Below are 144,179 nucleotides of genomic sequence, written 5' to 3' on the forward strand. Positions count from 1 at the left end.
TCTCTTTTATCTTAGTAAGTCTAGCCAAGGGTTTGTCAATTTTGTTAATCTTTTCAAAGAACCAGCTCTTTGTCACATTAATTTTTTCTATTGTCTTTTTGTTCTCTATTTCATTTAGTTCTGCTCTAATTTTTGTTATTTCCTTTCTTCTGCTGACCTTGGGTTTTACTTGTTCTTCTTTTTCTAGTTCTTTAAGGTGTAACATGAGGTTATTTATTTGGGAGTTTTCTTGTTTCTTGAGATAGGCCTGTAATGAGATAAATTTCCCTCTTAAAACTGCTTTCGCTGCATCCCAAAAATTTTGGTAGGATGTATTTTCATTGTCATTTGTTTCTATGTATCTTTTGATCTCTCCTCTAATTTCTTCTTTGACCCAGTCCTTCTTTAAAAGTATGTTGTTTAATCTCCATGTATTTGTGTTTTTCCGCTTTCTTTTTACAGTTGATATCCAATTTCAAAGCCTTGTGATCAGAGAATATGCATGGTATGATTTCAATCTTCTTAAATTTGTTGAGACTGATTTTATGTCCCAATATATGGTCTATCCTTGAGAATGTTCCATGTACACTAGAAAAGAATGTATAGTCTGATGTTTTAGGATGAAGTGCTCTATAAATGTCAATTATGTCCATTTCATCTAATGTGTCATTTAGGGCTACTATTTCGTTATTTATTTTCTGTTTGGATGATCTATCCATAGCTGTCAATGATGTATTTAAGTCCCCTAGTATAATTGTGTTTTGGTCAATTTCTCCCTTTAGTTCTGTTAGTAGTTGCTTGGTGTATTTCGGTGCTCCCTGATTGGGGGCATAAATATTGATGACTGTTATGTCTTCTTGTTGTACAGTCCCCTTCACCATTATGAAATGTCCATCTTTGTCTCTTGTTATCTTTTTCACCTTGAAGTCTGTTTCATCTGATATCATTATGGCTACACCTGATTTTCTCTGGGTACCATTTGCTTGGAGTGTCAATTTCCACCCTTTCACTTTGAGTCTATGCTTGTCCTTGTAGCTGAGATGTGTCTCTTGGAGACAGCATATGGTTGGGTTTAGTTTTTTGATCCAATCTGCTACTCTGTGCCTTTTTATTGGTGAGTTCAGTCCATTTACATTTAGGGTGATTATTGATATGTGAGGATTTCCTGTCATTCTATCTTTAGTTTTCTGGTAAGGCTGTGTCTCCATTGTTTCTTTGCCTTTTGTTGTTGTCTATTATTTCTGTGTGGTGGTATTCTATGATGTTTCCTCTGTTTCTTCTTTTATTTCAGTATATATTTCAGTTCTGGATTTATTTTGAGTGGTTACCCTTAAGTTTATGTAAAAGAAAGTTTGATATTTAGAGTATTCCATTTTCTTCAGCACGCTTACTTTCTCCATTCCCATATTCCGTTCAGGCCTTTACTCTCCCCTTTTTGAGTTTTGGTTGCCACAAATTGTCCCTGTTGATGGTGGTCGAATAGCCTCCTTTAGTATTTCTTGTAGTGCAGGTCGTGTATTAGAAAATTCCCTCAGCTTCTGTATGTCTGGAAAGGTCTTTATTCCTCCTTCATATCTAAAGGATATTTTTGCTGGATATATTATTCTTGGCTCATGATTTCTCTCTTTCAATAGTTTGAATATTTGGTTCCACTCCCTCCTGGCTTGTAGAGTTTCTGCTGAAAAATCTGATGATAATCTAATGGGCTTTCCTTTGTAAGTTACTGCCTTCTTTTCCCTGGCTGCCTTGAGGATTCTTTCTTTGTCGTTAATTTTAGACAGCTTCAATACAATGTGCCTTGGAGAAGGCCTGTTGGGATTGAGGTAACTAGGTGTTCTATTTGCTTCTTGGATTCGAGGGTCCAGTTCTGTCCACAAATTTGGGAAGTTCTCATCGACAATTTGTTTGAATATATTCTCTGTTCCCTTGTCTCTTTCTTCTCCTTCTGGTATGCCCATTATTCTTATATTGCTCTTTCTGATGGAGTCAGAAAGTTCTTGTAAACTTCTTTCATTTCTTTTAAGTCTCAAGTCTCTTTCTTCTTCTATCTGTGTCATTTCCAGGTTTCTATCTTCGATGTCACTGATTCTTTCCTCCATCTGGTCAACTCTACTACCTAAGCTGGTTATTTCATTCTTAATTTCTTCTATTGAGTTCTTAATCTCCAGAAATTCTATTTGGTTCTTTTTTAAAATTTCAATCTCTTTCGTAAAATGCTCATGCTGTTCTTTGATTGAGTTTCTGAGCTCATTTAACTGCCTATCTGTGTTTTCTTGTATCTCGTTGAGTTTTTTCAGAACTGCAATCTTGAATTCTCTGTCATTTAAGTCACATATTTCTGTATCTTTAAGTGCCTTCTCTGGAGATTTTTCACTTTCTTTCTGAGCTATCTTGTTGCCTTCGTTATTCATGGCGATTACTGGTTTACTATTTCTCTTCCTAGACATCTACAGGAGTGACTTCTGCAACAGGTTGATAGAAAGCAGTCTTTCTTTTGTTTGCCAGTACTTGTTGGTAGAATGTTTTATTATTTCTCCAACTGCAATTTATTTTTCTTCTCCCACACAGTAGTGCTGTTTTCTCTGCACTTTTCCTGCTTCTCACACAATGGGGGGATTCCCTGGGAGACGGGCTTCTCCTCTGTTAATAGTTCGTCTAGGTCACAGGGCACAGTGTCCCGGTGGGTATGCGGAGAGCTTTTGATGTTCCAAAGCTCTTCCAGCTCCTGATTCAGAGCCCGTATATTTCAGCAGTTCTGTTTACTCCTGCAGGGATCCGCCCAGATAGGTGGGGCCAGAGGCAGGGTGAGCTGTGAGAGGTGGCCCAGAGCAATGGCGACGACCACCACCACAGCCGGTCCTGCTTCCACAGCTCCCTCCCCTTTGCTGGAACTAGTTGGGCTGTGAATTTGTGTTTGCGGTCCACAGTTCTCAAAACAGCAAATTTTCTGTTGTTTTGATCTGACACTGCTACTGTTTCGCTTCTAGCACCGGGCAGGTGGGGGCGGGCGAACTCTGGGAGGGGAGGGAGGGGGCGGCTAGTCTCAGTGCCTAAGGCTCCGTTCTCTGCTCGGCAGTGCGGGCTTAAACCACCGTTTTCAGCCTTTTTCCCTCAGTCTTTTCTCCGAGGTCTCTGCCGTGAGCATTGGGTTCAGCTGTGTTACATGCTGTCCCCTGAGCCCTGTGGAGCCCTGGCGGAGCCCTAGCAGTCCGAGTTCTTCCCTCTCCCACAGCTGCGGTAGTTCCGGGAAGCAGCAAGCTCGGAGCACTGAGCTAGGTCTGCGTCCTGCGCCCGAGGCTCCGTCTCCACGCACTTCTCCCTTCCCTCCTCCCCCCACTCACCGAATCTCCCACCTGTAGGTGATTTCGGTAGTGGGCCTCTTCGTCTTGCCTGTCTGCTGTGCAGGGACTCCTTTGTGGAGTTTTTGTTGTTCGATTCTTTGTAAATTCCAGGGGAGCTTTACAGAGGCTCACCTCACACCGCCATTTTTTCGGAAGTCCTACATTATTTTAGTTTTGAGGTAAAATTTTTGGACACATTATTTTAGTTTTGAGGTAAAATTTTAAAGTGATAGTATTGATGATGGCTAGAAAACTTCAAATTCTACTTCTTAAGCATTTGCTGTGAGCCAGCACCACACTAGATGTGCTGCATATATTTTAAGCTATCTTTAACTTACCTTGCTCGATAATGTTTGTCTTCCCTACTTTCAGAGAAAAGAATTAAGATTTAGAGAGCTTTTATGACTTATCCAAGGTCACTTACCAGAAAATGGAAGAATTGAAATTTAAATCAAGGTCTGCCATACTCCAAATCCCAAACTCTTTACTACGGAACATGCTTTTACTCAATTAAAATAGGCTTAAATTTACCACAGAGAGATTCCCTTCCAGCTTTTCAGGCATCAACTCCTCTATGAAGACCAAGAAACCTACAGTTTTTCTTCATTGCAATCACTGTGAGACATCAACAGTGTCCAACCTGGCCATTTAAGAATGTTCTTATCTCAGATATGAGTCACATTTTCTTTTATTGACATTCATTTTGTCTCTGTTTCCCCCATTTATCAAAAACTTTCAGAATTTCATACTGTACAATGCCCTGTAAGTGCCATTTGACTTTAAAACTTCTAATTACCCTTCAGATGGCATTCATCTGCAGGCATGGCCTTTTGCTTACAAAGAATATCAGGCAAGAGTTGGACACCCCCATTAACCTAGGATCTCAGTTTTGATTTTTTATTTAATATTTGTTAAAAGATACTTAGATAGACCAAACTTCAGTGTCAATAGGCACATTTGAACACTGCCCTCCTGAAAAGTAGCTCATTTTTTCAGGACTTTGTCACTGCAATTTATAAATGCCACTTTGCTCAGCATTCTCAGGCATGGAGCAGTATGGATAGGGAAGGTCACTCTATCGAGGGATGGGGAATGGAGAGCGTCTTTCATCTAACAATAGGATCAAAAGATGAACAGGTGGGGAGGAACAAATCTTTATGACAACCCATAGAGCTGGATAAAACCTGACTAATAAAACAACTTAGTGGGCACTGGACACTTTGGAGCCCTCCATGGGCAAATGACAGAACTGCTAATGTAAGGGTGAAACTTAAGAAATCAATAACCTAGCCTATAGCTTGATTCACCTCATAGTTTGCTATTTAGCTGTTTTCTCTTTGTTTCTCTCCCTCATTACATCATTTAACCGCTCTGCTTTCCAAAGGCTACATGTATACCTTGTTAACCAAGCTAATCGGCAGAACACTAACTTGCAAGAAACTGAGTCAGCCCTGACACACCCGCAATCAGGCTGCAATTCTGTACTGTGATTTTCTGTCAGATGACATGAGTCACCCATAAGACAGGGTTCGAGATAACCAGAACAAACAGAACCCCAGAAGATGTTCTCCCGGACGAGTCCCATGACTTACTTCCCTTTTCCTTTGTTCTGCTTCTTCTTGTGTACCTATAGAACCTTCTCACTCTTCTAGGAATAGGGAAATGACCTTTGGACAGGAGTTGCCATCCTCCCAGAATGCCAGCATTCTGAATAAACCTGCTTTTCTTCCCACCAACCTTCTCTCTTGATTTTTGACTTTTTCAAGCAGCAGGCAGCCAGACCTTAGCACGGTAACACTAAGAGCATGAGCTTCCTTGAGAACTTTGAAATCTGTGTAGTGCTCAGCACAGCTGAGAAGCAGAATGACCTTGTGCTTTTGACCAATCTGTTTTGCAGTGTTTACATTGTTAATTTCTTAAGACCCATTCATTATGCATTCTAATGAAAGATTCACATTTTAAGGGATGAAAATCTAACCAATAAGTGTGGATGGCTACATTTTTCTTTTCTTTTTGATCAGGTTTATTGTGTTATAATTTACGTAATAAAATTTACCTTCGTGTACAATTTTAATTTGATAAGTTTTGACAAACATATACACTCATATAAACATCACCACCACCACCACAGTAAAAATATTAGAATACAGATTTCCTCTGCTACCCGAAAGCAGAGTTTCTATAAAAACTTTTGTAAGCCAAAATGGTGTAAAGCAAAGAAGCAATCACTATTTATTTATATGAAAAACATTTTTGAGCTTCACAGACACAAAATTCCATGCACACAATGTCTTTCATTCACCATGATCAAAACACTTAATTACATTCCGTTTTATGCTAAGTGGAGCATCCTTGCAAGCTCTCATAGGCCTTTCTGATACCTTAGGGTACATCTTGCTAATGAATGCATAAACTAAATTGAGACAAAGCACAGATGCTCACAGACACAGCTCAAAGCCATGGTGGCTTGGTGATGAGCTTCTGAGTGTAGTTCCTAAAGAAGGAGCGTGGCGGCGCCACTCTTGCTGCTCTGGGTGCTGCTGCCTCTATAATGGCAGCTGCAAAACAAACATTGAACCCTGTTTTTGCTTTTCAACTTTTGTCGTAAAAGTGAAAATCCTCTTTAGATTTCTTTTGGTTAGCAAAACAGGTACTATTGTAAGTCTTTCATAAAAGCAAAGTTTGTCTAATGCGAACTTTCAAAATGCACGGTTATACCTAATATCTCCAACAACCCCCAAAGTTGCCTCCTCTCTTTTTCAGTCAATCCCGTTCCCCAACCTCTGGTTCATTGCATTCATTGTTCTGATATCTCTTCCAATAGTTTGATCTTTTCCAGAATGCTATTTAAACGGACGCATATAATATGTACTCTTTATGTAAGGCGTTTGAGATTCACCCAAGTTTATACATATATTAGTAGTTCATTATTTTTATTGCTAAGCAGTATTTCATTATATTGTTGTACCACCATTTGTTTATCCATTAATCCACTGATGGATATTGGAAGTGTTTACTGTTCTGGGGCTGTTATGAATAAAGTTACTATAAACAGTCCATTACAGGTTTTGCGTGGTTATATATTTTCATATTTGTAGAAGGTACATTGTTGGGTAATATACTTATCTTCATAAGAAACTGTAAACTGTCTTCCAAAGTTGTTGTGCTATTTTGCATTTTCATCAGGTATGTATAAGAATCCTAGTTGCTCCACATTCTTGCCAACATTTGGTATTGTCAGGTTTTTGTGTCTCCCCCCCCCTCCCAGTTTTAGCCATTCTATTAGGCATGCATACATCTCCTTGTGGTTTTAGTTTCTATAAAGTAGCATGACACCTAAATGCAATGTTGTATGGTAGGTTGGGTTCTAGGACAACAACAACAAGGGACATGATTTAAAGATCTAGTGAAATCTGAATAAAGTCTGTAGTTGAGTAACAGTATTCTACCAATGTTAATTTCTCAGTTTTGATAAATGGTTAGGAAAGTTATTAACATGTTTACATAAACTAGGTGAGTTGTAATGAGAACTTTCTATCCTATTTTTGTAACTCTTCTGTAAATTTAAAATTATATCAAAACAAAGAGTCAAAAAATATCATACACTGAGGAGGTAGAGATTAGTAACAATTTTAATGACAAATGCTATACACGTGGTGGTCCCTGTGATAGCCCTATTTAATTCACCATTCTGACCCCTTCAAAAACGAGATGGATTGTATCAGCTGGCGATGCACTGCTCAGAACACAATCAAATAGTAGCCTCGATTGCAGTGACTTTGCCGGAGTGGTACCTGTGCTAGAGCTAATGAATACAGTTACAGGGGCATGACCAGCAAACATGTCAAATTTCCAGCCATTTGAGGATGGAGAATTAGAAGCAATTCACATGAATGTGGGATGGGAACAGTATACATTACAGTCTTGTCCTAAGTGTATATTAACTCTCTGTCATAATACAGGGGGACCTAGATCATCTGGACACTATACAGAACATCCCATGGGTCGACTTAATTGATGGCATCATATTAACCAGACGGGATGCACACAAAGTGCTAAGTACACTGGAGAACTTTCTGTGTCTCCTGTGCTCCAGAGGGTCCAAGATAAACTAGAGACATTCAGGGTATGTGCTACATCAGTGAAATTTTTAGAGGTACAGAAGTTTGAGGCATGTCATTATATCCTTTCCTTAGTAAAAGACATATTATTTCCTCTTAGCTCTCCCACCACTGAGAAAGAAGCACAAGGCTTGCAAAGCTTCCCAGCTGGAGTAGGGCCCACTCCAACTATTCCACTCGGCCCATTTTATTTAGGAGGTTCACATTACCTAGAATATTCCCTTCTGACAGTAAATGTGCCATATGGCATTTGTTAAATCCCCAACAGAAACATCACAATTAGAGCCCAGGGGCTCTGTATCGCATTCCTGCCTTGCAGTGGAGAACTATACACCACTTCACAAACAGCTGCTGGTCTGCTACTGCACCCCAATAAAGTGATCATGGACATCATTTGACCACGTGACCATAGCTATGTCCTGTTGAACTCAGGAGGTCATAAGTTGCACTAGTTCCACAACAATTCATTTTAATATGAAAGTGTTCCATCCAGGTAACATATGATGGTATAGCTGCATGAGCAGATAGCCCAGACCTCGATATCTTTACTAAAGCTGTACTTGTGCCTCTCCTTCAGCTCATACCTATGACCACATGAGGAAATTCCTTTTGACTAGCTGATAGAGGAAGAAACAGTCCAAGCTTCAGACATCTGGTTATCCGCTTTCTGTGGAAAGGGAGATGTGGTCCAGGATAAGAATGCAAATGGACTAATGAGCAATGGTAGATGACTAGTTGGATTTCTACGGGTCTAGAAGGAGAAAGTTGGAAGATTGAGGACATAGAGACCTGGGAAAGAGGGACATGGACACACCAATGGAAGTGGTCACAGTGTTTGAAGCTTTGTATTGTATATCAATACCTACCACAAAAAGTGCTCAATGGAATAAATACTGAACTACCAAATAGTCAGAGCAACTCGGAATTTTGGTATCAGTCAGCCCTTATTACCCACCACCCCATTTCTAATACAATGAGCTTATGAATGGGGTAGTCATTGAGTCACAGGTGGAAGCTACATGGCCCCAATAGTATGTGTCCCCAGTCACTAAGACTGATCTAACTACTGTTTCTGCTAAATGTTTAACCCCCTACAACATAACCCCCCCCCCCATAGCCTACTAAGATATCATCTACCCACAAGACTTTTTGGTGGCACATTTATGACACTGAATCCCTCCTACCTTTGAAGGCAGCAAATCATCTTGACTGGAATCAGTACATATGGATTTTTCTTTCTTGCCCGCAGGACCTCAGTTAACACATTATCTAAAGATATTCAGAATGTCTGATGCAGCAACACAGAATCCCGCATAATAACACAACAGACTGAGAGATCAACTTCACACCAAAGAAAATATGACACATGACCAGAGGTGTCACACTACATATAACACTACCCAGAAGCTGCTGCCCTGACCCAGCTGGCATACCAGCTTGGGGATGGAAGCATGTGAGGTCTCCAATAAGTAGAAGAGGTGAATCCAGGAACTAAGAGGACAGGGATAGGAGTAACCTTCATTGCTCTCACTTGCAATAGCTCATGTAGAAAATTTGCATTTCCATTCTCCATTGCCTTAGACTCTGAGTTTCTACAGCTTCTAGTTCTAAAAGGGGTAAAACTTCCACCAGGGGACATAGAGTCCCATTCAACTTTATTTTCAGGCTTCCACCCACTCACTTCAGGTTCTTTGTGCCAAGAGACTAGAGGCAAAGGAAGGAGTCAACATTACATCAGGGCTAATTCACCCTGGCATCAGGAGGTGGTGGGGCTTATGGGGACAGGAATAAATAAATTTGGCACATAGATGATCCCCTTGGGAGTCATTTGATACTTCATTAGCCAGTGTTGATGGTAAATAGACAAGCATAGCAGCCATGCATGAAAAGAGTTTTCAGTTATGAAAACAAGGTTCACCCCATCAGTTATGCCCTCTAGACCAGCAGAGGTGTTAGCCAAGCATAATGAGACTATACAAGGGATTTCAAAAGAGTCAGGAATGAAGATGATGAACATAATATGTGACTTCAAGTTCTATTAACTAATCTTCATCTTCTAAGCAATCCAAGGAAAAGAGACTGCTTGGAATTCAGAGGAATCTTTCTTAAAAGGGATAAACTTACTCTACAAAGCAAGTGAATCTGGGTAATAAATGGTTTAGTCTATAGTGTACGTCATGCGGCATTGTCCAAATCTCCCCTTTCATGACTGAAACACTCACTGCCCTAGCTTCTGAAATTATTGCCTGCTAATAATGGCTCACAGGTGAGTACCTTTCTGGACATTACTTTCTGCTGAAGGAAGCTACCTTGCCCAAGGATACACTCAGAATTGTGCTGGTAAACTGATGCTTTAAAAGAAAAAACATGAAATAAATATTCCCATGATCACTGATTTCAAGGTTTCGATAGTTTAATAACCAGTTTTCAAAATTCTTGAATATTTAGCACTTGACTCTCTTGAGGCAGTACACACAGATTCCATCACTCCACTGGCTTGCAGGGTTACACTCCCCTCTTTGGAGGCAGCCTGCATCCAATGACTACTCAATGACAAGGCATTGGAACAAATATGAATGTCAAGTCTAGCTCCAGAATGCTTCTGTTCTACTGTTTCACAGTTTAACCTCTCCTTCTACCCAATCTTGTTTCCTTCCCTTTTATAGTCACTTTCATGGAAAATCTCTGCTAAATTTCATGAACGTAAATCACGTTAGTGTCTGGTTTCAAGGAACTTCGGTCATGTAGAAACACTAAAAATATATTCATTCTCTTCCCTCATTAAACATTTTTATTCCTAAAGTAAAATTTATGTTCTAGGAAACAAAAGGTGAACGATTATAATATATTTTCCACATGCTTAAAGTACAAAATAGAAGATGATGAATTAGAAAAGCAACAGACAAAAGGGTAATGAAAAGAAATTCCAAGATCCAGGTTAGCGGTGCAAATGCGCCATGCTCTTGTGGTAGACACACTCACTGTTTAAGACTCAGAAAGTTACTCTGATAAGATTACATTTCCCTTTCAATGTAGGCTTATATACAAAGATATTTAAATATGCCTTGAGCCCACTTTTTTTTAAAATATAAGCATCATCATCTAAAATGAAATTTGTGACCTGGCCATAATGTTTATTTCACAACAATATAAGAAATAGTTTTATAGAATTTTTGTTCTGAATTTCCAAAGCGATCAAACAAAAAATAAATAATTTCCCTGCATTCTGCTCCCACCAACAAGAATCTAATTTTGCCAGCACAGTACGAAATGCAAGATTGTTAAGTCTTTTTGAAGCATTTGACTGGCAGATAAGGATGGAAATTGTCACATGCCTGATGGCTAAGCTCAGATTTCAGCTGTACAGTATTTCTAAATGTGACATTAATAATTTCTGAGGAACATAGATTTTCTACCCATCTGTTTTTAATAGATACCTTTTAACTTCTCATTGCTTAAAAAAATTCCCAGGATGTTATACCTAGAAAAAAAACATACGATTGAATAGAAAGTTCTCAACAGTCAGATACACACAATAATAATGAACACGAATAATACTAAAAGTGAAACCTAAACCTTCCATACTGTCCTTAATATGCCTCTTCTACAGCAATATTTCCTGCATATAATTACAAGAGTATAGATGCATATTTTGATAAGATTATTTTACTGACCTTGGAAAACAGGTTTTCGAATGCACCAAATTAAAGAAATAAAAAGATAGTTACAAAGAACAAAATCAACCTAATTTGAAAATAATTCTGAAAATTTTACCCACTTCACAATGCTCATCTGGACATCTCAGATTCTGACCTGTTTATGAGAATGGAAACCTAAAACTATGGTAGGTAGAGTATAAAGAAGAAGGAAAATAATACCAGTTGTGACTGCATTATTACAGACACTATATTATACATATTACAGATGTTATCTCATTAATATTCATCCACATCACTGTAAGCTGTTCTAGCTCCATCTGATAGATTGGGAAAATAAATGCCAGTAATTTGCCATAGTCATATAGCTGTATCTTCTCCCCCTGCATCTCATACTTAAACACCAACAGGACTTAGGCAACTGACAACATGACTTCTCTACCTTCCCTCAATTTCCAGGAGATGTCCCTAAACCAACGGCTTTAAACACCATTTTATTAGTTATCTGTTGCTGCCTAACAAATTACCCCCAAATTAGCAGCTTAAAGCAGCAAACATTTATTATTTCACACGGTTTCTGGGAGTCAAGACTTCATCAGTGGCTTAGGTGGATGGTCTTGATTCAAGGTCTCATGAAGTTGCAGTCTAGCTGTCAGCTAATATGGAGGATCTGTTTCCAAGATGGCTTTCTCATGTGGTTATTGGAAATAGGCTTCAGCTTCTTCCTGGGTGATGGAAGAAAGCTTCAGTTCCTCTTGACAATGGTCACTCCACAGTGCTGCCCCAGTGTCCTCACAATATGACACCTGATTTCCCCAGAGCAAGTATTCCAAGAGAAGTAGGCAGACGCCATGACATCATGTAACATAGCCACAGACATGACATACCATCACTGCCATTTTTTTGTTCACACAGACCAGTCTCAATTTAAGGTGGTGAGATGTCTAAACAAAGATATGAAGACCAAGAGTCAGAGATCAGGCCCAGGTAAAAATGAAGTTCTTTGAATTTAAATCCTTAAGTACATCTTCTCAAGTTTAATTTTTCTCTAAATCGGAAGACATGTGAAACTAAAGAGATAAGTCATCTCTCCCACAAATTAGACAAAGGACATACTTCCATACCTTTTTGAAATAAGCTCTACTCTACCTTGGGTGGATGCTGGGCCAACTGAGGAATGGTGCTCTTAAGCTTCATAGAAGCTCTATTATTTGATTAAGGATGGCTGTGAGCTACACCGTTATAGCCTTCAGAGCACCTGCTGTCTGACAGAATGATATTCTGAGGCACCACTTTTGATTTTTCTGAGGTCTTAACACAGGATTTGACTGTCACACCCTAGGCTTTATCTTTAGTGCATTTTCCTAGCAGTTCCCTGGATTTGATAATTTTTTAGTAGCCATTTCTTAATTTTAGCATTATTTTACCACAAGAGAACCTGAGAATTTTCAGAATTATTAAGTCCCAGCTCCTTCATTTTAACAGTCCTTCTTTGAGTTTTTCTCTCTCTCATTTCACACTTTACTATGAGCACAAGATAAAAACAAGTAGTACCTCTAACACTCTGGCTGAAAAGCTTCTTAGCTAGATAACCCAATTCATTATGTACATTTTCAACTTTCCTGGTTAATACCGGGAATGGTGTTGCTAAACATTCTGCCACTACATGAAAGTATCTCCTTTGCGCCAGTTTCCAAGATGGTTTTCTTTACTTTTATCAATCACAGCCTCCTCAAGAACCATGATGCTTCTATAAAATTTCCCCAAAGATTTTTAAGCTTTCACTAACACCCCCATCAAAGTCCTCTCCCTTCCACTGACTGAGTTGTTCCTAAACCACTGCCATATTTTAAGGTATTTGTTAATACTTAAACATGTCTGGCACCAAAATCTCTGTTAGTTATCAATTGCTGCCTAACAAATTACCCTAAATTTTTGCAGCTTGAAAAAAAATATTATGTTGCATATTTTCTGAGGGTTAGGAATCCAGGGACAACTTCACTGGATGGTTTTAATCAGGCTCTCTCAGGAGGTTGTACTCAAGCTCTTGACTACAGTTGAGGTCATTTGAGGGCTTGGCTAGGACCAAACTGGCTCCCAAGATGGCTCACTTATGTGGCAGAAGGCCCTCACTAGGTTGTCGAGTATCCTCATAACATGGCAGCTGGCTTCCCCAAAACAAAGTGACCCAAGATTGGGCAAGGAAGAAGCTATATATCTTTCATAACTGTGAGTGTTAATTTTATGTGTCAACTTGGCTGGGCTGCCGGGTCCAGATATTTAATCAATAATTATATTGGTGTGTGTGTGTGTGTGTGTGTGTGTGTTTGGATGAGATTAACATTTAAATTGGTGGACTTTGAATAAACAGATTACTCTCCATAATGTGGATGAGCCTAATCCAATCAGTTGAAGGCCTGCATTTAACAATAAGACTGGTCCTCTTCTGAGCAAGGAGGCCTTATGTCAGTGGACTGCTTTTGGACTTGAACTGCAGCCTCAACTCTTCCATGGCTCTCCAGTCTGAGAGCTCACTCTTCAGATTTTGAACTTGCCAGCCTCTATAATTGCATGAGTCCTCTCTCTCTCTCTCTCTCTCTCTCTCTCTCTCTCTCTCTCTCTCTCTCTCTCTCCTGTTTTGCCTGTGGAAAACGCTAATACAATAACCTAATCTCAGAAGTGACATACCATCTTTTTCCATATTCTATGAGTCATGTAGACCATAAAATGAGGGAGGGGACCAAACAAGGCCATGGATACAAGGCCAAGGGCCAGGAATCATTTGGGGCCATTTTGGAGGTGGCTATCACAACTATCTGTAATCAGATGATACCCAAATTTATATTTTCAACGACAACTTCTGCCTTGCATTATGGATATGTAAATCCATCTGCACACTTGACATTATATTTAGCTGTAAATAAACAATAAAAGTTTAAGAGAACTGCTGACGTACTGCCCATCAATGTTACCTAACCTGTTAATCCACCAGTGTTCTCCAATACAGCACTACAGATTCTAGCAGCACCACAGATTTTTTGCTTGTCAAGCCAAACTTTGATTTCCACCTTGGTTCTTGTATCTGTCTCACATTCCACATCTAGTCCATGAGCCTGTCAGCTCTATTTTCCAAAACATCCTGAGAGCAATGACTTTTCACAACCTTCATAACTATCACTTTATTCCAAGCCACTAACATCACATGCAAATGGAATCATAGAAAAAGAAATATTTTCTCTTTTTCTGCTACCATCAACAAGGACCTAAATTTGTCAGTACACTTTGGAATATGATATTTTTAAGATTTTTAAAAAATTCTCTCTATGGCTGCGTATATACAATACGTAAATGCCTAACATATGGTTTGGGGGGAGACCCTGATTTTGGTACCTTAGTAAGAGTTTCTGAATATGGCTCCAGCATGTTCTGATGGGGGATCAAAATTTTCTACACAGACTCTCTTTTTGCTTTCTCTCAGTCCCCCTTGAACTCTTTGTCAACCATGACTTGGCGTTTTGAATAGGAAGGTGTCACCATTCATCAAATTAAAGTGCATGTACAAATGCATTTTAATGTGCAATGTACACTAAAAAGCCTCCTTCAGAAATTATACGACCCAGCTTTACAATGTATTTTTTTGCATTAAGGCATTGTATTACAACACAATTACCAACTCTAATCTGTTTATTTCTCCTCTCCCCCCAATCAAATTAGTCTTCTCCCAGACCAACAAGCACTTCTTTTCTTTATTAATGGTATAAAGGGAAAAATAATAACTAACATGGGCCTTTGGGTTTTCAGCAAAGAGAGTAAATGGAGTAGCAAATGCTTCTATGTACCCAGATCAAACTCTGTAAGGCACATGGATAAAGACCCTCCTGGGGGTTCTTTATGTAACTCCAGCCTGATAAGGACCCCTTCTAAGAAATGAATATTCTTACTTCATGATACAGACTAAACTTATCAAGAACATTAAAAAAAATAAAATCAAAATATGCCATAGGAACTCTTATTTGTATCCATTTGCCTATAGTAAAATTGGTTTTGTTATATGTTGTTTTACTTAAAGTCAGTTTCCAAGAACCTATCAACGATGTCCAGTGAGGACTTACTGTATTTTATTCATTAGAAGTGAGTCACCAAATCTAGCCCACACTCAAGTTGAGTACAGAAAAATTCCACCTCTTGAAGGGAGAAGCACTACATAATTTGGGGTAATATGCTTCAAATCACCACAGCCAGATAATCACCCACTTTAGTCCCCAGCCCAGATCTGGTATCAGTTCTGAAATGCTCGCCACGCCCTCCTACAGGGACTGTCACCTACTCTGAAAGAAGACAACCTTTTTCCTCTGGCTGAAAGGAAAATGAGACTTCTCGCGTCTCATTTTCAAACAACTGAAACTGCCAGAAGGAAAATGAGACTCCAGACTTTATCTTGTTGCCATTTTCTAGTGTTTTTTCTGTTTGTTTGTTTGTTTGTTTTGTTTTTTAAGATTTTATTGGAGAAGGGGAACAGAACTTTATTGGGGGAACAGTGTGTACTTCCAGGACTTTTTTTCCAAGTCAAGTTGTTGTCCTTTCAATCTTAGTTGTGGAGGGTGCCATTCAGCTTCAAGTTGTTATCCTTTCAGTCTTAGTTGTGGAGGGCGCAGCTCAGCTCCAGGTCCAGTTGCCTTTGCTAGTTGCAGGGGTGCTGCCCACCATCCCTTGAGGGAGTGGAACCGGCAACCTTGTGGTTGAGAGGATGCGCTCCAACCAACTGAGCCATCCGGGAGCAGCTCAGCTCAAGGTGCCATGTTGCAGGGGGCGGGGTCAATCTTAGTTGCAGGGGGCAGGGCCCACCATCCCTTGCGGGACTGGAGGAATTGAACTGGCAACCTTGTGATTGAGAGCCCACTGGCCCATGAGGGAATCGAACTGGCAGCCTTCGGAGTTAGGAGCATGGAGCTCTAACCGCCTGAGCCACCGGGCCAGCCCCTTCTAGTGGTTTTGAAAGCAAGAACCAAACTCTTTAGTTCAAAAATGGTCTCTGCCATTCAATTCCTGTCCAACTTTGAAAAATGATTTGAATCATATATTCCTTAAATCTCTCATTGGCAAAATGCAGATAAAAAAAATACCAACCCAGTAGGTCTGCTGAGACATTTAAGTTATGATATATAAAGTGCTTAGAATATTGCCTAGTAGATAGTAAATCTTTGTTAATTAAGATCACTATCTTTATTAACATTATTTTTAAATTAAAATCACATTCACCCACTAGTCCTAATCAAGGTCTATTAAATGGGCATTCACAGGTATAAGAACTTGGTAACGAGTCTGTTTTAGGCATCAGACATTCAGTAGTGAGAAAAGCAGACAAATTTCTGCTTGTAGAGCACTTCTATTTATATGGGTTTTGCTTGCCTCATGCAGAGTCTCCTTCGTAGCTTTACTAAGAAGATGAAATGGGGACAGTAGCAACTGAGAGATTTGGAGGACAAAGCCGAAGATACAGAGAAGGTGCTGCTTGAAGGAGTAAGTCTTAATTATCAGAAGGTATTCTGCTGCTCTGCCCTCATGTTTCCAAGAATAAAGTAGAACAAATCTTGGCTTTGCCAGTAACATGCTATGTCAATTGAGCAAGTCATTTCTTCTTTCTCTGGGTGTTTGGCATTTACAAAGTAAGTGTGGGGTGTGTAGTCTAAGCCGTGACTTAGGTTTTTGTTGTTGTTGTTTGTTGGTTTGTTTTCTTTTTGTAATGCAAGTGCATGATTTAAGCTTTGATTGCCTGGGCATCCATTTCAAACAGGAATCCACTTCAAAGATGCAAGATCTTAAATTTACACATTGCCACATAGAACTACATACAGAGCCAAGTGACAGCCCCCTCTGAGGCGCCTTTGTTTTAGAGACCTTGGTTGATTTAATAACTGACCAGTTGGGCTACTTGTTTGCTTTCTCTTCCCTTTCTTTAAATTTCTGCTCTTATGTTTTAAATTCACCAATAAAGAGTGAGCCTAAGGGCTGCCACTCTTGATCCCAATGAAAGCAGAACCCCAGGCCCATGAGCACTTTCTCTCTGTCTCCACCTATGACCTCACTGTGTGGCCCCCAGGTGTGCTGTGCAATTATCAGGTATTAAGTAATAAACTTGTGTCTTTTCAGTTTCAGGTTATTGCTGAAGAGCATTTGCACCCAGAATAAGAACCTCAAGAATGATCATGTAATAACATTGTCTGTTGATAGGCTAAAACCAGGACAAAGCACTGGAGTTGTACCACGTTCATGTTTTGTTTACTATTTTTTTCTTTTATTCATTAGTTTCAGGTGTACAAAACAATGTAATAGTTAGACATTTACACCCTTCACAAAGTGACAACCCAATCTATTACCCCTCTGACATCGTATATACCATATTTCCCTGAAAATAAGACAGGGTCTTATATTAATTTTTGCTCCAAAAGACGCAGTAGGGCTTATTTTCAAGGGATGTCTTAGTTTTTCATGTACAATGATCTACATTTATTCATGTAAAACAATCTACATTTATTCAAATATAGTCATGTCATCTTCTTCTGGAACATCGCCATAACTCTCCAAACCCAAAATCCCGACTATAATTTCTTGCAACTCCATTTCCTGTAGAACGATTGACCCCAATCTCTCATGTCCAGCAATAGAGCTCTCCTTAAATGAGCACTTCTTGTCCATGTAGCCTGCTCGTAGTGCACTGGAGACACAGCTGTCAGTGATTTTATCCCATGAATTCTTCACCCAAATCAGGACCTCTTGCAAGCTAGGCTTCACAAAGTTTCCACACTGATTTCTCTCCATTCTATTTTCAGTGTAGTCATTGATTTCTAAGTGCAAATGGTCCTTGAACGGCTTGTTTATTGCAATATCAAGAGTCTGGAGATAGGCAGTCATTCCTGTGGGAATCATTATTTGATCTATTCTTCTCTCTGCAAGGAAGTTCTTCACGTCTTTAGCGCGGTGAGTGCTGACTGAATCCCAGACTAGCAGACCTCTTTGGCCACCTCGCAAAACAAGTGGCAGCATTAAATTGACCCACTTCCTTATAACTGCTTGTGTGCCCCAGGCTTTTTCGGTTTCAAGAACATAATTGCCTGAAACACGTTCAACCTTATCTTTCTTGCCCTTAGTGATGATTAGAGGTGGGGCTTTCTTTCCATCCAGACGAATTGCCCAAATACAGGTAACACACGCACTTTCGTAACCAGTGGAGGGAATGGAGATTGACCAGGCCCCCCCTCCGATCAATTGTCATTTGAGATCTTTGGCCCATAAACACTGCAGTTTCATCCATAGCAATCATGTTGAAGAGTTGGTATTTAGAAAAGTTGATGCCATCAACAAAGGATTTGAATGCAAATGCACATTTAATAACTTCAGTATCTTCTAGTTTGAACAGTGTTGTCGATCTTAGAGACAGTTCATATCACTGAAGGAAGCCATCCAGCCAGTGTTGTGATGTGCTGAATTCTTCTGGGGATATTTCTAACTGGGGTACCATTGCAAGGGCAAATGCTTGAATATCAGCCCTGCGCACAACCCAAGCCTTTGTTCTCCTGTCAGCAATCTATTCATAGATGATGTCTTCCAGCTCAGGAAATAATGGTTGCCAACCTGATCCACACTTGCGCTTCTTAGCATTTCCCTCATCCACCTGTTGACTGAGGTTATCGTACTCTGCTCGCTATCTTCAGACCATTTGGAGATCCAGCTTCTTTCTTTGCAGAAAGCCATAAGATTCTTGCCCCAGGAGTCCTCCACGTTTCCTTTCTTGTACTCGATGGAATAGCTCTTTCTTTTTGCACTCATCTTGTCTGGGGATCAAAATATTATTCCCTGTAAACCTACTGGTAAGTCTATTGTTAATTAAAGACTTACGAGACAGGAGTGGCAACAAAAATGATGACAGTTAAAAATGATGGTCCACACAAAAGCGACGAAAAATTGCAGGCACCAAAATTCAGAAAACATTTCTTTATTTCACACATGTGCATTAAGTACATCCGTTACAACACACGACATGCATTATGAAGAGTCATTAGACACAACCAAGTCCATTTGTTATCAAGTCCGCACACTATTCGTGCATTGTATTTGTACTCTGATTGGTCATTCAGCAATAAGTCTCGAGTTCATCTGTTTACATAGGTGTTTACCTCTCGTCCAAAGGTGCCCTCTGGGTATTTACAAATACTTAATTATAATTTATATTATAATTTATTTTAAGTATTAATGTCAATAATATTATTTATATATATTTAATTATATATTAATATTATTATTTTATAATTCAATATGTCCATCGTGTGTTGCAATGGACATACTAAATGAGTTCATCTGGCTGAGAATCTTAACTGGGGCTTATTTTTGGGGTAGGGCTTATATTAGGAGCATCCTGAAAAATGCTAGGGCTTATTTTCCGGTTAGGTCTTATTTTTGGGGAAATATGGTAGCTGTTACAATTACATTGACTCTATTTCCTAAATTGTATTCTATATCCCGTGACTATATATCTATCTATATCTATCTACCTATATGTATCTATTTATCTATCTATCTATCTACCTATATATAAAATTATAGTTGACATTCAATATTACTCAGCTTCAGCTTCAGGTGTACACTGCAGTTGCCAGGCATCTACGCCATCCATGAAGTGATCTCCTAATAAGACAAGTGCTCATCTGACATCCTATAAAATCTTTACAACATTATTGATTATATTTTCCAAACTGTCTTTTGTATCCCCATGGCAATATTGTGGCTACCAATTTGTGCTTTCTAATCCCCTCACCTTCTTCCTCATCCCCACCCCACTCTCATCTAGCAACCATCAGTTTGTTTTTTTTCTACACCTCTGAAACTATTTCTGTATAGTTTGCTCATTTATTCTATTCTTTAGATTGGCAAGGATGTGGAGAAAAGGGAACCCTCGTGCACTGTTGGTGGAATTGTAGACTGGTGCAGCCACTACGGAAATCAGTATGGAAGTATCTCAAAAAACTGAAAATGGAACTACCTTACGACCCAGCAATTCCACTCTTAGGTATCTATCCAGAGAAAACCAAAATATTAATTCGAAAAAATATATGCTCCCCTGTGTTTATTGCAGTGCTATTCACAACAGCCAAGACATGGGAACAACTGAAATGTCCATCAGTAGATGACTGGATTAAGAACTGTGGTGCATTTATACAATGTAGTATTAGTTGGTCATAAAGAAGAATGAACTCTTACCATTTGGAACGATATGGATAAACCTAGAGTACATTATGCTAAGTGAAATAACTCAGACGGAGAAAGACAAATACCATATGATCTCACTTATATGTGGAATCTAAAGAACAGAATAAATGTTGTTTTTTTATAATTGTCTTCCAGAGAAGACTGAGATTCCTCAGATATGCTTCCAGGATTCTGCAAATATTTAATTGGAATTTTTTCTTACTTATCAATATTTTATTTATTTAAAAAATGTTCAATAAAAACCTCATGCAATCAAATGCACTATATGAAAAACTGGTAGATTTGTCGATATGGATTAAAAGATGTCCCTATTAATTTACTTATTAATAAAATATACCATAGATCTGAACTTATAAAGTAAATCGATACTAAGTTTTACTTTGATGTGTTCTAAATATTTCAATTCTGCATAAGAGTTGAATTGAAAATAGGGTATCTTAAAATGACTTTGAATTCCATTTGTCTACATAATTATGAATAAAATGTTAAGCCATTATTATTTGCCAGAATCAGCCTTAGATGTTCCATGAATAATATTTAATTTACATTTTATAACAATTCTATGCTGTTGACATACATATCTTCTTTTCAGAAAGTGAAGAGACCAAGACTAGAAAGATTAAGAAACTTGCCTAAGGTCATATGATTACAGTGGCACAGGCCAGAATTTTTAACTGAGGTCTAGAAATGTGTGCTTTTTACTACCACACTATAATTATTTTAAGGATCTCTTGTTAAGATAGCCGCCACATTTATCTACCTATCTATTTTATTACATGGAAAACTAGCTCTTATTATTGAAATGTGAGTGTCAACTAGCAAGTTTGATGGTAAATATGTCAACATAATGTCTTCCCAAGAGATATGTGAAATGAATGGCTGTGATTTTAAACAATATTTTATTCATTTGTTTCTGTTTTACGCTATAATCAGTTGCAGACTATATTGCCTCTATGTTCATGATTGTCTCTTTCTGCTTTCCATCCACATGGTAACTATTTCACTGCTGTATCCACTATAGCAGATGTGCTTCTGCTCCCCTTGCATCAGTCTCATCCTATACCTGGGCATCATTTGAACTATGACCAAAATAACATATCTAAAGCATCGACTATCATGCCGTTCTTCTGGATAATGTCTACAATGGCTCCTTCTACGTCTATAATCTTTGACTTTGCATTCAAGAGTTTTCACAATTCAGTCCCCGTCTGCTTTTCTAGAAGAATTTACCATCATATTCCTTGCATCATAATCCCTGGTCTTACTTTAAAAGTTACACACAATTCTGAACCAATCATTGTTTATCTCATAGTGCCTAGAACAGTGCCTGATATTGAAAAATAATTTTCCTCCCACCTTCTAAGTTCTTCTAGCTGGGCTAATTATGAAATTTAACAGAGACAGATTGACAGAAGAAAATATCCAAAGTTTATTACATGAATGTACATTAGGGGGTCCATACAGATATGAGACCCAAAAAGGCATTGGGCAGTTAAATTTTATGTGCCATTTGGAGCTAAGGAGAAGGTGGATTGTGATTTGAGACTTCAAAAGATAGGAAGACAATTCACATGGAGGTGAAAAAGCAAATGTCTGGTAAATATATATTTGCTTAACAGTGGGACACAGAGAGTACTTTGAACAAATGGGCATTGCTAGGTTCCTTTCTATGGAACTAGATTATATTAAGCTATAGTTATCTGTGATGATATCTCCCATTCTGGAGCAGGTCCTCTATCTAAATTCATTAAGGCAGGTAAAGGGGAAGGATTCCAGGTTCTTTCTGAGTCTTTTGTTCCTTAATAATCAGCTTAAAATCAATATCCCAAAGGGTGTATTTTGGGGTGGCAGACTCTGCTTCCCTTCACTGACATGGCATAAGCCCCAATTAATGCTTGTTGAAGAAAATTGACTATGATTATGTCCAGGCATTGTTAAAAATGAAATAGTAATTCTTATTTTAACTTTTAATACATTAAACCAGAGGGAAACAACACATTATGTTATAATGATACAGTAAATCTCAGTCAGTCTCAAACTTCTTTAGAACTTTACTTCATTGACTTGCAATAAGTAAACATTCAGTAAGTCAGATACTTCAAAGTATTTGGCAAATATTCCTAAATCTAAGGTTTAAACTGTGAATTAATGACTAGAAATCTGAGGGAAGTGGCTTTCTGAATTGTAAATGCCACATTTCTTGTTTTCTTTAGCTTGATCAGCTTATGGTTGAACAGAACAATTAATAGCTACTATTTTTGTAAAGTACATGAAAAGCAATATTTTGTCTAGCTCTGTGGGTGGCATTCAGCTAGCAAAACACTTTACTTAGCAGTATCCTGACACCAGTCAATGAAGTCATCAGGCAAATGAAACTGCTTTTGTGATAAGCAGCAGAGTAATTGAAAATTGTCATTCCTTTTCCCCCCAGAAAAACCTGAAAGTTTTATTTCAACATTTTTTATATTGTCAGGAAGAAATGAATATTTATAAAACAAGAAAAAGGGCACAACCAGGATGACATTTTTCTCAGTGAATTATACACAATGAAGAAAGATAGCAAAACAAGAATTCAAATTTAAATCTGAGTTGCTGTGGTAGCATTAGTTGTGTAGGCATCTATTGGGTTCTATAAGGAAATGTGTATGCAACGACATCAGAGAGAAATGCATCCTGCTTCATTTGGGGAGAGTCACTAAATTAAACAGGTAGATGTTCTCTTTTCATTAGAATCCAGCAGTTAATGTGCTGGAGAGGATAACTGTTGAGTGATCCAGGCCTGTGATCTGGACCAGTGGGTTGGAATCATCAATCAGCTGGGGATAAACATGGGCTATTAAAACAGTATCAATTGTATCCCAAAGGAGACAAAAGCAGAATTCTAGATCAAGACAGTAAACTTGTTACCGGGAAATGATGTGAAAACCTCAGCTCTTGTCTTCTTGAAGGAAAGACTTCAATCAAGACACAGAATTTTGTGCAGCATGAACAGCAGAAGTTTATTGGTAAAAGAGAAGACACTCTGAGACATGGACTGGGCTGACCCAAGAAAGGAAAGCAGTCCGCCTTATATTGCAGGAAGGCTTTTATTTCTCTGGGTAGAATTGCCTCCCCTTCTCCTCTCTCTTATCTCTCATTCTTCCCCTGAGGTGCCTAGTCCTCTGGCATTTAGCAATGCATTTTTTTTTCTTTTTTTTTTTTTAGGGGCATGTGTAAACACATCCCCTTAGTTTTGGGGGATGTATAAACTTATCCTTTTGGGGTATGTGAAACACCTGGTGTCCTGTTGGGCTAGTAAGGTGTTGGTGAAAAATAGAATGGGTTGCCCCCTGTCTCTGACTTCTAAGAACGTATCTTTTTGACTTAAAGACATGTGCAAGCCTGGAGTCCTGCTGGGCAGCTGCAAGGGGTCTTGACCTAAGTAGGCGCTGCAGCAAGGGGCTTTCTAACCGAGGGTAAGTCTCTCCTTCTCCTGCTCATTTCTATCTACCTACCTGAGCATACAAGTTCAACTTTGTTTTCTCCCAAAATCACACTGGATCACAAAAAAGTTATTTGAAAAATAATAAATTCACAACTCTGTCAAAAATAGAAGAAGGTATCATTGGAAGACTAAAAATAATGTTGAAAAATTTCTAGATGATAAATCAGATGATATCTGATTAGCAAAGAGATCAATCAAGGATCAATTGATATTTAAGAAAACAGATGAAAGAGAACCAAAATGAACAAACTAACACCTGACTCTGGAAGACACAAGAAATTCTGCTAAGAACAAATGGAATTACAAATAATTCTGACTAGTATCACCAGAGAAACTACAGAGAGTATTCAATTCACAATATAATTAGAGTTATTTTTATTTCTCCGGATAGGAGAAATTAGGAGTGAAATTGCTGGGTCATAAGGTAGTTCCATTTTCAGATTTTTGAGATACCTCCACACTGTTTTCCATTTTGTAGGGTATCCGATGGATACTTGTCTCATTAGGGAGACCACCTCAGGGATGATGTAGATGCCTGATCACTGCACTGTACACCTGAAGCTGAACAGTAATGAATGTCAACTACAATTATATATATATATATATATACACACACACACACACACACACACACACTCACACACACACACACACACACACATATATAGTCACAAGAAGTGGAGCACAGCATTAGGAATAGAGACAGTGGAAATGTAATGGCTGTGTGCGATGTCAGAGGGGCAGTAGCTGGGGGGAGGGGGGTTATCACTATGTGAGGGATATAAATGATAAATGTCTAACTATTACATTGTTTTGTACACCTGAAACTAATAAAAAAAGGTAAAAAAATTCACAATGTAATATTCTGTTAAATAAAGGAATAATAAAATGCAAAACTTACAGTCTGTGGAATTTAAAAACAAATTAATTTCAAAATTGTGAAATCAATATGTAATAATATACTGAAAATGAATTCAGATCAAATTAGTAACCTGATATGTAAAGTCAAGACATTTTTCACATATGGATAGAAAATATTAGAGGCATGGAAGAAAGACCCAGAATAATGTATTCAGAGGCTAGGCTACAATCCTGTATCTAACCTGTTTCTACTGTCTCTTTAGCAGTCAATGTGCTTTAGTTTTAAATTTCTAAAATGTCTCTTTGGGCTGGTGAAGTGGTCTTTCTGTATTCATTTACTTATTTTTTTTTACTACAGTCAGATGATATTCAATGGATATTTAATTTATTTTTGTTTTTTTAAACTTTTATTTACTTTAAGTGTGGTTTTCCAGGACCCATCAGCTCCAAGTCAAATAGTTGTTTCAATCTAGTTGTGGAGGGTGCAGCTCACAGTGGCCCACGCGAGGAACGAACAGGCAACCTTGTTGTTAAGGGCACTGTGCTCTAACCGACTGAGCTAACCGCCACCCCCTCAATGGAATATTTATAATGCGTATTCTATTGCAGACACAAAAATTACTAATAGGTAGACAGAAAGATAATACTAAAACTTGTGCTCTTTTATTCAAATCATTTTTCAATTCTGAGTGGAGAGTGTCTTAGCATAAGCTAAGTAAGCTACACTAAGGTAACAATATCTCAACATTTTATTTCTAATTCGTGTCTAATACGTGCTGTGTATGATAAGGCGTGTGTCTCAGCTCCTCATAGGATTGTTCAGAGGATAAAATGAGTTAATACAAACATAGTACTTAGAATAAAGCCTAACATTTAATAAGTACTCAATGAACATTAGCTATTAGCAAAATTATAATCCTTTTTGTATAGATGGCCGTTTAGGCTTTCTATGTTGTTATATTATGCTGTTAATTATACAGAGATTTATGACTGTCATATTCTCAGTGTGGACGATCAAAATAGAGAATTTAAATAAATTCTTTATCACTTGTACTGAGGTTGAGGAATGTCCAATAAGTGTCCATTTTGACAAAAGACTGAGGCGTCCCCTGAGAAATAACTTTACCTAAGAGAGGGCCAGGCATGGTGAACCTGACATCTAACTAAGCCCTAGGGGGGAGAGGGAAATCCTGAATACAGCCTGACAATTACCATTAGCATTTCCTCTCCATAATCCCCCCAGATTCATGGACCAACCCTATGGATAAGGGGGGTTTTAATTTGAATATTAAAGCACTGGTGTACTAAGTGTTTGATGTTGTATGTAGCATCAAGCTAACAAATATTTCCAAATATAACACACACAGAGTGGGGCTCATGTACCAGTTCACAAAACAACATGATCCAGTTTCAGTCCCTTGAGGACTCCCAATCTCCAGAGAAGCCATTCCCAGTGGCATTTCACAGAGCAATTAGGGAAGCTTGGTGGCCACTGGAAGTGTTCTATGTGTTTATATCTCTTTGTCTGCTAAATTGGTTCTTTTACTATTCTTTCTTTGGCTATGATTTTGAACTGAAACTAATGGCCAACATTTAGTGTCTATTGGATGCCAGACACTTAGCTTGACACATCTCATATATTGAATTATTTTCAGATACTTTCATCCTACCCTATAATTATTATTTCCATTTTAAGAATGAGAACACTGAGACATGATTTTATCTTACTATTGCATTTTATATCATGATTTAAAGTGAGATCTGAGGCCCATGTCCATCTCTTTCCCACTGGGCCACTTTACCCCAGGTGTATTCAGGTGGTATATAGTCAAAAAATAAAGTGCATTATATAAACAAAGTATTTCAATGCTTTGAACTCTGCTCACGGAATGAATTCTTTAATTTTAATTGCTTATAAGGGTTCATTTAGAGTCTCAGGCCTTTAAATTCCCCCCCCCCCCAATCAACTATAAGAGAAAACAAACAAATAAAACCCCACTTGGATTGTCTTCGTGAATTTAGAGAAAACTTTCCTTGGAGCCACATTTATATTTGATCTATCTAGATTTCTTCAGTTAAATACCAGTAACAGTCTTCTCTGGTTTTCTTATTCTTGAATGACTTTCTCTGAGATTGTGTTTTACCTTTCTTGGCAACAAGCCCAACTTCCAACATTATCATACTGTTTATTTTACTATGTGTGATAATGCACTGTTACTGCTAGGAAGAATTCACAACTTTAAATATGAATGTAACATCTGGTTTAGTTTTAATAATATTTCATGCTGCAAATGCTAATATGATTTTTTTTTCCATTTTTTTGTATTTCAACAAAAAAAGTCTCATTGTCATTCTAATGAAGGCTGATTTCCACATTTCACATCCTAACTGTTGTGGCTTTGCCCTAGTTTGTTTGTTTTATTTTTTTGAATTTGAAAAGAAGCATGATCATATGTTGGAAGCACATCCCATACCTCTATTTGTATTTTCTTTTTGTCATAATTTTAACTAATCTGTAATTTGCCATATCTTTCATTTGTCAGATTCTGGAGACTCTGGGTAACTGGTAAAAGGTCTTTTTCTCTATCCTACCTGATCTTATACATCATGACAATTTTGTAACATGTTATGCCATATGATTCATCTTTCATCCAGAAAATCAGTATCACATATTCTGATAAAAGACATATTAAAAAAAAAACTAAAGAAAAACCTCTTGATCATTCATGCATGCTAAAAGTTTTCAATAGGAACAGACAAAAAAAATGCAACTTATTGTAATGTTTATTGGAGCAAGTGTTGAGGGCAAAGCTGGTGTCCACATATGCAGTTCATAGGTCAGACACTTCCACGTGCAGGTAATGATGCCTCGATTCAGACACAACTAGAAGTTCAAGGAAGTAAGGTTATATTTAAAATAATGTTCTCGAAAAAAATGGCGGTGTGAGGTGAGCCTCTGTAAATCTCCCCTAGAATTTACAACTAATTGAACAACAATAACTCCACAAAGTACTCCTTGCACAGCAGACAGACAAAAAGAAAAGGCCCACTACTGAATTCACTGAATTCACCTAAAGGTGGGCGAATCGTGCGAGCAGGGGAGGAGGGAAGGGAGAAGTGTGGAGACAGAGCAGCACGGGCACAGAATGCAGGCCTAGCTCAGCGCTCCTAGCTCGCTGCATCCCGGAACTACCACAGCTGCGGGAGAGGGAAGAACTCGGACTGCTAGGGCTCTGCTTATGGCCCACAGGGCTGAGGGGGCAGCATATAACACGGCTGAACCCAATGCTCACGGCAGAGACCTTGGAGAAAAGACTGAGGGAAGAAGACTGAAAACGGTGGTTTAAGCCCGCACTGCCGAGCAGAGAACGGAGCCTTAGGCACTGAGACTAGCCGCCCCCTCCATCCCCTCCCAGGGCTTGCCCCTCCCCCACCTGCCCGGTGCTGAAGGCAGAACAGTAGCAGTGTCAGATCAAAAGAACAGAACATTTGCTGTTCTGAGAACTGTGAACTGCAGACACAGATTCATAGCCCAACTAGTTCCGGCAAAGGGGAGGGAGCTGTGGAAGCAGGACCGGCTGTGGTGGTGGTCGCCGCCATTGCTCTGGGCCACCTCTCACAGCTCACCCCGTCCCTGGCCCCACCTATCTGGGCGGATCCCTGCAGGAGTAAACAGAACTGCTGAAACACACGGGCTCTGAATCTGGTGCAGGAAGAGCTATGGAACTTCAAAAGCTCTCTGCATACCCACACGGACACTGCGCCCTGTGACCCAGGCAAACTATTAACAGAGGAGAAGCCCATCTGCCAAGGAATCCCCCCATTGTGTGAAAAGCTGGAATAGTACAGAGAAAACGTAGCACTACCGTGTGAGAGAGAAAAAAAAGCTGCAGTCGGAGAGACAATAAAACGTTCTACCAACAAGTACTGGAAAACAAAAGAAACACCTCTTCCTATCAACCTGTTGCAGAAGCCACTCCTGTAGATTTCTAGGAAGAGAAATAATAAACCAGTAATTGCCATGAATAACCAAGGCAACAAGACACCTCAGAAAGTGAAAAGTCTCCGGAAAAGGAACTTAAAAATATGGAAATATGTGATTTAAATGACAGAGAATTCAAGATTGCAGTTCTGAAAAAACTCAACGAGATGCAAGAAAACACAGAAAGGCTGTTTAATGAATTAAGAAACACAATCAAAGAACAACATGAGCATTATATGAAAGAGATTGAAATTTTAAAAAAGAACCAAATAGAATTTCTGGAGATTAATAACTCAATAGAAGAAATTAAAAATGAAATAACCAGCTTAGGTAGTAAAGTTGACCAGATGGAGGAAAGAATCAGTGACATCGAAGATAGAAACCTGGACATTACACAGATGGAAGAAGAAAGAGACTTGAGACTTAAAAGAAATGAAAGAACTCTACAAGAACTTTCTGACTCCATCAGAAAGAGCAATATAAGAATAATGGGCATACCAGAAGGAGAAGAAAGAGAGAAGGGAACAGAGAATATATTCAAACAAATTGTCGATGAGAACTTCCCAAACTTGTGGACAGAACTGGATCCTCGAATCCAAGAAGCAAATAGAACACCTAATTACCTCAATCCCAATAGGCCTTCTCCAAGGCACATTGTATTTGACACGTCTAAAATCAACGACAAGGAAAGAATCCTCAAGGCACCTGGAAAAGAAGATGGTAAACTACAATGGAAAGCCCATTAGATTATCATTAGATTTTTCAGCAGAAACTCTACAAGCCAGGAGGAGTGGAACCAAATATTCAAACTATTGAAAGAGAGAAATTATGAGCCAAGAATAATATATCCAGCAAAGATATCCTTTAGATATGAAGGAGGAATAAAGACCTTTCCAGACATACAGAAGCTGAGGGAATTTTCTAATACACGACCTGCACTACAAGAAATACTAAAGGAGGCTATTCGACCACCATCAACAGGGACAATTTGTGGCAACCAAAACATAAAAATGGGGAGAGTAAAGGCCTGAACCAGAATATGGGAATGGAGAAAGTAAGCGTGCTGAAGAAAATGGAATACTCTAAATATCAAACTTTCTTTTACATAAACTTAAGGGTAACCACTAAAAAAAAAATCCAGAACTGAAATATATACTGTAATAAAAGAAGAAACAGAGGGAAACATCATAGAATACCACCACACAGAAATAATAGACAACAACAAAAAGGCAAAGAAACAATGGAGACACAGCCTTACCAGAAAACTAAAGATAGAATGACAGGAAATCCTCACATATCAATAATCACCCTAAATATAAATGGACTGAAGTCACCAATGAAAAGGCAGAGACTAGCAGATTGGATAAAAAAAATTAAACCCAACCATACGCTGTCTCCAAGAGACACATCTCAGCTACAAGGACAAGCATAGACTCAAAGTGAAAGGGTGGAAATTGACACTCCAAGCAAATGGTACCCAGAGAAAATCAGGTGTAGCTATACAAAGATGGACATTTCATAATGGTAAAGGGCACTATACAACAAGAAGACATAACAGTCATCAATATTTATGCCCCCAATCAGGGAACACCAAAATATACCAATGAACTATTAACAGAACTAATTGAGAAATAGGCCAAAACACAATTATACTAGGGGACTTAAAAACATCATTGACAGCTATGGATAGATCATCCAAACAGAAAATAAATAACAAAATAGCAGTCCTGAATGACACATTAGATGAAATGGACATAATTTACACATATAGAGCACTTCATCCTAAAACATCAGACTATACATTCTTTTCTAGTGTACATGGAACATTCTCAAGGATAGACCATATATTGGGACATAAAATCAGCCTCAGAAAATTTAAGAAGATTGAAATCATACCAAGCATATTCTTTTATCACAAGGCTTTCAAATTGGATATCAACTGCAAAAAGCAAGCAAGAAAAAACACAAATGCATGGAGATTAAACAACATACTTTTAAAGAACAACTGGGTCAAAGAAGAAATTAGAGGAGAGATCAAAAGATACATAGAAACAAATGACAATGAAAATACATCCTACCAAATTTGGGGGATGCAGGGAAAGCAGTTTTAAGAGGGAAATTTTTATTATTACAGGCCTATCTCAAGAAACAAGAAAACTCCCAAATAAATAACCTCACGTTACACCTTAAAGAACTAGAAAAAGAAGAACAAATGAAACCCAAGGTCAGCAGAAGAAAGGAAATAACAAAAATCAGAGCAGAACTAAATGAAATAGAGAACAAAAAGACAATAGAAAAATTAATGTGACAAAGAGCTGGTTCTTTGAAAAGATTAACAAAATTGACAAACCCTTGGCTAGACTCACTAAGATAAAAGAGAGAAGACACTAATTAACAAAATCAGAAACGTAAAAGGGGAAGTTATCACGGACACCACAGAAATACAAAGGATCATCCAAGAATACTATGAAGGACTATATGCCACCAAATTCAATAACCTAGAAGAAATGGACAAGTTCTTAGAAACATATAGCCTTCCAAGGCTGAACCATGAAGAACTGGAAAATCTAAACAGACCGATCACCAGTAACAAAATTGAATCAGTCATCCAAAACCTTCCCAAAAGCAAAAGTCTGGGACCAGATGGCTTCACTAGTGAATTCTACCAAACCTTCAAAGAGGATCTAATACCAATCCTGCTCAAACTCTTCCAAAATATTGAAGAAGAGACAGTACTTCCTAACTCATTTTATGAGGCTAACATTACCCTGATACCAAAACCTGGTAAGGACAACACAAAAAAAGAAAACTACAGACCAATATCTCTGATGAATACAGATGCAAAAATCCTAAACAAAATTCTAGCAAATCGAATACAACAATGCATTAAAAAGATTATTCATCACGACTAATGGGGTTTATCCCCGGAGCACAAGGATGGTTCAACATCCACAAATCCATCAATGTGATACATCACATAAACAAAATAAAGGATAAAAATCATATGATTATGTCAATTGATGCAGAAAAAGCATTTGACAAGATACCACATCCATTTATGATTAAAACACTTAATAGAATAGGTATCGAAGGGCAATACCTCAACATAATAAAGGCCATATATGACAAACCCTCAGCTAATCTCATAATTAATGGTGAAAAGCTGAAGCCCTTTGCTCTACATTCAGGAACACAACAGGGCTCTCCCCTATCATCTCTGCTTTTCAACATCGTGTTGGAAGTCCTTGCCAGAGCAATCAGGCAAGAGAAAGAAATGAAAGGCACCCAAATTGGGAATGAAGAAGTTAAATTATCACTCTTTGCAGGTGACATGATGTTATATATAGAAAACCCTAAAGACTCCACCAAAAAGCTATTAGAAACAATCAACAAATACAGTAGAGTTGCTGGCTACAAATCAACGTACAAAAGTCCATTGCATTCCTATATACTAACAATGAAATCTCAGAAAAAGAAATACAAAAATCAGTTCCTTTTGCAATTGCATCAAAAAGAATAAAATACCTAGGGGTAAACTTAACCAAGGATGTGAAAGACCTATATGCTGAAAACTATAAGACATTTTTGAAAGAAATTGAAGAAGACACAAAGAAATGGAAAGACATTCCGTGTTCATGGATTAGAAGAATCAACATAGTTAGAATGGCCATATTACCCAAAGCAATATACAGATTTAATGCATTCCCCCTCAAAATCCCAATGACATTTTTTAAAGAAATAGAACAAAAAGTCATCAGATTTGTTTGGAATCACAAAATACCCCAAATAGCCAAAGCAATCTTAAGAAAAAACAACAATACTGGAGGTATCACACTCCCTGACTTTAGCTTGTATTACAGGACTACAATAATCAAAACAGCATGGTATTGGCAGAAAAACAGACACATGGACCAATGGAATAGAGTTGAGAACCCAGAAAAAACCCCACATAAATATGGACAGATAATTTTTGACAAAGAAGCAAAAAACATACAATGGAGCAAAGACAGCCTCTTCAATAAATGGTGCTGGGAGAATTGGATAGCCATGTGCAAAAGAATTAAACTGGATTGCTATCTGTCACCATGTACCAAAATTAATTCAAAATGGATCAAAGACTTAAGCATAAGACCTGACACAATAAACTGCATAGAAGAAAACATAGGTACTAAACTTATAGACTTTGGGTTCAAAGAGCATTTTATGAATTTGACTCCAAAGGCAGTGGAAGTAAAAGCTAAAATAAATGAATGGGACTATACGAAACTTAAAAGCTTCTGCACAGCAAAAGAAACCATCGACAAAATAAAGAGGCAACCAATTGAATGTGGGAAGATTTCTGCAAACAGTGCCTCCGATAAGCGGCTAATATACAAAATACACAAGGAACTCATGCAACTCAACAAGAAAAAAACAAACAACCCAATTGAAAAATGGGCAGAGGACCTGAAGAGACATTTCTCCAAAGAGGACCTACAAATGGCAAATAGACATATGGAAAAAATGCTCAACATCACTAATCAGAGAAATGCAAATCAAAACCACAATGAGATATCATCTCACCCCAGTCAGAATGGCTATCATCAACAAGACAAATAGTAACAAGTGTTGGAGAGGCTATGGAGAAAAAGGAACCCTCATACACTGTTGTTGGGAATGAAGACTGGTGCAGCCGTTATGGAAGGCAGTGTGAAGATTCCTCACAAAATTACAAATAGAATTACCATATGACCCAGCAATCCCTCTCCTGGGTATCTACCCGAAAAATCTGAAAACATTTATACATAAAGACACGTGTGCTCCAATGTTCATTGCAGCTTTGTTTACCATGGCCTAGACATGGAAACAACCAAAATGTCCTTCGATAGATGAATGGATAAAGAAGTTGTGGCATATATACACAATGGAATACTATTCGGTGGTAAGAAAAGATGATATAGGAACATTTGTGACAACATGGATGGATCTTGAGAGTATAATACTAAGCAAAATAAGTCAGACAGAAAAAGCAGAGAACCATATGATTTCACTGATACGTGGTATATAAACTAAAAACAACAAAAGAACAAGACAAACAAATGAGAAACAAAAATTCATAGACACAGACAATAGTTTAGTGGTTATCAGAGGGTAAAGGGGGTTGGGGGTGGGAGATGAGGGTAAGGGGGATCAAACATATGGTGATGGAAGGAGAACTGACTCCGGGTGGTGAACACACAATGGGATTTATTGATGATGTAATACAGAATTGTACACCTGAAATCTATGTAATTTTACTAACAATGTCACACCCATAAATTAAAAAAAAAGAAGAAAAAAAGAACATAGGAGACAGAGAGAAAAAATAAAATAAAATAAAATTATGTTGTCAAAAAACTTTCCATCTGCTGTAGGTTAGTCCTTGTAAGTAACTCAAAATGTATAAGCACAGATTTTCTTTTCTTCTAGGAGTTTCATTTAGTTAAGGAAGAATTAAAACATGTATAAAGAACAAAAGTGAAAACTAAAGTCAAGATACAAGGGCTAACTAATGAGATATTTGCAAGTACTATAGAAATTTGGAAAATAGAGAAAGCATGCATGGGTAAGTATTCAGGAAGACTCAGAAAATGAACACTGGAGCTGGATTCTGGATATTAAGTTGATAGCCTGCGAATGGAGAGGAACATTCTAGACAAAGAGAATAGACTAATTAATGGTGTAGGAATGGGGCGTGGGTTGCAAGGTATTTAAAGGTGCAGGTTTTTATCCATCATGCCTCAATGTGCTGGAAAACTGAGATTGGTTCTCAGGTGAGCCCAGATACTGTTTAGGTGCACTTGGCCTTGGCCTGGGCCATCCAGGCTCTAGGTCCTACATGAAGATGGATTCTTGTACATTTATTCTAAGATGCCTGGAATATTAGCTCTATAAAATCTCCTAGGTGTGCCGTAATTTGAATAGTATTTTGAAACAATGTTTTCGGTTTTAGCTTCTAGATCATTCTAACTAGATTAGAGGTTCAAAACAAATAGTAATTAGAGAGATTTCAAAGAGAGATTCTGTCCTTGTTTCATGTGTGTGGGTGTGTTTGTGTGGATATACATAATATTAAATTATTATATTACATTTATATATATATATATATATATCGAGGATGCCAAAAACATGTATACACATGACTTGTATTCATTTTTTGTTATCAGTATATATTGAGTATTACAATTTCAATCCAGTTTTTTCCTTTCTTAAAATGTGTATACATTTTTTTTTGGCCATATATATATTTAAATTTCATACTCAAAGCAAGCCTATGTGGTAGCAGGATACAAAACATATTTTCACGACTAACAGCCATGAAACTATGCTGATCAGGGTTAAGCTGCTACTGAGTGGCAGAATCTAGGTATATTCCTCTAATACTCCCTGGAAAGAAAGGAGACACAACAACGACAAAAGCTTTACAGTCAGATAGATTTTCTCAAAAGCCTATTTCTGGAACTTTCTAGGCGTGAACTTAGTAACTCCAAATAGCTGATGTAAGATAGACAAATGTCAAGTATGGCCTTGGTTCAAATTAGGAAATTAGGGCTCAATTGTAAGAAAGGTTTATTTATCTTTTATTTATCTCTGTCTCTTTCTATATATACAAAGGGTGCCAAAACAATGTATACACATTTTAAGGAAAAGCCTGTATTAAAATTGTAATACTCAGTATATACCAAAAACAAAAGATGAATACAAGTCATGTGTATACATTGTTTTAGCACCCCCAGTATCTATCTATCTGTCTGTCTGTCTGTCTGTCTGTCTGTCTGTCTGTCTATCTATCTATCTATCTATCTATCTATCTATCTATCTATCTATCTATCTATCTATCTATCTACCTACCTACCTATCAATCATCTATCTATGTATACCAGCCATTTTAACAAACTATCCTTGGTAATCTTCATTTCTCTCTTTTTTTAAAAAATGCACAAGATTTAAAACTTTGTTTTTTAAAGTCTTCCTGTATGTCTTTTGTTTTTCAAAAATACCTTGAATTCTCAAGTTTTATTAGAATATGTTCTACTTAATTTCTCCAAATATATTATGTATATATTTTTTAAAAACTGTCAGAAATTGCTACAAACTCTTTTAATATTAAAATATTTTGAGTGCCTAATATTTTATGTTCCTGTGGAAATTGGTTACATTTCATTTTTTATAGGCTTATTTTTTGAAGAGTTTTAAAAGTACAGAAAAATTGATAGTACAGAGATTTCATATGCCCACACTCAGTTTCTTCTATATTCACATCTTACATTAGATGTAATTAATTAAATGTAAATTAACATCTTATGTTAACATTAAATGTATGGAATATTTGTTACAATTAATAAACCAATATTGATGCATTATCAACTAAAGTTCCTACTTTATTCAGATTTCCTTAGTTTTAACCTAATGTCCTTTTTCTATTCCCCATGCAACATTACCTTTACTTGTCATGTCTCCTTAGGCTCCTCTAGACTGACAGTTTCTCAGCCTTTTCTTGTTTTTAGAAACCCTGAAAATTTAGAGAAATATTGATCAGGTATTTTGTAGAATACTCCTCTGTTGGGATTTGTCTAGTGCTTATCTCGTGATTGGATGGGGTTCTGGTTTACTGTGAATAAGAAGAGCATAGAGGTAAAATGCCATTTTCATCCCATCATAACAAGAGTATATATATTATCAATATGACTTAATGATATTGGTGTTAACCTTGATCACCTTGCTTGAGATCCTGCTTTTCAGATTTCTCCCTTGTAAAGTCACCCTCCCCTCATACCCCTCACAATATTCTTAGGTCGCTAAGTGTGTCAATATGCACAGTTCACACTGAAGGAATGGGGAGTTATGCTTCATCTCCTAGAGGATACCATAACTACATAAATTATTTGGAATTCTTTTCAATGAAAAGTGTGTCCCTTTTCTTCCATTTACTTATCCAATCATTTAATATATCAGTATGGACTCATGGATGTACAGTTTATACCTTGGGTCATATCCAATACTAACTTTTAGTTTTGTTGATCAAATTGGTTTAGCTTTTCCAGTCAGTGGGAACACTTTAATTTGGCTCCTGTGTCCTTTTGAGAAAATCCTTATGATTGTGGAGTTTTTTTTCTTTTTGAACATCCCTTACTTTATGACACTATAAAATACTCCAAACTTGTTTTGTATGTTTCCTGTCTCAGTCCTAGAATTAGCCAAGGAAACTTGGTTCCTTTTATTGGGCAATGGTATTCAAAACGAAGATCCTGGTATTAGGTATACTTGTTGTTAATGGCATGTCATTGCAACAAGGTCCTCTCAGCAGACAGAGCAAGGAAATATATGTGTGTATACTAACTTGTGTATATACTCATATCTACAAGACTGTATATGTAACTATCTGTATCCATATTAATCTAGACATAAATTTATATTGATGTTTGTAACTCTAATCCATTACCAAATGGATCAGTCTAGCCTCCTCCACTTATTTATCTGTAACCTACTATTCTAACAGTGAGAAACCTTGTTCCCACCTCATCCATCCACTTAATTGTTCAACTCCAGTATACATGTATAGCAATATGGGATTGTCAACCCATACCCCTGTGGGAACAACTTTATCAACTATAGTACAGTATTTGTGTGCAGTCACTTTTGTCTTTAGTTTTATAGACTCCACTTGTTTCCAAAGTTACTGAGGGCCTTCCCCACCCACATACAACTTCTTCAGTGTGTAATACAAATTATTTTGCCAAATTCTCCCTGCTGCCCTAAATTATTTTTTCAAAGTAGTATATTTTAAGGTTCATTCTTTGTACTATACAGTCCTATGGATTTTCAGAAATGCATGATATCAGGTACTCACAATTATGGTGTCATATAGAGTAGTTTCATTCCCCATGCCCCCAGATCCACTGTGTTTCACCTATTCAACTTTTCTACTCCCAAATGTCTAGCAACCACTGGTATTTTCACTGTCTCCATAGTTCTGTGTTTTCCAACATGATGATTTGAACACACATCGTAGGTAGTTGTTTTAGAATGGCTTCTTTCACTTAACAATATATATTAAAGGGTGATCCGTGTCTTTGTGCTTCAATAGCTCATTTGTTTTTTTTTTTTATTGCTGAATAGTATTCCATTATGTGGATATATAATAGTCTGATTTCTCTTTGTCAATTGAAGGGCATCTTGGTTATTTCCAGTTTGGGGCAATTATGAATAAAGATGTTATAAACATTCATGTATAGGTTTTCATGTGTGCAGTTTTTCAGATCAGCTGTGTAAAATTACCTATTCAGATAGGAGTGCAATTGGTGGATCAGATGTTAGTGCTGTGTTTTGTCTTTCAAAGTTGCTGTATCATTTTGCATTTCCACCAGCAGTGAATGAGAGTTCCTGTTGCTCTTCATCCTTGTCAGCAGTTGGTGTTGTTGTTAGATTTTTGGATTTTAGTCATTGTAGTGGATGTGTAGTCATATTTCATTGTTGTTTCAAGTTGAAGCTCCCTAAGGACAAATTATATTAAGAATATTTTCACGTGGTTATTTGCCATCTGTATATCTTCTCTGGTGAGGTGTTTGTTCATATATTTTGCCCATTTTTAAGAAAATGGGATATTTTTCTTACTGTTGAGTTTTAAGTGTGCTTTATATATTTTGGACATAAGTTTTTTATCTGATATGTGTTTTGCAAATATTTTCTCCCTACCTGTAGCTGGTTGTTTCTTTTTTAATGGTGACTTTCTCTGAGTAGAAGTACTGAATTTTAATAAAGTTCAATTTATCAATTTTTTGAATTTTATGTGTCATGCGTTTGGTGTTTAATCTAAAAATTCGTTGTCAAACCCAGTGTCACCTAGATTTTCTTCTATGCTTTCTTCTAGAAGTTTTATATTTTTGCATTTAGGCCTATAATCCATTTTGAGTTAGTTATTGTGGAAGATATAAGGTTTGTGTCAAGGCTAATGTTTCCTTTTTTTTATTTTTTATAACCATTCAACTATTCTAGCAATAGTTGTTAAAAACACTATCTTTTCTTCATTGAGTTGCTTTTGTTCCTTTGTCAAAGATCAGTTGGCTATATTTGTGTATCTTTTTCTTCATTACATATATTTAATTCTATTCATCTATGTGTCTACCTTTTTGCCAATACCACACTATCTCAATTACTGTAACTTCAGAATAAGTCTTGATATCAGGTAGTATAATTTCTCCAATTTTATTATTCTCGTCAGTATTGGAAATTCTAGGTCTTTTACCTTTTCAACTAAACTTTAGAATCAATTTGCCAATACCAAAAAAAAATATCTTAGGGGATATTGATTGTGATTGCTTTGTAGATCAAGTTGAGGTAAATCGACATGTCAACAATACTGAATCTTCCAGTCCATGAACACAGACTCTCTCTCCATTTATTTTTATTTTCTTTGATTTTTTTTGTCAGTGTTTTGTACTTTTCTGAATAATAGAGTCTATACCTGTTTTGTGAGATTTATATCTGTGTATTTTATTGTTTTTGTGATTTTTAAAAATGGCATTGACTTTTTAAAATTAATTTATAATTCTAGTTATTCATTGCAGGTGTATGGGAAAGCGACTTTTGTACGTTAACAATGTGTATTGTGACTTTGTTGTAGTCGCTTATTAGTTTCAGGTATTTATTTCCTGAAACTTTGGAATTTTTCTATGTAGACAATCACGCCTTCTATAAACAAAAACATTTTATAACTTTCTTCCATAAATATATATATATATATATATATATATATATATATATATATATATATATATTAGCTCCTTTTCTTTTGTTATTTAGGTCATTTAGTACAATGTTGAAAAACAGTGGTGAAAGCAGTCATCCATGCCTTTTTCCTTGAACTTAGGAAGAAAGCATCCAGTTTCTCACCATTAAGTATGTGTCAGCTATAGGTGTTTTATAGCTGTTCATTATTAATTTGAGGAAGTTCCCTTTTATGCATACTTTACTGAGAGATTTTATCATGAATGGATGTGATCCTTTTCTTGATATTTTCTTAAATCAAATGATTTTAACCTTTTGATATGGTGGAGTATATCAACTTACTATTATTATTTTTTAAATATTGAACCAGTCCTGAATACCTGGAATAAATTTCACTTGGTCATGGTATATCATTATTTTTAATATTTTTGGATTCTATTTAATAATATTTTGTTGAAGATTTTGTATCAAAGTATGATAAATAATATCTTTTCTTATAATATCTTTATAATTATATCTTGCAATACCTTTATAACATCTTTATCTTGTTTTGGCATTAGGACAAGGTTGACCTCATTGAATAAGTTAGAAGCTGTTGCCTTTGCTTCTCTTATCTGGACAACATTGTGATGAAATGACATTTTCTTTTCCTTAAAAGTTTGATAGACATCACCGGTGAAACTGGGCCTGATGCTTTCTTTTTTGGAAGGTTATTATTAATTGTTTCAATTGATTTAATAGAGACCTATTCAGATACTTATTTATCTTTGTGTGAGTTTTGGTAGTTTGTATCTTTTAAGGAATTGGTTCATTTCACCTAATTATTACATTTGTGGGCCCTGTATTGTTCATACTCTTTATTAGACTTTTGATGACCACAGGATCTGTTACAGTCACTATTCTTTCATTTCCGATATGGTAATTATATTTTCTCTCTTTGTTTCCAGGTTAGCCTGGGTAAAAGTTATTAATTTTATTGGTATTTTCAAAAGATCAGATTTTGGTTTCATTGTATTTTTCCATCGCTTTCTTGTTTTCAATTTTATTGATATCTCTTTTATATTTATTATTTATTTGTATCTGTTTGCTTTATGCTTAAATTGTCTTCTTTCTCTAATTCTCTAAAATGAATACTTAAAAGACATTTATTTTATTTTTTTCATAATGTATGCATTAATGACTATAGTTTCTAAATCCTGCTTTTGTTACATTTCATAACTTTTGATAAGTTCATTGTCATTTACATTTGACACAAAATTTTTTTTTTTTCAATTTCTCTAGACGTTTCTTCCTTGTCTCATGTTATTTAGAAGATACTCTTTCATTTGGGGATTTCACAGTTATCTTTGTTATTGATTTTTAGTTTAATTTCCTTGTTGTCTGTGAGCATACTTTGAAGGGTTTATTTTTTTTTTTTCTCATAAAACTTTACAAATTTTGTTAAGGTTTGTTTCTTAGCCTAGAATGTGATCTATTTTGGTAAATGTTCTATGTGCACCTGAAAAACAAATGTGTATTCTTTAGTTGTTGGATATAGTGTTCTATAAATATTAATTAGATCATGTTGATTGATAGTGCTGTTCAGGTCAACTATATTCTTAGTGATTTTCTGCTACTTAAACTATCAATTACTAGAAGAGAGATGTTGAAGTCTCCAACTAATCTGTTTAGAAGTTGGTCTGTGATTAGTGTTTCCTGTTCTGGGGGCACCAGTCTTCAAAATCTCTTAGTGTCCTTGTTTTAGTCTTCCCTGTTATCTTTGGACTTACCTGAGAATTTTTTAAATAGAGTTTGCACCTTGCAACTCTGGCTACGATCCACTTCATTATACTGGAGACTTGCTAGGGTGGTGGCTATGTGTGTGGGGAGGAAGTGTGCTATAATCTTATGATTTCAACTCCATCTTTTTGTGGGCTGTGATCTTTGCAAGTGTGTCTTTCCCCACTTCCCTCTTAGTTGCCTAGGAAGGCTAGAGGTGAACTAAAGCAGGGTCAACGTGCTTCACCTAGGTGAGTCAAGGTTCCCTGAAATGTTTTGCTCTGCAGAGTAGGCCTTTGTAATGGAGACTGGTCTGGGCTTATTTCACAGTGATCGCACTTTTGTCAGATCCCTGTCAGATCCAGGAGAGAATTTTCTTCATTTCTTCATTGTGAGTCTATGGTCGCGTTCCTGGAAGTAAAGTCTACAATTCCTCCTAAGACTACACTCCCCAATTGTTTCTCACTCTCACATTTGTTCACATTGTGCATTCAGCATTCATTAAAAATAACACTTAAGTAACTAACATTTAACTGGTTTATCACGCCAGTGGCTCCAGCTCTAGATAAGCAGATCTCAGCTGTGTCTCTGGATGAGGTTGTCTCTACAGATTTCAGGGTAGTGGTTGGCCCTGCAACCTCAGTTCTCTGATGGGTCTAAGAAAAAGTCATTGGTTTTAACTTTGTTCAGTTTTTTCCTGTAAGGATAGGAATAATGACTTCCAAGCTCGTTGTAAATCAGAGTTGAAGATGGATGTCTTCAGTCAAAATGTTTGTAATGATTCTTTCTTCCAGATTTAGCCCAGAAGTCAGAAAAAAGAAAGTGTTAAATCATCAAAATAATTCTCTTGGAATTCAGGCAAGGTGCTGCAAAGTATCACAGAAGCATATAAGAAGACGGTTCTCTAAGACTTGGCAGAGTTTGACCATTATCATTTGAGACATTCTCATAGTTGTCAATTCCACCTAGCATGTACACCATCTATATAAATCCCCTCTTCAGTCTATTTTCTGGCTTAGCATCTACTCTTCTTAGATGTATTTTACAGTGATTGAAAACGTCCTGGTGTCAAATACCTGAGGCAGATTTGGATAGTAATTAACTATCCTTTTTTCTAAGACTGGTATACATCGTCATCTATGCTGTGACTAGCAATGCTTTGACTGACAGTTTAGCAGTCACTTACATAACAAGGTAGAAAGCACAAACTTCACATTAGAGAAAAATGAGTACAATATTTTGGATGGAGTATGAATCACTTTGAGGTTTGTGTAAGGGTGTGCTGTGTGCTAATTACTCGCCCATCATCCAGTAAAACAGACCCTTATTAGAAAGTCCAACATTCTTGTTCAGACTCCTGATATAAGATTGTAAAATGAAGCTTTGGTTCAATTACTTGTTTGTTTTATTGGACAAGGCCTATCACTGTCATATATGGTTACTCCTGTTATAATTGTCACCTAGTTATCACAGAGAATTTTAAACACATCCTCACTCAGAAAAGGGGACCTCTTCTGCTCCCTTCCTCTGCATGCGCCCATTACCTATAAGAATACAGGAAAGTATCATTACTCCTCTCTAATTTCTAACTCTCAAGCAAATCTGAGCTGGGCGATGGAAGTTCACTGAAGTACTTCTATGTTTCAGGTATTGGGAGAAGGCCCTGATGACAATCTTTCTAGATTTGGGGATTCAACTTCCTCACCTTAGGCCCCTTATTTCGAGAGCAAGGTCATTGTTCATGGATAAAAAATCAACCACCCAATCAGTATGGGTGAAATAATTCATGATAAAGACAAAGCTGTCATCAGAGGTCATGGCACTCCAGTCATTCTAATATAGATTCTTGCCAAGCTGTCACCCCTGATTGTGTCAGTCATGGCATATGTTATACATTGAACTGTTTGCCCCCTCATTTCTTTCTCAACTATAATTATGTTGCCAGAGGCATTTTTTCCCCAGCAATAAATTTATATGGTGAAACAGACTAGACTTGAGAGCACCATTCATAAAGCTTCTCCTCCTGTCTGACTCTATAAACCATGCACTTACCCAGCAAGTGACAGGGCATATGCATTTAATTATAACTGGCCTGATGTGCATCAGTAATTAAGAACCAGAATGAGTTCTTACTTGCTCACAAAAGCCCAGACTGGAGATTTTATAAAACAAAATAAATTTCACTAAGGAGGAGCTCTCCTCTTGATTTCAATGGCAAAATAAAAATAAAATAAAATAGAAAGAGAAAAAATGGAGAAAATCTAATGTTTATTTCATGCAACTCAAGTGCTAGATATTTTTATATTTTTTCATTTAAATTAACTTCACACATCATGACAATAGTCTAAGATATGTATTGCTATTCCCATTTTATAGATGTAAAGAACAATGAATGAGACAAAAGATAGTAGTAAATACATAACTAAGACATAATCAGAAAGCTTGCTATAGTAAATACATGTAGCACATTATGGAGAAAATACTTTGAGGACACATACTTTTTCAAGCACATGTAGAACATTTACAAATATTATGTTGTAGAAAAGAAAGTAATGTGCACACATGTCCCCCATCTTCACTCTCAGCAGATACATTGCTTCCTATTTCATAAGAGCCGTCATAAAAAGCTTCATATGTCTCAGCCTCTACTTCTGCCCTCACACTCGGCTTTCCTTCCCATTACTATCAGTGATCTCTGCAGAATCTTCCCAAAGATCAGCCTCTCCATTTGCTCATTAGATGCCATTCCTTGCAGAGTTTCTCTTGTTTTCTGCACCACCGTTTATTTCTTCTTTACTCTTTATTTCCCATCAGCATACATGCATACTTATTTTCTCATATTTTTTGAAAAAGGCAAAACACTTTGTTGTGCTATCTCTTTAGCTACTGCCTCACGTTGTCTCCTGTCCCGTAGAGTAAAACTCCTGGAAAACGTCTGTCTGTATTATCTTAAATTCTTCTCTTCTCCTCTGTCTAAAATCTATTCTGGTTGGGCTTTCATCCATCCCTCCTCAGAAACTATTTTGATCCAGGTTACCAATGATTTCCATTTTGTTATAATCAACTTTCTCTGTCCTCATCCTACTTGACGTGGCGTCAGCATTTAACACGTTTGATGACTTCGTCTGCTTTTAAATACTTTTCTCATTTGACTTCCAGTCCTTCAACTCCCTTCCCAAATTCCCCTGGTTTGCCTTCTACCTCACTGGCCATGCCCTCACAATGTCCTTTGTTGCTTCGGTCTCTTCTCTCTGATGTGTAAGTGTTGACAGCATCCAGGGTTTCAACTTGAGACTTTTTCTCTATATATAGTCTTTCTGAGGTAATTTCATCTACTATCATGGCTTTAATACAATCTTTACTGTGATGATTCCAAAGATTATGTTAACATCTCAGAGTGCTAGTCTGAACTTGAAATTCCTTTGTCTAAAAATTTTAACATACCTACTCAAATGTCCAATAAACATTTCAAATTGAGTAGATGTAAAATTGAAATTCTGATCTTCTCTCAAAATTGCTGTCTTTTATCCATCACCATCTCACATACTGGCAAATCCATCCTTTTACTTGCTCAAGAAAACATAATTTTAGATTTATCCTTAATCCTTTTTTCTCAAAACTTACATCCAACCTATCAGTAAATCCCATGGGCCTTACCTTCAAAGCATAAATTTAAGTCTTTTCATCAATCACCCTTTCTGTGCAATTCCTTTGTAGTCAGGATTTGGCCAACTCAACTTCATACATTTATAGAATAAAAACCTATAATTCTGAACATTCTGGTGTCATATAGAGAAAAATTGTAAAGTTTGAAAATGTTTAGAATTTAATAAAATTGGAACAATTCCAAATCTTCATTTCTCTTATATAGGTACATTTCATATGTCAAACTTATCAACAGAGCTATATAGTCCACTGCAAATTGCAATTATTGTTATACATTTTCCCCAACATTCTATAGTCAGCAATATGGCCTCCATACCTGTTGCTGTTCTTGCCTAGAGTTTGATCTGGTTTGTTATAGATACACTTTACATCAAATCTATGTAAGTTACAAGACATTATTATTTTATCTCCCTATAAAAATTTTTTAAAAAGTAAGTGCTCACAATCTACACTATTACCTTTGATAATCCTTTAGTGTTCTTCTTAGGTTGGAAATTTCATTCAACAGTTTGAGGGCATTAACAATTTCTCAGGCTTTTGTTTCATACGTAGCTTGTACAGTCAATACCTCTGCATGTATCTCAGCAACCAAAAGCAATACAGTGCTGCTTAAAAAGTAATAATAATAATAATAAAAGTAATACAGCTCTTTCTACTAGTGAGTAACTTCCTTTCTTATGTCCTGTAAAGCTCTTGCTTTGAAACAGGAAAATATGAGATTGTTGTCAGTCTTCCAATGACCAGTATTTGCTTTAACAATATCCAATTTATAAATAATGCTGTATTTCTACACCTTTCTGAGTACACAACAACTTTTCATTTTGACTTAAAATCAGATTAGTCCTTCCAGAAGACATTTTAAACAATTTAAGTCCACACATGAAACATCAACAGTGCACATAACTAAAACGATAGCATGAATAGCCAAGTTCAAGTTGAAGCATAAGCTGGCAGTGACAACTACATGTTTCCTGGCTAAAAACAATTGTGAGATATTTAAATTTCAGAAATTTTGATATGTGAGAACATTTTAATCTTAGACTCCATGAAATATGGTACTTTTTCTTCTTCATATTTATTCCTTCTTATTTTTTATAGACAACAATTAATTTTACTCTTGTTTGACCACCATAATTCCAAATCTTTTCTAGAACTCATAATTTTTATGTTATTATTGGAGTCATTTATCTAATAATGCCTCTGTATGGTAAAATTTACGTGGTTTTGTGTGCATGAAGAATATGTTTATTGTGTCCCTTTGTTTAGATGATAGTTTTTTAAAATATATAATTTTGGATGTTTAAATTTCAATGCAATTTATCTGTTTGGATTTTTAAAATTTGTACTTTTGGCATTCTGTGTAGGATGACTATAAAATTATATTCTTTAAGTAAACATTACCACAGATTTTAAAGAATTTACAACCAATGTATAGAGGAATCATGTACAAAAAAATAGTTTAATTCCATTTTAAGAAGTTTAGGTTGATTTTACAAAGCTGATGTTTAACGATTCAAGTGATTTTGGCATGTATCCTGGTGACAATGGACAGCAAAGACAGAATTCATGTACTGCTGTGTTAATGTATGTTTGTGTGTTTATCATTTGCATCATCATGAAAATGTGACAGTTACTCTAAATGTGTGTATGTAAAATACAGGTAAATATCTACAATTATAACCTCTATTTGGATTGGTGTAAGTTTCAAGATTGTTTGGATGCAATTATGAATTGTATGTGTGCCATAGCAAATTCTAAAAGTGTTTTTGCTCCAAAGGTTTCTTCCTTAGGTATGACCTTTCCTATGCCACAAAACTCTGCCCCACCAAAATTTTTGCTTGTATCATCAACACAAAGAATAGTCATCTTATTATTAATGCAGGACTTTTAAACTTTTATTTGCAATAGCATCAACAATAATATTAGATGTTTCGTATTTAACAGAATGAAATTCCAAACTTTCCTTTAATACAGTGTACTGACTGAAAAATCAAATCATCATTAGAATTAACACATTTTCTATTTAAAGTAACTGCTGATAGTGTTATGAAACTTACACAATTATGCTAAGAGATCCAATTGACACCCATTCTGCTACGAGATCCAACTCCCAGGAATACTTCTGTTTGTTAGAATCTTTTTTTTTTTTTTTAATTTTATTTTATTAAATTTATTGGGGTGACAATTGTTAGTGGTTTGTTAGAATCTTACTAATAATGCACCACTTAAAAAGCACCATTTAAAAAGCTCCTTTACACCCTTTCATCACAGCAGCCCTGGAGACAAGCTGTTTAAATTGTGGTCCATTTGCCCTTCAGGTATGGGTAAGAGAAGCAAAAGGAGAGGGTGTCCTGCAGTGTGTCAGTCTGCCCAGTTCTTCCCTAGTAATGATAGAGGGCATCCCTGTCTTAAGTTGATTCTAGCAGTGGAATATTTTACCATTAAATGTGTTATTGACTACTGGCATAAATTCTGTATCTTTCATAATTTTAAGGAAATACTTATCTTCCTGGCTCACTATGCATCTGTTTCTCTTCATATGGACATTGAATTTCATCAAAATTTTATCAGAATTCATGGCTATAATACTTGCACAGTATTCTTTCTTGGCTCTTGGGATAAAAGAGCTTGTAAAAAATGGCTGCAATTATTCCCCTCACTGAACGGACCCTGCTTTCAATGCAACTTTATAGATCACAGGAAAAGAGTCCTGGAGCAGCTGAGAGCCAGGCAATCCCCAAACGTGGAAGGAAGTTCCACCAAGTTCAGCAGTGCTGCCTACCCGACTTACCTTGAACCCCTTGACTCCTGAGCAATAATAAATGTGTATTATTTAAACAACCAAGTTTTGGAGCTTTTTACACAGTAAAAGCTAAATAATTACAGAATAACTAACTACATACTGCTATAGGTATGTACCTATAGCATGTGTGGGGAGATTTATGTTGCACAGAAAATAATCTAAAAATATACACAGCAAATATAACAGATGTCAGCAGTTACCCCAGGGTAACACTTGGATGTTTTCAATTTGTATGTAGTCAAGTCTATTAGTGTCCACAGGTGTGATTTATTTTCTAATGAAATGCTTATTTCTTTCTGACACCAGGGTTATATAAATACTTTTAGTTTTTCTAACCCTTAACTATTGTGAATTATATTAATAGAATAACCAGCGTCAAACCGTACGTGCATTCTACGAATGAACTATGTTTGTCACTATTCTTTTAATATAATACTGGATAATGTTTGATATCTTATTTAAGGTTTAGGGTCCTATGTTTTCATTTTTATTAAATGTATTAGGGTGATATTGGTTAATAAAATTATATAGGCTTCAAGTGTACAATTCTATAATATATCATCTGTCTTTTGCATTGTGTGTTCACCACCCAGAGTCAGTTCTCCTTCCATCATCATAAATTTGACCCCCTTTACTCTCTTCTATCACCCACCCTCCCCCCTTACCCTCTGGTAACCACTAAACTATTGTCTGTGACTATGAGCCTTAGGTTGTTTGTTGGTCTTGTTCGTTTGTTTAATTTTATATGCCACATATGAGTGAAATCATATGGTTCTCTACTTTTTCTGTCTGACTTATTTTGCTTAGCATGATAATCCCAAGATCCATCCATGTTGTCATAAATGACAGTATTTCATCTTTTCTTGGAGCAGTATTCCATTGGAGATATATATATATATGTATATATATATATATATATATCTTCTTTATCCAATCATCTATCGAAGAACACTAGTTGTTTCTATGTCTTGGCCACTATGAATAATGATGCAATGAACATAGGGGTACATATATCTTTACAGATAAATATTTTCAGATTTTTTGGGTAGATACCCAGAAGGAGGATGGCTGGGTCATATGGTAATTTTATTCTTTTTTTTTTTTTTCTTTTTTTGAGGAAACTCCATACTGTTTTCCATAGTGGCTGTACAAACTGACATTCCCACCAGCCATATATGTTTCTTTCTCTCCATAGCCTCTCCAACACGTGTTATTTGTCTTGTTGATGATAGCCATTCTTACATGAGTGGGTATCTCATTGTGGTTTTGATTTGCATTTCCCTAATAGCTAGTTGAGGATTTTTCAGAAGTTGAGCATTTTTTCATATGTCTGTTGGCTATTTGTATGTCTTCATGGGAGAAGTGTTGGCCCATTTTAAAATTGGATTGTTTGTTTTTTTGTTGTTGAGTTGTATGAGTTCCTTATATATTTTTCATATTAGCCCCTTATCGGAGGTGTTGTTTGCAAATATCTTCTCCCATTTGGTTAGTTGCCTCTTTGTTCTTTTGATGGGTTTTTTTGCTCTGTAGAACCTTTGTAGTTTATTAGGGTTAACATTAAAGAGCGCTGGTCTTTGGTTTTCTTTTTTTATGCATCTTTATCCCATTTTGGATTTTAGTGTTTTCAGAAATAAACAGAGATATATTACACCTTTATTTTATGTCTGCTTACTCATTCCTCCTTGAGCCATCTGTATTTCTCTGTTGTTGTTTGTTTGTTTTAAAATAATTGCCATAGATCTATCTTATTTAATTTTGCAAATGAATAGTGCTTATATGTATCTATAACTCATATTTTATATAAGACTATGATAAAAGAATCTTTTATGATAGTCTGCATTTAAAATGTACTATTTCCTCCCTCTACTTTGCTTAGACTAGTCATACTTTTCTCAGATTTGAGGATGTGTTGCAATTTTGAGTTCAGAGGGAAGGTGTGAATAAGAAGCCCTGACACTTGTGGCAGAATAAGTACGTTAAAATTTTCATGAACAATGAAGGTTAGATAACCCATGGATGAGGGATCAGAATATCTTATAATTAAGCAGATGGTATTTTTTAGGAGTACGATGGTTGTTGGGTGGTTGTTAACACCCAAAAACATCTGAACACATTAATAAAATGATCAGCATAAAGCCATTAAACAAATATGCCAAGGACCAAATATATTTAGTCTTTGTGAAAGTACCAATGCGAAAGTTCCAAGATAAATAAGAAAGTGTCTAATTTTTCAATAAATACATATTTTAGTAAAGAAACTTAAAATTACATTGTCACAAATTTATCTGTGAATTTGTATTCTACTTATACGCAGATATAACCTAGCATGGAATGTGTATAAACCACGTTCCAATAGGCGTTGGCATCTGCATAAGCTGAGGTCCCAGCAGTCTGTCTCTGTTTAAATAACAAAACCTTAACATCTGGCACTGATATTTGGGAATGCTGTATGAACTTTTGATCCCTAAAAGTATGCTGCTTAGAGGTTGATGATGACAATAGTAATCATAAAGGATTTGTACATACAAATTCTGTTTGGGGTCCTCTCAGGAAAGTAGCGTGTTCCTAAGCTTCTAAAGAGGGTAGGTGCAGAAGAAGGATGTAAGGCTTCAAATCAGCAAGGTCTGGGCCTGGAGCATCAGAATCAAGCTGGCATCGAGTACTTGGAACAGGTACAGAAAGCAGGTCATAACCAAGGCCACGATTTCCACACACGTTGTGATTTTTTGGCTGAGTGTCACCACATCCTCAGTGGGGGCATCATGTCTGGTCCAGGTCTGACCCCATCAGGCCTGGCCCAGGCTCCCCCTGGTTTCCATCCGTGTATCACACGAGTCACTAAGTTTGCTCCTCTGGAGCTCCTCATGCCAACTTCCTACCAGCAGAAGCGGTATGCCAGCCTCTCAATGTGAAGTGTGACTACATATCTCCGGAGTCTCAGCTGAACTTGAACCTGGTAGATACAAAAATCAGAAGGGCCCACCACTGCCTAAGCAGTAAACAGAGGCTAAAAGAGCTATAAAGTAAGCTCAGAAAGGAGCTCCTAGGGAAAAAGAGCTAGTATTTATTGCTCCAAGTTCTGGGCCAGAGGTTTTGTATACATTAATTCATAAACCACGTTAACAATCTACTTTCTACAGTAAATAAATAACACCTCAGAGAGGCCAAATGATATGCCAGCTAGTTAATAACAGAACACTGATTTGAACTAACGAGTACCTACCTTCTAATCTTCCTGATACCTTATCTTACCCTGCCAGGAATCTGTGAGAATTTACTTATTCATGAGATCGCTTTCAAAATGAGTTACCAGTTTCCACAGGAGAAGAAAAATGAATTTGTGGTGTATTTAATAGTTTGTGAAATTCAATGTACTCTGTACCTTCAGTCTCCTTCTGAGCAGTCCCTCAGGGTGATCCTTACACACAATTCCCCATGCTTTCTGGCATGTGACCCTGTGAACCTGGTGAGGATGGATCGCATCAGGAGTCAGTACTTGGGTCAAAGAGGAGTAATGATGGTTCAGTTTTGAAGGGCAGTTTAAGGAGTAGTTTGGCACCAGAATGCCCAGTGGGTGTGCTCTGACATCAGACTGTGAATAATATGCTTCTTCACATTCTCTGTCTTGAGGAATTTGGGTTGTAAATGAGAGAGAGAGAAATGAAGGAGAGATAAGTAGAGGGAAGGAGAATGGAAGAAAACCAGTAGAAACTAAGGCAGAGTCAGGGGAAAATAGTTATGAATATGGTAAAATTATTAGAGAAATATAGACACATTGTTCTAAAATATGCCAAAATTAATGACCAGCTCAATATACTGCTAAATACACTGTTAAGTCCCTAGATTTTTTTTGTTGTTAGTAGTCAAATGCGAGCTATTGTTTGCTGAGTTTTCTGTGTGCCAGGCACAGTGCTAGGCTTTGGCATACATTCTCAAATTCTATCTCAGTCACTAGTTTTGATGAGTGTCCTTGGAGCTGTTCTGGTATCTGAAAGGTGATGAATATCATTTCCATCAATCTACAGACTGACCTTGACATTATTGAGACAGATTCCTGCACTTGCTGACTTCCTAGGGCATCCTTATAAGTCTTCATCATTGGAAGCCAAGAAGCATATTTCCATTCTTAAAACCTGAAATCTCTTACCATATTGGAAATTGACAACCTGAAAGAAAAGTAAGCCAAAGCATGTAATGCTGGATTGGTTGTTTTCACTGTTCCCTACATGAATAATGAATTGGTTAAATCCTTCACTGTCTCAAGAAATTGCCATCTGTTCTTTAGTCTTTAATTGATGTAAGAGAATTTCAAGAAATCTCCACTGGGAAACAATTCTGGTGTTCACAAAAACTGGCTGGCAGATTAGTGGGTCAGCCAAGCAGATGGTGCCAGGGCCATTCGTCATTGTGGGCAGCTGTGATCCTACCTGGGAAAGGTGGCCATTCTCTATACCACACAAATCACAAAGCTGCCAACACTACTCAAGCGCCCATTGTCTTTGTATCAAATAGAGAGTTTATTCTGGAGACAGGATTTGGGACCTGGGCAATGAAGGTAGCAGAATGCACACTATATCCTCCAACTTTAGCAGTACACAGAGGGCACAGACAAGGGTAAAAAAAAGGTTTTTTGGTAAAACAAGATAAAATTTCATCAAGTAGCCAAGAATTCCCAATGGCAAGTTTACACCTCTTTTTAGGCGTTCAGATAAAATGGAAAGATCAGGGACTTGGTTACCGTGTGTAGGACTATTTCATTGTTATGGGAAAATTTAATTCTTGACTGCAAAACCTATGAGTATGTCATATTCACTCCACCTTTTTTCTTGGCTCCATGGAATAAGTAAAGGCCATTTCCTGATTTCCTGTTGATTAGTACTCAGGAGTTTCAAAAACTCTATGCTGAAAGCACTGTGATGTCTACAGCAATTTTTAGAATAGTTTGACTTAAGGCAAAATTGTGACGTAAATAAAGCTTAGTTCAAAGCTGTTCATAGTTCCTGTTCTGCTGCCTCATTGCTAACAGATGCATGACGTGGCATGTGGGCATCATGGTCATTGCACGGTGTTACGGGGAGCCCTCCCTTCCTCCCTCTATGAATATCTGTGAGTGCCTACTGCATGCACTGTCTCTCTTCTTGGAAAGCTCACATTCTAGTGTGAGGACACATGTTTAATAATTGATCTCACAATGAAGGATCCATTCCAAACTGAAAAATGTCCTCTGAAAGAAAGAATTACAGCTCAGGGAAAGCATAGAACATTGGGAAGTGTTCTCTGGCAACAGGGAGGATGGGGTTGAGATGGCGAGGGTCAGGGAAGGTGTACCTGAGGAAATGAGTTACACTTGAGCTTAAATAAGGCAAGATAACTAGAAGAAAAACTAGGCAAAACTTTGGAGAAAACATCATGCCAAGGAAGGGGAATGACATTTACAGAGGTCTCCTGAGAAAGGAGGATGGTGCAAGTGCCTGAACAGCAGAGAGTGACAGAACTATGAACTTCTTTCCTATTTTATCCTTCTTCAAACTCATGGCACCATTAACATATTACACGTGTATATTATATACTTGTAGAAGACAGAATTTGGGACCTGCCTCTCCTCGTTTACTATACTTAGGCTCTATGAGGAAATGGGTTTCTCTGCTTTACACACTTTACCCCGGAACATTTCTGTCATATGTAGTTGCTTGCATAATATTTCTTGACTGAATGAATGAATATGACTAATACAAGCTGATGCTGGGGGTGGGGGTCCCAGGGCCCCAGCTAGGCAGGGTCTTGTAGGTCAAGTTACAGATTTCTGTACATACTTAGAATGATGGGATGCTGCTGAAGGATTCTAAGTAGACGGATAAGAGACAGTCAGACTACATTCATGTATTCAGTATATATACTGAGCACTGTTTCTAGTGTAGATATTTACTAGGCAGGTTGGCATTCAAAGGCAAGTAGTGCTTTTTGCATCCCTGGGTTTTTGGGGTACCAGGCACACTGACAAGTATAAAAAGGTAGAGTTATCCAAGTAGGGATGTGCTTAGAGTCCCATGTGGAGAAGAGATGGAACTTTCAGACAATAAGCCCAACAGGAATGGGAGGACTCAAGAAAAGTAATGGATTTAAGACACTATCTAAGGCTTGATTATAGCAGTAATTAAAGTGCCTGGAGACAATATTGGTAGGCAAACAGATTGTTCATTTCAAAGGGAAGTGGTTTGGGAAATAGCTAGTGGAGATTCCAGGAAATGTATTTATCAACCAGTACTACATCCTCAAAGCGTAAACAGGCCTAGGCACAAACTAGCTATGTTGACCAATTAGTGTGTAAAGCATTTTTATAGACTTAATATTATGCATTTTGTGTGCTGCTGGTCAGAAGAAAGGGAAAGAATGCAGCATTCATTAAACAGCTACTACATGCCAAGAAATCGATATACATTACATAATTGAATCTTCACAGCAATGTGAGAGTAGTATGTGATATTATCTTGATTTCCACATGGGAAGATATAACCCAGGCAATATTTCCAGGTCTTGTCTAGTCAGTGACTAAACTGAAATTGATATACATATCTCTTTGATGGTAAAACCCATGAATTTCCTGCCATACCCAGTGCGAGAAGGAGGACAAGGAGTAGAGAGGAGAAAGAAGAAAACGAAAAAGGAAGATGAGGAGGAGGAAAAGAAGGAAGAAGCAGTAAAAAAGAAGACATAGAGCAGCAGGACAAATTAGTAAACTGAGAAGTCCTGCCGTTAGCTTGAAAGAGCCTCTGCTTTAAGCAGGATTAAACATAAAGGCAAGAAATAGCAAAGCAGTAAATTTGTGTTAGACTCTCTGCCAAATACATAGAAATACAGGAGCTCATAACATAACATATCTGTTCTGGAAAATGAAAACAAAACAAAAAATCCTTTGAGCAGTGAGGAGAGATGACTACAGAAGAAACCTTCCATTTTACAGAGTCCTGAAAGGAGGTGGCCGACTGGTGAGTGACTTAGAAAGTGCAGACTACAATCTGTCTCCACTCTGTGAGGTCTGAACTGACACTGTAGCCCGAACACCAGACATGTAGAGTCAACAGTCATATTCCAAGATGCATTCCGGAGAAGGACATTGAATAGTAAGCTAGTATGCTAAAGTACATTCAGAATAAACATATTCTATGCACCGGGGGTGAAGGATTTGGGCAGCTCTCAAACACAAACATTTTCCTCCTGAGAAAGAGCAGAGACTCTGTGAGAATCCTTCTCGCCACAGTGCTACAGCCCACAGACAGGGACCCAAAACCTGCCAGTGACAATGATCTGCTGTGCAGAACTGACACTTGCATTTCTCTAGTCTCTAGATATCAGAATTGATATGGGAGAGCAGTAGCTAAGCACTATAGAAAGGGGATATTTTATAGATTGGGTGGTCCGTTTTAGCAAATAAAAAATACAATTACATTTTAAATTCAGGTGACTATCTCATAATTTTTAAATGGGGTATTTCTTTTTTTAATCTGAAATTCAAATTTAAATGGGTGCCTTAATCAATTTGGGCTGCTATTGTATTTCCTTGAAAATAAGACCTAGCATGATTTTTCAGGATGCTCGTAATATAAGCCCTACCCCAAAAATAAGCCCTAGGTAAGATTGTCAGCCAGACGGAAGCATTTAGTACATCTGTTGCAACACACGATGGATGTATTGAATTATAAAATAATAATATATAATTAAATATTATATAATTATACTTAAATATTAATATATAATAAATAAATAATATTATTGACATTAATACTTAAAATAAATGATAATATAAATTATAGTTAAGTATTTGTAAATACCCAAGTGAACAGCTTTGGACGAGAGGTAAACGCCTATGTAAACAAATGAACTCAAGACTTATTGCCGAATGACCAATCGGAGTACAGACACAACGCACGAATAACGTGCCCACTTGATAAAGAACAGCCATGGTTCTGTCTAATATGACTCTTCATAATGCAATATGTCATGTCTTGTAAGTGACGTATACTTAATGCATTCGTGTGAAATAAACAAACGTTTTCTGAATTTTGGTGCCTGCAATTTTCATCACCTTTGTGTGGATCATCATTCTTAACTGTCATCATTTTTTTGCCACTCCTGTCTCATAAGTCTTCAATTCACACTTGATTTAATGGTAGATTTAAAGGGAATAGTATTTTGACCCCCAGACAAGATGAGTGCAAAAAGAAAGCTATTCCGTTGACTACAAGAAGGGAATCGTGGAGGACTCTAGGGGTAAGAATCTTATGGCTTTCTGCAATGAGAAGAAGTTGGATCTCCGAATGGTCCGAAGATGGTGAGCAGAGTATGATAACCTCAATCAACAGGTGGTCGAGGGAAATGCTAAGAAATACAAGTGTGGATCAGATCGGCAACCATTATTTCCTGAGCTGGAAGACATCATCTGTGAATGGATTGCTGACAGGAGAGCAAAGGCTTGGGTTGTGCGCAGGGCTGATATTCAAGCATTTGCTCTTGCAATGGCACCACAGTCAGAAATATCCCAAGAATTCAAAGCCTCACAACACTGGCTGGATACCTTCCTTCAGTGATATGAACTGTCTATAAGATTGACAACACTGTTCAAGCTGGAAGATATTGAAGTTATTAAAAGTTCACTTGCATTCAAGTCCTTTGTTGATGGCATCGACTTTTCTAAATACCCACTCTCCAACACGATTGCTATGGATGAAATTGCAGTGTTTATGGGCCAAGGATCTCAAACGAGAATTGATCAGAGAGGTGTCTCGTCAATCTACATTCCCTCCTACACATGAAAGTGCATGTGTTACCTGTATTTGGGCAATTCGTCTGGATGGAAAGAAAGCCCCATCTCTAATCATCACTAAGGGCAAGAAAGATAAGGTTGAACTTGTTTCAGGCATTTATGTTTTTGAAACAAAAAAAGCCTGGTGCACACAAGCAGTTATAAGGAAGCGGGTCGATTTAATGCTGCCACTTGTTTTGCAAGGTGGCCAAAGAGGTCTGCTAGTGTGGGATTCAGCCAGCACTCACCGTGCTAAAGACGTGAAGAACTTCCTTGCAGAGGGAAGAACAGATCAAATAATGATTCCCACAGGAATGACTGCCTATCTCCAGACTCTTGATATTGCAATAAACAAGTCATTCAAGGACCATTTGTGCATAGAAATCAATGACTACATTGAAAATAGATTGGAGAGAAATCAGTGTGGAAACTTTGTGAAGCCTGGCCTACAAGAGGTCGTGACGTGGGTGAAGAATTCATGGGATAAAATCACTGACAGCTGTGTTGCCAATGCACTACGAGCAGGCTACATGGACAAGAAGTGCTCATTTAAGGAGAGCTCTATTGCTGGACATGAGAGATTGGGGCCAATGGTTCTACAGGAAATGGAGTCGCAAGAAATTCAAGCCGGAATTCGGGATTTGGAGAGTTATGGCGATGTTCCAGAAGAAGATGACATGACTGTATTTGAATAAATGTAGATTTTTGTACATGAATAAATGAATAAATATAGATTGTTGTACATAAATAAATGTAGATTGTTGTACATGAAAATATAAGACATCCCCTGAAAATAAGCCCTAATGTGTCTTTTGGAGCAAAAATTAATATAAGACCCGGTCTTATTTTGGGGGAAATGCGATATAAGAAAATACCAGACTAGGTGAGTTAAACAAACAAAATTATTTCTCACAGTTCTGGAGGCCAGAAAGTCTGAAATAGAGTGCAAATAGTCCACTCTTGTGAGTTCTCTCATCTCAGTTTGCAAATGGCCTCCTTCTTGCTGTGTCCTCACATGGCCAACAGCAGAGAGAGGAGAAGCTTACCCTGTCTCTTTTTGTAAGGGCACTAATCCTGTCATGAGGGCTCCACCCTCATGATCTAATTACATCTCAAAGGCTCTATTACCAAATAACATCACATAGGGATTAGGGTTTCAACATAAGAGTTTTGGGAGGCACAGACATTCAGTCCATAGCACTGAGCATTCTGATTTTACCTGGCAACATTATTTATAGCTCATCTGAATTATGGGCACCCCGAGTCTTCTTGAGAAACCTCTGCACAGGAGTAAGAAAACCTCATGTGGATCAATCTAGAGCATGGAATGGCAGGGGCTACAGCTAATGGACGATGTGAGAATATCCTCCCATTTGGTGCCAGCAAGTGGCAAAGCCCTTTGTGGTGGCTTTCAGGGAAGAGATTAAGGAGGAGAGTGGGACACATATTGAGGAATACAGTAGAAAGAGGTACTGGAGGCTAAATCTTGGCTTTAAGATTACCAGGTGGCATGGCAAAGCTTGACTCATTAAGACTGAGAGGGTGGCAGAGAGCAAGAAAGGGATCTGTATATGAGTCAGGACATTTGTTAGACAGACTTGGAAAATGCCTGAAGGGAAATGGACACAGAGGGTGGGAGATTTCTAAAAATAGCCTGTTATTTAGTCCTGAGGTGGTCTTTAAGGTCACTGAGTCAGTTTTGACAAGATCCAAACATGATTATTGTAGAGGAATTTCCCTCAGGTACCCCAGGCTCAGAGTCTCCACAATGTCCAAGTATGGTGGGTTTGGAGTTAACAGTAGGGTCATCCCATAGTTAATTCTGCTTCAACAAGTTTTGATTATTGAAGCAGAAGTTAACTGAAACTGACCACATCTACTTCACCTCACTACTTTTGACTCAGGAATTAAACAACTGATGCCTGGTTTGTCATTCTAGAATTTCTAGGTAAGCAGATTTCTTCTGATACTTACTAAGGAATGGAAGCTGGAACTCCTGCAACTTTGGTCACTGGAGCCAAAATTATGTTGCCAAATTGGCCACACATGTAAGGGATTTCCTTTATGAATGTGCCCAAACACGGTGTGTTCCTCCCTGGTGTGTCTTTTGCTTATGTTCCCTGCTTGTTCCATGAGGTTCAGGCAGAATAACTTTTATTTGTTTTATGCTTAGTACCCAGACAACATGTGACATGTGTGTCATGGAAGGGAGCTTTAAGATCCTAAATTATCTTTAATGGCAAGATTTTTTAAAAGCAAAATCTATATTTGGATGACAAGAGCTCATTGAATGTTGAGGAGATTATGATGAGGGGCAAACCCGGAATAAGTACATGACTCAAAACAAAAATGTGGCTAACATCTCACTTGTTGGGAGCAAATATTTTTCTTTTACTGATGCTTGCATGACTGTAATTCAACTTCTACCTGTTAGCAACAGTCTTAAAACCACTGGACACTAACTTTTAGGAAATTCACTAATAAAACCTGTTAGGAGATGTGTCAGACATCCTCACAGGAACAGAGGTGACATTCAGAGACAACCAAATCAGAGACTGCCTAAAGATTTTGAAGAAGACAAAGACTGTATTTCGAGTGCTTTGTTCTTACTAAAGAATGTCTTATTTAACTGGAAAAAAAAAGAAAAACAATTTGAAAATGAGTTTTACAAGAAAAAAAATTATACATGCAGGGTAGGATACAAATGTTGTAATAACTGTGAGGATGCAACGTCACACATTGTTCCACATTTACCAGGCAGCACATTTCACAATTTACAAAGCAAATTTACAGTGTTGCCTATTTCCATTTACTTCCAAAGTAAGGTGAGAGATTAGCAGAAGAGAGCCAGAGTTGTGATCAGAATCTGGAGCTTTGGTTCTAAGGTGCCTCTTCCAGTGAAAACAGCTAACGTTAACCGAACACTTGCTGGGTGGCCAGGCAGTCCCTGTGCATTACACATGACTTCAGTAACTGAATCCCTCTCAGTCCTATGAATTAAGCACCTGTAGTTTCCTCATTTCAGAGGTGAGGAATCTGATCTTCAGAGAGGATGTGTCACTTTCCCAAGGTCACACTGCTGGTCAATAATGGAAGCAGGAAAGCCGCTCATCCTTTCTGCACCTCAGCTCCTGCATCTATGAAATTGAGGTAAGAATAACAGAAATAATAATAACGGATGCTGTTGCCTAGCTATATAAGGATTTCAGTTTCCTTCAACAGAGTTTAATCTTCTGATTTCAAAACCCCTTGAGAGGTAGATAGATACTGTTCCTTTATTCTGAGAAAATTGAAATGAAGTCACTAGATCACAAGGTAAATGACACAGCAAGAGACGTAGACATAGAGGGAGATACATGGAACTCAAGCAAAGAAGAAACTGCTCAGAGACCACCACTGCAGGACCACCTTTCACACTACACAAGGTTTTCATGGCGCTCAAAAGGAAACCAAAAGGAAACACCAAGGGAAGTTACTCACTTGCCCTCAGAGTCTTCCTTCTGTTTCATTCCACCAGTAAGTACCTTACACAATAGAATATTTCTAATCAATTTCTAGTCATATGGGGCATTACTGGTATGCTTCATTTATTGCCTATGTAGATTTTCTCATAATTCTATATATATAATGGTCATCTTAATACATGTGATTTTAGTTATCTTATGGAATTCAGGGAGGTACAGCCATCAGGTAAAGAGCACCAGAAACACACTTGCAGCCAAACAGAGTTGGGTTTATTAAGTTGCTGTAATAAGGGAACATGGACAAAAGGAACCAGAGATCATCTCACTAGGAAGAACAGGAAGGAGATTTTTATGGGGTTTGCACTTCTGCTGGGTGGTTCTGAAAAAAGGGAAGTGAAAATCAGCTCTGAATTGGGTACATTTACGAAGCAATTTTGCAGCTATAGTGTGGCCTTGAAAGAAACATTATTTTTTATTGACTTTGCCTATGACCTTGTCTGTGTCTGCTACAACCTGATTAGAAACAGGGCTGTTTTTCTTTCTCAATTAAGTGTGTTTTCACTTTTCCAGGTAAAAAGATCATTACTAAAGTGACCATATTGTTCATGAATCCACATTTTATATATATATTTCACTGTCCAGTTGCATATATAACAGCACTCATTTTATATTAGGACATGAAGAAAATATCAATCGATATAGTTAAACAAAATTTTTGGAGCCATAGTATTCAGTGATCAAAATGTAATAAAGCTAAGATACAGTATAATAATTTAAGTAAACTTTGATTGCTATAATATTTTCAGCAGATTTCTCATAAGTAAAGTTTGGGGAAAGAATCAAAACAAAAATTACAACATATTTAGAAAACAAAGACAATAAAAGCACTATATATCAAAATGTAAGATATGTAGGCCAGCTTGTCTACATATGTTCCCACTGAGAGTTGCCATACTGAACTAAGCTTATCAGTTATCTCTGCCAAAGACCTCCAACGCCCTTCCATATCTATGTTTCTCTAAGAAGGCGGTGTCCTTTTCTTGTTGATTATCTGCTCTGTACCATTTGTGAGGTTAGAACTCTAAATACATTAACTTCTTTAATCACCAGAATAAACCTGTTAGGTACTTTTGGCATTTTACTTGTTATGTAAATGAGGACTTGCAGCTATGAAACAATATATAATTTACCTAAATCATATTTCTACCCAGGGGTGGAGCCAGGAATTTAAGTGTACTTAACTGCAAAATTAGAGGTCTCTCCTTAATGAAATCATGCTCTTATTTTCAAGTCTAGTGACAATAATTATAAAAGGTTCGCTACCCACATCCACACGATCACCTCCCTAGCAGTTCTAATCTGTGTATTTGCCAGAAGTCTAGGAAATTTAGAAAACTGTAGAACTTGCTATGGTTGCCTGGACTTCTCAGAACACAGTTTGATCCACAAGAGTTACAGACACCTTAGTGTCTAAATAAAACCTAAGGCACTCTACAGCCACCACTCATCTCCTAAGTGAACTGAGGAAACATTTTTATAGATATGGACAAAGTATATGCCATTTTTATGAGGCTGGTATTACATAGGACTAGTTCTCTCTTCCATGATACATCCATCCCCTTTCACTCATTTTTATTGCTAGGATGGGACAACTTGCACACAGGACTGATTCCAGTGCCACCCTCATGAGACACCTGAGTGGTCTAATAATGATGGTGCTAGTCACCCAGGACTTATTATCGGGGACAAGACCTAACCAGACAATCAGCTCTAATGCGTCTTTTGGAGCAAAACTTAATATAAGAGCCGGTCTTATTTTACTATAAGACCGGGTCTTTATAATATAATATGATATGATATATGATATATGATATATGATATATGATATATGATATATGATATATGATATATGATATATGATATATGATATATGATATATGATATGATATAATATGATATGATAGTGGGTCTTATATTAACTTTTGCTCCAAAAGACGCATTAGAGCTGATTGTCAGGCTAAGTCTTATTTTCGGGAAAACAGGGTAGTATCGCTATTGGTTAAACCTAGAGAAAGCACCAACTCCCCCCATTTTATTTTCCTCCAGTGATAGACTCACCTATGGAGGGTCAGGTGGGGGTCGTCTACCTGCTGAGAAAGCCCCAAACAAATATTCCTAGTTTTCTGGACCAGAAGCTGGGGAGAGGGACAGGGGTTTGGACTAGGAGTGGAAAAGAACTGGGTACCAAGTCAGAGTAGGAACAAGTGTCTTCAAGTTTCTCCTCCCCTCCAAGTCCGCCACAAGGAGATCTCAGCAGAGGCTCCTGAAGAGAACCCCAGTCCAAGGCCTCAGATTAAGAGACCTAGGTACGAAGGTGCCTGGGCTAGGAATGAAAATATGCGCAGAGCATGGCTAGCCAGAAGGGTCTCTGTCCCTGACTGCGCCTCTCTTCCAAGACGGCAGTGCAGGGAGTGGCACCAGGCGCAGGAGGGCAGCTTGCCGCCATGACGCCTTCCACATAGAGCCTTTGTATTGCCTGTAGTCAGGCCGGAAAGGTCACACGTAAGTTTTTAACAGGAGCCAGACTCCTCAAACATGGTGATTCAGGAATCCAGGGCTAAACAAGCAGTGTTGGCACAAAAAAATGATACTACTATCCTGTTCCAGGGAAAATTCATATGTGAGGGAAGCTGAATTCTTCATCGTCTCATCAACATTAATGTGTGCTTTTCTCAAATTCTTCCCTCCACACAGGTATTTCTGTCATGGGTTTACGTTTATTTAATTATTAGGTACTTTATAAAATTTGTTTTTAAATTAACCTTTGTGGCTTATAATGTCCCTGATGATTCTAGTGACTGAATTTTGATGGCTGGAATAAGGAAATCAACTGTGTATGAGGATACAGTATAATTAGACTTTTTGTTTTAGTTCATAGTGATTGAGTTTTCATAAGGTTCAATTGAACTGCATCTGCCTGTGATGAAATGTTCCCATATGAGTGGATCGTAGGAACTGTTTGCACAGTGATATAGAATTAATCATAACTACTACAGTAAATATATTACATATTTCTTTTATTTGCTGTCGCCCACCATTAGAATTTAAGTTTTCCAGGGGCAGAGTTTTGTTTTCTGTTTGTTTGTTTGTTTTGTCTTGTTTTAATCGCTGCAGTATCTCTAGCACCTAGAATAGCGTTTGGCACATTACAGGTGTTCCATTCATGTTTGGTGAATGAATAAATGAACCAGTTGGCATATATTAGGTTGGTGCAAAAGTAATTGCGGTTTTTGCAATTTTTTTTTTTTTTAACCTTTTAAACCTCAATTACTTTTGCTCCAACCTAATAAAAGAGATTTGATTTACTCTAAGTGTCTAAAAAACGCCCTTTTAAATAGACATCGCAGATGAAATGACAAATACCTCTTCACATTCACATTGTACAGGGATATTTGAAGGCAAGAGAAACAAATTCAAATGTTTTCATATTGTAGTTTAGACCCTTGTGATTTTAATGACCCTAGTATTTTTGGCAGCTAAAATTAAATAATTTAATTCTTAATTAGGCCTTTCTTCACATGTTAATTGCTCTTCTTACTCATCTGCTTTTGTTCTCAGAATCGTAATCCTAAATTGCTGACGTGATGTCCCTTTGTCAAGCATGAGAAGATAACTTCAAGGTGGCAAGGAAAATATATGAGTTTGTTTTGAAGAAAGAAAGACTGTCCCCAAAGTAGCTGCCACCAGCTACTGCCACCCACAAATTTGGTTGCACAAAATGTTATCTGTGACTAAAGAAACACAGACTCTCTCTCTCACTTCCCTGGAACTCCCTTTACCCTACTCCCTAGCTGCATAAAAACTCCCTGCTTTTGCTTTTTGGGAAGATGGATTTGAGAGATCTCGCTCTCCTGTACTCTGACTTCAGCCAAATGGAACAAACCTTTCTCTATCTCCAAGCACTAGTGTTTTGGCTTACGAGGGCATCAGGCACACGAACCTACATTTTGGAAGGTGATTCAGCAACAATATGGCAAAATATGTATTAAGACCCATGGTCATGATAGCCTCAGGACCCGTGGTCAGATAGCCTGTAGTGATATAGCAGCCTCTGATGGAGCGTTAGCCTGAGAGCCCTTACTAGACATCTCATTTCTTACTACAACTCTACTATTCTGTAACCACTTGAGAGGAAGGGATAGCTATTCTCACTTTCAAAGGATACCCCAGTTTCTCAAATCATTAATTTATTATAAGAATACATACTCAAAAACAGCAATATTTGAAGATGATAAGGAGAAATTGTGCAATATTATTCTTGAACTGGCTTGAATCTTGGATGCCTCACCTAATTTGATTCATATATTCCTATTTCCTTTGTTTATTTTGAATTCAAGTGTGCTGTAGGTAAAGAACAGAAATAGCAACATCTCATTCTGATTTTATCTCAGTGCCCGCAAGGGAGTGCTGATCATTGTGCTTATGTCAATAGACTTCACAGGGATAGCTCTGAAACTTAATCTTTCAAAACTCAGTCCCACAATATTTCCCTGTAAAAGTTGTGTATCCCCTACATCTTTAATACTGCCAGGGTTTCTTGGAGGCTAATTTTAGAGTCCTGGGTATTTCAAAGAGGTTTCCTAGTGGATTCTCTAGGTTATTGTTCTTGAAACAGTGACATACTCATTTCTGAGTGTACATAGTGACTTCCCAATAGCAGTGTAATTTCTGAGTCACAGGAACATAATTATTAACATTACTAGAAAATACTAAACAGAATTCAATATTTTTAATACAAACAAATTTTAATAACATTACAAAAAGCATTTAAAATTATTTTCTAAAGTTTTATTGTTTGTATAGATATATAATTGATTTTGATATGACTTTCCATCTATAAATCATAAATTCATGATTAATTCTAATAATTTTTATGTAGATTCTTTTGGATTTTCTATGTATACTCAATTACACAGTCTACAAATAATGAGAGTTTTATTCTTGCCTTTCCAGTTCTTAAAAACATTTATTTTTCTTGTCTTAGTGCACCATCTATATTTTCCAAGAGAATGTTGATTAAAAGTGGTAAAATGTATACTCTGCCTCATTTCTGAATTAAAAAAAAAAAAGTTTTCAACATTTCAAAATTAAGGATGTTATTTTCTGTAGATGCTTTTTGACATATTAGGAGTTTCCGTCTATTCCTAGTTTACTAGTTGTGGGGACAGAGCCCCAGAGAGTAGTTTACAGGCTCTCGGCCTCACGTGAAGGGGTGCTGGCTCTGGTGGTGAATGGCCGTTGGCTGTGGCTGATTGGCCATCGGTTGTGGCCGGTTAGCCAATTGGCCACTGGTATAACTGCTGCGGCTACGAGGATAGCTGAGCAGAGCCGAGCAGAGCCGAAGAGAGTGGAAGAGGAGGGCCAAGGAGAGCGGAAGAGGAGAGCATAGAGAGAGGAACAGAGGAGAGAGTGGAGAAGAGTCGTCGGTCGGTTGGCGGAAAAGCAGACACGGCAGGTCGGCATTTGGTGGGCCCAGCCTCCAGTGAGACCATAGTGGTATGACTCCCCTACCTATGGCTCCGTGGGTGTTCCTTTTCGGCCTCACCATATCCTGCGTTCTTGTGTGGGGAGCGGGAGCAGAGACCCCGCAGGCCGCCCCGCCTTAAAGATGGCGCGGCGAGAATGCCTCCACGCATGACAAATGGCGCAGCGAGCAGGGTCTCCCGCACGACACTAGTTTTCTAAGATTTCAAATTATGAATGAACAGTGAATTTTGTGAAATGCCAAATTACATTGGCAACTACTGAGATCATGCTATTTTTCCCCTATCCTTTTAACATAATTTGTATTTGTTGTGACAATAATGTTTATGTGATGTATACATATATTCCAGAATGAAAATTCAATTTTCTTCAGTTGCAAGGGTGAGAGGTTTTGTTATCAAGATTAGCCTGACTTTATAAACTAAGGAACCTTCTTGTTATTCTCCTATTTGTGTGAGATTAACAGCATTTCTTCCTTAAAATTTATATGTGAAATATTTCTTAGGATAAAGTTATATATTCCATTATTACTGTATAAAGAAGTATTCAGATTTTATACTTATTTTGAGAGTGTTTGAGTACATAGGAGCAGTATGGGAGAATTTTGAGGAGTGAAGGATATTGTCTGTTTCCTGACTTTGGTGGGGATTATGCTAATCCATGAATGTGCTAAAATTGATAGAATTGTACATGTACAACAAACTACTGCAGTTTATGAAGCTTTGTCAGGGAGGGCCTTAGGTTCACTCTGAAAGAGATTCATTTCTGAAACACCCAGCACATCTCTGGTTCTCTCAGCTTTACAATGGGTTTGATTTTCCTGGGTTCTCAACTTTGAAAGCTGCCAGTAAAATTCCTAGGATAGATCTCATTCTAATTAAAGTCTCATTAAATGTCTTATTCTAGGGCTAACACCTTTTCCCTCCATTATTTCCTACTGGACTCCTTCTTAGCCCAAATTATTCCAGAAGCTCAATCTGAACAACGGCTCCTAGTGCTTCATGAGGTTGGTCCCTTTCCTTTATTGGTCATCCTCCCCACCCGGCCATTGTTGACCTAAGAAATGTTCAAACCTGTGGAGGATTTTTGTGAGTATGTTTGAGACAAATTGACAACAATTGGCAGGATACAAAATCTCAACGAATTGAGAAAATGATCTGGGGAATGGAAGTTTTGCAGCTTATTTTATACTTTAGAATCAAAGGAGGAGATGTAAGAAGGGTTACATGAAATCCATTGGTGAAGGATTAAGGGGGCAGGAGAAAGCAAAGTGGAGAATTCTCTGGGATTGGATAAAAAGTAAAACAGAGAGACACATACTTCTTTCACATTGGTGGGCACAGGATAGTTAATAATTAACATTTATAACACAGAGAGATGGTGTTTGGAGAACAAGATAACAATGAAGTGTTCTGTGGTCTAGTGTTTCAGGTGTGGTAGGTATGCTCTGAGGGTTCTGGAAAAGAAGATTACTCTGACATTTCAAAGGTATGTTATGTTAGATGCAAAGAGACAATAGACAGGCTCCGTTAAGGTAAAGATTGACCTTTGTCAATGAAGCTGCAGGCCTAGGACATGGTTACCCACCATGACCTGCCTTTAGTTAGGAATTTTTATGTCCAGACCACCCTATGTGTTTACTTTTGGTCTCTGAGTTTGTAGGACCTGTCATGCAGGCCTCCCCTAAGTTTTTCAGGTTTAGTATGTGCCCCCCACTTAATAATCTAAATTATGCTTCTAGGTTTATCACAAGATATCTTTCTTTCACAACCCACAGAATCTCATCTTTCTTAGAAATTAAGCCTCCTTCAAAGTCACAAGCACCAAACATCTCATAAGAGGACACTTTTTTAAAAGTTTATAATTTTTTTACATAAAATATAACTTATTTTGGATAAAGTATAAAATCAAACATTAATATAGTTCATATTATAAATGATAGATAATTTTTATTTGAATCTAGGATCTATGAACCTCTACAATAAGAATTTTAAGGTGATTATGTAGCCCCACCTGTTTTAAAATGTGAGACTCACATGATGAAGACATCCATAAAAATGATAATGAGAAAACAAAATAAAACAACAAATTAGTGACCCTAAGATTTCTGTACATTTTTTAAACCGTCTTACTATAAACCTCAATCACTCTTCTATAAGAAAATGATTTAGTCTATTAGGTACTTGTCACTAGTGGAAAAAGAAAAGATTCTTATTATAATTTGGCAGACTAAGGAGTCTACAAAGAAGAAAAAAACAAACCTGTGTTCCATTCATTATGAAAACAAAAAGAAAAGCATACACATTTACCCAGGATAACACGCACATAAATTTTCTCGATTCGCCAGTTCTATTTTTTAACTTTCCACTCAGGGAACATTGCCCAGAGGCATAAAAAGTTTCCCTTTTGTAATTCACAGAAAAAAATATACATTAGAGTGTGCACATTTTGACTTTTATAGGACAGGAGAACATAGCCCCATCCTCAAACTTAAATCTGAATACATCTGCCTGACCCATAGGAGCGCTGATTTTTTTTTATTCGTTATCAAAAATTATATCTTCATGACATCATAAAAATGGTGGTGTGAGGTGAGACTTTTGAAATCTCCCCTGGAATTTACAACAAATTGAACATCTATAAATCCACAAAGGACTCCCTGTGCAGCAGACAGGTAAGACTAAGAGGCGCACAACTGAAATCATCTCAGGTGGGCAAATTGCGCGTGGGGGGTGGGTAGGGAGTGCAGAGACAGGGACATGTGGGCTCAGGTTGCAGACCTAACTCAGTGCTCCAGGCTCGCTGCATCCTGGAATTACCGCAGATGTGGGAGAGGAAAGAACTCGGACTGCTAGGGCTCCGTTTATGGCGCACAGGGCTGAAGGGACAGCATATAACACGGCTGAACCCAACGCTCATGGCAGAGACCTCGGAGAAAAGACTGAGGGAAGAAGGCTGAAAACGGTGGTTTAAGCCTTCACTGCCAAGCAGAGAATGGAAGCCTTAGGCACTGAGACTAGCCGCCCCCTCCTTACCCTGCCCGAGCTCGCCCTGCCCCACCTGCCTGGTACTAGAAGCGGAACAGTAGCAGTGTCAGATCAAAAGAACAGAATATTTGCAATTCTGAGAACTGTGGTTGCAGACACGGACTCGCAGCCCTACTAGTTCCGGCAAAGGGGAGGGAACCGTGGAAGCAGGACTGGCTGTGGTGGTGGTCACCACCATTCCTCTGGGCCACCTCTCACAATCCCCTTAACCTCTGTCCTTATCTACCTGGGTGTATCCCTGCAGGAATAAACAGAGCTCCTGAAAACACGTGGGCTCTGAATCTGATGTAGGAAGAGCTTTGGAACTTCAAAAGCTCTCCACATCCTCCCACAGAGGCAGTGCCCTAAGATCCAGGTGAACTGGTCACAGAGTAGAAGCCTGCCTTCCAGGGAATCACACACTATTCTGTGATTCAAATACAGTAAAGTTGCCAGCTACAAAATCAACATACAAAAGTCCATTGCAGAAGGGAGTGCAGTGGAGACGCGGCCAGCATCTGCGGCTGTGGGGACGAGGCCTGTACCTTCGGCTGTGGAGATGCGGCCGCATCTGTGGCGGTGGAAATGCGGCCGGCATCCTCAGCTGCAGAGACACAGGGGATCCCAGGATGAAACAGAGAACACAAAAGCCAGGAGGTGGGCTCTTTCCCTGTGTCCCACAGCTGATCTCTCCCGCCAAGGGGCAGCATATCCAGCATTTGAGGCAATAACCTCAGCTGAGACCTCCAGTTGGGCCCTAGGTCAGACAAAGAACACAAACTCCATACCTGGGCCCCTCCCCCTGCTCTTCCAATCCTACCCCTGCCCTTCCAGAGGCTTAAACTGGCCCCTGAACTGAGGAGTAGTGTCAGATTACAGAGGAGCCTTAGTGCTCAGGCTCTGGGAAGACCAGCATGCAGCTCTGACCCAGGGAAGAGGCTGGGAAGAGTGTGATTTTTGCTGGGCTAGGAGAGAAGAGACTCCTCCACCCCCAGCCACCATGTTTTCTGGCATGTGGGAAGAGTGTGACACAGCTGGGCTGGGAGAGAGAAGACTCCTCCATCCCCAGCACCCACCCTTTCTGGCCTGCCTAGGGCAGGGCAATTACAACTGCAGAGGCACTCCCAGGGATCAGCAGTAGGCAGCAGATGCAGCTCTGGACTTTCAGCAGCTCAGAAATCTCACACACACACACACACACACACACACACACACACACACAGAAGAAGTGCCCTAAGACTCAGGAGAACTGGACACAGGGCTGGTGGTGCTACTCTCAGTGTGCATATGTGCAGCCAAGAGCAGAAACTGTGCTGACTTTGTAGAAACTACCATCCAGACCCCTCAGCCCCACGCATCTAAATCTGCAGTCCAACGTCACTCTGGGCACCAGGTGACTGGCTCTGCCTGCACAATACACAGAGGACTCTTTGGTACAGCAGAGGACAACCTGGAGATTACTTGGTGGGCTTAAGCCAAGACTGGCACTGCTTTTTTGTTTTGTTTTGTTTTGTCTTTATATCTTTGATATATTTGCCTGTGTTGAGTGTGGGTTGATGGTTGTTTTTACATGTGAATGTATTTGATTTTTTCTTTGTTGTTGTTGTTGTTGTTGTTGTTGTTGTGCTTGGTGATTTGCTTTGGTCTGAAATTGCCCTACCAGGGCCCAGCTTAAGAGACACAAGATTCAACACACCCAGAGGCCAACTCCAGACCAAACCAGAGTAGTACCGAGTTTGACCTACAAGTGACATACCCAGAGGGAATTCTCTACAGGCACAAGAGCCCATAGAGGTCAAACCACATTTAGGTGGTCAATCCTCATGCAGCAGAACACCCTGTGGTGGACAGAGCCAAGTCTCACAACTAGTCAGCCTAGGAGTTAACCCCACCTACTCACAAGCAAAAAGCAATTAAAGATCTTCTTTAACAGGACAATATACACAACACAAGCGTCACCTTTGGAGCACATGCAGAGGAGAAGAACGAAGTAGTGCAAATCAAATATAAAGGACACATACTACATAAGATAACCCAGCAAGAACTAAGAACTCTAGGGGATCTACTTAATACATCGAAGCAAACACAGAGAGTCAGCCAGAATGGGGAAACAAAGAAACATGTCTCAAATAAAAGAATAGAAGAAACCTCCAGAAATGGAACCAAATGAAACACAGGTAACCAACCTATCAGAGACAGAGTTCAGAACACTGATGATAAGAATGTTTAAGGAGCTTAGAGACGACATAAAGAAGGATAGAGAAATCATAATGAACAGCCAGTTAGAACTAAAGAGCACAATTACTGAAATAAAGAACTCACTTGAAGGAATTAACAGCAGGTTAGATGAAGCAGAGGATCGAATTAGCGACTTAGAAGACAAGTTAGCAGAGATCACCCAAACAGAACAACACAAAGAAAAAAGAATAAAAACCAATGAAGATGGTTTAAGAGACCTCTGGGATAACATCAAGCGCAACAACATGCGCATCATAGGAATACCAGAAGGTGAAGAGAGGAAGCAAGGGATTGAGAACATATTTGAAGTAATAATGTCTGAAAACTTCCCTAACCTGATGAAGGAAACCAACATACAAGCCCAGGAAGTGCAGAGAGTTCCAACCAGGATAAACCCAAACAGGTCCACACCAAGACACATTATAGTTAAAATGGCAAAGGTTAAAGACAAAGAGAGAATCCTAAAAGCAGCAAGAGAAAGACAGAGGGTTACATACAAGAGAACTCCCTTAAGACTATCAAATGGCTTTTCTACAGAAACATTGAAGGCCAGGAGGGAGTGGCAGGAGATACTCAAAGTGATGGAAAACAAAGGCCTACAACCTAGGTTGCTTTATCCAGCAAGGCTATCATTTAAAGTTGATGGAGAGATAAAGAGCTTCCCAGAAAAGAATAAGCTAAAGGAATTTATTACCACCAAGTCAGCATTGCAAGAAATACTAAAAGGACTTCTGTAAATAGAAGAAAGATGAAAACAATTAACTACAAATTTTAAAATGGCAATAACTATGTACCTATCAATAATCACTTTAAATGTAAATGGATTAAATGCTCTAATCAAGAGACATAGGGTGGCTGAGTGGATAAGAAAGCAAGACCCTTTTATATGCTGTATACAAGAGACTCACCTCAGATCAAAAGACAGACATAGGCTGAAAGTGAAGAGTTGGAGTAAGATATTTCATGCAAATGGAAATGAGAAAAAAGCTGGAGTTGCAATACTTATATCTGACAAAATAGACTTTAATTTAAGAACATATTAAAAGACAAAGATGGGCACTAATAATAATAAAGGGATAGATCCGACAAGAGGACATATTCCTAGTGAACATCTATGCACCCAACATAGGAGCACCTAAATATATAAAACAGATATTGACTGACATAAAGACAGAGATGAACAGTAACACTATCATAGTAGGCGAATTCAACACACCTCTGACAACAAGGGATAGGTCTTCCAGACAGAAAATCAATATGGAAACAACAGCCTTAAATGACACATTGGACTACTTAGATTTAATTGATATTTTCAGAGCATTTCACCCCAAAACTGCAGAATACACATTCTTCTCAAGCGCACATGGAATATTTTTCAAGATAAAGCATATGTTAGGCCACAAAACAAGTCTTGATAAATTTAAGAAAATTGAAATCATACCAATTGTCTTCTCTGACCACAGTGCTATGAAATTAGAAATGAACTACAGGAAAAAAACTAGAAGACACACCAATTCATGGAGGCTGAATAACATGTTACTAAATAATGAGTGGGTCAACCAGGAGATCAAGGAAGAAATCAAAAGATATCTCGAGACAAACGAAAAAGAAAACATGATAACCCAAAATCTATGGGATGCCATGAAAGCAGTCCTAAGAGGGAAATTCATAGCATTGCAGGCTTACCTAAAGAAACAAGAAACATCACTAATCAACAGCTTATCTTCACACTTAAGTTATCTGGAAAAAGAACAGCAAAATAAGCCCAAAAAGAGTACAAGGAAGGAGATAATAAAGATCAGAGAGGAAATAAATGAAATAGAAACCAGAAAAACAATACAAAAGATCAATGAATCCAAGAGTTGGTTCTTAGAGAAGATAAACAAAATTGACAAACCTTTACCCATACTCATTTAAAAAAAAAGAGAGAGAGGACCCAAATTAATAAAATCAGAAATGAAAGAGGAGAAATGACAACAGACACTGCAGAAATACAAAAAAAATTAAGAAATTACTATGAGCAACTATATGCCAACAAATTTGACAATCTGGAAGAAATGGACAATTTTCTAGAAGCATACAACCTTCCAAGGCTAACTGAAGAAGAAACAGAAAACCTGAATAGACTGATTACCACCAGGGAAATTGAATCATTAATCAACAATCTCCCAAAAAACAAAAGCCTTGGACCAGATGGCTTTACAGGTGAATTTTACAAAACGTTCAAAAAAGAATTATCACCTATTCTCCTCAAGCTCTTCCAAAAAATCCAGAAGGAGGGAAGCCTCCCAGTTTTTATGAAGCCACTATCACCCTGATCCCAAAATCAAACAAAGACACCACAAAAAAAGAAAACTACAGGCCGATATCTCTAATGAACATAGATGCAAAAATCCTCGACAAAATATTAGCGAACAGAATTCAGCAATATATTAAAAAAATCATACACCATGATCAAGTGGGATTCATCCCTGGTATGCAGGGGTGATTCAACATCCGCAAATCAATTAATGTGATATACCACATTAACAAAATGAAAAATAAAACACACATGATCATATCAATAGATGCAGAAAAAGCATTTGATAAAATCCAGCAGCCATTTATGATAAAAACCCTTAAGAAAGAGGGAATAGAGGGATCATATCTCAACATAATAAAGGCCATATATGATAAACCCACAGCTAACATCATACTCAATGTGGAAAAGCTAAAACCATTCCCCTTAAGATCAGGAACAAGGCAAGGTTGCCCACTTTCTCCACTTCTATTCAACATAGTGCTGGAAGTTCTAGCCACAGCAATCAGACAAGAAAAAGAAATAAAAGTCATCCAAATTGGTAAGGAGGAAGCAAAATTGTCATTATATGCAGATGACATGATACTATATAGAGAACCCTAAAGACTCCAACAAGAAACTATTAGAGCTGATAGATGAATTTAGTAAAGTAGCAGGATACAAAATTAATATTCAGAAATCAGTTGCATTTGTATATACCAATAATAAAAAATCAGAAGGACAAATTAAAAAGCAATCCCATTTACAATTGCTTCAAAGACTATAAAATACCTGGGAATAAATTTAACCAAAGTAGTAAAAGATCTGTACTCAGAAAATTATAAGACACTGAAGAAAGAAATGAAAGAAGATATAAATAGATGGAAACACATACCATGTTCATGGATAGGAAGAATTAATATAGTCAAAATGTTCATACTACCTAAGGCAATATACATATTCAACACAATTCCTATCAAACTACCAACGACATTTTCCACAGAAACAGAACATATAATCCTAAAATTTATATGGGACCATAAAAGACCCCGGATAACCTCAGCAATCTTGAGAAATAAGAATAAAGTGGGAGATATAACAATACCTGACATCAAATTATACTACAAGGCTACAGTAATCAAAACAGTATGCTACTGGCATAAAAACAGACAATGGAACAGAATAGAGAGTTCAGAAATAAATCCATGCCTATATGGCCATTTAATCTAGAACAACAGAAGCAAGAGTGTACGGTCGGGTAAAGATAGTCTATTCAATAAATGGTACTGGGAAACCTGGACAGACACATGCAAAAAAATGAAGCTGGACCACCTGCTTACACCATGTACAAAAATAAATTCAAAATGGCTTAAAGACTTAAATGTAACATCTGAAACCATAAAATTCCTAGAAGAAAATATAGGAAGAAATTTCACAGACATTACCCGGAGTAAGATTTTTACTGATGTATCCCCTCGCGCGAGGGAAGTAAGAGAAAAAATAAACATATGGGATTACATCAAACTAAAAAGATTTTTCACAGCAAAGGAAACCATCAATAAAACAAAAAGGGATCCTACTGAATGGGAAAAGATATTTGCCAATGATACATCTGATAAGGGGTTAATATCACAAATTTATAAAAAAACTCACTCAACTCAACTCCAAAAAACCAAACAACCCAATTAAAAAATGGGCAGAGGACATGAAGAGACATTTTTTCTAAAAAGGACATACAGGTGGCAAACAGACATATGAAAAAATGCTCAACCTCACTAACCATCAGAGAAATGCAAATAAAAACCACAATGAGCTACCACTTCACCCCAGTCAAAATGGCTATTATCAATAAACCAACAAACAACAAGTGCTGGTGCCGATGTGGAGAAAAGGGAACGCTTGTGCACTGTTGGTGGGATTGCAGATTGGTGCAGCCACTATGGAAAACAGTATGGAGGTATCTCAGAAATCTGAAAATGGAACTACCTTATGATCCAGCAATTCCACTCCTAGGTATCTATCCGGAGAAATCCAAAACGCTAATTCAAAAAAATTTATGCACTCCTATGTTTATTGCAGCACTATACACAATAGCTAAGACATGGAAACAACCAAAATGCACATTGGTAGATGACTGGATTAAGAAACTGTGGTACATTTATACAATGGAGTATTACGCAGCCATAAAGAAGAAAGAAATCTTACCATTTGCAACAACATGGATGGACCTAGAGAACAGTATGTTAAGTGAAATAAGTCAGATAGAGAAAGACAAATACCATATGATCTATCTTATATGTGGAATCTGAAGAAAAGGATAAGTGAATGAACTAATCAGAAACAGTTTTGGAGACGTAGAGGAAAAACTGAGGGTTGCTAGATGGGTGGGGATGGGTGGGGATAAGAGGGAAGGTGAGGGGATTAGAAAACAGTCGGTAACCACAAGATGGCCACAGGGTTTGATTACATTGGGGAATGTAATCAATAATGTGTAAAGATTTTGTAGGGTATCCGATGGACACTTGTCCCATTTGGGAGACCACCTCAGGGATGATGTAGATACCTGATCACTGCACTGTACACCTGAAGCTGAAGCTGAACAATAATGAATGCCAACTATAATTTTATATGTATATACTTACAAGAAGTGGAGTACAGCATTAGAAATAGAGACAGTGGAAATGTAATGGCTGTGTGCGATGTCAGAAGGGTAGTGGATAGGGGGAGGGAGGTTCACACAGTGTGAGGGATATAAATGATAAACGTCTAAGTATCGCTTTGTCTTGTGCACCTGAAACTATTAAAAAAAAAAAAAGTGCATTGCATTCCTATATACTAACAAAGAAATCTCAGGAAAAAAAGAAAAATAATTCATTTTGCAATTGCAAAAAAAAGAATAAAATACCAAGGAATAAACTTAACCAAGGATGAGAAAGACCTATATGCTGAAAACTATAAGACATTTTTAAAATAAATTGAAGAAGACACAAAGAAATGGAAAGATATTCCGTGCTCATGGATTGGAAGAATCAACATAGTTTAAATGGCCGTATTACCATTAAAGCAATATACAGATTTAATGCAATCCCCATCAAAATCCTAATGGCACTTTTTAAAGAAATAGAACAAAAAATCATCAAATTTGTATGGAACCGCAAAAGACCCCCGAATAGCCAAAGCAATCTTAAGAAAAAAACAACAATACTGGAGGTATCACACTCCCTGACTTTAGCTTGTACTACAGGGCTACAATAATGAAAACAGCATGGTATTGGCAGAAAAACAGACACACACACCAATGGAATAGAACTGAGAACCCAGAAATAAACCCACATAAATATGGACAGTTAATTTTTAACAAAGAAGCAAAAAACATACAATGGAGAAAAGACAGCCTCTTCAATAAATGGCACTGGGAGAATTGGAAAGGCATATGCAAAGTAATGAAACTGGACAGATATCTGTCACCATGTACCAAAATTAATTCAAAATGGATAAAAGACCTAAGCATAAGACCTGAAACAATAAACTGCATAGAAGACAACATAGGCACTAAACTTACGGACCTTGGGTTCAAACAGCGTTTTATGAATTTGACTCCAAAGGCAAGGGAAATAAAAGCTAAAATAAATGAATGGGACTATATCAAACTTAAAAGCTTCTGCACAGCAAAAGAAACCATGAACAAAATAAAGAGGCAACCAACTGAATGGGAGATTTTTGCAAACAGTGCCTGCAATAAGGGGCTTATATCCAAAATATACAAGGAACTCATACAACTCAACAACAACAAAACAAATAACCCCATTGAAAAATGGGCAGAGGACCTAAAGAGACCTTTCTCCAAAGTGGTCTTACAAATGGCAAATAGACATATGAAAAATGCTCAACATACCTAATTATCAGAGAAACGCAAATAAAAACCACAATGAGATATCCCCTCACCCCAGTTAGAATGGCTATCATCAACAAGACAAATAGTAACAAGTGTGGAGAGGCTGTGTAGAAAAAGGAACCCTCATACACTGTTGGTGGGAAAGCAGATTGGTGCAGTTGGTATGGAAGGCAGTGTGGAGGTTCCTCAAAAAATTACGAATAGAATTTCCATATGACCCGGCAATCCCTCTCCTGGGTATCTACCCCAAAAATCTGAAAACATTTATCCATAAAGACATGTGTGTTCCAATGTTCATTGCAGCTTTATTTACAGTGGCCAAGACATGGAAACAACCAAAATGTCCTTCGATAGATGAATGGATAAAGAAGTTGTGGTATATATACACAATAGAATACTATTCACCAGTAAGAAAAAATGAAATAGGACCATTTGTGACAACATGGATGGATCTTGAGATTATAATGCTTAGCAAAAGAAGTCAGACAGAAAAAGTAGAGAACCATATGATTTCACTGATATGTGGTATATAAAACTGAAAACAACAAAAGAACAAGACAAACAAATGAAGGAACAAAAACACATAGACAATAGTTTAGAGGTCACCAGAGGGTAAGGGGCGCCCTCTAGAAGAGGGTAAATGGGGTCTAATATATGGTGATGGAAAGAGAACTGACTCTGGGTGGTGAACACACAATGTGATATATAGATGATGTATTACAGAACTGTACACCTGAAATCTATGTAACTTTACTAACAACTGTCACCCCAATAAACTTTAATTAAAAAAAAAAAAAGATATCTTCTAGGCTTTAACTATCTCTCCAAACATTGTTTGATAATCTTGACAATAAATAAAAAGTTGGTCCAAATATGTTTTATTCAGTCATGTCACCACATATGTAATAAAAATTATTTGGTCTTTGTTTCTGGTTCCTGGCACAGAGCTCCTAAAAGCCTTGGGATTTCCTGAGTGAAAGGAATATCTTTTGTTATTCATAATGAGCCCCTTTCAACCATACCTGAGTTTATGCTAATGAAGCGACTGTTGGTAGGCCCTAGTTAGCTCAAGATCTGGGCTTGTCCCCAGAGGAACCAGCAATGTGATTAGAGGATTGGAGTTTTCAGCTCTATTCCTCAGCTCCAGAGAGGGAAGTGGTACTGGAGGTTGAGTTTAATCATAATGTCAATGATTTAATCAAGCTTGTCTATGTAATGAAACATCCATAAAAAAAACCCCACAGGATGGGTTTTGAAGAGCTTCTGGGCTGGTGAACACATCTAGGTGCTGGGACGATGTTACACCCAGAAAGAACATGGAAGCTCTACACTGCTTCTCTCTCCCAATAACTTGCCACATACATTTTTTCTACCTGGCTGTTGTACTTTTTTTTTTTTTTAAATGTAAACTGAGTTGTATCCTTTATAATAAATAATGAGAGTAAGTAAAGTTCTTCCCTGAGTTCTGTGAGTCGTTCTAGTAAATTATCAAACCTGAGGGGGTACAGTTGTGGAAACCCCCAAATATGTAGTTAGCCAGGCAGAAATGTGTATAGCTTGGGCACCCCATTTGCAGCTGATGTCTGAATCAGAGGCAATCTTGTGGGACCGAACCCTTACTCCATGGGGGCTGGCCTAACTCCAGATAGTTTGTGACACAACTGAATTATTGGACATCCAAGGTGGTATTGGAGAATCAAAGAACTGGTTGGTGTAAAAAAAAAAAAAAAAATCAAGTCAATTACTGTTAAATATTTCTTAAACACATAGCTGAATAGCAATATTATTGTCTACTCTTTCCAAAGGGAATTATTTATATTATTTCATTCAATGTCAATCATTTAGCTTACTTTGCCTCTGCTCAAATTTTGTATCTGTTGCCATAGCAAAGGGCGAGGTGATGTGAAAGGTTTATTCTCAGTGGGAAATGTAAAATATCCTAACTGAACACACAGCATTTATGTTATATCCAGTCAAATTGATTTATCCTGCTGTGAATTACTAATTGTCTGTGTTCATTGGTCTTTTCTCCCCATATCACGCATATACTCCTTGAGGTCAGGGACAGTGTGTACATATTTTTGCCACCCACCAAAGAGTCTAACATTGTCCTAGAATATAGTACAAAGGCAGTACATATTTATTGCTCTAATATGGGATTTATATAATGGAAAATATTGTCTTCTATTACTGTCCTGTTTTTCTTAGTCTTAAATTGAGCTTAGTTCCCCGGCCTACATTGCACTAAAACTCTTACTAAGAGTTTCATCTTCATCTTCTCAGCTCCAATCAGATTTAGAACATTTTGCCATTATTAAGTTGAGAGGAAAGGGAACCCTGAGAGGCTAACAGACCTCAGTTAAGTTACTTAACCTCTTGGAAACTCAGTTTCTTCAGTTGTCACATATGGTATATCTTAATAGCATCAAATTCATGAGCTCTAATTAGAACAAAGTGAGAATCCAAATATAAATTTTCTGAAATATTTGGTAGATTCTAAATATACCTCTCCTTCTCCATTGGGAAAATAAATCATTATTGGTGTGGAGGAGTGCTGATGACCAGTGAGATACAATTTAAATAATAAATCCCTAAATGTTTTCTATATGTATATTACATAATCATTGTTTTATTCAAGTAAATAAGTATAAGCACACATATTTAACAGCTTTAGAAAATATAAATCCCAAGATTCCATGTGTATATTTTTCATGGGAGGATGAAAAGTTTATCTGACCACCAATATTTGTTTTTTCTCTTTTATGATTTAAACATTGTAGAAGAGACATAAAAACAGATTACGATGATGCAAGTAAGGAAGTTTTCAGTGCTGTGAAATTTAGGCAGACAAAAGGGTTTTAGAAGAATGAAGACGGTAGAGAAAGAACTTCCACAGGTGTAACTGTAGTGGTCAACATTCTAAAGACTTAACCTTACTTACACTTTTCATACTTTGGTTTCTGAAATCAAATTCATTTTGTATAACATATTAGACACCAAGGGTCAATAGTTATTTATTTGTAGTTACTCTGAGTGTTGAACATATATTCTGTGAAGACTTTCTTATGAATAGTTCCCATTTTAAACCCCACGAATCTTAATAAAAATAAAGCCTATAAAACAATCACAGTAACTTAGTATGTTAAATGCTCCATGCAAGGACTCACTTCCTTGATGGATTATTGTGTGTCCTTACACTGGATCAGATACAAATGCTAAGAATTATTTTTTTCCCAACATGTTAGCGGAATGGAAAAATAAAAGAGAAGGCTTTGTGATAGAGACGGTTTGTGGCTTACGAGGACTGAAATATTTACTCTCTGGTCCTTTATAGAAAAGTTTAATAACCCCTATTCTAGAACGTTAGATGTGTCGAAAAGTACTCAAATTTCACATTTGCAATATATAATTTTTTCTGTCTTTATATTTGTATATGACACTATAAATTTATCATAGTTCCAAATTAAATAAGGGAACCATAGATTCCTATTTTTATATCATCTTAGGTAGCGATGTTCTGACACTCAAAAAATAGCCTGGCAACACTGGCATTGCACTGGATCTAACTGATTAAATATCTTCCCCTAGAGCAGTGTTTTGAGATGTGTTCTTCATGAGATACATTGTAGACTATCATATAAATCTACCACATTGCATTTATTTTTGATGATTATTAAAAAGTAATGGCTACTGTTGTGCATGAGGTTTAGGATGTGTGTATTTCCAAATTTTAAGATGATCACTGAATTGTTTTCCAAAGTGGAATAACTCTATAGTCTCAAAATTAAGCATGAAGTTTATTGTAGATTTTTGGTAGTCATTATAATGCAAAGGGATTTCTGTTTTCTTGCTACTTAAGGCCGAACTTTGATTTTTCTCAGATGCCTTTTCTATGCATGTTGAGAGAGTTCTATACTTGTTAATTTTTAATTTAAAACTCTACTAATTTATTATTAAGATGAATTATATTAATTTATTCCTAATGTTAAATAATCTTTTCACATATTGAATAAATTAAACTTGGCCATGAAACTCCAATATAAACAAGCCTCTAATTCCACGGATTTTATTATTCTATTCTATTGGTCATCAATCTCTTATATGTGCTATGGGTCTACTAGCCATAATGTTTATACATTTTTGTATTGTGTTAGTAACAGAAGCATAATTACTGGTCTGGATCCATATATTAATTTGGGTCTGATTACATGTCAGTGTCAATGAGATATTTCTTGAGAACATAGTTCTTCTTCTATAATATCCATCTGTCACTACCTGTACGTATTTTTCATTTGCTATCTTCATCTCTATCTTAGATTGGTTTGTCTATTTCAGTATGTTTTACAAAGTTAATCTGGCTGTATTACTTCATATAATCACTTTAGCTATTGGTCATGGGTTCTAGTGAAATCTAAACACACTAAATATTTTATAGATATTCCTAAAATAAAATGAGCTTATTCTCTGCAGGAAGACAATTAATCTTTACAACAGTCCTTTGGGTTAGGTTATATTATCATTCCCCTTTTATTGATATTATTGGAGCTGAAGCTCCAATAGTCTATGCCATCAGTAAGTAGTATTATAGCTCTGGGTCCATTTCCATGACAATCACAGTCATCAGTGTTGTCACAAGCTGACCTGGAAGATGCAACGGCTTAGTAGTAGGAGAGGGCTGTTGCCTGGACAACAGGGATCAGTGTCACTGACACTGTAGTTGGGGCTATTTGTGTGTGAGACGTTGAGGGGGTCCTGATACCCTGGCCTCACGAGATCCAGGCTTTGTCTGGGTAGTGACCATATTTCTTCATGTGGTTAGTTTGACCCCTATCCCTCACTCATGGTACGTCCTACCTGGCTGGAGAGAAGAGCAGATATTTCATCCTGGACATATTTAGGCATATTTGTCTGCTGATGGAAATGATTTAGTAGCAAGGCAGAAGGTGAAAATATAGTAGATAGATTGGATAATTGCAGGAGCAATGGGCTTGAGACTGGAACAGGAGCTGACCTTAGGTGTGAACAGTTGTAGATAAGCAGGATTGAGACTCTACCAGGTGAGTGAGTATTCCTGAGGAAAATTTATATTGGGAGTCTTTATAAAAAGTATGGTATCCTATGGTAGAAGAAAAAAAAAAGACTATGAAGTTGATAGCATTAAATTGGTACCCTCTGATAACATTGAAATATATATAAAAAAATACATATTTTTAAAATTTTGGGTACTAGATTTGGTAAACTTGAAAAATCAGAAATAGTTACCAGAGTGGGGCACAGCCAAATTCTCGATTCTAGAAAGGATCTATTTATTGGTGATGACAAGACCCAGGAAATAACTGTGGGAGAGGATGGCTGAAGTGTGATGTGGATACAATATAGATGATTGTAGCTGAAAAGCTGAAAGGTCTATAAAGCCTTCAGATTGTTTCTTCTCTCCGTTAAGACTACTCCATCATTCCAATTGCTAGGTCAAAACCATTGGTGTCATCATTTTCTCTTCTTTATTGTACACTACATATCAATCCATCAATAAATACTGCTGCCTTTTCTATCTTTAAAGAATATCTTGATTTCTACCACTTCTCTCCATCTTGGTCAAAACCACCATTATCTTGTGACTGGATTCTTTCATAAGCCAGATAGTGGATTTCTCTGTTTTTGCCCTTTATCCCTTTCCATCTATTATCAACACTATAATAAGAATAAACCTGCTAAAACAGGATAATTCAGATGATCATGTCATCTTGTGCTTCAAACTCTCCAATGACTTTCCACCTAATTTAGAAAAAAAGTCAAAATTTTATTTTGTGTACCAATTAGTTGTTGTCAAAATAATGCTGTGTAACAAACAATGCCAAATCTCAATAGCTTAAAACTATAATATGCTATCTATGCTCATGGCTGTGGGGTGGTTGTTGGTGGTTTAGTGGCAGTAGTCGAGGCTCAGGTACACTTGGTTCAAGCTATAGATTGGGTCCAGTTCTGCTTCATATACTCTTTGTCTTTGGTCAGTGCATGTCACATGATCAGTCAAAATCAGGGTGCCGGAAGTACAATATAACAATATGAAGCAAGGTCAAGTGTATCATTTCCGATTCCCTAAAAAACAGATGGTATAAAGAGATTAGCCATGCAAGAGATTCAGTGGGGAAGGCCAGTGAAGGACAAGGCAGAGGGGGCAGTAGTATGCAGGCAGAACTTTCAGTGCAAAGTTGCAATGCATATCTGACAACTGCATAAAGAGAGGAGGAAGGAAGAATAAACAGGTAGGGAGAATCACAGATTATAGTACAGTTCTAAGAAAAGTTTCAGCTAGACCAATGTGGAATCCTTTAGCCAAAGTTCCTATGTAAGGGGGCTTGCCTTCTACAAAAAACCAGTGGTACTAATGCTCATGCAACATTTAGTCATTGGCTAAGAACAGCCCAGGAGAAGTGAACGTGGTTATCAATCAGAGAGACAGCACTGGAAGCTCTAGGTCCCATTATGCTGCCCAAAGCAGCCTTTCTTTTGAAGGAGATCTGAACAGCATATTTACTTTGTTACAATGCTGGTTAGATGGCCAAGTCAACTATATTGGGGAAAGTTAGTATACTTTCCCATGGAAATAGGGAAGAAAGTATTACTAAAAAGCAATCTAATTGACAACAAGACCTACATATCTATACAAGTCAGGCTTCTCTTTATCTCTCCGACCTCATTAACACTTTCCTCTCATTAATTCCCCTCTAGCCACAGTACTTCCTTTTGGCCACAGCACACCAGTCATGCACCTATCAGAGGAATTTGGCCTGGGATGCTTTTTAGCCTAGATATCTGCATGACTCTCCTCTTCATTTCTTTTGGATGTTTATGCAAATGTCAACTTGTCAGTAAGTCTTTCTCTGATCACAGTCTCCATCCCTTTCAACATACAGCATGCTCTTTAAATTGCTTTCAGAATTGATCCTACTCCCATTTCTACATACAGGCTAAATTAGTCACGGAAAAAAAATGTACATAAAACATTATAAATTCTCATATTTTGGTCTGCAGTTTCCTAGTGATGTAGGCAGCAGGTAATCTAATTATTCTTAGAAAGTAGCACTATGAATAATTTAACAAGTATTTGCCTTCACGAAAATATTGAATTCAAGACATTTTGCAAATAATTCAATAAACAAGAACAAATGCTACAACAGTCACTTTTTAGGGAAAATGTGCAGACACAAGGAAAAGCAGTGCTTCTTCCCCATTGCTTCCCTTGCCCCACTGAAGATAATCTAAAGATAATACTAACAGGCTGGATTTTTGATTATCCAATGTGATCAAATGATTCCCGCAAGTTTCCGGCTGCTGCACAGCATAGCAAATAAGTACTGTGATGGATAATCTTATGTGTCAGCTTGGCTAGGCAATAGTACCCAGTTAATTAATCAAACACTAATCTAGGTGTTGCTGTGAAGGTGTTTTGTAGATATGGTTAACATATGCAATCAGTTGACTTTAAGTGAAGATTACCCTCAATAGCTTAGGTGGATCTTATCCAATCAGTTGAAAAATGTTAAGGGGACAAGTGAGGTACTCTGAGAAAGAAGAAATTTTGCCTGTGGACTGCAGATATGTTATATATAAATATATAAATGACACCTATAATATATATATGCTTTATAATGTTATAATTCAAAATCTTATATTTTTATAGTTTATGTAATATAAATATCTACTAGTTTCTATTTCTTTCATACAACCCTGAGTGGTACATGCACCAAATAAAAATCTTTAAGCTAATATATATACCAAATATATATGTGTATATATGTATATACCAATTCTGCAAGTAATTTATATATATATATATACCAAATATATATATATATATATATATATATATATATATATATATATATATATATATATATATATACCAAATATATACATACCAAATATATATATATATCCTAAGCTGTGCCAGCACTACACTAGATACTTTACATGTGTTATTTAAATTTAATCCTTTCAGGAAATAAATACTCCCCATTTTACAGAAAAGTTAGAGGAGGGTTACGATGTTAAGAGAAGGTAATGCAATGTGTAGCAGCCATGAGTAGGAGTCATGCAGGTATGTGTGTATATTCCACCAGCTTCCAATATTATATATGTGTTTTAGACTATTCAGCTCTCAGACTGTTTCCTCATCTTTGAAATGGGAATAAGAGCTCTCTTTCTCTGGTGCTGGTTATGAGAATTAAATTAGCATATGGGAATGCTTAGTCATGTGTCAAACTGGATGAATATTTGGTGAGTATTTAACAACTGCTTGCAGCCTTAATAATCTAGAATTTAAGACATCATATCTCAACTACGGTTAAGCATCCTGCCTGTTCTTATAGTCTTTCCACGATGCTGCTGAAGGCATAGAAATAACCCTATAGCTGCTTTTCACCGTCAGAATAAATGGATTCTCCATCTTTAATCACCAATGGCAGTTGTAAGGAAAAGTTTTGTCCACCACTATCTCTAGAACTCCCTTAGTCTCTGCCTTTCCAAAAACAGGGTTATAAAAAACTGATTTAATTATTTTGTGATTTTTTTTTTGACCAAATCACGGCAAGAAAAAAACTGAAAAAATCCCTGAAAAAACATTCAATTAGATTTATATTGCAACATCATAATAACTGAAGTTGAAACAAAGGAAACCAATCTATCATTGTTACTTGATAATAAATTACATTTTCCTTCTTTACTATTCTCCAAATGCAGTCAGATTTTACTTTTGAAATAGTTAGTGATTTCTTTCTCTTTTGCTTTCATTTCTCCAAGGATTCAACAATAAGCAGATTTTCACTTGTACTCTTTTTTTCCTCTCAACATGAAAAAATTGGATTTGCTGGTGAAAGGAGAATACTTATGAATTGCAAAAGCATGCCTTCTGATAAATACTTTATCATCTCTGCAAAATAAAAGCAATAAAAATATGCCATAAAATCTGTTTTTGGAGGAAGAAGGAGCTTAACATCTTGCAATACTGACCTCAGAGAAATGTGCCACAGAACTAAAGAAGCCAGACCTTATTTCTCCAGCATCTTAGGTGGTCAGGTGCCTCTGTTCCTCTGAGCTTTAGAGGTTCTCATAAGAATCTACACATTCAGCCTTTTCTCCTACCACCCCTTCTCATCCGCAGGAGGAATTTACTGAATCTCTTAGTGTAGACAGGAATATTAGCGTTAGTGGAGCAGACCGCTTTGTGTGGTGTTGAACCAAGTTTTAAGCCAGGCTCCCAGGTGTGCTAGCTGATTGCCTATCTGGTAGGGACAAGCTACTTAACCTCTCTGAGACTCTACGTCCTCCTTTGTAAAAGAAAGATAATACATGGACTTGGCAGGTTGTGAGAATTAAAATAAATAATGTGGATGAGGTATTAGACAAAATGTGTGGCATATTGTATCATGCTAGCTATTTGTATTATTAAGATCACTATTGTTTTCGTGGTTTTTAATATAGTGTTTGGGGACTTGGATTCTGGTGTCAGAAACCCTGTTTCAAGTCCTAGATGTAGCTGTGTATGACCTTGAGCAAACGCTGTAATTGCTGTATGTTTCAGTTTTCTTGTCATATGATTGGGATAATAGCACTTCTCTCATAGTGTTGTTGTGAAAATTGAGATGTAAATATAGAGAGTTTAATACAGTTATTGTTATTAATTTAAACCATGAAGACCAACTAATATGTTAGATATAATTATCACTAACATACCTTTGGAAAAACTAGGGCTTATAACATTCAAACAAATTCATCCACAGCCCTCAGCTTGTAGGAGAACTTGAATTCTATTCTCTCTCCTTTCCAAACCTGAGTAGTTCTGTAACATCAAGACGATAATCTATAGAACAAAACTGAACGTCTTCCTGATTTCTTTCTCTTTTCTCATACCACACCCATCCATCAGCAAATTTCTCAGTTCTATCATGTTTCCCTAAAAATAAGACCTAGCCAGACAATCAGCTCTAATGCGTCTTTTGGAGCAAAAATTAACACAAGAAATATTATATTTTACTATAAGACCAGGTATAATATAATGTAATGTAATATAATATAATATAATATAATATAATATAATATAATATAATATATACCAGGTCTTATATTAATTTTTGCTCCGAAAGACTCATTAGAGCTGATTGTCCAGCTAGGTCTGGTTTTCGGGGAAACACAGTATCTTCAAAATAAGTTCAGAATCTGACCATTTGATACCACCTTCATCGTCACACTTCCCTAAGCAAGCCATTATCGTCTCTCACCTAAACCATGTCGGAAGCTTCTGAACTGATTTCTCTGCTCCAAAGTTTGTCTGCAAAGCTTATTTTCATTACAGAAGCCAGATGGATCAGTTGAAAGAGAGAATGAGGTAGCTCAATAACCTCTAATAGCTTTCCAAATAAACAGCTAAATTCTTCCCAGGGCCTAAGGGTCCTAATGACGTTTGCCTTGTTGACCATCTGACCTTCTCTTCTGCAACCCTGGTTCTTCTTTTCTGTCCCAGCCACACAGCTTTCTTGTTCTCCAAACATACCCAGGACGCTGCGGCCTCAGGGCCTTTCATTCTAATGTTACCACTGTCCTGAAAACTTTCCCCCAGATATCAGCCTGATGGATTTCTTTGTTTCTTTCCAGTACTGCTCAAACATCACCTTACCGCAGAGGAATCTCCTGACTATTACTGTATATGTAACAACACTTTCTCGCTCCCTCTCTGTCTTATCCTCTTGATTTTCTTTCCTAGTACTTAGTACAACTTGACTTCTCTTTATCAGCTAAATCCCAGAAGTAAAGTCTTTGTTTTGTTAATCTCTCATCTCCAGTGCCTGTGACAGTGACTGATACATCATAGGCATTTAGAAATATTTGTTGAATGAATGAATGAATGTGATAATTACCTGATGTCTGTGTAATTATATAACTAGGAGAAAGAGTTGACATTGTGGATTTTTCCCCGATTCCCCACTGGAGGGAGATTGAAGCAATAAAAATGTGAACTTCTCAAGGGGATGACCAGACAGAATCCTATTCTCCTTCCCAGTAATTCAGATATTTAATGAACTTAACTCAGTCCTTCCTGGAAACTCCTCAGAGGCATAGAAACAATGTAGGCCTGCCTCTACTTAACACCTAGGCTGTGCTAACAGTCTAATTCCCAATTCTGGGTAAAAGAACTGCAAAGAATGAGAAATGTGATGCGTAGACTTAAGAAATTTGTAATCAGTTGATTAATTTAGGGTTATTCACTCTAGACTGTAGAGAGATAAATGAAGTAGATGATGACTACAGTCATTTTGGTGAAGTCACGCAAAAATAAATAACAAAGTGAGTTCTTCATTAGAGTTTTTATCTACAAGAATTTTATAAGCAATGACTTAGGAAAAAAAAATCTATCCACCAGGTATCAATTTGAGTACATCAGACAGCAATGTTTCATCCACCAATCACAGCTTCCCTACAATTTGCTAATCTCCTGAGCTGGATGCTCAAAGGTGCATTAATCCAGACTGTCAGCTCAGACTATAAATATAAAATGGTATGTGCCCCAGGATTTCTTTAGTAGGGAAAATCGAGAAATCACTTGCATGTGGACCTGTGGTTTTTACAAGCACAGTTCACAAACAATATAGCATATCCAAAGTAATTTAATTTTAAAAACACTTGAAAGAATCATGGACATTTCTAACAGGAAATAACTGTTTTATCAAATAGCTATCTTTTCCCCCCAAAGAAATTCTTCCATCAGAAGACTCAGAAAACAGGCAAATCAGAACCATGTCTATCTCAGCCCATCTGCCAGATAATTATGTTTTTTTCTGGGACTGAATTCAGCTCTGGAAGCTGAAGGGACTTCAGCATTTTGCCTTCATATGAGAAAATTTTGATTTTTTAAAAATTACTTGATTTTACTAGCACATACAGGTCTGATATTGTAACGCATCATATAAATGAGCTTACAACTTTAGGATCTGTGTTGGTTAGTGAGTCAAATAAGCAGGAAGGAAAAACAAAAGTAAAGGGACAAAAAGCTGGTGGAAAGAAATAAAAGAAGGAAAACGAAATCCCCCGCCTGTAGGGAATGGCCTGGAAAGGCCCTCAGGAAACAGCCAGAGTAGTGGATTTAATCCAGGCTGCCACTGGAACACCTGGGGGATTTTTTTTTTTTTTAAATAGAGAAACTCAGGCCTCCCCCACAGAGATTCTCAGTAAATGACCTGAGCGTGGGCAGACATTGAGGTATTTTACAGACTTTTCTGGTGATTGTGATGTACAGCCAGAATGGACCGTCATTGCATCAACACAGTCTAAGAAATCCAGATGAGTGATAATCCAGAATGACACAGTCAAGACTAAAACCCAGTTTTAATCTCAGAATTTACAGTCTTTCCACGCAATACCGCCATTTCTGGGTCTAACCAGAAAGTTCGATTATGGTTATAGGGCCCAAATTAGGCTGCCTTAACATTTCCATATTCTCTGAAATTTAGAAGAAAGCCCCGAAAAACAAGTAATCCTGGGTACAGCATCCAGTCACTAGGTGCCTCTTCTTAAATTGACAAACCACAAAGGTTCTAAATTCAAAGATAAACAAAAACCTCTCAAGAACTTGAGGCTGTATTAGAATTATCGCAATATGGCGCTCTCCGCTTCTTTCTCTAACTCCCCACAATGCCAGGACTCTGTCTTGTACCTCACAGTCACTCAGTAGAAAAACATGAAGTACAGGCAAACTGACAGAGGGAATAATCCTAACAGAGGGCAGGCCCTTTCTGGGATCACCTTGGACGTTTCCTGCCATGGCCCTGAGCTTCATTTGAAATGAATTGTAAATCCCCATTGGTTTTCATCTACACACCACAGACCTATTTACAAAGCCAGATGGTCCAAGCCAGTCAATCTTCAAATGTTAACTCAGAAGCAGAAAAGGGCCAGAAATGAATTTGATTTGCTTGTCAAGACATAAGTATAAGATATGGTTGGAACATTAGTCAAGGGAGCACACAGGCAACTCCCCCCATGCACCCCAACTACGACTTCTCTTCCCTTCTGTAGCTAAGCACATTTTTATTCTTTAACGGTAGTAACATAGGATTTTCTTCCCTACACAGTCATGGTAACAGCTTATTGTTATATGATTTCCTGCCTTTATAAATACACTCAATTTCCATGGTCTATCTATTTATAATAACATGTATTTATATTCATGCCAATTTAGAGTATAAGGAAATACTATATTTCAATATTAACTAGTATATAAGGTGCTCAGAAGAAATTTTAATGGAAGGGTTTGGCTCTAGAGGAATACATGTGGAAGGCAGCTAAAGTGTTATTCATTATCTTCTTTAAATATTTCAGAAGATTTGTTTTCACCTGTCTTTGCAAATGCTGATTTTAACATTCCCTTCTGAATGTGTTTCTGAACCCCAAAGTGCTGCACTGATTAGCTTGCTGTCTTGATATATGATAAGGAAAATGTACGTTAAGCCCAAGTTCTGCAAGAAAACAAAAATACCAGGCCACTAAATCTAGGTTTTAGTTGTTAGGAGCCTAACACCATGTGGGATATATCTTAGCAGAGCTTTGTCATATATGTTCTCTGTGCAGGCACACTGAGGCACTTTCTATGTGTTATTCGATGTAACATATGACTTAGCAAAGCAGAAACCAGTGTCCCCATTTTGCAAGTGATAAAACCAAGACAGCAATACTAGGACTTCAATGGTGTCTCCCTAATAATTGACTGAATTTGTTGTTTTAATTTTATGAAGTCATAAGTTTAACTTTTGACAAAATATTAGGAACTGAAAAGACTGCATTACCCATAAAAGTGCCTAATAAAATGCTTAATAAAATGTCCCTTTAAAAAACAAATCACTGTTCCCCAGATTTATCCAACACTGAATGTCCAAGCTAGGAAAGAGGTCAACTGCTTCACTTGACAGTGGTGGACCAGAGAACAGCATAACTTACTAAAGATTGCACAATTATTTGGTACTAAATTAATGTTGACAACTAGTCAATGTAAAGTTATGCTTAGCTAACATTTCCTTGGTTTGGCTATACTTTTTAAGCTGCCCCATAATTTGCTTTAATAGATCATTTGAAAGTTGACTTTGAAAAAAAAAAAAAAAGGAAGTTGACTTTGACTTTGGGCATTTCACTAAGAAGCAGAAAAATGAATTACAATTGGGTGTAATTTTCATCAATATTTCTTATAAATTATAACATATAGAATGAACACAGTTGATTATTTTAAGTCTCTGAATTGCCCTCTGCCTCTTCCCTTCTTGTCCTCTCCGTAAGTGAGTGAAGGAATCTATTCATGAACCATTGATACAAATGTCTACAGTTAATCCCACTTCCCCACCACACACACACACACGAAACACTTTGAGCTGCATGAATTTGGGTTATTAATCTCTTGCTATGTTGGTGCCATTTCTGAAAAATTCAGATGATGCATCTAATAGGATAGAGGAAGGTTGAAATGGAATAATGTATATAAAGCAATCATCAGAGTACTGGGCATATAATGTTAATAATAACCACTAAGTGTGTGTTTATTATATGTCAAATACCATCCTACACATTTTCACTCTTTACTTCAGTTAACCTCAGATGCCAAAGCCAGCATTTTTACCCCTGTGCTGAACTGTCCCCAATTGCTATCAAATGTAGCGATAGAGTCTGACAGATCCAGGTTTGCGTCATTGCTCTTCTTAGAAGCACTGTGAAAAGGAGAATCCTGTTTACATGTAGAGATGTAGAGAGAGAGGGTAGGCAATTCTGGTCTTCACTTACATCTGCAAAATGTAATTATTTAAACCTCCAAGAGTTCTGAATTTACTGCCTATCATATGAGGTCTGACAATTAATTTCGCAAACTTGTTGCAACAATGTTGCTAACCTTTTTTGACATCAGAGGGAGTATTCATTATCAATTTGTACCAACGGGACAAACAGTTAACCAAGTTTACTATTTGGAAGTGCTGAAAAAGCTGCGTGAAAAAGTTAGATGACCTGAACTTAAAGCCAACAATCCATGGATCTTGCTTCACAACAATGCACCAGCTCACAGGGCACTGTCTGTGAGGGAGTTTTTGGCCAGTAAACAAGTAACCGTATTGGAACACACTCCCTACTCACCAGATCTGGTCCCCAGTGACTTCTTGCTTTACCCAAAGATAAAGGAAATATTGAAAGGAAGATATTTTGATGACAGGACATCAAGGGTAATACGACAACAGCTCTGATGGCCATTTCAGAAAAAGAGTCCCAAAATTGCTTTGAAGGGACTAGGTGCTGGCATCAGTGCATAGCTTCCCAAGGGGAGTACTTCAAAGGTGACCATAGGATATTCAGCAATGAGTTATGTAGCCTTTTTTTTTTTTTAAATTTTAAATAAACTTTTTATTTAAGAACAATTTTAAATTTACAGAAATATAGAAAGTTCTCATATATCCCACATCCAATTTCTCTTATTACTAACAGCTTATGGTACAGTGGTATATTTGTCACAATTAATGAACCAATATTGGTGCTTTATCATTAAGGTCCATAGTTTATTAAGATTTCTTTAGGCTTTACCTAATGTTCTTTTTGTTTCAGGATACATTCAGAATATCACATTACATTTAGGAGTCAGGTCTCTTTTGGCTCTTTCTAGCTGTGACAGTTTTTCAGATTGTCCTTGTTTTTGATGAATTTGACCAGTTTGAAGAGTGCTGTTCAGGTATTTTTAGGATATGTATTTATTGGAATTATTATCTTTTTCTTATGATTAGACTGAGGTTATGTGTTTTTTGGAAGAATACATAGAGTTAGAATGCCATTTTTGTCACATCATATCAAGTCTACACACGAAGAACTTAACTTGTCACTGTTAACGTTGATCTTGGTCACACAGCTGAGGTAATGTTTGTAGGGTTGATCCACAGTAAAGCTAAACTTCTTCCCACTTTTCCATAGTGTGTGTAGCACTTTTTCTAGGATGAGTTCACGAACTTAATTGTCCAACTTCATAGGACAGGCACGTGATAAGCATTTAATGTGTTTCATTAAATCTATACACCTTCCATAGTAAGAGATGTCATTATTTCATGTTCCACTGGAATAAAAAATTCCAATTAAAATATAATACAGTACTTCACATTTATCATAAGACACATTATTACTTCAGAGATGTTGGAATGTGTGTATCTTAGAATCAATGAAATGCAGTAATGATCAATAGTTTCCTTTCTAGGAAATAAAGGCCATCCCTATTGCTCTTGAGAGATTCGTCCACATTCTTTGAAATGAATTTTCCATTTATTATACACTGATAACTTAGACCAAATTATCCATCTAATTCTCCACTCCCCATGGCAGTATTATACATTTATACCCCAGCCCTAGGCCGCTGATGTGTCTCTCCTAACCCTTTGACATTGGGCTTGTCCATGAGACCTGATTAGGTTAATGCAGGGTTCCTTAGCATTGTCATTAAATTGAATTGCAGGCTGGATAATTCTTTGTTGTGGGGAGACTGATGTTTAGCAGTATCCATAGATTCTATCCACCAGATACCAGTAACATCTGTGCCTCCCTTCAAATTGTGACAACCAAAAATGTCTTCAGATATTGTAAAAATGTCCCCTAGAAGGGGAATAAAAGTGACCTTGTTGAGAACCATTGGTTGACAGGATTGTAGTGGACCTGACTTGTATCGAGGCTTGAAACTTGTTTCATGATGGGTTTTTCCTCTTGCACTAAGGTATGAGAAGATCTTCCTCCTGGTTTTTCCTCCTTGCAACCTGCTCTCCTTTCACCCTGAGCTCCAGAATAATGAATGCCCAACCCATAGTTTGAAGCAGAGTCAGCCTGCTGAGACCAGCCTATATCAGTGGATCCCATCACTTTCATTTTCTTGGGTTTTTCTTTTCTTTGGCAAGAATAAATCCTCTGGTAACGTTTTGAGGAAGAACATATTCATATTTTCATCATCAGTTTTTTTCTTATTTGTAACTCTAGGTTGGAAATCATTTTCACCTAGAATTTCGAAGGTGTTACACTTACCCCATCACCTTCTCTTCTCCCTTCCAGCGTTCCAGAAAATCCCATGCAGCTTCTAAGTCCTGTGAGAAGTCTGCTGCTTTTTCTTTCCCACTCTGGGACTTTTTGAGAATTTCTCTTTATAGTCAGTGTGCTGAAATATCATGATAATATGGCTTGGGGTGCTATTTTTACATTTATTGAGCTGCACAATTCATGAGACTTTTCACAATAATCTTGAATTCCTTATTACTGGAAAATTGCCCATTGTTAATATTTATTTAATCCCCTACCCTGTTTTCTTCTTTTTGTGAAACTCCTGTTAGTCAGTTTGGGGACATATTTTGTGTTTTTGTTGTACTTTCTATGATTTTTCTCTTATCTTTCAGTCTTTCTACTGCATTTTAAAATTAAATATATAACTTTGCAATAACTTACTACTTTTTTAGTGTTATGTAGTTTCTTGTTTTATGGATTCAATATATCTTATCTCTGTAGTTATAATACAAATAGATATATAACAGATATAAATAGATATACTTAAACTGCTACTGTTATACTTGTCTTTCTCTGCTTTTTATGAATTGCTTTTATTTTATTTATGATATGCTTTAAAATATTAACCCAAGATTTATGTTGTTCTGAATTATATCCTGCAACTCTCACAGCCATACCTGTTTTATAAATGACTGCCTACCTTGGTTTGGTATGAAATGGTTAAATATCTAAACACCTGGTGACATGCAAGGTAGAGTTCCTTTCCACTGAAAGCTAGAGTAGCCCGAATGACCTTCCGGACAGCCACACAGCAAAAGAAAAGCAAAAAGGTGGCCCATCTTCTCTCTGTTGTCTCAGGAGATTGCTCTTTACACATTGAAATAGAATATACAGTTCTTGCAGTCTGCTTCATCAGCACTTATTCCCTGCCTACTGGGAAAGGGCAATGTTACAGATATCAAAATATAGGCAGGTGTGACAAAAACCAGTCTTCCTTTACACACACTACCGAGGCTCTGACATGCATAGAAATTTGGAGAGGCCAGCCTAGGATGAAGGAGTGTGGGGCCAGTGGCATGAGAAGAAGGAGAATGAAGTCAGATGGAAAAGGCTTTGGATGTTATTTGCAAGGATCAGATCCTATGTGGAGCAACTGCAGGGTGTAGAACAGACAAATAGCCTGCTCAGTGTCTGCATTGTAGAAGCATCACTCTCGCTTTCTAATGCTCCCTATTGCAGGCTGTCAGGTCTGCACGTAATCAATTTGAAAATGGTTGCTTAAGAGTATCAGGAGCTCCCTTGGTTAACTGCATGCCAAGTAAGAATTCTATTTGATTGATATGTGGGACACTGCTTCTTGATTCTAGGATCATTATGAGTAACAGCTCTATCATAGCCTCAAAGTGCAAAGGGATGGGCAGGAGCTTTTACTGCAGTCACCTCAATACCTCTCTTCTATTAGCAATTTAGCAGTGTTCTCAGGTCATTCAAATGCCAGTGGAAAGTGAGACTTTACGTGGTAAAACAAACAAACAAACAAAAAACAAACCAAAAAAAAACCCATAGAAGTCTAATTATGTGGTTGACTTCCCACTCCTCCCCCAAACAAAAAGCTCTTTGATATTTGTGTTGTTAGGGTGATTTTTCCAGAAGACAGTATCAATGATCCCTCTGGGAACTTTTCTTAGGCTGATTTAATTCCAAAACATGGTATTTGCAAAAATGCTTTGGATTTCATGTCACACTTGTTATCTCATTTCTACCTTAAGCCAACTATTTGTTATTCCTTGCCTACTGTGTTATTATTTCTATTTTATAAAATGTGGAGACATAATGCTCAGAGGGATAAGTTTATTTTTATTGGAGAAATATAATTAATTAACAGAAACTGGACTTGAACAAAGCTGTCTTCTGACCCCAGAGCCCATACTCTTTCTTCTAAAGATTAGTGGGCAAAAAGCACGGTTTATATACCAGGTGTTTATATTTGTATGCAAAGAAATGATGCCCCATATTAATTGCCAAGTACCCATGTTTTCTGAGACACCAAAGCCTTTCTGTTATTTTCATTGTCTTAGTTTCTATATTATCTGGTGGAATTTCGGCAGTAGAGTGGCATAAAGACACCAAGGTATCCAAAAGTAGGAAATAAACCAATGTTTTCCCAAGGACAAGTGCATTTCTGTAAGAGAGGCAGTGTACAGGAACCAAATGAGGTATTCCATGGCCTTGTCAGGCCTCTGGTGTGTTTATCTGATTCTCTCTGCTCTCTCTGAACTCACAGTGAGGATATGAATGTATCACCCTCACCAAAGTGGAAGTAGAAGGCAAATGCACACATAAGAACAAGATAAGAATTTGAAGTACAAAATTACACAGATATAACTTTTTTAGCAAGGAATGATTTTAAGAAGTGAACAGGAGGATTTTTATTTATAATGTGGAGCATTCGGAGTGCAAAGGGACCCATCATACATAGCATATTGTGATGTGGTCTCAGAACACGTAATGACATTCATTTTATTACCCTTTTCCTCTGGAGTAGAACAATATACCAAACTGATCAATAGAAGGCTTTGGCTTCTTCAAGATGTTTACAGAGATTGTTGAAATTGAGTAGCATGAAATGTTCTTTTATTTTTCTGTTGACTGTTACATTGTCTGACTTCAAGACTTTGCCGGGGTTTAATTCCTAGTTCTGAACAGCAAGTTATGAGGAACAGGTTGAGTCATGAGGAACAGCTTAATAACTTTCAGATCTGCACATTGTCACAGACATTAAATCAAGGTATGTAGTCATTCAGGAACAGGGAGATGAATGGATTTTCAGGCAAGGAAAATTATCAAAAACACTTGCTTTTATAAATATTATTATTATATTTTTACAGTGTCCCTTGCTTGATTCAGATGAATCTGTATTGGATGTCAAACTGGAACATACACCACACCAGGAATGTTGCCTGGTATCTCTAGGATCTATTTTGCTGCTCTTTTAGCTGCTCTTTTAGGTGGTTTGAGAGGACTGGGGAGGTAAAGAAGGGAAGGAAAATAACATTTCTGAATGCTATTCTATTATGTGATTATATATCAGACACCAAGACAGGATTTTCTCATCTTTTCTCTGATATGCTGGTATTGTTATTTATATATAGGAATGCCTGTATATAAATTCCCATGGTTAGAGGCAAGTTTCAAACTCAGATCTGATTACAATTTAGTAAGTGTTGCTATTGCTCAGGACTCATTGATTTGGAAGTGACAGAAACCCAACTCAAACCATTTTAGGCAAAAGAGAATTGACCGGCTACACAAAAGATGGAAATCAGGATATAAGTGGAGTTTGGGCCTCAGAAACTTGAACATGTTTCTGATTTCATCCGATCTCACTCTGTTTGACTTCAGTCATCAACTAGATTCATCCACACACCAGGCATAGGCCACTGATAACTCCTGTGTCTCACATTTCTAAGCTTCATCACTAGAGAGAGTGGGATTAAAGGTCTGCCTTTCTGCAAATGTCCTGGGGACATTTCTGATTAGTCCTGCTTGATCATCCGTACACCAGTAAACGGTGCCGATCAGGTAAATTATCATAATTGGCCTAGCTTGCTTAGTCAGATGCCCATCAATTGTGGAGAGGATAGTTTCAGAAACATGAAATAATTTGGACCACACAGATGGCAAGGGGTGGGATGGAATTACATCTCTAACATTGTGCATGTATGTAATCTGGCAAGGCTCTCACTATTGGCAGCTCCTCTGGTCTAAGAACTGACCATCCTCTTAGGAGGAAGCCATGACAGCCGGCTTCATTGGCAAAGTACCATATCCCACTAGATTTCTCGGACCACCAAAACTGCTTTGTCAAAAGTCACTAATCACATTTTTCTTAGAATGTAGGAGAGCAGCCACAGCTATTCCGTGCCTCCTAGATTGCCACTGAAGAGAAGAAGATAGGAATGAGAGAAGAAACTTCTTGGCCCCTATGTCCCAATTATTTTAAAATAGTTGACTAGAAAATGCAATTGGATCATTTGAAGAAAGATCTGCTACTTTCTCTAAAGCCATGATGACAGTCTCCTCCAGCTTCTCTAACGCAACCCCCAATAAACACTTGAGCTTGATAATAATACCATGCTTGCTGTACACAAGAGGACACAACAAAGGGACTCTAGTGCCCATCTAATGGAATGGTTGCTTTAAGTTTCCCCCAAAGGGAAATTTTGGAACCACTTTGCCTTAAATGATCATATAATTTAGTGGATGTGAGCCTGGAAAAATGCTTATACTCGCAGTCTAGAAGAGATGCCTGATAATAAGGAGATGGTGAGAGAGGTGATGGTAGAGTTGAGAAGGAGAAATCATTAAAGAAACAACCATTTGGAATCAGTCTAGAATTGGCATCCACGCTATGGTACAGCAATGGCAACAGAAAGCCTCTGGTTTCCTTGTGCTCAGGGTGGCAGCGCTGAGCTAGTGGTGTAGGTACATTCTCCTGGTAGACAGTGATACCTTGTTTCCCCGAAAATAAGACCTAACTGGAAAATAAGCCCTAGCATGATTTTTCAGGAGGCTACTTCCTGAACATAAGCCCTAATGTGTCTTTTGGAGCAAAACTTAATATAAGACCTGGTCTTATTTTCAGGGAAACATGGTAGTTAGGTGAGTACCTGGCCACACTCATAAAGAGCTGGGAACATGCAATTTCTTCCTTTCAAATGAAGCACATAAAAAATAAACACTTTAGAAGAGAAAGAGAGCCCCTTAATGGGACTACGCTATGAATTTATATACATTATTTTTTCTCTTTCTCATAATGTAAAATATTTAAACAAGAACACATCAAAATTCAATAGAAATCACCTTGACTCCCAGCTGATTCCATCTGTGGTTCTCAGATTTAGCTGCATATTAAAATCACCTGAGAAAATATTAAAATTCCCATTTTCCAGGTCACGTCCCAATCCAAGTAAATAAGAATCTCTGGAGGTGAGCCCCAGACCTCTGTACTGTCTAGAAAGCAACCTGGATTCCTTTGTGCAGTCATGGTTGAGAACCACTGCCGTAAATAAACTCCAGGTAAACAAATTTCTCCTTCTGAAAGAATAAGCAAGGCAAGAAAAATCACCAGAATTAATTGAAAACTAAAACTTTAGGTACACCTGGAAAAAATAGAAAAAAGCTAGCAAGAGTTTCTTGATTTAAAAATATACCGGGAGTGCCAAAAAAAAAAAAAAAAAAAAAAAAAGTATACACATGACTTGTATTCATCTTTTGTTATTGGTATATATTGAATATAACAATTTTAATACAGTTGTTTCCTTTCTTAAAATGTGTATACTTTTTTTTATTTATTTAGGGAGATCCAAGATGGCAGAGTAGATAAACACTGTGCATGGTTCCTTCCACAAACACATGAAAATTACAACTAAATTGCAGAACAATCAACCTGGAGAACCATCTGAAGTCTAGCTTAAGAGAAGTTTTATAACTATGGATATAAAGAAGAAGACACATCGAGACTGGTAGGAGGGGCAGAGGCATGAAATAGGCTAGCCCTAAACCTCCATGTGGTGGTTGAGAATAATAAGGGATATCCCAGCTATGGAGGTTCCCCCCCAGAGGAGTGAGGGACCCCAGCCCCACACTGACCTCCCAGCCTGGAGTGCTGGTACCAGGAAGAGGAGTCCCACGACATCTGGATATAAAAAAATAGTAAGGATTCCGACCATCCTGGTGGGAGGCAAATCTGTGGGAAACTGAGAAGTCCTCTCAAACAATCCGCACACAGACTCACTCACTAACAAGCACTTACCCTGGGCTCCAGTGGCGGGACGGTGACTTGGGGGCCATCAAAGATATACAGGGGCAGGGGGTCGGGTGGGAGGGAGCAGAATGAGGTATATGGCTTCAAAGCAAGGGCTGGAGCACAGTCACCATTTTCCCTGCAAGGGGTTCTTCTCCCATGCAGCTGGCAGGTGGGCACCATCTTTCCTCTGTTGAGCCCTCCCTCACAGGCCAAATCAGAATCTGATTGGTCTGGTGAGCTCTGCTGGAACCCTGCCCCACCCAATTCCCTGCACTTTTACAGAAGCAGCCAGCCCCGCCCACATTACACTCTTTCTTGGAAGACTATTGGAGCCAGTGGCCCCAAGCAGGTGGCTACTGGCTTTGGCGTTCTCAACAGGCATCAGAACCCTCAGGGATGAATACCACTCAGTGGGGTAAGCCCCCTGCACAGCAGCCCTTAAGCTGCGGACATACCCAAACCCAGCCAATCAGCTTGAGGGCCAATGCCACCCACTGACATGCCAATAGCAATCAAGGCTTAACTATAACAGGAGGACAAATACAATCCACACAAGGACTTGGAGCACCTGGCACAGGTGACCAGGGAGACTCTGCCACTGCCCTATAGGCACCTACAATATAAGGCCACCTGTTCAAGAGTGGGAGACATAGATCTACTTAATACATAGAAACAAACACAGAGAGATAGCCAAAATGAGTAAACAAAGAATTACATCACAAATAAAAGAATGCGAGAAAACTCCAGGAAAAGAACTAAATGAAATAGATGGAAGCAACTAATGAGAGACAGAGTTCAAATCAATGGTTATAAGAATGTTCATGGAACTGAGTGAGAATTTCCACAGAGATAGCAAGCATAAAAAAAGACATAGAAACCATAAAAAAAGAACCAGTCAGAAGTAAAGAATACAATAACTGAAATGAAGAATGTATTACAAGGAATCACCAGCAGATTAGATGAAGCAAAGGAAAGAATCAGTAATCGGGAAGACAAGGTACAAGAAAACACCCAATCAGAACAGCAAAAAGGAAAAAGAATCCAAAAAATGAGGATAGTTTAGGAGACCTCTGGGACAACATGAAGCATAACAACATCTGCATCATAGTGGTACCAGAAGGAGAAGAGAGAAAGCAAGGGATTGAGAACTTATTTGAAGAAATAATGACTGGAAACTTTCCTAACCTGGTGAAAGAAATAGACATACAAGTCCAGGAAGCACAGAGTCCCAAACAAGATGAACCCAAACAGGCCCACACCAAGGCACCTTATGATTAAAATGGCAAAGGATATAGACAAAGAGAGAATCCTAAAAGCATCAAGAGAAAGGTAACTAATAACTTACAAAGGACCCCACATAAGACTGTCAGCTGATTTCTCAACAGAAACCTTGCAGGCCAGAAGGTATTGGCACAAAATAATCAATGTGATGGAAAGTAAGAACCTACAATCAAGGGTACTCTAAACAGCAAAGCTATCATTTAGAATTGAAGGAGAGATAAAGAGCTTCCCAGACAAGACAAAGCTAAAGGAGTTCATTACCACCAAACCAGTATACAAGGAATGTTAGAGGAACTTCTTTGAGATGGAAAAAAAAAAGATCAAAATTATGAATAATAAAATGGTAATAGCTACACATACCGGGGATGCCAAAAATATGTATACGGGTAGACACTTTGGTCAATGTTGCTCAAGCAGTAGTCCGCTGTAATCACGAGTGTCTGGACGCTGATGGTGACCACTTTGAGCACCTCTTGAAATTGCAGAAGTCAAACATGACTTGTATTCATCTTTTGTTATTGGTATATATTGAGTATTATAATTTTAATATAGTTTTCCTTTCTAAAAGTGTGCATACATTTTTGGGGCACCCTCTGTATGTCAACAATTACCTGCAATGTAAATGAATTAAATGCTCCAACCAAAAGACATAGGAGGGCCGAATGAATAAGAAAAACAAAACAAAACAAAAAACCTCATACATGCTACGTACAAAAGACTCACTTCAGATTGAAAGACATACAGACAGAAAGTAAAGGGATGGAAAAAGTTATTTTATGAAAATGGAAATGAAAAAAAAAAGGGGGTGGAGGGTAGCAATACTTATACCAGACAAAATAGACTTTAAAACAAATACTATAACAAGAGAGAAGGAAGGACCCAGTAATCCCACTTCTGGGTTTATCTGAAAAAACCCAAATGCTACTTTGTAGGGATATGTGCATCCATAGGTTCGTTGCAGCATTTTTTACAATGGCCAACATGTGGAGACAGCCTGGCGTTAATGGAAGAATAGATAAAGAGGAAGTATCACGTATATACAATGGAATATTTCTTGGCCATGGAAGTGAATGGATTCTTGCTATCTGTGGTGGCATGGATGGACCTGGAAAGTACTGTGCTGAGTGGAGTGTCAGACAGAGAAAGACAGGTGCAATGTGATTTTGTTTATGTATGGAATCTAAAGAACAAAACAAAAATACAAACAAAAATCCAGAAACAAACTCACAGATACAGAAAACATTTTGATGGTTGCCAGATGGGAGGGGATTTGGAGGTGTGGGTGAAAACAGGGGAAGGGATTAAGAAGTACAAATTGGTTGTTAAAAAGTAGTTATGGGGATGTAGGGTATAGCATAAAGAATATAGTCAATAATATTGTAATAACTATGTATGGTGTCAGATGGGTACTAGATTTATAAGGGTGATAGATGGAAGGAGAGCTGGGGAGCTGGGTGAGAAAGATGAAGAGGTTAAGAAGTACAAATTGATAGTTACAAAATAGTCATGGGGATGTAAAGTATCACATAGAGAATATAGTTAATAGTATAGTAATAACTATGTATAGTGCCAGGTGGATACTAGATTAGTCAGTAGATCACTTCTTAAATTATATAAATGCCTAACCACTATGCTGTACACCATATAAAATAATATTGAATTTCAACTGTAATTGGAAATTTTAAAAAGGGGGGGGTAAAGGTTAAGGGGAATAAGAGGTTCAAATTTCCAGGTATAAAACAAGTAAGTCATGGGGATGTAATATATATACAGCGTGGGGAATATAGTCAATAGTTTTGTGATAGCACAGTATGGTGTCAGGTGGTTGGTGGACTTATCATTGTGATCACTTCTTTAGGCATATAAATGTTTAATAATTATTGTGCACCTTAAAAGTATTTAATATTGTATGTTAGCTATATTTTAACAAATATTTATATGTGTGTGAGTGTGTGTGTGTGTGTGTGTGTGTGTGTGTGTGTGGCATGGCATTACTTAGAAAACTAATACATTGTTTGCTCTGAAATACCCTTCTCAAGTCAATTATGGTTTTCATTCTTTGTCTGATGATAAAAACATTGAAGTATTTCAAGGTGAAATTGCCTGTCCACAAAACATGCATTGCAGCAGCAGCACTATTGTCTTTCTTCACCTAAAGAATAGTGTTTTTCCAATTATTAGAGCTTAATTCATTTGGACCTGAATACTTTATTTAAAAAATTTGAAAGAGAAGAAAGTTAAAAATGAAGTTATCAGTCATGAACAGCATAAATATAATGTATAGAATAAAACTCAAAGATAGAAACTATTAAGTGTGTCTTTATTCTCAGTCAATGGATAAACAATTAACTGTGAGGAATTGTGAAGAAAATATGTTTAAAATTAGTTGTAAAATATTTTAAATATGCTTTTGAAATGTGACTAAAAGTTAATGTAAGGAGACATTTTAAATGATATATTTGACTCTTTTTGAAAACTTATAAAATGTAAGTCTGTCTTTTCAAATTATACATATTTAATTTGTACAGATTTTCAGGAATGCATTATGTATGAAATTAAGGAACAGGGTAAAATTCAAGGAGGCAGAAAAAAATAGAAGGTAGCATTCTAAAGACTATTTTAGGCAATGACACCTGAACTGAGTGTAAGTAGTTTATTTGGGAGATGACACCAGGACACACTGAGAGGGAGTAAGTGAGACAGGGAACAGAAGGAAGACACAACATATTTACTGCTTTGGTCAGCTGCACTTGATCATGTTGGGGACTCTGCAAGCTCATATAGGATGCTTGCCTCAGAGCTCTCCCACCTGGGGAGGAAGTGGATGGATGTTTACCCACAAGTAATGACTGCAACCAAGGGGCTTCCATGATACTTACAGCCTGCTCTAGCCACAGGGCATAGAGAATGGAACCACTATTCCCTACATCAAAGAGTCACATATGCCAGCAATTGGATAAGTACAGAGAGAACATGAGTGGGGTCGTGAAAGCATCTGCTAAAAGTATGTTTAGAACTAGAACAGTGTTCAGCAAACATTTTTTTGTAACGTACCAGATGGCAGATATTTTAAGCTTTTTGTGCCACATATAGTTACTCTCACATATTTTTTTTAACTATTTAAAAATGTAAAGACAGAGAAGGATCCAAGATGGCAGAGCAGATAAAAGCTGTGCTTGCCCTCTCCCATTACCACATCCAAATTATAACTAACTTATAGAACAATCAACTTGGAGAACCATCTGAAATCTAGCTGAACAGTTGTCTTATAACTAAGGATATAAAAATGAAGCCACATCATGGTAAGATGTGAGACTGGTAAGATGGGCAGAGATTTAGAATGGGCAGCCCCACACCTGCATGTGGCTGTTGAGAATCAGAAGGAATATCTTGGCTGCAGAGGTCCCCTCAGGAAGAGTGAGGGGCTCTAGCCCCACACCAAGATTTTCAGCCCAGAGTACCAGTCCCAGGGAGAGAAGATATCAGAATGGCTAGCTATGAAAAACAGTGGGGATTCTGATCTTCCAGGAGGGATGAAAGGATGCAGGATACCCAGGCATCCTCTCAAAGGGTCCACACACAGATTTACTTGCTCACAGGCACTCACCTTGGGCTCCAGTGAAGGGACAGTAACTTGCGGGGGGTGAGGGGATGTAAGAGACATACAGGGAGAGATAGTTGTATGGCTACAGGGCAAGGACTGAAGGGACACTTGCCATTTTGTCTGTGTAGAATCCTCCTTCCGCACAGCCGGCAAATAGTTTCCATCTTTCTTGTATTGAACCCTCCCCTACATGGCCAAATATCAATTTGCATTGGCCTGGTGAACTCCACCTGCTCCACCATGTGACTCCCTGGGACCCTGCCCTACACAACTCATTCAATGCCAGAGGCACTTTCTCAGTAAGCATCCAGCCCCACCTGCACTGTATTCTTTTTTGGACAGTTTTTGGGGGTCTGCAGTCCCCAGGAGAATGGCCACGATGTGCTCTGAGACTTTTTCTGAGTAGCTCCAAGCCCAGCACTGGCACCAAACCAGAATCTACATTAACCTGGTGAACACAACTTGCCCTACCCTGTTGACTCCCTGAGGCCACGCCTCACCCAACTGGTACAGTACAGGAAGTTTTATCAGTGGCTGAGATTTATGAAAGTGAGCAGGTGGCAGTAGACCTTGATGTGGCTTGGGCTTTTTGCAGAGCTACCCCAGGCTCAGCACTGAAGGAAGCCACATTAGTTCACAAGGTGGACTCTCCCACTCGACTCTAGGCCCAGTACAAGCAACAACCAACTGTGATCACTTTATACCTCCTACAAGGTAGTCCCAGCCCAGTCACAGGCAGTAGTGGCTGATCTAGGCCTGCACCAGAGCCCCTCCCTAAAGGCCCCAGAACCAACATACCTGGAGGTAGAAAGCAGACCACAATAGAGTACCACCCAATTAGCCCCACAAGCAGCACAACTAAAGGGTGGTCTTAGCAGGCACGAGAGCCTGCTGGCATGAATCCTGCTCTGCAGGGTAAGCCCCCCACACAGTACCCTGTAAGCTGTGATTTTGGCCTAATGTCATAGCCAGTGAGCCTAAGGGTAAATCCAATCCACTGTCATCCAATGAATCAAAGCTCAACTAAAAGAGAATGGCCCACACAAAGGATGCTCCTGGAGAACCCAGTGCCGATGACCAGGGAGACTGTGCCACTGGGCCCCAAAGGGCATCTACTACCTAAGGCAACCCAGCCAACACTGGGATACATAGCAGATCTACCAAATACATAGAAACAGAGAGGTAGCCAAAATGAGGAAACAAAGAAATACATCCCAAATGAAAAAAACTAGGAGGAAACTCCAAAAGAAGAACTAAGTGAAATAGTGGCAAGCACCCCACCAAATACATAATCCAAAGAAATGGCTTTAAGGATGCTCAAGGAACTTAGTGTGAACTTCAACATCAAAAAAATAAAGACAATAAAAACAGAGGATAGTTTGAGACCTCTGGGACATCAACCATAACAACATTCCTGTCAAAGGGGTAACAGAAGGAGAAGAAAGAAAGCAAGGAATTGAGAACATATTTGAAGAAATAATGACTGAAACTTTCCTAACTTGGCAAAGGATATAGACGTGGGAATCTAGGAAGCATAGAGAGTGTCAAACAAGATGAACCCAAACAGGCCCACATCAAGACACATTATATGGTTGGTACAAAAGTAATTGTGGTTTAAAAGGTTTAATTGCAAAAACTGCAATTACTTTTGCAGCAACCTAATAATTAAAATGGTTAAAGACAAAGAGAGAATTCTAAAAGAAGTAAGGGAAAGGCAACTAATTACTTACAAGGGAGCTCCCATTAGATTTTCAGCTGATTTCTCAACAGAAACTTTGCAGGCCAGAAGGGAGTGTCAGGAAATATTCAGATTGTTGAAAAGTAAAAACGTACAACCAAGGCTACTCTACTGAGCAAGGTTACCATTTGAAATTGGAGAGATAAAGGACTTCCTAGACAAGAAAAAGCTAAAGGAGTTCATCACTACCAAACAAGTATTACAAGAATATTAACGGGCCTTCTTTAAGAAGAAGAGGTGGTTGGGGGGGTGGGCAGGGAAGAACATGAAGATGAATAATAAAATGGCAATAACTATATATCTATCAATTATTTGAAATCTAAATGGATTAAATGTTCTAATCAAAAGATATAGTGTAGCTGAATTGATAAGAAAACGAGACCCATATATATGTTGTCTACAAGAGACAAACTTCAGATTGAAAGACACAAACAGACTGAACATGAATGGACGGAAAAAAATATTTCATGTGAATGGAAACAAACAGAAACCTGGGGTAGCAATACTTACATCAGACAAAATAGGCTTTAAACAAAGGCTATAATAAGAGACAAAGAGGGACATTACATAATGATAAAGAGACCAATACAACAAAAGGATATAACCCTTATAAACATTTATGAACCTAACATAGGAGCACCTAAATATATAAAACAAATATTGACCAACATAAAGGGAGAGATTAAGAATAATTTAATCATAGCAAGGAACTATAACACCCTATCGACACCAATGGACAGATCTTTGAAACAGAAAATAAACAAGGAAACAGTGGCCTTAAATTATACACTAGACCTGATGGCTTTAATTGATATTTTTAGAGCATTTACCCCAAAGCGGCAGAATATACATTCTTTTCAGTGGAACATTATCAAAGATAGACAACATGTAAGGCCATAAAAGAAATCTCAATAAATTTAAGAAGATTGAAATCATATCAAGCATCTTCTCTGACCACAATGTTATGAAACTAGAAATCAATTACGAAAATGAAAATCCACAAACACATGGAGGCAAAATAAAATGCTACTAAATAATGAATGGGTAAACAACAAGATCAAGAAAATAATCCAAATACCTTGAGGCAAATGAAAATGAAAACACAATGACCCAGAATCTAGGGGATAGGAATCTGGTGCAGGAAGAGCTCTGAAACTTCAAAAGCTCTCCGCATCCCCCAAAGGATGTGGCACTCTATGACCCAGGTGAACTGTTAACAGAGGAAAAGCATGCCTTCCAGGGAATCACCCCATTATGTGAGAAGCTGGAATAGTGCAGAAAAAACATAACACTACACTGTGAGAGAGGAAAAAAAGCTGTAGTCAGAGAGAAAATAAAACAATCTACCAACACGTACAGGAAAACGAAAGAAAGACCTCTTCCTATCAACCTGTTACAGAACCCACTCCTGTAGATGTCTAGGAAGAGAATCAATAAGTCATTAATTCCATGAATAACCAAGACAACAAGACAGCCCAGAAAGAAAGTGAAAAATCTCCAGAAAATGAACTTAAAGATATGGAAATGTGTGACTTAAATGACAGAGAATTCAAGATTACAGTTCTTAAAAAACTCGAGATGCAAGAAAACACAGAAAGGCAGTTTAACGAACTCAGAAACACAATCAAAGAACAACATGAACATTTTGCCAAAGAGACTGAAATTTTAAAAAAGAACCAAATAGAATTTCTGGAGATTAAGAAATCAATAGAAGAAATAAAGAATGAAATAGCCAGCTTAGGTAGTAGAGTTGACCAGATGGAGGAAAGAACCAGTGACATTGAAGATAGAAATCTGGAAATGACACAGATGGAAGGAGACTTGAGACTTAAAAAAAAAATGAAAGAACTCTACAAGAACTGTCCGACTCCATCAGAAATAGCAATATAAGAATAATGGGCATACCAGAAGGAGAAGAAAGAGAGAAGGGAACAGAGAGTATATCAAATAAATAGTCGATGAGAACTTCCCAAACTTGTGGAAAGAACTGGATCCTCGAATCCAAGAAGCAACTAGAACACCTAATTACCTCAACCCCAACAGGCCTTTTCCATTGTATTGAAGCTGTCAAAAATCAACGACAAAGAAAAAATCCTCAAGGCAGCCAGGGAAAAGAAGACGGAAAAAGGAAAGCCCATTAGATTATCATCAGATTTTTCAGCAGAAACTCTACAAGCCAGGAGTGAGTGGAACCAAAGAGTCAAACTATTGAAAGAGAGAAATTATGAGCCAGGAATAATATATCCAGCAAAGATATCCTTTAGATATGAAAGAGGAATAAAGACCTTTCCAGATATACAGAAGCTGAGGGAATTTTCTAATACACGACCTGCACTACAAGAAATATTAAGAGGGCTATTTGATCACCATCAACAGGGACAATCTGTGGCAACCAACACATAAAAAGGGGGAGATTAAAGGCCTGAACCAGAATACAGGAATGGAGAAAGTAAGTATGCTGAAGAAAATGAAATACTCTAAATATCAAACTTTCTTTTTCATAAACTTAGTGGTAACCACTCAAAAAAAAAAAAAAAAAAATCCAGAATTGAAATACATAGTGTAATGAAAGAAGAAACAGAGAGAAAAATCATAGAATACCACTACACAGAAATAATAGACAACAACAAAAAGGTAAAGAAACAATGGAGACACAGTCTTACCAGAAAACTAAAGATAGAATGGTAGGAAATCCTCACATATCAATAATCACCCTAAATGTAAATGGAATGAACTCACCGATAAAAAGTCACGGAGTAGCAGATTGGATCAAAAAACTAAACCCAACCATATGCTGCCTCCAAGAGACACATCTCAGCTACAAGGACAAGCATAGACTCAAAGTGAAAGGGTAGAAATTGACACTCCAAGCAAATGGTATCCGGAGAAAATCAGTTGTAACCATACTGATATCAGATGAAACAGACTTCAGGGTGAAACAGAGACAAGATGAACATTTCATAATGGTAAAGGGGACTATGCAACAAGAAGACATAACAGTCATCAGTATTTATGCCCCCAATCAGGGAGCACCTGCTAACAGAACTAAAGGGAGAAATTGACCAAAACACAATTATACTAGGGGACCTAAATACATGATTGACAGCTATGGAGAGATCATCCAAACAGAAAATAAATAATAAAACAGCAGCCCTAAATAACACATTAGATGAAATGGACATAATTGACATTTATAGAGCACTTCATCCTAAAACATCAGACTATACATTTTTTTCTAGTGTACATGGAATATTCTCAAGGGTAGACCATATATTGGGACATAAAACTAGCCTCAGCAAATTTAAGAAGATTGAAATCATGCCAAGCATATTCTCTGATCACAAGGTTTTGAAATTGGATATCAACAGCAAAAAGAAAGCACGAAAAACCACAAATACATGGAGATTAAACAACATACTTTTAAAGCACAACTAGGTCAAAGAAGAAATTAGAGAGATCAAACGATGCATAGAAACAAATGAGAATGAAAATACACCCTACCAAATTTTTTTGGATGCAGCAAAAGCAGTTTTAAGAGAGAAATTTATATCATTACAGGCCTAACTCAAGAAACAAGAAAAATCCCAAATAAAAACCCTCACATTACACCTTAAAGAACTAGAAAAAGAAGAATAAATGAAACCCAAGGTCAGCAGAAGAAAGGACATAATAAAAATCAGAACAGAACTAAATGAAATAGAGAACAAAAAGACAACAGAAAAAATTAATGTGACAAAGAGCTGGTTCTTTGAAAAGTTTAACAAAATTGGAAAACCCTTGGCTACATTCACTAAGATAAAAAGAGAGAAGACACTAATTAACAAAATCAGAAACGAAAAAGGGGAAGTTATCACGGACACCACAGAAATACAAAGGATCATCCAAGAATACTATGAAGGACTATATGTCACCAAATTCAAAAACCTAGAAGAAATGGACAAGTTCTTAGAAACATATAGCCTTCCAAGGCTGAACCACGAAGAACTGGAAAATCTAAACAGACTGATCACTAGTAACGAAATTGAATCAGTCATCCGAATCCTTCCCAATAGCAAAACTCCGGGACCAGACGGCTTCACTAGTGAATTCTACCAAACCTTCAAAGAGGATCTAATACCAATCCTGCTCAAACTCTTCCAAAAAACTGAAGAAGAGACAATATTCCCTAAGTCATTTTATGAGGCCAACATTACCCTGATACCAAAACGTGGTAAGGATAACACAAAAAAAGAAAACTACAGACAATATCTCTGCTGAATACAGATGCAAAAATCCTAAACAAAATTCTAGCAAATCGAATGCAACGATGCATTGAAAAGATTATTCATCACGACCAAGTGGGGTTCATTCCAGGGGCACAAGGATGGTTCAACATATGCAAATCCATCAATGTGATACATCACATAAATAAAATAAAGGACAAAAATCATATGATTATATCAATTGATGCAGAAAAATTTGACAAGATACAACATCCATTTATGATTAAAACACTTAATAAAATAGGTTTAGAAGGAAAATACCTTAGCATAATAAAGGCCATATATGGCAAGCCCTCAGCTAATCTCATAATTGATAGTGAAAAATTAAAGCCCTTTGCTCTACGTTCAGGAACAAGACAGGGCTCTTCCCTATCATCTCTGCTTTTCAACATAGTGTTGGAAGTCCTCGCCAGAGCTATCAGGCAATAAAAAGAAATAAAACACATCCAAATTGGGAATGAAGAAATTAAATTGTCACTCTTTGCAGATGACATGATGCTATGTATATAAAACCCTGAAGACTTCACCAAAAAGCTGTTAGAAACAATCAACGAATACAGTACAGTTGCCGGCTACAAAATCAATGTACAAAAGTCCATTTAATTCCTATATACTAACAATGAAATCTCAGAAAAAAAAAATAAATAAAACCAATTCCTTTTGCAGTTGCACAAAAAAAATCAAATACCTAGGAATAAACTTAACCAAGGATGTGAAAGACCTATATGCTGAAAACTGTAACACATTTTTAAAAGAATTTAAAAAAACAAAAAATCTATGGGACAGAACAAAAGCTGTCCTAAAAGGGAAATTCATAGTAATGTGGGCCTACCTCAAAAAACAACAGAAATCTCAAATAAACAATCTAACCTTACACTTCAAGGAACTAGGAAAAACAAAAAACAAAACAATGACAACAAAAACAAACAAACAAAAAAAACAGCAAACAAAGCCCAAAACGAGTAGAAGAAAATAAAGATCAGAGTGGAAGTAAATGAAATAGAGACTAGAAATACATTCAAAATATCAATGAAACCAAGAGCTAGTTCTTTGATTAAAAAAAAAAAAAAAAAGATACATTGTTAATTAGATTCATCAAGAAAAAAAGAGAAAGGACCCAAATAAGTAAAATCATAAATGAAAGAGGAGAAGTGATAACTGACAACACATAAATAGAGAGGATTATAAGAAAATATAAGAACAATTATATGCCAACATATTGGACAATCTGGAAGAAATGGATAAATTTTGAGAAACATACTATCTTCCAAGACTGAATAAAAAGCAACAGAAAATTTGAACTAACTGAATACTACTAATGAAATCAAATAAGTAATCAAAAAACTCCCAACAAAGGAAAGACCTTGTCCTGGTGGTTCACAGGTGGATTTTACCAAACATTTAAAGAAGAATTAACACCTATTATTCTCAAACTATTTCAAAAAAAATTAAGAGGAGGCAAAATACCCAATGTCAATTTAGGAGGCCACCATTTCCCTGATTCCAAACCCAGACAAAGACATTACAAAAAAAAAAAAAAAAAAAAAACAACAGGAAAATTATAGGCAGATATCTCTGATACACAGATGCAAATATCTTCAACAAAATATTAGCATACAGAATTCAGCAATACATTACAAAGATCATACAACATGATCAAGTGGTGTTTATTCCTGGGATGCAAGTTTGGTTCAACATCCTCCAATCAATTAACATGATACACCACGTAAAAAATATGAAAGATAAAAATCATATGGTGATATCAATACATGCAGGAAAAGCTTTTGACAAAATCAACCTCCATTTATAACAAAAACTCTCAGCAAAGTTGAAATAGAGGGAACATATCTCAATATAATACAGACCACATGTGGCAAACTCATAGCTAACATCATATTCAAAGTGGAAAAACTAAAAGCATTCTCCTTAAGATCAGGAACAAGACAGGGATGCCCACTTTCACTATTTTTATTCAATATAGTATTGGAAGCCCTAGCCAGAGCAATCAGACAAGAAAAAGGAAGTAAAAGACATCCAAGTTGGAAAGAAAGAAGGAAAACTTTCATTATTTGCGATGACATGATATTACATGTCATCTAATAATTACATGTCTAATCTTTTAAGAGTACTTAAAAGATTCCACCAAAAAACTAGTAGAACTGATAAATGAATTCAGTAAAGCAGCAGGATACAAAGTTAAGATTCAGAAATCGGTTGCATTTTTATACACTAATAATGAACTGTCAGAAAGAGAAATTTAAAAAAAAAAACACTATCATTTACAACTGCCTCAAAAATAATAACTAGGAATAATTTTCACCAAAGAAACAGAAGACCTCTACTCAGAAAACTATAAGACAACGAAGAAAGAAATTGAAGAAGATACAAATAAATGGAAGCATATACTGCACTCATTGATGTGAAGAATTAACATCATTAAAATGTCCATACTACCCAAAGCAATCTGTAGATTCAATGCAATCCCTGTCAAAATACCAATGGCATTTTTCACAGAACTAGAACAAATAATCTTAAAATTTATATGAAACCAGAAAAGACCCTGAAGAGCCACAGCAATCTTGAGAAGAAAGAATAAAATTGGAGGTATCATGCTACCTGACATTAAACTGTACTACAAGGCTATAGTAATCAAACAGCATGGCACTGGCATAAAAACAGATACATAGATCAATGGAACAGAAGGGACAGTCCAGAAATAAATCCATGCCTATATGGTCATTTAAGCTATGATAAAGGAAGCAAGAATATACACTGGGGTAAAGACGCCTATTCAATAAATGGTGTTGGGGAAACTGGACAGATACATGCAAAAAAAAAAAGAGAAATTGGACCACTTTCTTACACTACATACAAGAATAAACTAAAAATGGATAGAAGGCATAAATGTAAGACCTGAAACCACAAAACTCCTAGAAGAGAACACTGGCCGGGAACTCTCTGACATTGCTTTTAGTAATATTTTTTTTCCTGATGTATCTCCTCAGGCCAGGGAATCAAAAGAAAAAATAAATAAATGGACTACATCGAACTAAAAAGTTTTGTACAGCAAGGAAACCATCAACAAAAGAACTAAATTGGAGAAGATATTCGCCAATAATACATCAGATAAGCTGTTAATATCCAAAATTTATAAAGAACTCATACAACTCAACACCAAAAAACAAACAATCCAATTAAAAAATGGGCATAGGGCCTGAGTAGACATTTCTCCAAAAAGGACATACAGATGGCCAACAGACATATGACTCTGTGCTCAATGTAACTATTTATCAAAACAATGCAAATTAAAACCACAATGAGATACACCTCACACCTGTCAGATGGCTATCATCCATAAATCAACAAAGAACAAGTGTTGGTGAAAATGCAGAGAAAAGCAAACCCTTGTGCACTTTTGGTGTGATTGCAAATTGGTGCCTCCACTGTGGATAATGGTTTGGAGCTTCCTCAAAAAATTTAAGAAAAGAACTTATGACCCAGCAATTCCACCTCTGGGTATTTATTCAATGAAATCCAACACTCTAATTCAAAAAAACATATGCACCTATATGTTCATTGCAGCACTATTTATATTAACGATAGCCAACGATATGGAAGCAACCCAAGTGCCCATCAATAGATGATTGGATAAAGAAGAAATGGTACATATATAATGGAATATCACTCAACCATAAAGCGACTGAAATCTTACCATTTGCAACAACATGGATGGACTTAGATGGAACTATGCTGAGTGAAATAAGTTAGACTGAAAAAGAGAAATACCATATGATCTTACTTATATGTAGAATCTAAAGAACAAAATAAACAAACAGAACAGAAACAGATTCATAGATACAGAGAATAAACCAATGGTTGCCAAAGGGGTGGGGAGTTGGGGAGCTAGTGAAAAAAAGGTGAAGGGATTAAGAAGTAGAAACAGATCATTACAAAATAGTCATGGGGATATAAAGTACAATATAGAGACTATATTCAACAATGCTGCAACAACTATGTATAGTGTCAGGTGGGTACAGGACTAAATGGGGTAATCACTGCATAAATTATATAAATGTCTAACCACTATGCTGTACACCTGAAACTAATATAAAATAATACTGAATGTCAACTGTAACTGAAAAAAATAATTTAAAAAATACTTCAGCAGAAACTGTGTGACTCCATGTCAGCGATATAATGACCAAAGATTCATGCTTGGGAGAAAATGTCTGAAGGACTTCTGAGCAACTTCCTAGCCTTTAGCCTCTCACATAAAAAGTGCACAGGAATGTGCCAGATAGATTGTATGTTATCAGATTAAGTGTCCAATATCAGTAAGAAGATAGTTTATGGGGAAAGTATTCCTTGAAATATAATTTCTCACCGTGTGTAACAAATTAGAACTAATATTTGCCAATTTTAGAAGTAACAAAATCCAATTGGCAAAGATAGGAAGTGAAAGAAAAAATTGAGAATAAAGGATAGAAATAAAAAGAATTCTTATAAAGTGTGATACACTTAGCACTTTTTTGTATTTATCCACATCAATTAACCTGTTGCTTTCATACACACACACACACACACACACACACACACACACACGGTGCCAAAAAACAATATATACACATTTTAAGAAAGGAAAAAAATGTATTGACATTGTAATACTCTATACCGATAACAAAAGATGAATAGAAGTCACGTTTGACTTCTGCAATTACAAGAGATGCTCAAAGTTGTTACCATCAGCGTCCAGACACTTTTGATTATGGCGAACTACAGCTTGGGCAATGCTGACCAAAGTGTCCACTTGTATACATTTTTGTTCGCACCCCCAGTACATATATATATATATATATATATATATATATATATATATATATATATATATATATTTGAGGTTTGGGACTTAGGTTATAGTTGCAGCACTATATATGGACATTCTATGCATATATACTTTAATTTTTTTAAATATTTACTACACTTAGATTTTTTTTTCTGAAATGAAGGAGTCTGAGTGGACACAGGGAAAACTATTAGAAAATGGTTAAAGTAGCCCAGGTGAGGTGACAAAACCTGGAGCAGGGCCAAATTAATGAGATGCAGTGATACAGATTGAGAGATGCAGGCATTCAAACAGACTAAATTTGTTGAAGGATTGAATGTGGAAGTGAGGGCAGGGATGAATAATAAATAACTTATATTTAACTAGTTTTATTCTCACTTCAAGTTATATATATCCACTTCCTCATTTAACTATTTATCAACAGTTTGTTTGATAAAGAGATGGCTTGAATTACTGACTATGCCTTTCTCTTACTTTATATATGAATAAAATGTAGCTAAATAAACAAATAAAAATAAAAATGTAAAGACATTCTAGCTCATATAAAAACTGGACTGCATTTGGTCCACAGGTTGTAGATTTCAGATTTCTGAAATGGAGAATAATTTTTTAAAAGAGACTAAAAATCAAATTTGTCTGTTAATATGATCAATCAAAATGAGTAAAATCTTCCAAGACAAATACAGTCTTTGTATGAAAAACATTTATTTTATGTTGTTTATATAACACACTTAAATAAAATGATTACTTTAGATAAACAATTGTGCAGATATATTGGATATTAAAAAACAGATATAGGGCAAGCAAGTACAAACCAGATACAATTTAAGGCATTAAAGAAGATGAGTTATTTTATATTAGTAAATATAGTAAAATGTGAAATCCACACTTAAGACACCATAGCCACAGTATTTTATTTGACATGTAAGATAATAAATAACAAAAGAAAAAAAACAAAATTTTTTAAAATAGTGATGAACAGAAATACCATTGAAGTGGTAGGATTTAGTCTGCTAGTTCAGATCTTTAACATATAAAGTACTAACAAAATTTAACATGATATGAAAGAACAGTCTTATTAAATTACAAAAAATAGTGGTTATAAATTTCAGTGCATAGTTTCAAATTTTCAAGAAATACTAATTTATGTTCAGTGAATTAACTAGCTATGATTTCTAGCCCTAGTCCACATGGTGAAGGAAACATTTAACCTCTAATTCCCTTCGGGCTCTTACAGTGTTTCCCCAAAAATGAGACCTAGCTGGATAGTCAGCTCTAATGTGTCTTTTGGAGCAAAAATTGCTATAAGACCCGGTCTTATTTTGCTATAAGACCGGGTATTTATGATATAATATAATATAATTAATATAATATAATGTAATGTAATGTAATGTAATGTAACATAATACAATACAATATAATATAACATAACATAATATTATATAATGTAAATACCGGGTCTTATATTAATTTTTGCTCCAAAAGATGCATTAGAGCTGATTGTCCAGCTAGGTCATATTTTTGGGAAACAGGGTAGCTTTCAGGGCACGGTATTCTGGGAACTAACTTACTCTCACTAAACTGGGAAGACTCTCTGGTCCTCAGGCATCAGTCAGCCTGGCAACCATGAGATGTAAAATTTTCCCAGTTTTAATTTCATTTAAACCCATAGATTCTCCGCTTGATGCAAGAGGATATTTAGTGAAAGCCAGAAAACTCACAGCTATCCTCTTTTTTTAGGTCTTTTCATCTTCTTCAGCATTAGCTAGACAACAGGATAGATTCCTACTTGTTTGAAAAATCCAAGGGACTCTCTTTCCCCCTTCTCCCTTTTTTATCAAGAGGCACCTCTCTCTACATCCTTTTCATTCTCCTTGCAGACACTATGTCCTGAATCAAACTGTGATACTTAACATAATATAAGCAGGTTTAAGATCCTGAAACAAAAACAAATAGGAGAAATAATTCTTGCAGGGAAATACTGCTCTCCATTCAACATTGTTCTTGCTACTACACAAATTTCTTCCTGGTGTTCATACTCCATTAAAGATACAAAGACAAAAACTATGTAGAATGTTCTAAGTACAGTGGCATTGAATTAAAAGAAAATTAAATGTAAATATGAGGCATGATCAAACAATATGGTGAATGCTTAAAATTTAAACAAATTATTACAGTAAAAGATCCATTGCCATTAATTCCCCTCAAAATTCTCCCCTTCATTTCAAACATACTTCTCCCATCATTCTTGCCACTTTCTGAAGCAGTTCTGGAAGTCCTCTTCATGAGTGTCTTTAGTGGCTCTGTCCGGGCTGCCTCGATGTCCTGAATCATTTTGATTTGGGGGAAGATCCAGAAGTCTCGTGGTGCCAGATCTGGTGAATTATATGGATGAGGACACACCATAATGCATAATGTTTTTATTTGACAGAAATTGCCATGTACCAGAATCAATGTATGACCTGGAGCATTGTCTTGGTGGAGGATGATTTACAGCACACTTTAAAACACGCCTTCTCTCAACCATAGCTCACACCCAACTCACTGCACAAGTTGAAACCTGTCACACACTGTTACTGAGGTTCATCGCACTGCTTCCCGTATTGAAGATCCCTGCCTTTCTGTTGGATGGCACTCAGCAGCAGCAGTCACTGTATTTCTTGATCACAACCAAAAGGCTCTGTGTCACACATCGCTCCTGGTACAGCAATTTCGGTCAAATAGAAATATTATGGTGTGTCCTCATCCACCTTATTCACCGGATCTGGCACCATGCGACTTTTGGCTCTTTCCCAAAGTCAAAATGACCGTGAAGGTAAATGTTTTGAATCAATTCAGAACATCTAGGCAGCAATGACAGCACAACTAAAGACACTCATAAAAGAGGAATTCCACAGCTGCTTCAGAATAATGGGATAAGTGTGTTTGAAGCAAGGGGGAGTATTTTGAGGGGGATTAATGGAAATGTGTCTTTTACTATTATATATATATATATATATATATATATATATATATATATATATATATATATATACACACACACACACATATATATACAAATACACACACACACATACATAAATTTAAACATTCAATGTATTTTTTGGTCATACCTTTGTACAAAACAAAATCAAAACTCTCAAGCTCTCATAAATTCTCCTGAGTTGGGAACCCAGACTGCAATTGTTTATTATTTCAATAATGACTGTGAGAAAACTACATATCAAAACATAGAAGCTGTGCTCAATGAGGTACTGCGAGAAACATTTAGAGACTTATTCTCAGGTTTTGACATAGGTATTCTTTTACATGTTTGACCTATTGTAGAGTTAGGAAAAAACTTAAAGGAATGTTTCCAAACAATATTTTAAGTAATATAAAAACTAGGGGAAAAATGGCAAAGGTAAAAACAGGAATCTTTTAAAAAATAGCGATCCTTTAACTAATCAAAAAATACTCACCTACCATAAAATACTATGTGAGAAATACTGCATAAAAACAAGGAAGTGCAAAAATTCTTCATAAATCAGAGAGGTGAGAAACTGCTGAATTCACCATGCTCAGAATTAGGTTGCTCTCTTAACACTTTCTGATAATTCTTGTTTTAAAAAAATAAATAGCAATTAACAAAGTTGGAAACTGCAAATGACAGATGATAGACAAAGAATGGTCATCTAAACTATAAAACTATCCATTACAAATATACAAGAATAATACTGGAAAGCCTAATGTAAATATGCAAAATAAAAATTGGTAATAAAATTTAAAATTACTCAAATTCATTTATATTTATATTTAAGCAAATGCAAACACTAACATTTTATAATTGCCCCCATCCAATAAAAATATTTTTTAAAAATACTGAGGATTTTCCATCAAGGGAAGATGTTGACACTTTCAAATATTTATACTGATAATACAAAATGTTAAACTTTTCAGAAGGCCAAATAGTAGGGTAGATTAATGTTTTTTCAATTATGCAACTTAATATTTACGATTATTGTATTCAACCCAGAGGAAATAATCAATGTTTTAGATGAAGACATATAAGCAATTATATTCTTTAAAATAGTAAAAAGAAGGAAATAAATTAAAATTATGGGAACTGAGTATTAACAAAATACCTTTAGACACATATTGAGAGCTAAATAAGAATTGGGGGTATTGTGATAGTTAATATATATGTCAACCTGACTAGGCTACAGTGCCCAATTGTTTGGTCAAACACTAGTCTAGATGTTACTATGAAAGTATGTTTTAGATGTGATTAACATTTAAATCAGTAGACTTTGACTAATGCAGATTACTCTCCATTATGTGGGAGGGCCTCATCCAATCAACTGAAAACCATAAGAGAAAAGATAGGTTTCCTGAAGAGAAAGGAATTTGGTCTCAAGACTGCAATATGTAAAATCTTGCCTGAGTTTCCAGCCTGCCCACTCTGCTTTTCAGATTTCTGATTAAAGACTGTAACATCAACTCTTACCTGAATTCTGAATTTCCAATCTTTGGGATTGTCCTACAGATATAGGATTTGTCAGCTCCCCCAATCACATGAGCCAATCTAGTCCCCACTCCCCACCCCCATCTTTCCTTTTGGTTCTGTTTCTCTGGAGAACACTGACTAATGTAGGTCTAATATTTTTGTATGTGAAATAAAACATTATGATTTCTTCTTCAGTTTGTGATGGAATAACTGGTATCATATTAAACAACTATGAGAAACAAACATAAAACCAGACCAAAAAAAAAAAAAAAATAGATGAGACAATGATTTGCAGGCATTAGACAAAAGACAGCACAAAAATTCAATCCTGAACAAAGTCAGATTCATGAGCTCGGCCTCTTGAATGCACAGGCTCTCAGCCTGAGGACACTTTTCTAATTTTAATGTAGTGAGCAGAAGAGGCAGAGATCAAGGTTGAGGCAGGGAATAGGATTATGAAGGATGAATCACTGGGAGACTTTCAGAGTGTGCAGGCCAGAAGATGTGAGGTTGAAAATGTAACAGAGAAAAAAATTGGATAGTACTGAGAGATAGTAGAGTAGCTGAATAGAATAGAGAGAACTTTTTAACGTTTTAGGTATTCATCTGAGATACAAGAAAAGCTAAACCTTAAAAGTAAGAACCATGTCCAACAAAGTTTATTATAAATCTAATAAAGTTCAAGCCAAGCCCTGTCAAGAGTTATTGGGGAGACAGAGTTTGGAGCTCAAATTTGACAAGTTATAGAAACTCAGAAAATAACTTGGGCTTTCTACAGATCTGTCTGAACAAAAAGCAAAACCAACCCTATACAATTCAAGGCGATCAGCTAGTAAATGAATTACCTACCAAAACAAAACTCAACACTCTTCAAAGGATAACACAATCCTTACTCTCTGCAATGAATTAAGATCAATGTCCAGTATGTGACTTAAAAAAAAAAAAAAAAGAAAGAAAAAACACACACACACAAAACACACACACACACACACACAAAACCACACAAAAATACACATACAGAAAATATTGGTCATGCAGAGGTGAAAACATGAGAAAAATTTAGAGTCAATGAATGATGTATATAATAGAAACACACTTCAAATGGCTAGGTGTTAGATTAGCAAACAAAAATTTTTAAGAGGTGGGGCGGTCTGGTGGCTCAGGTAGTTGGAGCTCCATATTCCTAATGCCGATGGCTGCCGGTTCAATTCCCACATGGGCCAGTGGGCTCTCAATCACAAGGCTGCTGGTTCGACTCCCACAAGGGATGGTGAGCTCTGTCCCCTGCAACTAAGATTGAACATGGCACCTTGAGCTGAGCTGCTGCTGAGCTCCCGGATGGCTTAGTTGGTTGCTCAGTTGGAGGGCATCCTCTCAACCACAAGGTTGCAGGTTTGACTCCCACAAGGGATAGTGGGCTGCACGCCCTGCAACTAACAACACCAACTGGACCCGGAGTTGAAATGCACCCTCCACAACTATGATTGAAAGGACAACAACTTGACTTGGAAAAAATCCTGGAAGTACACACTGTTCCCCAATAAAGTCCTGTTCCCCTTCCCCAATAAAAATCTTTAAAAAAAAAAAAAAAAAGAAAAATATGTTTGAGGCTATGGCAAATCTATTCAAAGAAGTAAAGGAAAATATGGTAGAAGAATGAAAAAAAATTCAGTTTCATGAATGAACAAAGGGAGACTTCACAAAAAAGGAAAAAAATGAACACACACACACACACACACACACAAACCAAATAGAAATTATAGAACCCAAAAGTACAATAACAAAAATGAAAAACTCACTGAATGGCCTTATGAGTTATTTTGATATTAAAGTAAAAAACAGTCAGTCAACTTGAGGATGAATCAGTAGAATTATCCAATTTGAAGAACAGACTAAAAAATGATTGAAGAATAGTAAACAGAGTTTATCAGGGAATTAAAGCACAATATTGAAAGGTCTAACATGTCTAATAAGAGTTCTAGAATAAGAAGACAGTGAGAATGATGTAGAAAAAGATTTAAAGACACACAGGTTTAAAAATCCTAAACTTAATGAAAAACGTTTATTTATGTATCCAGGAATCTCAGGATACTTCCAGAAAGACAAATGCAAAAAACTCACACATAGATGAATCAAAGTCACAGTGGTTAAAAACAAATATAAAGAGAAAATCTTGACAGAACTCAGTAGAAAACAACATGTTATATACAAGACTCAATGATAAGAATAAATGCTGACTTCTCATTATACATAATGAAAGCCAAAAGATATCGGAACAACTTTCAAGTGCTAAGAAAAGTGAAACAAAATCTCTAGTGATAATATCTTTCAAAATGGGAGGATGAGATAAAGCTATTTTTTGATAAGAGCTATTTTTAGATAAGTACCAGTAAACCTATGCTATGATAAATTCTAAAGGATATTTGTCAAGCTTAAGCTGAATGATAACAGATGGAAACTCTGACCCATAGGAAGAAACAAAGACCACCAGAAATGGTAAATGAGAGTGTAAATGCAAAGTATTTTTCATCTCTTTATTTTCTTAAAGGAGCACTGACTGTGTAAAGCAAAAATAATAACACTTTAGGGTGGGGATTATAATGTATGTAGAAGTAAAAGATATGACAATAACACAAATGAATGAGAGTTGACAAAGGTAAAATAATGTAGTAAAACTATTACATCTGTCAAGTCTAAAGTAAGAAGTGGAAAGTATTGATGTGAAAATATAAACAGGCAGATATTAATTGGTTCAGTGTTAACTCTAAATAAACTTTAATAAGTTAAGGATACACAATTTTAGCCCTAGAGAAATCATTTAAAAACCACAAAAATTGTTATGGCAAAGAACTCAATAAAGAAATTAAAAAGGAATACTAAAAGTATTCAATTAACCCAAAATAAGTCAGGAAAGAAGCAAGAGAGGAATGAACAATTAGAAAGGCACAGGGGAAACACAAAGCAAGATGATAGACATAAATCCAACCATATCAATAATTACATGAAATGTAAATGTTAACTAAACTACAGAGATGAAAAGCAAGATCAATGTTTGCTGCCTACAAGAACCCAACTTCAAGCTTAAAGACAAATAGTTTGAAAGTAAGAGAATTAAAAAGGTATCGTATGTAAACATTATACTTAAGAAAGCTGGTAAAGTATATCAATGTCAGACAATCAGACTTAAGAGCAAAGAGAAATTCAAGAGCTAAACAAAAACCTTTCATAATGATAAAGAGTACACATCATCAGAAAGATGCACCAATCTTAAATTTGTGTACGTCTAATAGTAGATTATGTTTTCTGACCATAATAAAATTTCACTAGAAACCATTAATAATAAACCTACATAAAATCACGAAATATTGAGAAATTTAGTAATAGTGATGTATAAATAAGTTGAATCGTAGAATAAATTACAATGGCAATTAGAAAGAAATTTTAAATAATGTAATGGAAATATATCAAAATTAATTTGATGACTGAAAGCAAATTCTAATTTTAAAATTTAGATTAAATTCTTAGATTTAAAATTAATAATCTAAGTTTCCCATTAAGGAACTAAGAGGAAAAAAGAACAAATTAAATGCAAGATAAAAAGGACATTTAATAATGGTCAGAGCATAATTTGATGAAATAGAAAATAGACAAGCAGAAGGGAAAAAAATCAATAAAGTGCCCAATTTTTTTAGAAAATTAATAAAATTGATCAAAACCTTGAAGGACTTATCAAGAAAAAAACTAATAAACCCAAATACTAAAATTAAAAAATAAAAGGAGGAATATTACCACAAATCCTAGAGATGCTATTAAGAGAATAATAAGGAATATTATTAAAAATGTGAAAATTTTAAAAATAAAACAAGTTCCTTGAAAAAATGCAATTTACCAAATTTAACACAAGAAGCAATAGAAAATCAGAGTAGCTCTGTATCTATTAAAAAAATCATAATAAAAAGTCTTGTCACAAAGAAAACTCCAGTCCCAGAGGGTTTGCTGGCTAGTTCTAATATGAATTTAAAGAGGATGTAATACCAGTCTTACTCAAAGTTTTCCAGAAAGTTTTCCATTAGCATTTTATGAGAGCTGCACAACACGAATACCAAAAGCTTATAAAGAATTTCTAGAAATTTTAGATTATAGATCAGTATTAGTTATGATCACAGATTCAAAACTCCAGATTAAATACTAGCAAATGAAATCCAGACTCAAATATACAGAATAATTCAAAATAATAAAGTATAGTATCCCTGTAACGCAAGGTTGGTTTAATATTTGGAAATCTAACATGATTTGCTATATTAACATGTAAAAGAAGAAAATTTACGTGATCATTACAACTCAATCATCTGAACAGAGGCAGAAAAAAAATTGAAAATCCATTCATGGTTGAAAAAAGGAAAATGTAAAAAAGAAAGAAGGAAAAAAACACAAACTTCTACCAAACTAGGAATAGAATTCATCTTCCTCAAATTGCTAAAGCCATTACAAAATACCTATGGATAACATCATTTTTAATGATGAAAAATGGAATATTTTATTCATAGTAGCTTTAAGCTGTACCATGAATAATGAAATGGTGGTATATCCTTAAAATTAAATACTGCTCAGTAGTAAACACACACACACACACACACAAAAGCATTAGTGAATCTCAAAAACAATATGCAGAGCAAAAGAAACCAGACATAAAAGAGTACGCATAAAGTGATTTGATTTACTTAAAATTGTAGACCCTGTGAAACTAATCTATGAAAGTCAATGTATAGGTAATGTATAAATATACATATTTTCTACATAGTACATGTACAAAACTAATGCATAGTGTTAGAAATCACTGGTTGCCTGAAGCAGGGGTTAGGATGATTACATGCAGAAGCCATAAAGGACCTTTCTGGGGTGATGAAAATGCTCTATATCTTGAATAGGGCTATAGTTAACAAGTGCATAAATTTATCAATTCTCAAACTGTCAATTTCAAAGGATTGACTTTTTAAAATGTAAGTTATATCTCAACAAAATTGATTAAAATGTATAATAAATAAACTCTAACATACTAAAAATTTATTCTTTCTGGTCTAAATTGTGATAGATGATAGATGGTGGATAGACAGATAGATATAGATGTACATGTACATCTACATCTACAATATACATAGGGTGCCAAAAAATGTATACACATTTTAAGAAAGGAAAACTGTATTAAAATTGTAATAATATATACCGATAACAAATGATGAATACAAGTCATGTTTGACTTCTACAGTTACAAGCGTTGCTCAAAGTGGTTACCATTAGCATCTAGACACTTCTGATTATGGCAAACTACTGCTTGAGCAACGTTGACCAAACTGTCCACTTGTATACATTTTTTTGGCACCCCTAGTACATATACATATACATAAACACATACACATACATATACATATATTTGAGAGATATTAAAGAAATGCTGAAAAGCAATACCACATTATCTTACCTATGGTATAACAGGTATTTCAGATAACTTTTATCTTTGCAACTTAATTGATGCACATAATTTACAAATTGCTAAAACTGAACATGCATTACATTTCCTGTAAACAAAAACAGGTTATGAAAAGGAAAGAAAAATATGTAAAATATCTGACACATGGTAGATTTTTCAATACATGTTTTGGAATTTTCTTTCAGCTCTTTCTTTCCTTTTTTATACCATCTTTTACTACCTCACGCTATTTCCAGTCTCCTTTGCATTTACTTCTGTTTTCTTTTATTCCTATTATATTACACATTCATTCCCTTATATCCAGATCTGACAATGTTTAACGAAAGCTTTTTCCTCAACTTAATTCAAGTCAGTACCAAAAATCTCTAAGGAACTAATTATCAAGTTTGCACAATATTGAAGCTAACAGAGCCATACAAAAAAACAAGATGGTAAGAAAAGAGAATGTGTCTCCACTGTAATTGCATTTGGTTTTTCATTTCTCCTGACATTAGCTCAGCCATGACCATGGGTTTTCACATGCCTCCTGGGATATCAGTCGGTCAGCCCCAAGAGAAACGCTGGCTATGAACCACAACAGTAAACTTTTACTCGAGGTACCGTTTCTGAGTCAGGCCAGGAAGAAAGTACTGTTTACAAAAACTTGCTGTCATTGTCCAAATCCTTCTGCTGTGTTTTATTTTGAAGGCCGTCTGGGAAGGCTCCTCGTTTCTCAGCTGCCCTCTAATAAAGGCAAACTTTTGTTATCCTATCTTTGGCGATGATGCAGGAAATCAGTCCACCCATTCTGGCTGACACTTGCTCCCTCACAGGGAAGGGACAATGAGCACACAGGTTGACTGCAGAGTCACACTTGCTTGATACTGAGGGGTTGGCAGGGTAACAATACAAAAAAAAAAAAAAAAAGTTTGAAAAACAGTGATCTAAAAATTCAAGAGAATCCCAATCAAAAGTCCAGCAGGCTTTTAGTAAATTGACAAGATAACTGTAAATTTTATGTGGAAATTAAAAGGCCCTAGAATAGTAAAAAAAAAAAAAAAAATCATTTTGTAAAAAAGAGGATTCAAGACAGAGGTATATTAGGTTAAGGGTTAAAAACACGTAGAATAACAGAACAGACTAAAGAAATATTTTCACAGATATAGAGCCAATTAATTTTTGGCAAAACTCTCAAAATAGTTCAATAAGGAAAGAGAAAAACATGGTGCTGAAACTACTAGAAATCTGAATGAATCCCCACCAAAAAACTTCACCTGTACATTATAACATATGAATTAATTAATTTGAGATTTACTGTATAAACATGAAAGCTAAAACAAATAAAGACTCTAAACTAAAATATCAATGAATATTTTTATGACGTTGGAGTAGGTAACAATTTTTTTGATGGACCAAATGGACTAAATATTAAAGAAAAAGTCAATGACTTAGGTATTACTAACATTGAAGTCTCTCCAAAAGACATTAAGAAAAATAAAGACAAGCCACAGATTTGGAGGAATGGTGTCTTTAAGCATATTCAACAATATAAACCACATTTGGGGCTGCAAAACACTCCTTAACAAATTTAAAAGAATAGAAATCATACAACGTCTGCTCTCAGACCACAAGGGAAATAAACCAGAAATCAATAATAGAAAGATAACTAGAAAATCTCAAAACACATGGAAATTAAACAACATACTTCTAATTAACACATAGGTCAAAGACAAAATCTCGAGAAACTAAAACATATTTTAAACTAAATAAAAAATTATACAACTTATCAATATTTGTGGGATGCTGCAAAAGTCCCGCTTGAAGGGAAATTTATAGCATTGCATGCATATGTTAGAAAGAATAAAGTACTAAAATCAATAATCTAAGTTTCCACCTGGGGAAGCTGAAATAAAGAAGAACAACTTAAATCCAAAATAAGCAGAAGAAAAGAAATAATAAGAATAAATAAAGAAATCAATGAAATTGAGAAATGCAAATCAATAGAGAAAAATCAGTGAAACCAAAAGCTGGCTCTTTGAAAAGATTAACAAAATCCGTAAGTTTCTAGCCAGGCTAATGAAGAAAAACAGAGAGAGGACACAAATTACTAATATCAAAAATGAAAGAGGAAATTACTAATATCAAAAATGAAAGAGGGAATATCACAAAAGACCCCATGAAAATTATAAAAAAGTAAGGAATAGTATGAATAACTATCAGCCCACAAATTTGATGAATTAGATGCCTCAATTCCTTGAAAAACAAAATTTGCCAAAAGTCACACAAAAAGAAATAGACAATCTGAATAGGTTTTAAATCTATGAAATAAATTAAATCAATAATTAATAACTTTTCAAAACAGTAAGCACCAGGTCCAAATGGGTTCACTGGTGAATTCTACCAAACATTTAAGGAGGAAACTTTATCAATTCTCTACACTCTCTTACAGAGGATAGAAGCAGAGGGAACACTTTCTAACTCATTCTATGAGCCCAGTATTACCTTCATACTAAAGCTAGACAAAGCATTATGAGAAAAAAAGACAAAAAAAAACTACAGACAAATATCTCTCATAAATATAGATGCAAAAATTCTCAACAAAATATTAGTAAATCAAATCCAAAAATATATAAAAAGAACTGTACTCCATGACCAAGTATGATTTATTCTAGGTATGAAAGATTGGTTCAGCATTCAATAATTAATATAATCCATCACATTAACTGTCTAAAAAAGAAATCACATGATTATATCAATAAATACAAAAAAAGCATTTGACAAACTCTAACAAATTCATGATAAAAACTCTTATGAACCTAGGATTAGAGGAAAACTTTCTCAACTCAATAAAGTATATTTACAACAAACTTACAGCTAATATCATATTTAATGATGAAAAACCCAAAGCTTTCCAACTAAGATCAGATACAAAAAAAGGATGTTCCCTCTTACCCCTCATTTTCAACACCATACTGGAAGTCCTCGATAATGTAATAAGGCACTATAAAGAAATATAAAGTATATGGATTAGGAAGGAAGACATAAAAATGTATTTGTTTGCAGGTGGCACAATCATCTATGTAGAAAATCTAAAAGAATAGACAAAAAAAAAAAAAAGGAATGAAGAAAAAAACTACCTAAACTGAGAAACTAGTTGTTGAATTCATTATAAAATTCATATGGCAAGGTTTGAAGTCAAAGAACTAAATAAATGGAGAGATAGTCCATGTTCATGAATTAGAAGACACAATATTATCAAGATATCAGTTCCTCTCAAATTGATCTATAGATTCAATGCAATCACAATCAAAATTCCTGCAAATAATTGTGTGTATATGGACTGATTCTGAAATTTATATGGAGAAGTAAAAGAAGCAGATTAGCCAACACAATAGTAAAGGAGATGGACAAGATCAAAGGACCAACACTACCTGACTAAGACAGTGTGGTACTGGTGAAAGAATAGATGAATAGATCAGTGAAACAGAATAGCCCAGAAATACATCCTGAGAAACACAGTAAACTGATCTTCAACAAAGGAGCAAAGCCAAAGCAAAGGAGCAAAGATAGTTTCTTCAATAAATGGTGCTGAAACTGAATTTCCCCATGCGAAAAACTGAATCTAAACAGATGTATACCCTTCACAAAAATGACCTACACCCTTCACAAAATGGATTACAGACCTAAAGGTAAAGCATAAAACTATAAAACTCCTAGAATATAGCATAGCAGGAAAACTCGGTGATCTTGGGTACAGTGATGCCTTTTTATTTATAATACTAAAGACATAATTCATGAAAGAAATAACTGAGAAGCTGAACTTCATGAAAATTAAAAATTTCTGCTCTGTGAAATGCAATATCAAGAGGATGAGAAGACAAGACACAGACTGGGAGAAAATATTTTCAAGAGACACATCTGATAATGGACCATTATTCATAATATAAAAAGAACTCTTAAAACTCAACAATAAAATTATATATAAAATATGCTTACTTACATGATTAAGAAAATCAATAGAGGATAACCATACAATAAAATTCCCAAGATGTTAGAGAGAAGTTGGAGTAAGTGATGGAATAGCAATAATTTTCCTTTCTTTTTGCAATTACCAAAATTACTTGGACAGTGTCATACCACATAGTATAAAAATAAAATTTAAAAAGGTTTCATTCTGCTCTAATACTCTATAAGCTGATTTCTTGTCATTGGTTTATTAAACTAACATTTAAAAAGAAGATATTACTAAAATTCCCCTATCAATTTGTTAACAAAGATGGTGGGGCTAGAAGAAAATGCTAAAAAATAAAAAATAAAAATAAAAATAAGAAAATGCTGCTGTAGCTACTCTGCTGATACTGAACAAGATAAACCCAGGCAGAAACTGCACCCCTCCAGTTTGATATCTCTTCCTAGTAGGAAAGCCTTCCCACCAATTTGAATGTATAAGTTTTTCAGTGGGGTTCACAGGGTCAGCCAGAGTGTGATGATGATACGTGGCGGCCTTAATCTTCAGAGCCTGCCCTAGCCTGTCTTGCCTTCCCCCTAGAGGACTTCCTCTACATACTTCTCAGATCCCTATCACAATGCCCTGGACTCCGACATTAACACAGTGAATGCCCCTCCACATTCATTTATACACAGCTCGATTAGAGAACAACTTGCTGAGACAGTTTGAAATGGAAACTGAGAAGAGAAAAACAAGCAGGAAATTTCCTTACAAATGGAGACTCTGAAGCCAAACGGCAATTGCATTTCCACTTGTAAAGCAGAAAAAATGGGCCCACTCTAAGGAAGCACAACAGGTGTTTTCTCAGGCTAGAGGAGTCAGGAGGTATAATGAGTTCATCAAAGCAGAAAAAACTAAGAAGGTTTACACTCCACCCCTTCAGCCAGGATGATATAATACAGGCATTCTCTTCTCACTCCTTCCCAGTTATAGGAGAACTCTAAGGTGAGCTCACAAAGACACACTGACATAATCTCTGTTAGCAGGAATCACAAGACCAGCTGTTGGGCACTGAGAGGTGCTCCATGAGTAGGATCTATTCTCCCATGATTCTTTTCTGAGGACACCACCAGTACAGCAGGAATTGATACTGGATTTCATATTTGTGCCAACAGCTCCAGCACTGATTCTGGTTACTACCTTTAAACTGTGATGCTCTATGTTAGTGAGCAGTCTCTCTTTTTTAAAAGATTTTTATTAAAAATACAGCTAACATACAATATGACATTAGTTTCAGGTGTACACCATAGTTATTCAACATTTATATACCTAAAGAAGTGATCACCGTAAGTCCAGCAACCATCTGATACCGTACCACGCTATCACAATATTATTGACTATATTCCCCATGCTGTACATTACATCTTCATGTCTTATTTGTTTTATACCTGGAAATTTGAACCTCTCATTCCCATTCACCTTTTTCCTGCCTTTTAAATTTTTTCAATTACAGTTGACATTCAAAATTATATTATTTTCAGGGGTACAGCATAGTGGTTAGACACATATAATTTAAGAAGTAATCCTCCTAATGAATCTAGTACCCACCTGGCACTGTACATAGCTATTACCATATTATTGACTACATTCCCCATGCTTTACTTTACATCCCCGTAACTATTTTTGTAACTAACAGTTTGTACTTCTTAATCCCTTCACCTTTTCACCCTGCTCCCAACCCCCCTCCCATCTATCACCCCAATAAGTCTAGTACCCATCTGACACCATACATAGTTATTACATTATTATTGACTATACCCGTTATGCTATACCCTACATCCCCGTAACTACTTTGTAATACCTGATTTGTACTTCTTAATCCCTTCCCCTTTTTCACCCAACCCTTCAACTCCCCCCTCATCGGGCAAAATCCCATTCCAGTAATTTGTTCTTAAATTTGGATCTTTATAAAAAAAAAAAAAAATGGTACATCAAGCTAAATCCAATGAGTGTGAGACCAAAATCAAAGATCATTTATTTTCTCTATATCTAGTGATTTTCATCATCATTTTAATAATATTAGCGTTTTGAGACATAATTTTTGTTCTTCACTAAGTTTTATAAACTAATGCAAGAAAGCAAATAAATTACCCTAATAACTGCACAAACACTACTGTCCAAAGAGGTTCATACTGCTAAGTTGATAAAAGAGATAGCTACCTCTACGTAATGGATCATGGTGTTAGACCACTCTTATAGGAAACTGTGGATTTGGTTCTTGAAGTGTAGTTTAGGGGTGACATTGTGTATAGAAGCAATGTGCTGAAAATACATCAGACCATAATTTTAATTTAATTTTTTTTTACTTTATTTTTTATTTTTAACACATATTTTTTATTAGTTTCAGGTGCACAAAACAATTTAATATTTAGACGTTTATCATTTATATCCCTAACACAGTGACAACTCCTCTGCCCCCATCCACTATCCCTCTGACATCGCACACACCATTACATTTCCACTGTCTCTATACCTAATGCTGTACTAATGGATTAAAGACTTAAATGTAAGATCTGAAACCATAAAATTCCTAGAAGAAAATATAGGAAGAAAGTTTACAGACATTACCCGGAGTAAGATTTTTACTGATATATCCCTTTGGGCTAGGGAAGTAAGAGAAAAAATAAACATGTGGGATTACATCAAACTAAAAAGTTTTTTAACAGCAAAGGAAACCATCAATAAAATAAAGGGATCCTACTAATGGGGGAAGATATTTGCCAATGATACATCTGATAAAGAGTTAATATCCCAAATTTATAAAAAGCTCACTCAACTCAACTTCAAAAACCAAACAACCCAATTAAAAAATGGGCAGAGGACATGAAGAGACATTTTTCTAAAAAGGACAAACAGATGGCAAACAGACATATGAAAAAATGCTCAACCTCACTAATCATTAGAGAAATGCAAGTAAAAACCACAATGAGATACCACCTCACCCCAGTCAAAATGGCTATCATCAATAAATCAACAAACAATAAGTGCTGGTGAGGATGTGGAGAAAAGGGAACCCTCAAGACCATAATTTTTAAATAGAAAATTATGTTCTCACAGCTCATACCTCATTATTATGTTACTGTAAGATATGATTATGCTGGAGCATTTATTATTCAAAATGACTTTTGAAATTGTTTATTACTAAAATAGAATCCTGATATAGTTTTCATAAGTTTGATGAGAATTCGTATCTTAAATTATGTTTCTAAATTTACATTGTTTTATTATATATGAGTCAGTATTTGTTTTCTTCATAGTCACTATGATTTTCTTTTTAAAATTTATTCTTACGTATTTTCTTATATTTTATCACTGATTACTACTATGCATAGAAAGATAGTTGTTTTGTATTTTTCATTTATAAGATGATAACTTACTGAAATTCCTTATTGTGGTTAACAATTTTTGTCAGTTTATACTCTTATGTTTTCATGGCAATCATATAATCTGCAAATAATGGTGAATTTCCCATCCCTTTCTGATTATATACCTCCATTTTCTCCTAATTTGCAAATGAGACTGATTACAGTTTCCAGAAAACTCTTGAAGAGTGATTGACATAAAAGATGTAATGGACATGATTTAATGAGACTGTTTCAAGCATTAAAGTGATGATTAAAATATTATTTAGAATTGTCATTTTATTATTATTGTGGTTTCAGAGTGACATTTATCATCTAAAAGAATTAGCATGTTAGTCTTAGTATTACTAACAGAAATAGATATTTTACTTTGTTTTGTTAAATGTCTTTTCATTGTAAAACTAACTACATTTGTTTTTTTCCTAGATCTATTAAAGTATCTTTAGCTATTACCAGATTTCCAATTTCAACCATTAGTAAATTTCCTATTTATTGGTTAAACATTACTTAGTTATGGTATTTTGTTGTTTTAATTTATTATAAAAATCTTTGACTTATTTTTATATGAAACTTTGATCTCTAAAATAATAAATATATTATACTTTTCCATTTTGTGTTATCTTTGCCATTTTTAAAGTGGCATGCTATTTCCTTAAAATGAATGGAAAAGTATTCCTTTTGATACAATCTGTAATGTCTATAAAAGTGTTAAAATCTTCAAAGTTATAAGCAACTTTTGTCTAAATTAATTGTTTGGACTGAGCAATTTAAAAAATGGTCATATTTTGAAAACTTTAAAAATTACTCTCACAGACTCCCAGTAAATTTGAAAAAAAAAAAAAATAAGGTGATTTTTTACCCTTTTCTCCAAACATATAATACGTTTGAGTAAATATTATGAAGTATTTTAGTGTATATAGTAGTATTAGGCATTAAAAGATGAAAATGCCCAGCTCTTATAAATGAAGAAGAATCTTAGAATTAGAGTTTTTATTGGAAGCTGAAGCCAGGATGGCTCATGGGCTTATAAATTTTGAAGATGCAGAAACTATGGGCAGAGACTTGCAAGGTAGAATTAAATAAATTATACAATCAACAATATTAAAATAAAAAAATACACATTTTTCAAAGATACATGTAACATTTCAAAAAAAAAAAAAAAAAAGAAAGACCACATATTAGGCTATCAGTGAAATCTCAACCACTTTCAAAGAATCAACACTAACCTGGTTACCTTTTTTTATTGCAATCAAATAAATTAAAAATCTTCAATTAAATGACAATCTAAATTTTATATAGTGGGGAACTAAATAAAAAAAGAAAATCTTAGCTATTTCATAATTTAAGAAGAAAGTATAATAAGAGTTATAAAATATTCCATTATACACAGTGACATAAGTAATCTAGGCTAAAAACATGTGACTTGCAGCTGAAGCAATACATATAAACTTCAGCATTAGTTAAAATAAGAAAAAAGGAAATAGTATTGCAAAAAGGAAACAGCTAAACAAGATTGAAAAATATTTACTTTCATCACCCACCCTATCTCCACTTCAAAACATATAAAGAAGATAAAGAAAAGAGTAGGACTCATAACACAAAATAATAAAAATTTAAAAATTACAATAATTATAATAAAAATTATAAAAATATAAAAGTGATACACAAAAATGAAAACTGGTTCTTGAAAAACACTCTGAAAATATATAAACATCTAGCAAGACTGAAGAAACAGGGTTGAAGTAAAATACTGTGAACGATAATGGGATCCAAAACTATATAAAGTAAACATTATATAGAATTTGGAATGCAAATGTATTTTAATATGTTTGAAAATAGATTGAATAGGACAGTTTTGAAGAGAACATAACAAAATTAAATTAAGCTAATAAAACATGTAAAAAATATGTTACTTTGTTTTCAATAATCCTTTCTCATTTTCCTATACTACAATATGCGTGTGTACACATGCTTATAGATAGAGGGATGTCATTAAATTCAAATAATATTTTATTGAATCTCAATACATAAAATGGTTTCAAATGTAGACTAAGAATGAAATTGTCCACCTCATTTCATAAGCTGGTATAACTGATATCAGAAGAGGCTAAGGGCTATAAAAGAAATGGTTGTTTTCATTATATCAGAATGATTTTACTTATTAACATCGATGAAAAACCTCTAAAATATTAACAAATGCAATTCAGTACTGTATTAAAATCAAGTATTAGGACCAAGTTGAATTCATAACGGAAGTGAAAAACATCAAGTTAATTCACTTCAAGATTTAAGGAAAATAAATATGATCATAACAGAAGGAAAATAGGATATTAAGATACAGAAAATATTATTTTATGGATGTCCACATACAAATGGATGTCTCATACAAAAAATTAATTCTGTCCCGTCTCACATCATCCACAAAAATTAAGTCAAAATCTATCCTTGACCTAAATGTAAAAATAAAGCTATAAAAGTTTTAGAAGAATATACAGGAATAAGTCACAATTTGCATTAGGCAATAATATCTTAGATATGATATCAAAAGTAAAATTTATAAGATTGGTAAATTGGATTTAATCAAAGTTAAACAAATTTTTACTTCAAAAATACCATCAAGAAAATGACAAAACCACCCACAGAACGGGAAAATATACAGAATATATTTATTTTTAAAAATCTTATGTCAATAGTGAAAAAGGCAAATAATTCAATTTAAAAATTGATTTAAAGATCTGAATAAACATTTCTCCAAAGAAGATTAAAATATGACAAATAAGCACATGAGAAGATGCTCAATATCATCAGTCATTAGAGAAAAGTAAAGTGAGCTACCACTTCACAAACAGTAGGATGGCTATTATCAAAAAGACAAACAACAAGTTTTGATGAGGATATTTTTATGTCAGTACCATACTGTTTTGATTACCATAGCACTGCATTACAGTTTGATGTCAGGTAGCAAAAGAACAAAACAAAAAAGTGATACCTCCAACTTTGTTCTTTCTCAAGATTGCTGTGGGGTTTTTTGTGCTTCCATATAAAATTGAAGGTTATTTGTTCTAGTTCTGTGAAAGATGCCATTGGTGTTTTGATAGGAATTGCATTGAATCTATAGATTCTTTGGGTAGTATGGACATTTTAATGATGTTAATTCTTCATATCCATATGCTTCCGTTTATTTGTATCTTCTTTCATGTCTTAACTTTCTACTTCAAGTTCTTTCTTTACTGCCTTTACCTTTGTGGTTAAATTTATTCCCTGTATTTCACTGATTTATTTTTGATGCAATTATAAATGACATTGTTTTCTTAATTTCTTAATTTCTCTTTCTGGTAGTTCATTATTGGTGTATAAAAATGTTCTGAATGTTAATATTGTATCCTGCTTCTTTACTGAACTCATTTATCAGTTCTAAAAGGTTTTTAGTGGAATCTCTGGGGTTTTCTCTATATGCTATCATGTCATCTGCAAATAATGACAGTTTTACTTCTTCCTTTCCAATTTGGATGCCTTTATTTATTTACCTATGTATTTATTTATTGTCTAATTGCTGTGGCTAGGACTTTCATGCAGGTTTTTGTTTAATGACATAATGCAAAAAAGCATTTTCATAGCACTTAGCCTCTAATAAACAATAAATGAAAACTTTTGCTTTTGTTTTACTAGTTGATCGAGTGGGTATCAGGAAGGAAGAAAGATAGTTCATGTAATTCAGGTTCCTTCTAAAAGGTAATTCAATACATTAAAGTATCATTCCATGTTATTAGTTATATGCACCTGTTTAAATTTTAAATCTCTATAATTTTATTCATTTTTAAAAGTAGATAATGGAATCTCTATTTTAAATACATTATTAAAGATTAAATACATGTAAGTACAGATTAAATACTGAACTTTCCACAATATTGGGAGGAAAACCTACACCCTACCCTTACATTTGATGAAGTGGAAGTGGAACTGGTTCCTAAATATTTTAGGATTTAGGAATAATATAGGTAGCTATTATTTATATAGAAATGCATTGTTTAAACAATGCCTACACATATTTAGTGCCTGATTGAGTATATAAAATGTAGATGAGCACCTTCCATTATATATCATTGGCTCCAAATATAATTTTCACTCTTTCATTCTCTAAAAGAACCTAAAATATCCTCTAGGTTTTAGAAAGACTCAGGCTCTATTATTTCTACTGTTTTGTATTTGCCTCCAAAAGTAGTGTATTGTGGATACTTATTAAATAAAATAATGACAAAACACAATTTTGTAAAGGTTATTTGTTAGATTTAGGATTTAAATCTGTTTAAAATTGCAAGTCAGTGTTTTGAAAAACGTTATTGAAACATTAGAAGTTCAGCTAGAAGTTTCTAGGGGAGAGATTTTACAAAACACATTCAGGTATGTGCAACCACATTCAATTCTATTGCTGCCCAACTGCTACGTGTTGAATATAAAATTTCAGTGTGTTAAATTAACGTATCTTCAAAAATAAAGATATTTTACATACATTGGGTATACTGGCTTCTAAAGTTAAGTCATCTAAGAAAAGTCTGAGTTATTGCTGAGTCTTATCGTTGATGCCTTTTGAAAATCCTTATGTAAAATCATCTAAGTGTCTCAAGTAAAAGTGCTTACAAATGGCATTAAATTAAATGTTAGGAAAAAGAAGAGGTCTGATACTCATTTTTACAACTCAACTGCCCAAATGTCTACCTAGAGTCCTTCACATATTCCTTTTTTTTACCTCCAAATCCAATGTATATATTTAGAGAAGGTTTGTGATGCAGTACAAAACAAAAGATTGACTAAAGGTAAACCCCTTTCCTGCCTTTTCTTTATTAAATCCCAGTTTCTGCATGAAATTACATAAGATCAGGGAGGTGGGGACACAGAAGTTTTGAGATGAAAAGTTGGGTTAACCCTCACTAGAAAACAGAAGTCCCGTGATGCTAGCACAGGAGGCACCTGAGGTTCATGAAGTGCAGGGTCATATACACACACCTGCACGGGCCTACGAGGGGTATGGCTGCATGTGCGCTGTGGGAGTTGACAGCCGCCAGAGTAACATAGGAGCTAAAAACTGCTGTGCTCCCAATTCCTGTTAATTATTTAAGCATAGAATCTTTGTATGTATCCAAGGGTGTAAAACAAACAAAAAAGTCATTCATGTTAAGCTAAACCTAACAACTATTGAGAATAATTATTTAAAAAGTAAATTAATGTTGGATTATGTGTGGAAAAAGGAAAATGAAAGTAGAAAAGGAATAGAGATTGTGTAACACCACCATGAAAAAGACGCAGAAACTTGGCCCAAACCCCCACCAAACATGGGAAAACTGAGCCCACGTATGTGTATCACCCCAGGAGGGATGACTGAGCCAGGTTGCTATATCTTGCTGAGGTCTAATGGGCCACGGTGGAACTTTCATGGCAGAACATGTTCATGGTGGAAGTAAGACTTCAGGTCCCAGTATACGTGGAGAATTCATTTTTGGGCTGTGCTGAAAAGGTTAAATTACGTTTTTTCAAACCTCTTTTTCCATGTCAAGCATTCAATGTACTTTGCATTTTTTGAACTATAGAGTACAAAATAGTACAACAAAATATTAAAAATGTGAGGTCAAAAGAACCTCTCAAGGAATAATTTTACCCATTTCCCTATCTAAATTTACTTGCCAAATCATCTTACACTCTCAATTCTTTAAACACCTGCTCTGCATCACTGGGTGGGCTAGTTTTTCTTGACCTCCTCAGGACACATTTGATAAGGAAAGTGGTTATGGAATGAACTTAAAAGAAGCTCTGAAGGCATTTCTCTTTGGGCTCTAAAACTATTCTCCATTGAACCTGTACATTTCCCCAAATCATATTGCCTCTCCCCCTTTTCCCCTGTCAAAGGTATACCCTTTATCAACAGAATCACTTGCTTGGGAACTGGCAGTTGAAACTAGAAATGCATGAGACTCTCAGACCCATGAGCTAGAGCAGCCAGACATTTAATAAATATGTCGTTTTAACTTTGTTCTCTGGTTCTCAACATGTCTGATGAAAGAAAAAAAAATTGGTGGGATGGAATTTTAGGATACACAAATATGATGTATAGTACAGACATACTATGGAAGTACAGTATGGTTTGATGTCTCTGTAAACTTTTAGTTAAATTTGTAAAGTCTGACCTAAAATATATCTCAGTCAAACATCACCACCAACAATGCACCATTTCACATAGAACTCAAAAGCATGAAGACTTTAATTGATTTTTCAGTTTGCTTTATTTATTAACTGGGAATTTTAAAAATGTTGAAAAAATGAAGAACAACAAACTTAAAAGAAAGAAAAACAAATAGTAATGTGTCTATTATCTAAGGAAGCAGTGTGAATTCTTCTAATTAGTATTTTAAAAACCATTAAATACGTGAATTACTAACTCTTAAAGAGTTAGTGTATGTTATTATATGTAAAATTAGCATACAATGAATTGCAAAATATATCATTGTTGCAATGCAAGTTGGTTCCACCTTCATGAAAAACTACTTAGGAATATTTAATAAGTAAAAAGTGTTTGTACCCATCAATCCACTGTTTTCACTACCATAAACCATTTATAAGGAAATAATCAAAACTGCTCACAGAGAAATAACATTTAACAATAATATTTATAATAGCAAAACATTTTAAATATTTTAAAAACCCCAAGTTAAAATAGTATGATTATATTTTATAAATTCATAAATACATGTACATGTACTAAATATTGGAAGTGCACAAACTTAAAGGTAAACATTTATAAATATTTTTAAAAACCCAAGTTAAAATAGTATGGTTATATATTTGTAAACACATAAACATACATACATATACTAAACCATTGAAAATGCACAAAAGATTGAAGGTGTTCACTGCTAGGTAGTAAAATTGAAGGTTGTTCATTTTATTTATTATATTTTTCAGTATTTTATGAACATAAAAATATATAATTAGAAAATAATGCAAAAGAAAAAATACCATACAGGTGATTAAAAGGCATTTGAGTTGGCTTTAAAGATATTACAAGTAATGCTGCAATGCACATATAGATGAACATGTCCCTTTGAATGTAGTGTTTTGGGTTTCTTCTGATAAATACCCATAAGTGGGATTACTGGGTCCTTCTTGGTCTCTTGTTGTGCCTTTGTTTTAAAGTTGATTTTGTCTGGTATATGTATTGCTACCCCAGCTTTTGTTTGTTTGTTTCCATTTTCATGAAATATCTTTCTTCATCACTTTACTTTCTAAAGTGTGTGTGTGTGTGTGTGTCTTCTGATCTGAAGTGAGTTTCTTGCAGGGAGCATATATGAGGGTCTTGCTTTCTTATCCATTCATCCACCCTATTGTTGTTTGTTGTTGGACCGTTTAATTCACTTACATTGAAAGTAATTGTTGATAAGTATGCAATTATTGCCATTTTGTTATTCATATTTTGGATGTTTTTTTTTTTCTTCTTTGTAAAGAATTCCCTTTAACATTTATTTTAATGCTAGTTTGGTTGTGATGAACTCCTTTAGATTTTTCTTGTTTGTTTGGGAAACCTGTTATCCATCTTTCGATTCTAAATGATAGCTTTTCTGAGTAGAGTAACCTTGGCTGTAGGTCCTAACTTTTCATCATGTTGAATATTTCTTGCCAATCCCTTCTGGTCTGTAAAGTTTCTGTTGAAAAATAAGCTGACAGTCTTATGGTAGCTCCTTTATAAGTAATTAACTACTTTTCTCTTGCTGCTTTTAAGATTCTTTCTTGGTCTTTCACCTTTGGTACTTTAATTACGATGTGTTTTGGTGTGGGCCTCTTTGGGTTCATCTTGTTTGGTATTCTTTGCACTTCCTAGGCTTATATATCTATTTTCTTTGCCAGGTTAGAGAAATTTTTTGTCACTATTTCTTCAAATGGGTTTCCAATTGGTCTCTCTCTTCTCCTTCTGGTACCCTTGTAATGCAAATGTTGGTACACTTGATGTTGTCCCAGGGGCCCCTTAAATTCTCCTCATTTTTTGGATTTGTTTTTCTTTTTGATGTCTGATTGAGTGTTTTCTGCTACCTTACCTTCTCAATCACTGATTTGACCCTCTGCTTCATTGAATTAACTGTTGCTTCACTCTAATGTATTCTGTATTTCCATTATTATATTCTTCCTTTCTGACTTTTTTTAAATGTTTTTTATCTCCATTTTTATATTTTCTATCTTTTTGTTGAAGTTCTCCCAGAGATTATTGAGTATCCTTATAACCAGTGTTTGGAACTCTGCATCAGGTAGATTGCTTGTCTCCATTTTGTTTATTTATTTTTCTGGAGCTTTCTTCTGCTCTTTCATTTGGGACATGTTTCTTTGTTTCCCTATTTTGGCCTCAACCTGGCGTTTGTTTTTAAGTATTAGGTAGGGCTGCTATGTCTTCCGGTCTTAGTAGAGTTGCCTTATGTAGTAGGTATCCTGTGGGGTCCAGTGATGAAGTCTCCTTGATCACGTGAGCTGGGGGCTCCAGGTGTGTCCCTTGTGTGGGTTGTGTGTGCCATCCTGTAGTAGTTGAGCCTGGGTTGCTATTTGCACATCAATGGGAGGGACTGACTCTTGGGCTGATTGGTTGAAAGGTCTCGCCATTACTACAGTGGAGGAGCTATTGTGCAGGGGCTGACCCTATAGAGCAAGATTCACTTTATCAGGGATCTGGTACCTTCCTAGTCTGCCCTTTGTGTGTGTCATCAGTGGAGGTGGCCTAGTGGTGCTCCATGGCAGGCAGAAGCATGCCACTATGCATGCCAGCCCAGGGGCCTCCTGGGAGGGGCCTTCCATGAGCCAAGTTCACCTTATGCCGGTGCCCTGCCCTGGTCCATTTGGTATGAGCCACCAAGTGATCCAGAGATCACTGGGTTTGGAAGTGCCTGAGAGAGACTCAGCTATGAACTGAGGCTAGTTGCTCCGAGTGCTGGGCTTGGGGCTGCTTAGCAAGAGGTATGGGGCACGTTGAGGCCAGATGCTGATTGTTTGGTGCTTGTGAACATTTGAAAGATCTTAGGAAAGTTTGCAGCATGAACCGGGACAGGCCATTTATATGGAAAAGCCACTGGAAGTACCTTGTGTGGGTCCACAAGTTGGGTGTGGCAGGTTCTCAGGGAATCACCAGGGTGGGATGGACAGTGTTAGCCAGGTTGATGGAGACTCAGTATGGCAGCCATCTTCATCTGCGTATTTGTTTGGGGGAGGGCTCAAGAAAGAAACTATGGCTTCTACCAGCACTTCTGTTGGGAGAAAGTTGGCCCTCCAGCCCTTGCTCTAAAAGCAGACAATTCAGTTTCTCCCCATATATCCCTTGTGCCTTTCAAGCTGCTGTCCCAGTGCTGGAGCTCAGAGTGAGTGAGTGCATCAATGATTAAGTCTGTGTGTGGGCCCTTTAACAGGAACACGTAGGACTCCAGGAGCCCTGTCTTACTCAGCCACAATGTACACTGGTTTTCACAGTCAGAAGTTGTGGGGACTCCTCTTCACGGTACTGGAACCCTGGGCTGGGGAACCTGTTTTGGGACTGGGACCCCATGCTCCTCTGGGGGGACCTCTGCAGCTGAGATATTCCTCCTGATTTTTAACCACCACAAGTGGATAAGGGATTCAGCCTATTTCACCTCTCTGTCCCTCCTACCAGTCTCGACATGGCTTCTTTTGTATGTCCATAGTTATAAGACTTCTGTTCAGGGAGAATTTAGGCAATTCTCAATGATGGCTGTTCTGTAGTTTAGCTGTAATTCTGATGTGGTCATGAGAGGATCAAGAACATATTTACCTACTCTGTTAACTTGACTGAAACACGCATCATTCTCTTCTTATTTAAAAGCAAGGCAAAAATAGAAATAAAATGTGCATGTCCTCAACATAAAATTAAAATTAATAAAGTATTACTTTTAAAATATTAAATACTTAAAATTACAGTTAATAATACTGTGTTTCCTATTAAAAAGTTGTTAAGAGGGTAGATCTTAAAAGACCACATCACAAGAAAAAAAATGTTTTTGTAACTATATATGGTGTCTCAGAAGTTAACTAGACTTAGTGTGGTGATCATTTTGCAATACATACAGGTATTGAATCATCATGTCATACACCTGAGAACTAATATACTGTTACATGTCAATTATACCTCAATAAAAGACTTAGGTTTTTAAAAATTATAAATGATATAATCTTTCAAACCAAACTCCAGTTATAAAGAACAAACAAGAATGGCTATCATCTTCACTAACATTTCACATCGATCAGAAATCAATCAACATTTCAAGCAGACAAATGTAAAAAATGAAAAGTATACATTACTGAAAAAGATAAAAGAAAGTTTCCATTACTACAGATGCTATTAATATGTATCTTAGAAATTTAAGAGAATCAATTGAAAATTTCTTATAAAAGAAAACCAATATGAAAATTAAATAACCATCAGAGCACATATATCTTTACAGATAAATGTTTTCAGATTTTTTGGGTAGATACCCAGGAGAGGGATTGCTGGGTCAAATGGTAATTCTATTCTTTTTTTCTTTTCCAGTTTTTTTTTTCTTTTTTCATTCTTTAAAGTACTAGTTCAATACCTTTTTTTTGCTCACAGTGGCCCATGTGGGGATTGAACCGGCAACATTGATGTTATCAGCACCATACTCTAACCAACCGAACTAACAGGCCACCCTGGTAATTCTATTCTTAATTTTTTGAGGAACCTCCACACTGCCTTCCATAGCAGCTACACCAATCTGCATTCCCACCAACAGTGTATGAGGATTTCTTTTTCTCCACATCCTCTCCAACACTTGTTATTATTTGTCTTGTTGATAATAGCCATTCTAACTGGTGTGAGGTGATACCTCACTGTGGTTTTTATTTGCATTTCTCTGATGATTAGTGATGTTGAACATTTTTCATGTGTTTACTGGACATCTGTATGTCCTCTTTGGAGAAATGTCTATTCAGGTCTTCTGCCCATTTTCTAATTTGATTGGTTGGTTGTTTGTTTTTGTTGAGTTGTATGAGTTCCTTATATATTTTGGATATTAGCCCCTTATCAGAGGTGCTGTTTGCAAAAATCTCCTCCCATTCAGTTGGTTTCCTTTTTAATTTGTCAATGGTTTCTTTTGCTGTGCAGAAGCTTTTTAGTTTGATATAGTCCCATTCATTTATTTTAGCTTTTACTTTCCTTGCCTTGGAAGTCAAATTCATAAAATCCTCTTTGAACCCAAGGTCCATAAGTTTAGTACCTGTTTTCTTCTGTGCTTTCTTTATGGTGGCCAAGATATGGAAACAACCAAAGTGTCCTTCGATATATGATTGGATAAACAATATGTGGTATA

This window comes from Rhinolophus sinicus, linkage group LG07 (genome assembly GCF_036562045.2).
Source record: "Rhinolophus sinicus isolate RSC01 linkage group LG07, ASM3656204v1, whole genome shotgun sequence".
NCBI classification, from domain to species: Eukaryota; Metazoa; Chordata; class Mammalia; order Chiroptera; family Rhinolophidae; genus Rhinolophus; species Rhinolophus sinicus.